This window comes from Zingiber officinale, chromosome 4B (genome assembly GCF_018446385.1).
Source record: "Zingiber officinale cultivar Zhangliang chromosome 4B, Zo_v1.1, whole genome shotgun sequence".
NCBI classification, from domain to species: domain Eukaryota; kingdom Viridiplantae; phylum Streptophyta; class Magnoliopsida; order Zingiberales; family Zingiberaceae; genus Zingiber; species Zingiber officinale.
In genome coordinates, this window is record NC_055993.1 from 137,805,260 (window position 1) to 137,926,603 (window position 121,344).

The following is a 121,344-nucleotide window of genomic DNA, read 5'->3' on the forward strand; positions in this document are numbered from 1 at the left end:
ACCGGGGCAACGTTGCTGTGCGAGAGATCGGTATGATTTCAGGAGGGCCCACTGACGGGGACTCAGGCCGAGCCGGTAAGTCACACGTTTGGCGGTTGTATGTGGGAGCCGTGGGATGCAGTCACGAGCAGGCCTCCGGCCCTATTATTAGCTTTGGGCCTCAAGACCTGGAGGGTCTGGAGCTGCCCCACGACGACGCCCTCATAATCAAGGCCATTATTGCTAACAGCCGAGTGGCTCGGGTCTTTGTGGATACCGGGAGCTCGGTCAACATTTTATTCAGAGCTGCGTTCGAGGAGATGCAGATCGACGCCGCTGAGCTCCAACCTGTAACCACTTCCTTGTATGGGTTCACAGGTAACGAAGTCAAACCCATGGGTCAGATCAAGCTGGCCATCTCCATGGGCACTGAGCCATTGGTGCGCACCTGGAGGAGCACCTTCATCGTGGTGGATTCGCCTTCCTCCTATAACGTCATCCTGGGAAGGCCAGCCCTGCATGAGTTCCGAGCTGCCGTCTCCACCTTTCACCAGAAGATCAAGTTCTCGGTTGGCGAGCAGGTCGGAGAAGTCAAGGGAGAGCAGAGGGTGTCTCGAAGTTGCTACATCGATATGGTCCGGGTGGAGGCGCGCAAGAGCCGGCGGACTCAAGATGGCGGTGTACATGCTATCCAGGAGGAGCCCTTGCCTATTGCTAAGGAGCCTATCTCCTGCGTGTTGGTTGCTACTCGGAAAGCCTATAGGTTCCACTGTACAAAAATTTTGTACAAAGGTCTGAACCTTTTCCTAGCTACCATGTGTTCTTTTAAATTAAATTTTGGATCTCCTGCAGAACTTAACACGTTTGATCCAAAACTTAATCTATTTGTTCTTTTAGGTTTTGACTTGGATCTCCTGCGGAACTTAACACGTTCGACCCAAGTCTCCTTAAGTTATTAATTCCATTAAATATTAATTTCCATAAAAGGTTCCCAGTACTGACGTGGCGAGGCACATGGCCTTCTTGGATATGGGAGCAACCACCACCGACTAGACAAAACCTTTAATAGAAAGCTAATATTTAATTTCCTAAAATAACTTTAGGTTAACCAAAGAGAACAATCAAATCACAAGGAAAAGAAAGAAACAAAAGAACACAACTTCGAAAAAACATATTCGAAATACTAGAACGTAAGCCTCTTGTATTTGGTATTATTTCCATAAATAACTAGCATGATGCGGAAATAGAAATTACTAGTTATACCTTGTAGAAAAATCTCTTGATCTTCTACCGTATTCCTCTTCTAACCTCGGACATTGTGTGGGCAACGATCTTCCAAGATGAGAAACCACCAACCACCTTCTTCTTCTCCAAGCAAGGTTCGGCCACAAAAGAAAAGCTTCACCAAGGAGAAAAACCAAAATACTAACCAAGCTCCAAGAGATGCTAGCTTTCTCTCCTTCTTCTTCTTCTCCAAGTAGTATCCGGCCACCACAAGAGCTCCAAGGAGGGGAGAGAGGTTCGGCCACCACAAGAGGAAGAGAGGGAGAGGATGGACCGGCCACCACAAGGAACAAGAGAGGGAGAGGAATAATAGATGTTGTGTCTTGAGAAGGCACCCTCACCCCTTCTTTTATATTCCTTGGCCTAGGTAAATTAGGAAATAAATTTTCCTTAATTTCCTTGACATGATTTAATTGAGAGAAATAAAATAAAATTTCCCTAATTAATTTGTGATGGCCGGCCACATCATTGGAAGGCAAATAGGACAAGTTTCAATCAACAATTAAAACTTCCTAATTTGTTTCCGGAAATTTTAAAAAATAAAATTTCTCTTTAAAATCTCTTCATGGTTAATAAAAGGAAATTTCTATAATTTTAATTTTATCAATCATGTGGATAATTTTAAAGAGAAAATAAAATATCTTACCAATCTACAAATTAGGAAAGAGATCTAATCTCTTTCTTAATCTTTTATAGATCTTTTACAAGAGAGATATTTTAATTTTAATTCTCTTTAACAAATTATTTCTTCCACATAATAAAAACTAAAATTAAAATCCCTTTTTAATTTTATTTGGCCGGCCCTACTAGCTTGGGTTCAAGCTAGGGCCGGCCACCCCAAAATATACCTAGGCCAGCTTCCCAAGCTAGCTTGGCCGGCCCCCATTGGGTGGGTATAGAAGGTGGGTATAGGTGAGTATAGAACTCTATAAATAAGAGGCTACGATAGGGACCGAGAGGAGGAATTGGTTTTGGTCTCCCGATAAAATTAAGCATCCCGTGTTCGCCCCGAACACACAACTTAACTTTATCAATGATAATTCATTCCACTAGAGAACTATCATTGAACTACCGCACCAATCCCAAATTACATTTTTGGGCTCCTTCTTATTATGAGTGTGTTAGTCTCCCTGTGTTTAAGATATCGAATGTCCACTAATTAAGTGAGTTACTGACAACTCATTTAATTAATATCTAAGTCCAAGAGTAGTACCACTCAACCTTATTATCATGTCGGACTAAGTCCACCTGCAGGGTTTAACATGACAATCTTTATGAGCTCCTCTTGAGGACATTATCAACCTAGTATCACTAGGACACAGTTTCCTTCTATAATCAACAACACACACTATGGTGATACCATTTCTCAATTTATCGGGTTTATTGATTCATCGAACTAAATCTCACCCATTGATAAATTAAAGAAATAAATATCAAACATATGTGCTTGTTATTATATTAGGATTAAGAGCACACACTTCCATAATAACTGAGGTCTTTGTTCCTTTATAAAGTCAGTATAAAAGGAACGACCTCAAATGGTCCTACTCAATACACTCTGAGTGTACTAGTGTAATTATATAGTCAAGATAAGCTAATACCTAATTACACTACGACCTTCTAATGGTTTGTTCCTTTCCATTCTGGTCGTGAGCTACTGTTTATAATTTATAAGGTACTGATAACATCATCTTCTGTATGTGACACCACATACTATGTTATCTACAATATAAATTAAATGAACAACTACTGAACAAATGTAGATAATTAGACCAAATGTGATTCTTTATTCATAATGAATGTTTACAAAGCTTAGGCTTTGATACACTCCAACAATCTCCCACTTATACTAATGACTAATCTGTCATATCTTCTACCATACATCCGATTCCCATTCCCTCCACATGCCGATCGAAGCTTTGAAGGGCCTTAGTGAAAGGATGCCAGGTCTGCTGATGCAATCTTGGCGATGACAACTTCTCCTCGCTTCACGATATCTCGTATCGGTGGTACTTGCGCTCTATATGTTTACTCGCCTTATGAGCCGTGGTTCCTTGCAACTGCATCGCTATTATCACAATAAATTGTGATGATCTTGGGCAAACCAGGAATCACATCTAAGTCCATTAGAAAGTTCTGAGCCATACTGCTTCTTTAGGCGCCTCAGAGGTGCTACATACTCGACTTCCATGGTTGAGTCCGAACGCATTGCTTAACACTCCTCCATGAAATGGCTCCACCTCTAAAGTAAACACATAGCTGATGTAGACTTACTATTGTCCCTATCGATTGAAAATCAAAATGTAACCCACAGGGAGCAAATCATCCGCTTGGTAAACTAGCATATAATCCTAGTCCTTCTCGGTACTTTAATATATGCTTTACTGAGTCCAATGTCCTTGTCGTTACTCCGATATCTGTGACCATGCCTACGGCAAAACGGATATCAGGTCGTGTATAACATTGCATACATTAGGCTTCCTACACGAAGCATGAACCGCTTTCATGTCCTCTATCTCTTTTGATGTCTTTGGAGACATCTCTTTAGATAGAGCTACTCCATGTATAAAAGGTAAGAAACCTTTCTTGGAGTCTTGCATGCTAAAACGAGCAAGGATTGTATCTATATATGAAGCTTGGGATAGACACAACATTCTTTTCTTGCGATCCCTTATAATTTTGATCCCAAGAATGTGTGCACATTCTCCTAAGTCCTTCATATCAAATTGTTTGGACAACCATACCCTTACGTCTGATAATACCTTGACATTGTTGCCAATTAACAAAATATCATCTACGTATAGTACAAGAAATACCACCACGTTTCCGTTACACTTCTTATATACACAAGACTCATCCGGACTTTGAATAAATCCATATGGTGGATTACTTCATTAAACCGGATGTTCCAAGACCTTGAAGCTTGCTTTAGTCCATAAATGGACCGATTGAGCTTGCATACTAGATGCTCTTTGCCTTTTTCAATAAATCCTTCTGGTTGCTTCATATGGATGTTCTCTTCAAGACTTCCATTAAGGAAAGCTGTCTTGACATCCATTTGCCAAATCTCATAATCCATATGAGCAGCAATGGATAAGAGTATCCGGATAGACTTAAGCATGGCTACCGGTGAAAAGGTTTCCTCATAATCGATTCCCTCTTTCTGAGTGTACCCTTTCGCAACAAGCCTAGCTTTGAAGGTTTCTACCTTCCCGTCTGTCCCTCTTTTCCTTTTGTAGATCCACTTGCATCCAACGGCTTTTACACCATCAGGTGGTTCTACATAGGGCTGCAAATGAGCCGAGCCGAGCTCGAGCCTGGGTCGGCTCGAGCTCGAGCTCGAGAAAATTGAAGAGGCTCGGCTCGAGCTCGAGCTCGAGCGAGTTTCAGAATTTAAGCTCGAGCTCGGCTCGACCATTTAATGATCGGCTCGAGCTCGGCTCGAGCTCGACTCGAAAATGGATTGTAATGTAAAAATAAGTTGCGGAAGCTGGGATTTGAACCTTCAACCTCTAACAACCCAATAAAACACTCTAACCACCAGCACCCCTCAATTTATTAGATTATTTGAAAGTAATAATTATTTTAAACATTAGAATATTGAATTTTAGCCTGGCTCGAATAGGCTCGACGAGCCCTCGAGCCTATGTTAAATAAGCTCAAGCTCGGCTCGAACGTTAAACGAGCCGGCTCGAGCTCGGCTCGAGCTCAGTCAAATTCGAGCTCGAGTCGAGCTTTGACCGAGCCGCTCGCGAGCGGCTCACGAGCGGCTCGACTCATTTGCACCCCTAGTTCTACAAGCTCCCAGACCTTATTAGAGTACATGGACTCTATTTCAGAATTCATTGCCTTTTGCCAAGATGCTGCATCTATATCTTGGAGTGCTTCGTCATATGACCGGGGATCAGGTTCATGTTTACCCGGGATCAAGTCCGAAGACTCTCCCAAAAACATGAATCTTTCAGGCTGCAATACAACCCTCCCACTACGACGAGGCACTGTCTGTGGTTGTGTATCATGTGTGACACGTGTTGCAGTCTCTTGTGGTACTTCATCTTGTACTGTTGGTACTGAAGTAGACATGTCCTCTCTAAGTTCTTCTAAAACAACTTTACTACTGGGCTTGTGATCCATTATATAGTCTTCTTCTAAAAACTGGGCATTGGTGCTAACAATGACCTTCGGTCTTAGGACTATAAAATAAACCACCTTCGTTCCTTTGGGATATCCTACAAACACGCGAACTTATGACGAGATTCTAACTTATCAAGATCTGGTTTCAGACATGCTGGACTACCCTAAATCCGAATATGTCTTAGGCGGGTTTTCGCCATTCCACAATTCTATGGGAGTAGAAGAAACGATTTAGAAGGTACTAAGTTCGGAGCGATATCTTCTGTTTCCAGGGCATATCCCCAAAACGAATTTGTAATCTGAATAACTCATCATCGATCTAACCATCTCCATAAGAGTCCTATTCCTTCGTTAGCTACACCATTCTGTTGGGGTGTTCCAATTGGGATTGAATCGACCTCGATAAGTAATTCCTAAACTCTCCTAAGAGGTATTCGCCACCACGATCAGATCGTAGTGTCTTGATACTTTTACCTAATCGTTTCTCCACATCAGCCTTGTATTCTTTGAACTTGTCAAAGCATTCGGACTTGCGGCGCATTAGGTAAATGTATCCATATCTTGAATAATCGTCTATGAAAGAGACAAAATATTCAAAACCTCCTCTTGCCTGGACAGACATAGGACCACACAAATCAGAGTGAACCAACTCTAACACTTCTTTGGCTCTATACCCCTTGGCCTTGAACGGCCTCTTGGTCATTTTACCTTCTAAGCAAGATTCACAAGTTGGAAAATTTTCCAACTCTAATGAACTCAAAAGTCCATCGGCTATAAGCCTCTGAATCCTACTTAAATTAATATGACCAAGCCTTAGATGCCAAAGATATGCTTGGTTCATTTCTGAAGGTTCTTTTCTCTTATTAGAATTAGAAGATGAGTTATAAATTTCCATGTTTTGCTTTGTGGAAGAAATTGGATTTAAAATATACAAATTGCCAACTAATGCACCAGAACAGATAATCACTTTATTTCTTTTAATAACTACATCGTTACTGAAAGAAACTAAATATCCATCTAAAAACAGTTTAGAAACTGAAATTAAATTCTTTCTAAAACTGGGTACATAAAGACAATTTCTTAAAACCAAATTTCTATTTCTACTAAAAGACAAGTAGACGTCTCCCACTGCAACAGCTGCCACCTTAGTAGCATTGCCCATGTAGACGGTAATCTCCCCTTCAGATAGTCGTCGGGTTTCCTGGAACCCCTGCAAGGAATTGCAGACATGATCAGTGGCTCCCGTTGATGGGGTTGCAAGGTTGCAAACATAGTCCCATATTGAAAACACATGGAAAAGATCATGAGTTTATAAGAGAAAGATATCTCCATTGGCATGAGGCCTTTTGGGGAGAGCCCAAGAGCAAAACCATGAGGGCTTAGGCCCAAAGTGGACAATATCATGTCATTGTGGAGATATCTAAATTCTTTTCGATCCTACAATTGGTATCAGAGCCTGGACTGAGACTGTGCACAAGAGCTATGGTCTGATTGAACCATGTGAGTACAATATTGACCTCGAACAAAGAAAGTGGGGGCTCCTATGTTCGGATCAAGAGGACCAGACACCAGGCAGGAAGTCCTAGTAGGTCGGGTGGACCGAGGGGCAGGAAGTCCTAGTTGCGGCTAGGCAAGGAAGTCCTAGTAGGTCGGGTGGACCGAGGGGCAGGAAGTCCTAGTTGCGGCTAGGCAAGGAAGTCCTAGTAGGTCGGGTAGACCGAGGGGCAGGAAGACCTGGTGGGTCGAGGATCGGACGTGGGAAGCCCATGGTCCTTTGTTTGAGGGGGGGATTGATGGGGTTGCAAGGTTGCAAACCTAGTCCCATATTGAAAACACATGGAAAAGATCATGGGTTTATAAGAGAAAGATATCTCCATTGGCATGAGGCCTTTTGGGGAGAGCCCAAGAGCAAAACCATGAGGGCTTAGGCCCAAAGTGGACAATATCATGTCATTGTGGAGATATCTAAATTCTTTTCGATCCTACAATTGGTATCAGAGCCAGGTTGCGCGAAGGTTTAACACCTGGGGGAGCACGGGCTATGTGAGTACAATATTGACCTCGAACAAAGAAAGTGGGGGCTCCTATGTTCGGATCAAGAGGACCAGACACCAGGCAGGAAGTCCTAGTAGGTCGGGTGGACCGAGGGGCAGGAAGTCCTAGTTGCGGCTAGGCAAGGAAGTCCTAGTAGGTCGGGTGGACCGAGGGGCAGGAAGTCCTAGTTGCGGCTAGGCAAGGAAGTCCTAGTAGGTCGGGTAGACCGAGGGGCAGGAAGACCTGGTGGGTCGAGGATCGGACGTGGGAAGCCCATGGTCCTTTGTTTGAGGGGGGGATTGATGGGGTTGCAAGGTTGCAAACATAGTCCCATATTGAAAACACATGGAAAAGATCATGGGTTTATAAGAGAAAGATATCTCCATTGGCATGAGGCCTTTTGGGGAGAGCCCAAGAGCAAAACCATGAGGGCTTAGGCCCAAAGTGGACAATATCATGTCATTGTGGAGATATCTAAATTCTTTTCGATCCTACACCCGTATCTACACACCAGGTGCTGGTAGATAACACCGCTAAACATGTTTCAACAACTAGAGTATGAGATATACCTTTGTTTTGGTTCTTACGAGGACAGTCCGCCTTCCAATGTCCTGCCTGCTTGCAGATGAAGCACTTGCCCTTCGGCTTCTTCATTCCAGCTTTAAATCCCGTACTCTGAGATTTATTCACTTTCTTTGCTGAACCAGTTTGTTTCTTCTTCTTCTTTCCTTTCGGTTTAGAAGTAGAACCATTTTCAGCATAGTGAATTTGAGCATTGTGACGAAATAACCCTTCTTCTGTCAGTGGTTCCCCTAATGAATAAATCCTTTTATTCATATTATAGTTCAAGAACGGCTCAAAACTTCTAGGTAGGGTTTGGAGGATCATATCGATATGGGTTTCCCAATCAATTTCCAAGGATCCGTATTTCGTTCGGATAAGCCATCATCTTTAGGATATGATCCCTTACGGAGTACCCTCTTGCATGGTGGTTGTCATTATCTTTCTCATGGCTTCTTGCCTAGAAGCCCTATCACGATGACCAAAGAGTTCCTTGAGATTGTTCATGATATCATAGGTTGTTGGTAAATCTTGATCTTGATGTTGCAATACATTTGACATTGAAGCCAAAATGTAACACCGCGCCATCTCATCTGCCTTTACCCATTTCCATGATATTCAATCTCCTCTTGGGTAGATTCACGATGGGTGCATCAGGACAATGCTCGGTCGGTCAAATTTATAGCTTTCGCAGTGAGAACAATGTCGAGGTTTCTTTTCCAATCTATGTAGTTAGGTCCAGTAAGTCTATTTTGTTGAAGTATGATGGACGGTGGGTTGAAAGACATCCTAAGAATCACAAATAACTTTTGGTCGAACTCTAAATTTAGAATAATATTGATTCCTCAAACAATACTATTTTAAATTAACCAACACCTCATAACACCGTGAATTTTGTATGTCACGTTAGTGTGGACGTATACAATTTCATCATTTGTAAAGGAGGGTTTTAACCCATTAATTTTATTATCTTGTCAACCTAACTTTTGACAAATAAAATTAATAGTTGGTATTATTTGGTCACACAAATAATAGCAGTGACTCCGTTAGGGAGGATACTATTAGATGTGTCTAAGTGTACACCATTACTTGACACTAAGTCCATTAATAAGATTATGCCCCTTCGTTGGGGAAGATCACACGCTCTTAATTAACTTCCTATAGTCATCCAAAATGGAAGTGCATTCTAGTGATCCAAACAAGCTCATCCGTTATGGAGGAAGGCACTCAGAGCCAACGCGCAAGCTTGTTTGCATCACTTACAAACTAGTAATGGAGACCATGGGATTTACTTAAAAATCCCTCTCCCACTTAGTTATTTATAAATGAGGAATTTTAACTATGCTAGCCTACTAAACTTGTAAACTAACATGCACACATAGCACAATATAAAAGCAATAAATAGAAAATCTAATTTTCAACTATTATGGCTTTTATCTCTAATTGTCCTCCGTGTGTTGTCATCCGAAGCTGCTGCCATATTTGGCCACCGCCACCGGGTCTAGCTGTCGCATCCATCTTGCTCCTAGTTCCGCTGCACCTCTGGTCCTTAGAAGGTTCCACGCTTTGCAAGATTCGATCCGCGACATAAATAGAATTTTACATTTTTGATCCTATATTCCATAAAAGGAATGTACATGTATCTAGATCAAAAATAAAATCCTAATAAAACTAAATCCCTTCTGTATTTTAATACAATCATGCACACATATAAATTGCCCTTGACATGTCCAGGGTCCAATCACACACATAATTAACTAAAAGCACAATAATAGTCGCCAGAAGAGTTATGTCATCCACTATTAACATTTGAATTTGCATGCATGTATTAAACTAAATGCCACCGTTGAAGGGGATACTTGTTGGTTGCTACTCGGAAAGCCTATAGGTTCCATTGTACAAAGGTCCGAACCTTTTCCTAGCTACCATGTGTTCTTTTAAATTAAATTTTGGATCTCCTGTGAGAACTTAACACGTTTGATCCAAAACTTAATCTATTTGTTCTTTTAGGTTTTGACTTGGATCTCTGCGGAACTTAACACGTTCGACCCAAGTCTCCTTAAGTTATTAATTCCATTAAATATTAATTTCCATAAAGGTTCCCAGTACTGACGTGGCGAGGCACATGGCCTTCTTGGATATGGGAGCAACCACCACCGACTAGACAAAACCTTTAATAGAAAGCTAATATTTAATTTCCTAAAATAACTTTAGGTTAACCAAAGAGAACAATCAAATCACAAGGAAAAGAAAGAAACAAAAGAACACAACTTCGAAAAAACATATTCGAAATACTAGAACGTAAGCCTCTTGTATTTGGTATTATTTCCATAAATAACTAGCATGATGCGGAAATAGAAATTACTAGTTATACCTTGTAGAAAAACCTCTTGATCTTCTACCGTATTCCTCTTCTAACCTCGGACGTTGTGTGGGCAACGATCTTCCAAGATGAGAAACCACCAACCACCTTCTTCTTCTCCAAGCAAGGTTCGGCCACAAAAGAAAAGCTTCACCAAGGAGAAAAACCAAAATACTAACCAAGCTCCAAGAGATGCTAGCTTTCTCTCCTTCTTCTTCTTCTTCTCCAAGTAGTATCCGGCCACCACAAGAGCTCCAAGGAGGGGAGAGAGGTTCGGCCACCACAAGAGGAAGAGAGGGAGAGGATGGACCGGCCACCACAAGGAACAAGAGAGGGAGAGGAATAATAGATGTTGTGTCTTGTGAAGGCACCCTCACCCCTTCTTTTATATTCCTTGGCCTAGGTAAATTAGGAAATAAATTTTCCTTAATTTCCTTGACATGATTTAATTGAGAGAAATAAAATAAAATTTCCCTAATTAATTTGTGATGGCCGGCCACATCATTGGAAGGCAAATAGGACAAGTTTCAATCAACAATTAAAACTTCCTAATTTGTTTCCGGAAATTTTAAAAAATAAAATTTCTCTTTAAAATCTCTTCATGGTTAATAAAAGGAAATTTCTATAATTTTAATTTTATCAATCATGTGGATAATTTTAAAGAGAAAATAAAATATCTTACAAATCTACAAATTAGGAAAGAGATCTAATCTCTTTCTTAATCTTTTGTAGATCTTTTACAAGAGAGATATTTTAATTTTAATTCTCTTTAATAAATTATTTCTTCCACATAATAAAAACTAAAATTAAAATCCCTTTTTAATTTTATTTGGCCGGCCCTACTAGCTTGGGTTCAGGCTAGGGCCGGCCACCCCAAAATATACCTAGGCCGACCCTGTCCCCTAGCTTGGGTGGGTATAGAAGGTGGGTATAGGTGAGTATAGAACTCTATAAATAAGAGGCTACGATAGGGACCGAGAGGAGGAATTGGTTTTGGTCTCCGATAAAATTAAGCATCCCGTGTTCGCCCCGAACACACAACTTAACTTTATCAATGATAATTCATTCCACTAGAGAACTATCATTGAACTACCGCACCAATCCCAAATTACATTTTTGGGCTCCTTCTTATTATGAGTGTGTTAGTCTCCCTGTGTTTAAGATATCGAATGTCCACTAATTAAGTGAGTTCTTGACAACTCATTTAATTAATATCTAAGTCCAAGAGGAGTACCACTCAACCTTATTATCATGTGGGACTAAGTCCACCTGCAGGGTTTAACATGACAATCTTTATGAGCTCCTCTTGAGGACATTATCAACCTAGTATCACTAGGACACGGTTTCCTTCTATAATCAACAACACACACTATGAGTGATACCATTTCCCAATTTATCGGGTTTATTGATTCATCGAACTAAATCTCACCCATTGATAAATTAAAGAAATAAATATCAAACATATGTGCTTGTTATTATATTAGGATTAAGAGCACACACTTCCATAATAACTGAGGTCTTTGTTCCTTTATAAAGTCAGTATAAAAGGAACGACCTCAAATGGTCCTACTCAATACACTCTGAGTGTACTAGTGTAATTATATAGTCAAGATAAGCTAATACCTAATTACACTACGACCTTCTAATGGTTTGTTCCTTTCCATTCTGGTCATGAGCTACTGTTTATAATTTATAAGGTACTGATAACATCATCTTCTGTATGTGACACCACATACTATGTTATCTACAATATAAATTAAATGAACAACTACAAACAAATGTAGATAATTAGACCAAATGTGATTCTTTATTCATAATGAATGTTTACAAAGCTTAGGCTTTCAGTATACACTCCAACACTGCGAAGATATTCAGTTACATCCTGACAGAGCAGAGAGCATCACTCGCATTGCTAGTGACCTGCCGTCGGAGCTGATACAGTGCCTGATCCGCAACAGAGACGTCTTTGCTTGGTCCCCGGAAGAACTGCCCGGAATCAAACCAGAGATAGCCGAGCACAAGCTGCATTTGATGCCCGAAGCCCAACCAGTCAAGCAGAAGAAGAGAAATTTCTCCGCCGACCAGAATAAAATTATCCGAGCTGAAGCAGATCAGCTCAAGAAGGCGGGGCATGTTCAGGAGGTGCAATTCCCGTCCTGGCTTTCTAACGTGGTGTTGGTAAAGAAGCCTAATAACAAGTGGAGGGTGTGCATCGACTTTCGCGACCTCAACAAAGTCACCCCCAAAAATTGTTACCCACTCCCGCGGATCGATTAGGTGGTGGATTCAACTGCTGGCTGTGAAAGGATATGCATGATGGACGCTTATCAAGGATATCATCAAATACCCTTGGCTAGGGAGGATCAAGAGAAAGTCAGCTTCATAACGGCCGACGGTACTTTTTGCTATACAGTCATGCCATTTGGACTCAGAAATGCTGGGGCTACCTACCAAAGGATGATGGACAAAGTCTTTCAGAGTCAGATCGGGCGGAACGTAGAGGTCTATGTTGATGATATCCTGATCAAGTCCCCCCTGGCGTCCAGTCTAATAAAAGATGTAGAAGAAACCTGTGGGACTCTGAGGCAACATGGGGTAAAGCTGAATCCCCTGAAATGTCTGTTCGGGGCCAAAGGAGGGAAGTTTCTGAGTTACCTGGTGACTGAACGAGGGATAGAAGCCAATCCTGAGAAGGTTCAAGCACTTCGGAACATGCAGATCCCTCAGAATCTGAAGGAAACACAGAAGCTGGTTGGCCGGATAACAGCACTGTCCCGATTCATCTCCAGATCTGCAGATCGAGCGGCGCCCTTCTTCAAAGTGCTCAGGAAAGCGGCCAAGTTTCAGTGGACGGAGGAATGCACACAGGCCTTTGAGGAGCTAAAGCAATACCTGGAGTCCTTGCCATCACTGTTCAAGCCCGTCGTGGGAGAGCCCCTTTGGGTCTACTTGTCAGCCACCCCCGAGGCCGTGGGGGCTGTACTGGTTAAGGAGCAGGACAATGTACAACGGCCAGTGTATTTTTTCAGCCATCTATTGAAGGGGGCTGAATCTCGGTATTCAACCCTGGAAAAATTGGTTTACGGACTTGTTCTCATGGCTCGACGCCTCCGACCCTATTGTTGGTGCAATCATGCCCTGGAAGTTTCAATGTGTTGACAATTATTTAAATTTAGGTTAATACGGTGGAACTAACATGCATTGTGAGTTTGCAGGAGGAGTTTCTTGTAGGTCAGAAGACCAGATGCAAGAGAAGTCCAAGAAGGTCCAGTACTGGATTCTTGGCAAAAAGAGTTCTTGCAGGTCAGAAGACCAGATGCAAGGCAAGAGAAGTCCAAGAAGGTCGGGGACCGGATTCTTGGCAAGAGAAGCTCCTGCAAGTCACAAGATTATGTGTGTGATAGGCTCACTGTCTGAGATCGACTGGTAAATCGATTCAGACATGGCTGTGCGGCAAATTGCCTCTGAATCGATCAGCCGATCGATTGAAGGTAAGGCAATCGATCAGCCGATCGATTCAAGGTATTGAATCGATCGGCCGATCGATTCACGAAGCTGCGATTTCATGAGCAAGTGGCTGAATCGATTCAAACGCTGCCCCAATCGATCCAAGTCAAATAAAAGAATCTGCACCGTTGATCTTGACGCGATGGCTTCCAACGGATACTTGTGAATCGATTGGGATATAATCCCAATCGATCCACGGCGACGGCGGCGTGAGAAACGGCTAGTTTTCTCAACGTTTAAAACACGGGAAGAAACTAGAAAAGGATGAAAACGAAAAATATACTGTTCCATTGCTCTCCAAGTCTTTTGAAAGCTCTCAAGTGATCAAGATTCAAAGAAAAGGGTTCAAGCTTCTCTCCACTACTTACTAAAGTCTCACTGCAAAGAAGAAGTCGGTTAAAGCTTGTAATCCTTCTCTTCTTCTTCTTTGTAGTGGTTGTAATATTTACTTTGAAGAGAAGGGAGAGTTGTATTTCTGTTAAGGTTTCTCCACCTTCGGTGTGATTCCGAGAAGGAGGGTTTTTGATAGTGAAAGAGTGTGAGTGGTGTGGATCCTTGGACTAGTCACCTCCTTGAGGAGGTGGATACCAAGTAAATACCGGTGTTAGCATTACCTTCAGATTTCCGCTGTGCAAAACAAAGTTGGTCAGCAAAAGAAGTGAGTCATTCACCCCCCCCCCCCCTCTAGCTCAACCGATCCTAACACATATTTCTTGGCACATCCTATTACCGTCCTGACAAACAGCACGATGGGGCGAGCTCTCACCAAGGTGGAGGTAGCAGGTCGACTTATCAAATGGGCAACCGAGCTAGGGGAATATGATATACAGTATCAGCCCCGAACCGCGATCAAGGCGCAGGCTCTGGCGGATTTCCTTACAGAGGTTTATCAAGCGGATTCGGAGAAGGTTTGGAAGATTTATGTAGACGGGTCGGCTATCCATCATGGAAGCGGTGTAGGTGCACTTCTAATATCTCCACAGGGAGACATTATGCAGCTGGTTGTGCGGCTAAATTTCAGAGCTACCAACAATGAGGCAGAGTATGAAGCCCTATTAGCAGGTTTGCAAGCAGCTCGGTATGTGGGGGCAAGCCGAGTCGTAATATATTCAGATTCGCAGCTAGTAACTCAGCAGGTGACCGGACATTTCGAAGCAAACAACGAAAAGATGCAAGTTTACAAGGAGGCCTATGAGAAGATGAGGAAAGATTTTAAAGAGGTCACAGTCACCAAGATTCCCAGGACTGAAAATGAAAGGACAGATGAACTAGCTAAGATGACCAGTTCCCTGACTATTTGGGTGCTTGACAAATCTATAGCGCAGGCCTTCCTTATAGCTCAGATCGATCTGCAAAACAATCTGGGAGGAGTAATTGATTGGAGGGCACCCATAATGAGTTTCCTCCAGCAAGGAATTGTACCCACCAACCTAGAAGAGGCATGTATGCTCCGGAGGCAGGCCATTCTTATATCATGATTGGAGATCAATTGTACGAAAGGTCTTTCTCTCGACCTCTGCTCAAGTGCTTGAATATGGAAGAAGCAGATCAGGCCTTACGGGAGATACACTTGGGGTGCTGCGGCAATCACGCAGGGGGGAGAACGCTGGCTCGGAAAGTACTATTGGCCGGATATTTCTGGCCTACCCTGCAGAAGGATGCACAGAAGCTGGTGAATACTTGTTTGTCATGCCAAAGGTACCAGAACCTGACGCACCGACCTACAGAGCTGCTGAGAACTTCCATAGTGTCTTGCCCTTTTGACCAGTGGGGTATGGATATCGTAGGACCTTTCCCGATGGCTACGGGGCAAAGATGTTTTTTACTGGTAGCAGTAGATTACTTCTCCAAGTGGGTGGAAGCGGACGCTCTAGCCAAAATCACTGAAGATGAGGTGATCCAATTCTTATGGAAGAATATCTTTTGCAGATTCGGCTTACCTCACAAATTGGTGTCGGACAATGGCAGACAATTTCAAGGACGCAAAATACAAAATTGGTGCAAGGGGTTCGGCATAACTCAGGCCTTCACTTCGGTGGCTCATCCTCAGAGCAATGGTCAGACAGAGGTGGTCAATCGGGAAATAGTGCGAGGGCTCAAAGTCAAGCTGGATCATACGGGGGGCAGTTGGGTGGATGAACTGCCAAGCATTTTGTGGGCTTATCGTACGACACCCCGAGAGAGCACAGGTCTGACACCTTTCCACTTGGTATATGGCAATGAAGCAGTGGTACCTCTGGAGGTCGGGATACCATTCGTCAGGAGAATGATGTACGACGAGGGGAACACGGAACGACGGCTGACCGAACTAGATTTCATCAGCGAAATTCGCGAGCAAACAGCTGCCAGGCTGGAAGCCTATAGACAGAGGATGAGACAGAACTATAACAGAAGGGTGATCCCTTGTTTCTTCGGAGAAGGAGACCTAGTCTGGAAGCAGGTGAAGCCCTTAGGGGAAGTGACAAAGCTGGCGCCACAATGGGACGGACCATACAAAGTCATCAAGAAGCTGGCATCAGGGACCTATTATTTGCAAGACGCTCAAGAAAGGAAGCTAGACCGACCTTGGAGTGCTAACTACCTACGGCCCTATCAGGTGTGAGGGATGCCAACCCCGTTGCTGTAAGCCAGGTCGGCCGAGGGGGCTAGAGATAGCGTGGTAGTCAAGCCAAAACTCAAAGATACGTATGTACATGTAAAAATTTCATCGGTTTAAGCAGTTGGCACAGATCATTTGAAAGGAGCAAAAATATCATCTGGAAAGCCTTGAATGATTTGATGGCGATCTAAAAAGTCTGCGGGGGGGATGGAGCTCAAGAAGCCCTGCGCGTGCAGCTGACGGGTAACCCCGGCCGCCGTGTATGGTATGGTCGCGGAGAAGCGTGCCCCAGCCTGGGATAAAAATTCGGAAGAGGTCAGATAGGACATTCAACTTCGCAGGCAACGGTTCTCCTCTCCTTCTTGATAGACGGCCAAGGCGGTGGATACTCCCGACAAAGCCGCTCGGGACTGGGATAGTTCTGCTTTCAGAGCCCTCAGTTCAGCTGCTTGAGTCTCCAGTTGAGCTGCCTGAACCTCCAATTTCTCGCCCCTCTCCTGCAGAAGGGTATCTTTGGACTGTATCTCTTGAGCTTGGTGGGCTAGTTGTTGCTGATAACTCGTCTCAGATGCAGTTCTCTCCTCCCTCATGGCTCGGAGCTCATCTTTCACCTGTATCAGGGACCGTTTCTAACAGTCGGTCTGATTGGTTAGGGCTTGAATCTCCGCCCGCAAAGAATAGCTGGCTTGGGCAGGGTCGTTCAGTTGCAGCTCTAATTCGGAGACTCTCTCCCGGAGTTCTTTGCTTTCATGATGGAGGGTGTGGAAGGATTGGTTCAGCACCAAAGATTCGGCGTGAGTCTGAGCGGAAGATATAACCTTCAGTTAAGGCAATACAATAGCAAGGGTAAGGTGAGGAATACGTACTTTGTCCCAGGACTTCGAGAACCTATCCATCTGGACTAACGGCGGCGCGTTACCCATTTGATCCATGCTCTCTGCCCACAAACTGCCGAGGTAGCCTTTCATCATCAGAAGGCTCGTAGGGGCGTCAGACCGCCGAGCCAGAGCAGCTTCAGAGGGGATGGTGGTCCTGTAACGATGGCGGGTGGAGAAGGAAGGTTGAGAAGGGCCGGCGTCAGCACCAGGAGGGGTCGGAGGTGGCTCGGGAACGGGCTCAGTGGGTGCGGGGTTTTGATGATCGCCTGGGCTGTCTCCCTCTGCAGTCGTAGGAGCAGAGCGGAACGCAGCTGGTCGCCCCCTGTAGGGGTTGGGAGAGGCTGCCAGATAAAGAAAACAAAAATGAAGATGGAAGTGATGTCAGAGCCAGTCAGGACGGCAGCAAGGGGTAGTATGGTAGTATAAGGAACAGAATCAAGCGTTAATAAAGTCAGACCTGGTCTTCGGCGCCGCCTGTGAAGCAAGGGCTGGTTATCAGAGTCAGAGTCATCAGAGCGAGGCTGACCCTGTGAAGAGGCTGTCGCACCCCTGTCTGTGGCGCCCCGGCCGGAGGAGCTTAGACCTGCGCGATGAAGAGCTGCACGACCACGGCCGGGGGCCCGGGGGGCTCCTCGGAAGATGCATCTGGCCGGACGGCCGGCTGGATCATGACCCCGACCTCGGCTCGAGGCGGCAGGCAAAGGAGAAGCGACGTGTGAGGCAGGGCTGGGAGCAGGCTGAGTCGCTGCCCCGAATGAGGCGGATCCAAGATGAGGGAGTAGCCTCCTATCCAAGATTGCCCGACCGCGCCGCAGTATTTCCAGGTCATCGAGGGGTAGAGGCAGAACCTCTGACGCACGATGCAAAACCTCAGCTGAAGGCGCCACCACGAGAAGTCATTCTCACAGGGAAAGTGATCAGAAAGGAGGCACTCAACACGAACTTACCTAAGGAGCGCGGTGTGTCGGAGGTAAAGTGGCTCAGCCTGAAAAAAGAAAGTAGGTCTTCAGATAGCAATCTTGTCAGATTCAAGCGCCAATCCTCCATTCGAGTAACAGCCGTAGCATAGGGGAGATCCATGTGGAATTCGTCCAGCGCCGGAGTCAGAGGCAGCTCAGGTTGCCAATGCATGGGCCAGTCTGTTTCCTCTGGAAACCGGAGAAAAAAGAATTTTTTCTTCCAGTTAGCACTGGGAGGAGGAAGAGGAGAAAAGAAAGCAGTTTGGCTGCGGGCTTGGAAATCAAAAAGACTATTGGCACGCCGAACGAGAGCGAAGAAGCAATGAAAAAGGGGAGCTGACCAGGAAACTTCACAAACTTCGCAGAGTATTACGAAGCCACATAGAATCTTTATGGAATTGAGAGTTAGCTGACCTAGGGGAATCCTAAAGTAACGACACACTCCAGACAAAAAAGGATGAGGGGGTAGACGAAGGCCAGATACAAATTGTTCAGTAAAGAAAGTACACGAACCAGGCGGATGATGGGGCGAAAGCTAGTAGGGATTTCGTAAGTGTACCGTAGGTCATCCCAATCCAACTCAGCGAAAGTTGAAGCTCCTGGGAAGTGTTCCGCCAACAAGGAAACCCAAGAAGGAGAGGCCATTGCAAGGGAGATTCTCTCAGGAGGTAGAAGGAACAAACGAAGAGAGGGGGCTAGGGAAAAAGGAAGGAGCGCGGCGTGATCTCGGAGAAAGTCAATCGGCGGCGGCGGCGTTTGAGTACTCCGTGGTGATGGCGAAGCATAACAGAAGGGAGAGAGGAAGGATATTCTCGTACGTTAACAACGAATGGTGGATACAGGGGTGGAAATAGACAAGGAGCGCTCTACGATGAGCCTCGAGAATATAACCAGAGGGCATTATAGGAAAGGCAAAGGCTCGGAATACGAGGCGCCTCATGAGGTACGAAAAAAGAGGAAAGAGAAAAAAGGGGAAAAGGGGCACATTCAGTTCAGCCAGCTTTTCGCCGAACAAGTGATTGCCTCGTAAGGACAAGCGGGGGCGGGAGCGGCCGTCAGAAAGAAAGGTGGAGCAGATCAGCGAACTGCATGGACACGCGTCAAAGACAAGAAGTGAAAACTGGCCCTCGCCGGGCTCGGTATAAAAGCGACTATTGGGAGGAGAGCGACGTAGCAAAGGCAAAACAAACAAGAGCAAGCTAAGTACAGCCATCCAAGGTTCAGTAAGACCACGCGAATAAGTACAATCACGGAAGGTTCAACATCAACACATAAAAGGTGAACATTACAATACATCGCTCATCATACGACATCCGGGGGAGAAGGCGCATAATCAACGGAGGTCAGCGGAAGGAGCCCTGGGTTGGCTGGCACTATGTTGGCAGACGCAGGATCAGCGGACGCTTCAGATGCAGCAACAGGAGGGGCCTGGGCAGAAATATCCCCGGGAGCTGGATCGGCCACAGGAGGAGGAGCCTCCAAGAGGAAAAGTCCCTCATCCGCTTCGAAGGAAGGGAAGGTTTCCTGCGGCAATTCCCTGGTTATGCGAGCTGTGTCCAGGAAGGTGGCAGGAGGTGCCGAGCGTAGGAAACCTTGCTCAAAGGCCTGTCTGACCCCACCAGCGGCCCCATGACAAAGCAACACGACCATCCAGCGCCCCAGCTTATGGAGGAAGAAGGAAGAACGGACGTAGGTCAGCCTGTAGGCCTTCAACCGCTCTAATTCGCCAGCCCGGTACTCCTCCAAACTGTTTTGGTTCTCCACAGCCTCGGCGCGGGCCACGGACAAATCGCTCTGGCCCTGAGTAGCTGTTTCCTGGGCCTTCAAGAGATCCGCTTGCAAGGATTGGAGAGTGTCTTGGCACGCTTCCCACTGAGTCCGCATGGTTGCTTCTCGGGCAACGGCAGCACTAGCCAGGGCCTGGGCATCGGCCAACCTCGTTTGCAAGAGCTCCTGACCTTGCCGTAGAAGCGTCAGCTCCTCTGATTGGGAGAGCAGCTCTGCCTCTTTGGCTTTCAGCTCAGAAACTGTCGCTTGTTGACGATCCGCTTCAGAAGCCAAGGAAGACTCACTTGTCTTCAAAGCCGCCTCCAACTGTTGAAGTTTATCGAATGCAGCATGGGAAATGGCCCGAGCAGAGGCCGCCGACTCCCCGGCGGCACGCAGATAAGCATCCAAGCTTCCAAGAGAAGGCTCAGGAGGAGCGGAGGAAGCCGCAGGGTGCTCCAGTTCCTGAAGATGTGCCTTGAGCGCCGCGTTCTCTCGCTGAAGCTCGGCCGCTCGTTGCACGGCGCTCAGACTCGCAGAGCAGGTCTGCAAATGGCCGGAAGAAGAGAAAGGGGGTTACAGAAATACACGGATACCAGGAAAAAGAAGAGAAAGAGCTTACCGCCACCAGGGAATGAGTAATTTGATCAAATTCCCCCAAAGGGGAACGGCTCTCCCAGAACTGCTGACTGGCTGATTGCCAGGAGATGGCCAGGTCCCCATAGAAATCGACCCTACAGAAGATAGACGATAAGTCGGCAGCGGGCGTGTAGGCTAGATCGGTCTCCGAAGGGAGCCTCCAGAACGCTTCGAAGGCTGGGTCTGCAGAAGGCAGGTCCAAAGTCGGCATGGCCGAGCTCACAGGCACGAAAAGAGGAGAGGCAGAGGGAGTCAGCGAGTCCGGGGGCTGGTCGCTAGAGGACGAAGGTGGGGCAGGTAATATACTCTGGATTGGCGCCGAAGCGGTCAGGTCCAACGGCGGGTCTGCCACCTCCAGATCAGAGGCCTTCTCCCGGGCCAAGCTTGTCTCCTGGGTCGAGCTCGTGTCCGAGAACCTGGTGGGAGAAGAGATGCTCACTACGCGTTGACGGCGAGGAGGTGGAGGAGAAGTTGCGGTGACTGGGGCCGTCCGTTTGCCCTTGTGTGTCAGGCGCAGCTTCATAGTTGGAGGGAGAGAAGACACTTGTCCTGCAGGCGATGGCTCAGCCGTAGGTTGATCAGAGATGCGAGGTAGGGCTGAGTCTGCAGGGTTGAGAGCAGGTGGTTCAACAAGCATCGGGGCCTCCTCCGCATCAGAAGGCTAGGTTTCCGAAAGCTGCGGACCGACGACGACGGCGGGATCAGAAGGTAGACCTTGCGTCAGCTCTTCGTTCAAAGCTTGTCGTTCAGAACAGCCACCGCGGGTGTCTCTTGACTGGCAAAAGAGCGGAGTAGGGCGGCAACTACAAGAATAAGGGGAAAAAATATCTCAGTTAGCGAAGAGCGGCATATAAAAAGTAACATCTTACCAAAAGGAGCTCCGATTTCTGTGGAGACAGGACTAAGACCAAAAGCGTGCAGAATGCCTTCCAGCATCAGCACAGACAGGTGAACAACAACACCTCTTAGCTTGTCCGCAGCTGCGGAGCAGGCAGGTTCGTGGACATGCGAAGGGAAGTCCGAAGCGAGGAGAGAACGCCATTGAGAAGGCCCGGTTAAGGGGGCAGGGGGCTTGAGGAAGAAAAAGCGAGATCTCCAGCCTTTATTGGAAGAAGGTAGGTCATCAAAAAACTTATGGCCCGGCTTGGCCTGAACGTTGAATACCCCCGCCTCGGCTCGCCGGAAGGAATAGAAGTGATGGAATAGTATAGCGGTCAAGGGAATTTGATAAATGCGGCACAAGATGATGGTTCCGCAGACCGCTCGGAATACATTGGGGGCAAACTGAGAGATACCAATACTGCAATACTGACTCAACTCGGAGAAAAAAGGATGCAAAGGAAAGCGAAGACCGCCTAAGACTTGATCCTTAAAGACAGTGATAAACCCTTCGGGAGGAGAAGAAGGATGTTCGTCTGTCGAGGGAAGGCGAAACTCATATGCGGTGCCAAGCCCCAAGTTGGATTGCAGTGAAGACAGGTTGTGATGGTCTAAATCAGAGATGTAATGTGAATACCAGAGGGGGTCCTTACCATCCATGGTTGTGAGGAGTAAGCAGGTGAGGGGGATGAAGACAAGAGGGGTCACAGGTCGGGCGCAAGCAGGAAGACGAGGAGCTGCACTGCTAGAAACGGCCGCGAATGAAGGGAGGAGGATAGCGAAGCGTCGGAGTAAGGAAAGCGGACTGCCTTTAGGGTTTATAAAGCTCATTCATTCCTAGGAAACATCGAGAGTCGAGCCGAGTATCTTTTTGGGTAACGTGCCTCAGCGCCGTCGGATAGAAAGTAAGCGTCGAAGGGTGCAAAAAGGGGTCAGAAGCTGGCGTCAGGAGGCGTGCGCAGAAAAGGCATCGGACAGGTGTCACCCCGAGAAGAAGGGCGTTAAGGATTGACAAGGCAAGGTAATCATGAAGGGGCGTGGCCTCAAAGAAGAAGCATTCATCATGAGAGGCTCAAGGCTAGGCGGGAAGTTTCATGAAGATGCAGAAGCCAGGCAATTCAAAAGGGTCGCGAATGAGGCAAGGCAGGTCAGCAGAAGTGGATGTCAGATTGGAGGAGTATCGAGCGGGCGAGTAGCTCTGCGTAGGCAGCCCCTGATCTGATCAGCTAACCAAGCGCATCGCGAGAACCGCGGGGTCATCATAAGCCGCAAGGGCGTTGTGGCCCAAGGGTGGAGTAAGGTTTTTACGCTCCCTTCTCTATTCTTAAGTCTATACCATACGTGGTGCAATTACAGGAAGAAACGCGACGCGAATGAGTAAGCCCGAAGCCAACAATAATGACCAGATCAACCCAAGCAATTAGGTCGGCACAGGCGAGACGAAGGAAGGCAAAAGAGAGCAATGCATCTATGCCTTTGCCGTTTGAGGGTTATTACTGGTCTCGGACCAGCGCCATCGCTACCGGTCTCGGACCGGAGTATTATTACTGGTCTCGGACCAGCGCCATCGCCACCGGTCTCGGACCGGGGTAGCCCAGACTCTCGCCTCAGTGCGAGTTATAAGTGAGCTCTGTTCTCACGCCCAACGACCTTTCAGGTCGGCTCCCATGCGAGAATTATAAGTGAGCCCTGTGCTCACGCCCAACGATCTTTTTAGGTCGGTAGTCCCAGACTCTCGCCTCAGTGCGAGTTATAAGTGAGCTCTGCTCTCACGCCCAACGACCTTTCAGGTCAGCTCCCATGCGAGAATTATAAGTGAGCCTTGTGCTCACGCCCAACGACCTTTTTAGGTCGGTAGTCCCAGACTCTCGCCTCAGTGCGAGTTATAAGTGAGCTCTGCTCTCACGCCCAACGACTTTTCAGGTCGGCTCCCATCCGAGAATTAAAAGTGAGCCTCGTGCTCACGCCCAACGACCTTTTAGGTCGGTAGTCCCAGACTCTCGCCTCAGTGCGAGTTATAAGTGAGCTCTGCTCTCACGCCCAACGACCTTTCAGGTCGGCTCCCATGCGAGAATTATAAGTGAGCCCTATGCTCACGCCCAACAACCTTTTTAGGTCGGTAGTCCCAGACTCTCGCCTCAGTGCGAGTTATAAGTGAGCTCTGCTCTCACGCCCAACGACCTTTCAGGTCGGCTCCCATGCGAGAATTATAAGTGAGCTCTGTGCTCACGCCCAACGACCTTTTTAGGTCGGTAGTCCCAGACTCTCGTCTCAGTGCGAGTTATAAGTGAGCTCTGCTCTCACGCCCAACGACCTTTCAGGTCGGCTCCCATGCGAGAATTATAAGTGAGCTCTGTGCTCACGCCCAACGACATTTTAGGTCGGCTCCCATGCCGGAATTAAAGAGCATCTCCCCTGTGAGAATCATTAGCGAACCCATGACCTTTCAGATATATATATACCTCACGAGGAGCGGAACGTCTGCCGATAAGTAGGTTAATTACATCTGGCTTTATTCTAGCTTCTTTATGCAAGTTGCGAATATGCAGCAAATATGCAAGGCACGGAATGCGGGAAGCCATCCACCATACCCATAAAGCATCAATACTAACTGCGGGATCAGGTTTTGCACGTTCATTACAGTTAATTTTCAAGCACTATGTTAGCTTTACTATCCAGAATTCATACATAAAAATGAGTTATGATGCGACTTTTGTCTCTTACATACGGGCCAGTTTCTAAAAATGCTTGCTAGATGAAAATTGAGCAGGAAAGACTATGCCGGAAGGGGACAGATATACAAGTACAGCAGCACAGTTCAATAAGCAGGCGATACAGCTAAAGCTACAAGCGAGAACGTCTTGAAGGAAAGGAGTCACTGAGACAACTATCCCCCAGACCAGCTTTAACTCGTGGAAGGGATTGGTCATGGAGAATGAGCACTGCCGCGTGAAGAGTTATCTGGAGACTCAGGGGCATTCAAAGCCCGAGCCAGCTCCGCATGTAAGGAGTCGATGACTGCTTGTTGCTGGGCGATCGTGTCTTGCTTGACGTCAAGGCACGTACGGAGAAGGGATAACTCCGCCTCATGCTCTCGCTGCAAACGTTCCTGGAGGCTAAGTTGGCGCTGCAGGCTAGCCTGGCATTCCTCTTTCCTCGCCTTCTCCGCATGTACGCAGTGCTTCGCCAGACGATACTAAGCTTCCATGGAATGCAAGGCAGCCATCTGGCGATCCCGATCCTGGGACACGCGCTCCAGTTCGCGTTCTCTCGCGACAAGTAGCGAGGTGAGTTGATTTATCTGCATTTGGGAGGGCGGTTGATCAACTTCGTCAGAGGAAGGAGAATGCATCTCGAGGGGAGGAAGCTGGCAGAATGTGGGTTAGCAAAAGAAAGCAAGTAGGAGAGCAGGAATGAAGAAGGATAGAGTAAAGGAGTGACCGTGAGGCTCTTTATAAAGAAGGTGGGTGGCCAAGTCAAAGCAATTGCGTGGGAATGGCGCCCCAAGCGACTGGCGACGCAATAAAGGAGGCATGGTATCCCAGGCGACGCGACACAAAGGTTGACGCGAGGGGCAGGAAGCAGAGCGCGCAGAGATATGCTGAGGTCACAGAGATATGCTGGGGTAGAAACACAGAGATATGCTGAAGTCACAGAGATGTGCTGAGGTCTAGTCAGTCAGACTATCGTCCTCCTTCGACTAGACTTGTGAGGGAGGCTTGTGATACGGTTGACAATGGAGGGGCCCAAGGGGAAAGGGTGAGAAGGGTCAAGGCCATGTAGCGGTCAAAAGTCAAGAGGACGTGGCGGTCAATAGTCAAGGTGACGCGGCAGCCAATGGTCAGGCTGATGGGGCGGTCAGAGGCAAGCATGTGGGGTAGTCAGAGGTCAGGCAGACTGGTTGATCAAGGGGGCAAAATAGTTGAAAGACGAGGGAAGACGGCAGGCGGAACACCAGGCACAGGTCGGGATCGGCAGAGCTGTTTAGAGATGGCCCGAGCTACAGGCCTGCGATTCAAAGGACTGGAGGTACAAGTCACGGGTCGGGATCGGCAGAGCTGTTTAGAGATGGCCCGAGCTACAGGCCTGCGATTCAAAGGACTGGAGGTACAAGTCACGGGTCGGGATCGGCAGAGCTGTTTAGAGGTAGCCCGAGCTACAGGCCTGCGATCCAAAGGACTGGAAGTATAGGCCATGGGTCGGAAGCGGCAGAATTGATCAGAAGCAGCCCGATCTACAGGCCTGCGGTTGAGAGCCAGGAAATACAAAGCGCAGGATACAGGTCAGGATCGGCATAGCTGTGTAGAAACGGCTCGGTCTGCAAGTCTGCGACTCGAGGGCTCGGAAGTGCAAGCCACAAATCAAAGGTTGTACGCAGCAGGGCTGTGTAGAGACGGCCCTGTCTGCGGGTCTGCTACTCGGAGATCCGGAAGGGTAAGCCACAAGTCATAGGGCTGTGCAGGGTCAGCCCGACTAACAAGCGAGATCTGGTCGAGGCGTGCGAGGTAGATGCCGACCGCGATGAATAGGATGAGCCAAGCTGTGCAGGAGTGGAAGGATCACAATTGTCCGTCAAGGTTAATCATTACATACCAGTGAGACGCGCGAAGGCGGAGGTTTCCAAGGGAGAAGATGCTCTCATGACCAATAGTGACCTGACAGGTGTCCCTCACTATAAGACAAAATCCATGTGTAAAGGCGGAGGTTCCTAAACAAGAAGATGCTTTCACAACCAATAGCAGCGAGACAGGTGTCCAGCACTACACGACAAAGCCCGACGTCTAACGTTTTCTGACAGGGTGGCAGGTTCTAGGAGGGGAGGACGCATAAAAGGGGAGAGATCCCTCGTACGCAGGTACGCGCACACACTCCCTCGTCGTTTTTTTCCACAACTTTTCACTTTCAGTGGTTTTTTCTCTTTTCTCTCTGTTCTTTCTAGGGAAAAAGGACCTGACTTGAGCGTCGGAGGGCCTGATCCGAGGACTTTTTTCCTGGGTTTCGGTCTCTAACGTGAAGGGGGATATTGTCTGAGTGTGCGCAGGAGCCTGCAGCAGCGTCAGCCTTCCGTGGGAGTCGAATCACCTACGACTTTCCGTCAACAACCGGGCCACCTCGACCAGCCTCCGTCTGACTCAGCTTCCAGACGAGATCAGACCCAAAGTGTTGAATTTTATTATCATTTTTTTGATAATAATTTAGAAGCTCATAGTTAAAGAAAGCTTGTTTCATTATTAATTATTTATTTTACTATATTATCATCAGTTTTTTTTCTACTTTAAATTTCATATTTTAAATTCAACACTCTCAAGGTTGTTAGATAAAAACATCACAACAAACATGGAGCTTGCGGCTTAGGACCACCTTAATTTATTTTATTATCAAATGAGCCTTCAAAATATATTAATGGAGCCATAATATTTGCTGATTGCACAATTATTAATGGATTAAACAAAGAAGCAATTATTAAGAGGTAATATGCTCGAAAGCGACTTACATGTATCCTTAATCTCCTTTAAAACTCCAAGTAATTAAGCTTTAATTCTCTAATTAATGGCGGGTCTCGTGTTACAGCTTATACTCCGAGGAGTTAGCGCGTTGGCATGCTTACTGGCGGCGGCCGTCTTCAGAGCGGCGGCCGTCGTCGCCGTCGCCGTCGTCTGCCTCGTGAAGGCCCAGCGCGAAGCCTGCGACGACGCGCTCGAGCTCGCCCGCGGCCTCCTCAGCTCGACCTTCCGGCACGCCGTTGGTCTCTTCGGTGACGCGGCCGTCGCCGCCCTCTCCACCCTGCTCGACTCTCTGGTCGCCGTCGCGGCAGGGTCGGTCCGACTTGGGGCGTCGATCGCGGCTGAGGCGCTCGACCTGGCACGGAGCGCATCGGACATGGCATCCGAGGTGGCGCTGCAGGTGGTCGCCGGAGTGTGGGAGGTAGCCGGCGAAGTGGTGGCGGCTCTCTGGCGCTGCAGCGCTAGCGCCGTGAGCTATATTTTCGAGAAGGTTTAGAACGATTATTTGTATACGTGTCTTCCGTTTATGTAATTAATTAAATTTCATTTAATAATATAATTATTTATAAAGTTTTTCATTTTCTTTTTTTTTATCATTAGAAAAAATAATAATTGACAGAAAAAATATTATTTTACACACAAAAAAACTTATCGTAGTAAAAAAGTGAGAGCTGGAGGAGTTTTTAATTTTTTCGAGGGCGTCCGCCAGGAATTATTTATTTATTTATTATTTTTATTATGTAATAATCCTTGTATCTTTAGAATTTATTTGTTTGAGACACCAAAAACCCATTTTGAGAAGATAGTTATTGCTAGTGAGCAGAAACAGCAGTTGATGGTTAATATATCAGACTTAAACCTAAAATATTATAGAGTATCAAAGAATGAATTAAGAAAATTAAGGTTCTGACAGATTAATACTTTGGGTGATACATTCTTGTTCTGTTAATCTGTTCAGATTTCCAAATGTTCTTCACTTCAATGTGGAATCAAATGTATATGTGGTGAAAGTGGTATCGTTACATTGCCATTTCTCCATCCTTTCTGAGAGACTCATGCTTGGCTCATCATCATCTTCATCGACATAGTTCGTTGGCCTCCATTGATCAACCAGGGGGGCTAGTCGGTTGACGGCATGGCTCATGTCAGGCCTCTGGTGGGGCTCTCGAGTCGTCGAGTGCCATGCTAGGTCGGCCACCTCTGCCCAGCTTTGCTTAGCTTCCTCATCTAGTTCTAGAGTCTGATCCATCATTTCAGTTAGAAATTTGTCCTTCTCTTGGGAAAATTTTCTGCGGAAGAATGCCACCAAATGGATGTCCTCAGGATCTTGCGACTCGTCTAGAACTTTTCTTCCGGTAATTAGCTCCATTAGTATCACGCCGAATGCATAAACATCGACTTTAGTCGACACCCTTCCTGTGGCTGTTCCAATAAGATTCTAACAATCAGCAACTATTGAATCAAGGATCAATATATTAGCTTTACTCTACAATAAGATTCAAAAGAGAATCATAAGCAGTTTCAACAAACATATCTCCACATTTATACCCTCTATTTTTGATCCTTATAACAATCATAAATAACACTACTTTCACACCTTGTGCTATGCTTGATAAAACCCTCGTTCTACAGATGAATTGTCAATAGGTATCAATTAACCAACCATCAATAGCATCTTTCTTTCGATAAAACAAGCTGTGCGGTTCATGAAAATGAAAAAATAAATAAATGAAGAGCTCTAACCAAATGTGATCAAAGCTTAAATCGCACAACTAGCTCATTTAGTGTGTTTCATGATTACTTGGGGAGGATCATCTAGTTCAGACTACAATTCGATATGCGAAAACCCTATTAGTGAGGTTACAATTGAGTTTCTTCGTGTGTGAGTGTGCAAACATTTCCTACAGACAACACAAAATTCATAGATGCAAACAAAACATAATTGATAAATGGCGACACTAAAGGAAGAACATTGGAAATCTAGAATGGAGAAACAATTAAGTTTGATATAAGCAAGTTCCTAAACAAAACAATCCATGAAACTTTAGGCATCGAACTAACTTACTAGCATATTCAGGTGCAAGATACCCGAATGTGCCTGCTAACCGCGTCTGCATTGATTTTTGATTGTCTGCGGCGAGCTTGACTAGCCCAAAATCAGAAACCTTTGCCCTCAAATCTTTGTCCAATAGTATATTAGAAGGCTTTAGATCTCTGTGGATGTAACTTTCTTGAGCAAAACTATGCAAGTACTCTATTGCTCTAGCAACATCCAGAGCAATCACGAGCCGCTGATTCCAATTCAGTGGGGGTTCGCCGGTATCCTGCCACTTAAATAGACGTTCCGTTAAGGTACCCCCAGCCATGTACTCGTACACCAAAAGTCTTTCTCGATCCTCGTTGCTAAACCCAACAAGTGCAACTAAATTCTTGTGTTTAACCTTTCTAAGAACTTCAATCTCTGCTTTGAACTCCTCATTTCCCTTGTTACCTATAAGATCATATCCATTTCTTTTCACAGCAATCACTGTTCCATTGTGGTCCCCTTTGTATACAACACCAAAACCGCCACTTCCCAAGATATTGGCTTTGCTGAAGTTACCAGTGGCCGTTCTCAGGGATTGAATTGAGATGTGCATGCTTTGAGCCTCAACTGAGTATTGATTCAAACTGTCGGTGCTGATCGGGGCAATGCTCTCACTATTGTAATTCAATCCATTCAGTCCTATCTTATATGATTGTGTATCAGTCAGTATATGCTTGGATTTCTCTTCTAGTTTTCTTCTCCGATAATAAAAGCCGACTGAGCAAGCAATGACGACCGCCATGGCTACCGCCATGGCTAAGATCAAGCCGGCAATCAAGGCTGAAGAGGACGGCGTTGACTTAATGAATGGAGAACTTCCACCTCCTGAACCAGAGTCGTCTCCAAGCTTCGGGTTGCCATCAAGCTTGAGCGTCACAGAAGTGCCAAATGCGGGGACCTTGCCTGAGAGGCTATTATTGGTGACGTCCAGCAGCTGGAGCTGAGGGAGCTGCGTCAAACTCCCTGGAATCGAGCCGGACAGGTCATTGCTGCTGAGGATCAGCTGGCGCAGCGAGGTGAGATTGGAAAAGACCGGTGAGATCTCCCCGCCGAAGTGCTGGTTAGCGAAGTTGAGGACGATGGCATTCCCCTGCGCGTCACAAGTAACGCCGAGCCAATTGGCGCCGCAGGGCTGATCGCCCTTCCACGACTTGGCGAGCAGAGCGGGGTAACCAAACCCGGCAGCGATGTCGAGCAGCACGGTGACACGAGGATCGCACGGGCCAGGTGCAGGCCTGCAGAATTGGTTGCCCTTGTCGATATCGACGGCAACAGATTTGCTGGCGAACTGCGGGAATGAGCCCTGGAGCACATTGTTGGAGAGGGAAACGTTTTTGAGGGTGAGGGAGGCGGTGAGGGAGGCAGGGACGACGCCTGTAAGGGCGTTGTCGCGGGCGTTGAACGACTCGAGGGAGGTGAGATTGGAGAGGTCGGGAATAGGGCCAGTGAAGGCGTTGGTCTGGATCCAGAAGACGGTGAGCTGGGGCATGGCGCCGATGACGTCGATGCGACCGGAGAGTTTGTCGGGAGACTGCTGGCTGTTGAGGAAGAGCTGCTGGAGACCGGAGCCGGCAAAAGACGGGGGGAGGGTGCCGGAGAGGTGATTGTAAGAGAGACGAAGGATGCTGAGGCTGGGGAGGGAGCCAAGGAAGTCAGGGAGGGGGCCGTAGAGGGAGGAATTGGCGGCGGAGAACTCAGCGAGGCCAGCGGCGGAGGCAAGGTCGCGGGTGAGGTTCCACGGAGCGAGGGGAAGGCCATCGAGGGTGATGGATTGAAGGCCAAGGAGGCCGGCGAAGAAAGAGTCGGGGATGGAATCGAAGGCGTTGTCTTCGAGGGAGATGGATTGGAGGGAAGAAAGGTTGGGGAGGAGGGGGAGGGGGCCAGAGAGGCGGTTGTGCTGGAGGTTGAGAGAGGTGAGGGCGGAAAGAGAGGAGAGGGAGGGAGGAAGAGAGCCGGAGACTCCTCGGGAGACGAGATTGATGGCGGTGACGCGGCCGGCGGAGCAGGTGACGCCGTCCCAGGAGCAAGGGTCTGAGCCGGGCTTCCAGCTGGAGGGGAGGCCGGAGAGGGAGAGGGAAAGGTCGGACATGGCTTCTACGTCGTCGGAGGATGTGGCGGAGCGGCATTGGATCGGGCGGAGGCAGAGGAGGAAGAAGAGGAGAAATACGATGAGGCGGCGATGCCTCTTCTTCCTCACCATTTTTGTTCGCGACGATTAGCGCCGCATGCGATCGGAGAAGAGAACGGCGGATGCAGACGGTGGCCGGCGGAAATGTGACGCTTTTTAGCGGTGGAAGAAAGGAAGGCGATCGGCCAAGAACGGAGGAATCGGAAAAAAAAAATTAAAAAAAAAAAGAAGAAGAAGAAAGGAGAGGACAGATTATTACGTCACGTGGTCCGCCAAAATCTCATATATTACGTCATATAATGTGTTGAAATTAGAAATCTAATGTAATTTTGTAAATAATAAAATAGAAAATTTAAATGTAAATAATACATCTTTTTTGAAAAAATATTCAAAAGACAAAGATTATACCTGCATCTCTTTTTTGGCAAACTCCTCACAAAATTTAAAGAAGCGCCGTCTGTGGGAATCGAACCCACGACCACGTGGTTAAAAGCCACGCGCTCTACCAGCTGAGCTAAGACGGCTTTGATAAATGACAATTAAAACTTGAATTTGTTAATAAATAAATTTCGGTGAAAATTTACTGATAGGCAACTTAAATTTCATTTATTTTACAAAATTTTAATTTTGGGTTGGAACTTAGAATATAGAAATTACATTATATTTCAAACCATTGCAATTCTAGAAAATACATGTGCGCTTACTTTCAGAAACCATCTGTCTGAGGATATAAAAATAATATTAAATTTAAAATCACTGTCATTATAAAAAAATTCTTTTGCTTATTTTTTATATTTATTCATCAATTATTCACTTAATACAATATAAATTTAATATGCTCATCTAACCTTCATTTTGTAACAGATATGAAACTATAACATGTATAATAATTATAATTTCATATATTATAAAAAATGATAAAAAATGATCATTCATTTTCATTTTTAGTGTCTTCGTTTCAATGTCAATAAAAAATAATAAATCATGAATGACTATTAATCATTAATGTAATAATTAAGTATGAGAAAAGATATATTTATGTATCAAATTTGATCATATAATTTAATATGATAATATTTTATATTTTAATTATTGTATAATCACGAGGATAATAAGTATAATTTTATAGATACTATAATACGTTCTAAGTGTGAGACAATAATAAAAACGTACTAAAGACGAGAGTAAATGCGTACGGTTGGGAAGGACACTCTGTTTCTTATAAAGTAGAGTGGGGCGTATGATTTGGAGAGAAAACAAAACAGCTAGTTTTTGCCAAATGGGAATTTTTTTTAATGAAAAGGTACACCCTTATGATAATTTTCAACGAATGCAGGTTGATTTTTGCTCTTATTAACAATAAATAAATAAATAATAATAATAATAGAGCCCAAAAGGCACTACCAGAGTGTCCACGAGCACGATGGTGCCCACTTCTTCGACGTTCAGTCAAACGCTCACTGGCGATTGAGGAGAAAGGGAGAAGAAGTAGATCGCCATCGGCCGATCCTAGCCATGGAGGGCGACGACGGCGAACAGTACCTATTCAAGATCGTCATCATAGGCGATTCTGCGGTGGGGAAGTCCAACCTCCTCTCTCGCTACGCCCGCAACGAGTTCAATCTCCACTCCAAGGCCACCATCGGCGTCGAGTTCCAGACTCAGAGCATGGAGATCAACGGCAAGGAAGTTAAGACCCAGATCTGGGACACCGCCGGCCAGGAACGCTTCCGTGCAGTCACTTCCGCCTACTACCGCGGCGCCGTCGGGGCCCTCGTCGTCTACGACATCTCACGCCGCACCACCTTCGACAGCATCCCCCGCTGGCTACAGGAGATCAACAGTACGTGCTCTAATGTTCTTCGTTTCTTTGATCTTCGTGATTGTCACTCTGGATCCGCTGTTGATTTATGTTCCGCGCTCTCGATTTTGGGAATAAAATGGATCTTATTTCTGTGGTGGATCTGATTCTTTTGCAACATGCTACACTTTTTTTTATTTGACTAATGATATAGCGATTAACCAAACTGATCATCAACAATCGAAGGTAGTGTCAATACAGATTGCTTCTTTCTACCCTTTTCAGTCAGTAGATAGAGGCCTCGTAAGAACTAATGTGTAATTTTTTTCCCCCGTTTTGATAGAATTGGCAAAGGAAATTACTAACCATGTAAAATTAGAAACATTTGCTGATTTAAAGATAGTGTGCAAATCGAGTTGGTTAAGTACTCGAACAATCAATTCATCCATTTCGAACACTAACTATTGAAAGTGGAAGTTCTTTCTCCATCTCCATCTCCATCTCCATCTTAACTTGGTCTTGCAAGAAAAATTGCCTGTATAAGTTCAGTTATAAGATGACTTATAACCAAGAAACTACTTCACTTAATTTGAGCAGGTCGTAAATATTTATTTAGAAGATACTTCTTGGTCAGCTCTCATGCTAAATGCATGTATCTTTTGTCAGGACTGTCTTACTCATTTATAGGTCTCTTCATCTAGAGAACAACTCAACTCAACAAATCACTTTCCATGTCTCTAATGTGTTCTAAGATTTATCTGTCAACTTAACACCAATGCATGCACCTAGAAATGTTGGTAGATTTTTATAAAAAAAAAATGTGGTCCTGCAAGTGAATTTGGTTAGAGATGTCCATTGAGTATGCACTCTTTGTCTCTGTCGCATATCATCTGTGATCCTTGTGATTGGAGTGCATTTTTATAAGTTTGGTCTTAAGATCAAATTTTATGAGAAATTCGATAGTATAAGGGTGCTAAAAGGCAGTCAAGTGATCTGGATTGGTGGTCAAACTATGCTCATCAAGCCAGAATAGTTGACTGTAAAAATATATGTTTATTAAGGAAAGACAAATTTTCTTATTGTGTTTGGCAGTAAACAAAAAATTGCATCATCAAGATTTTCTTATCAAAAATTGGATGCCGGAAAACATAAATTATTGTCTTGATCTGAACAGGATAAATACAATTTCATTTGCAAAGTTAGCTCTTATCCTTCTTTCTTTTCTTTGTTCTTCACTGCTCAGTCTATGCCAATTTCTGGGGGAGAGTTTCTCAACATGAGTGTCTCACTCTTATGAATGCCTCCATTTGGTCTACATATGCAACAGAATATGGCCGCATCTGACACATGCAGTCAACATGTACAATTATATATATATAGAGAGAGAGAGTTTATTTAAATTATTTTAAACTCAACCAAACTTACTTAAACTGTAACTTAACTAATTTAGTAGGGTATCTATTTTATTACTTACTGCATAGATGTTTGATTGCAAGGTTTTTTTTTTTTTGAAATTTTGATCTTGTGTTAAGGATAGGTTGACTTTGCTAACAGGAATATCTATATATTGCCTTTTTTCTATTACATCAAAATTTGTTTCCTTCAAATACAGTAGGGCCCGTTTGAAAATTAAAATATCTTTTAATTTTCATTTTTTTTAGGAAAAAGACTAATATAAATAACATCTATTACAAGAATGTAACCATCAAAATAAAATTTTTTGTTTAAAAAAAATTCTCAAAATTATTATGTTTTATTGTCGTTTAGAAACAGTTCATTACAGGTTTCTATTTTTATAAAATCTCAATGAAAAAATTAGTAATTATCATGAAATCTGCATGAAAATTATTTCTATTTTAAAGTTGTTAATTGTATATATATATATTCATCTTTTTGTGGTACAAAAAAAAATACATTATGGTCTTCAAATTTTTTAAGTATTTTGCTCCTTTATTCTTCTGACTTTTCTAATTCCAAATCTGATTGTTACCTTGAAGTTTTTATGGTTGCAGATACCCCCTAGCCAATTTATATTTTTTATCCAAAATTCCATTTTAACTCATAGTTGTATCACCATTTGCCTCAATATTAATAGAAAATTACTATTTGCTCCTATATATTTTTTATATATATTTTCAATAGAAATTCCCCATTGGCCAGACCTTATAGTTTTAGAATTTTCGAATTTTCGCCAAGAATGATTTTAATTTTATTTTACCCTTAAATATTTTCATATAAAATTACATTTTACATCTCATGGATAATCTGAGTCATTATGTCTTAATACTAATTTTTGGATTGTAACTATGATTATTGAATGATAAGGATAATTATTTTTACTAACTAAACCTTTTTAGCTTGGGTATTGTTTTAATTTGTTAAATTTTATAGGTATTTTCCCATAATAATAAATTGGTTAAGTTTTCCTAATATTTTTTTATATATTTCTCAATGAAAGGTAGCTAGCTGTACAAAGTGAGAGCTTTACTTGCCAAATAAGAATTTTATAATTTCATCTCTTTTACATTTTTTCCCTGTATTATACAAAAAAAGATGTTCAGTCTTTTTGAAAATGATGATTCTCTTCTCAAAGTTTTTAATTTTGAATCCCTAAAACACAGACCTTAATCTCTCCTTTATGTTATTCGTTAAGGTGTCCTTGCTTCTCTGAGGAGTGCTTGTTTATATATATAAATATCTTCAGCATTCATACTTGTGGAGACTGACTGCTTGGCTATGTAAATATTTTTCACCTCCTACTTTTAAGAACCGAATGCTTGGTCCTGCAAACTGACCAAATTCTGTGTGCTATACATGTTTACAGAAATGTTTTTGGTAAGATAAAATTGTTTTTTTTCCTCTTTTTCCTATAGTTTTTTATGCATATTACCTTAAGCAGATCATATGACCTTTAATATCTCTAGCTTATCGTGAATCAGTTCCTGTTTTACTTTGAAATATAATGCCTTAATGCCTCTAAGCACTGACTGGGAAATTGGAAATGCAATGCAGCACATTGCGACACCACTATGGCAAAGCTTCTCGTCGGCAATAAATGTGATTTGGAGAACATCCGAAACATATCTGTTGAAGAAGGAAAAAGCCTTGCTGAAGCTGAAGGGCTGTTTTTTATCGAAACTTCAGCTCTGGATTCCACAAATGTGAAGGAGGCCTTTGAGATCGTCATCAAAGAGATATACAACAACATGAGCCGGAAGGTGCTAAACTCTGATTCCTTCAAAGCCGAATTGTCCCTCAACAGGGTAACCCTCACGAGCAATGGAACCGACGAGATGAAGCAAACTTCCAGTAAGCCATCCTGTTGCTAAAATGATTTGGGTCTCAGGAGTGTGTTTATCCTTTTCTACATCTGTAATGAAGATTTTCTTTTTCTGAGAAAATGGTGAGTTATCTCAGAAGGAAGATCCATTTGCTTGTTAAAAACTGTGTAAGTACATTCAATAATTATCTAATTTCATTCAGTGCGCTCTTGGATGCTGACTGAGGACCTGACGACCAGACTTAACCGCGAAGCGAGGAGCAAAAGGCGATCAAATGCACACATCAAATCCCTTTCTCGCATGCTGTTTCAGGTACCGATCAAGTCTCTCTACGTGGCCCCAAAAGCCACCCACCACCAACCTTTAGGTTTCACGTCATGTCATTTATTATTAAAGAGTTTTCCAGGTTTGTTTGATTGATTGATTAATTAATTAATTACTGAAGAAGAACAGGATCCAAAGTCCATCAACTGCTTCGTTTGTCCTTACGGTTTAGCACACCTACTCAGATGATGTGTCTTAGTAGAAAGAGTCGGTGACGCATTGAGCGTTAAGCCTTTATGTGAAAAGAGAAGAGAACTAGGGAGGGGAATGAAGTCTCGTGTTAGGAAATGAGAGTAATGATAGGTTGGGTTTTGTCGGGTTTTAGAGTGCTCAAGAGTTAGATGAGCTCTATTTTAGAGTTTTTGTTTGACTCTTCTCAGTTAAATTTTTTCGGATGCCTAGTATCTAGATAGTGCTACTAGTGTGATTCACTACCTTGCTACATTTGAATTTTATCGTAAAGCATTCTTGCCTTTCTACGTGTTATTTGGATGATTCTACCTAGTGAGCTTATAGGAGAGGCTATTTTGCATTCTAGACATATCAATGTTGGATTGAGGGTTTAGGATTTCACAATTTGAGGTGATAGATTGTAGCAAGCAGTGTAAGAGCAATCTTTAGCCTTATCTAATTATTGAGATTCGGCTTGTCTTAGGATCTTCTTGAATCCCTAATTAATCTAATTTGTGATTGGAAAGTGCCTTCGCATCACAAAATCAAATCACTCTTAAAATGTTATCGTATGAATTTGAACTGAAAGTCTTTAAATTCAATAAACTTACCGCTAGACCAAACAACTGTTCTTTCGTTTGTGCCAACTTAAACAACCACTTAAACCTCTCTACGTTCAACAATCGACTCACATATGACCTAACCCCTTTTCTCCATTACAAACCTAAGCAGCAGCACCATAATCCCTCAAAACGGTGCATGTATTTACAGAAACCAACCCTAATCCGATCGACAAGAGCTCAGTAAGAACTCTTCCAATTCTGAACAACTCTCTGGAGTTCATCGTCCCACGAATCACTGACCTGAGAGAGAGCATCTGTGAATCCATCGAGGTAAGGATATTCAAGCTGCATTCTTGGATAAGCATCTCCCTGATCGATCTGAATTGCAAATGACTGAGAAATTGGAGTAAAAAATGAATCGAATTGCAGAACTCAAAAGCTTACATTTTGATCGAGGAGAGTCTCCATGTAGGCTGCAAGTTTGGTGGACAAGAACTGAAACAGAGGATCGAAGCAAAGATTAGAATTGGTGACGAAACGTGTGTTACAGAGAGAATCGCGGTGAAAGATCTTGTTTTGATCGGAAACCTCGACTTGTCGCTGCAGTGACTGCACGTAGTTGATGATCTCGTCGAGCACGAGGGCTTTGCTGGTAATCTTGTTGCAGCCGGGGACGAGACCTTGCAGGAGCTTCATCCTCTCGCTGATCCTTTCTCTCCTGACCTGGTGAATGAGCGAATCCGGGATTATGACTATTTACGGTGGTGGACGGACGGCGGAGCGCCGGCGGCTTACCCTCTCGGCGAGGCTGTGGCTGTCGGTGGCCTCCCCTCTCCTCGCTCGGACGTGGATGTAGTCCTTGGGAGGCTCCGGCGGCGAGGAATTCTTCCCGCTGTCCTGTTCCCGGTGATTGCCGGAGCTGTGCTCTGCTCTGCGTCTCTTTGCTCCGCCACCATCTTTCCCCTTTTCCGGCAGGCCGGCGGCGTGCGAGAAACCCACCTCCGGGGGAATCACCGTGCCGGAGAAAAATGGCTCCTTTCCCGTCCGGACGGAAGAAAGCTCCATTTTTGCGAGATTTAAAGGTGAGATTTTGAAGAACGGGAGAGGAAGGAGGAAGAAGAATGGCAGAAGAGTCCTGAGTCGTGGAGATTTAAAGGAAGATTTTTTTTTTCAAGATTCGTAAGAATGTCAAAAGTAATTGGATAAAGAATTCCTGGCCATTTTCGTTCTTGATGTTGGTTAGATCCGCGATCAGTGCAGTCGTCTAGGAGAAATGTTGCCGATCGAATGCTAGTTACGATAGAGAGGTATAAAAGTAACAACTGTTCCTCTTCTGTAATTATTCAACTGTTTCTGTTTTGGCTCCTCGTGGATCTTTTAATATGGGTGGTTTATATATATATATATATATATATATATATATATATATAATTGCTATGTTGTGGACAAAGCAGTGCGGACCGCTACGGACATGCCTTCCTGATCGGTCACCAGTCCGATCAGGGAACCTCCTGATCGGTCCAGAGCCCGATCAGGGACTCCTGATCATTTTCTGATCGGTCCAGAGACCGATCAGGAGTCCTTGATCGGTGCAGAGACCGATCAGGAGTCCCTGATCGGTCCAAAGACCGATCAGGAGGTTCCCTGATCGGACTAGTGACCGATCAGGAAGGCATGTCCGCAGCGGTCCGCACTACTTTGTCCGCAGCATAGCAATTCTGTATATATATATATATATATATATATATATATATAGCGCTGATATCCTGCGCAACGGTACAGTGTGCGCATCGCGTCAACGCTTTTTTTTTCTTTTTGTTTTTTTTTTTAAAATTTTTGAATTAAAAAAATAATTAAAATATTTTTTAAAAGTTTAATTTTTATGGTTCAGACTTTGGGTTATAGTATCGAAGTTATTTTTTTTTATTTTATCTCTAGGGTTCAGGCTTTGGGTTATAATATCAAAGTTATTTAGGGTTCAGACTTTGGGGTATATGGTATCAAAGCTATTTAGGGTTCAGGCTTTGAGTTATAGTATCAAAACTATTTTTTTTTAGATTTTACCTCTAGGGTTCAGACTTTGGATTATAATATCAAAGCTATTTTGTTTTTTAGATTTTACCTATGGGGTTTAGGTTTCCCAATTAGATTATAATATTTAGTTTTTAAAAAAAAATAAAATAAAATTAATTTAAGTATTTATTGAGTATTGTAATATGTTGAGGGGATATATTAATGTATTAGATATTTATATAAAGAAATATTAATTATTTAATTGATTTTTTTAATTTAAAATATTAAAAAATAAAAAAATTTAAAAAACAAATCTTCCTGCGTGATGCGTACAGTCATACACTGTGCGCATGCGCAGATCAAAACTCTATATATATATATATATATATATATATATATATATATATATATATATATATATATATATATATATATTAATTTTTAAAAATTAATATTATAATTTGAATACACCGGCCATCGCAGTAGTACTAATTTTTAAAAATGGTGGTCTTAAAAACCAAGACCCAGCATCGTTGGTGTAGTCCACCACTCGGTGGTGTTGGTTTTTAAACTAGTGTTGTTTTTTAATGACCAACATCAAAATGGTGGTGATATTTAAAGACCATTATCTTAGTGCTAATTTTTAAAAAACACTTTGGTGCTCTCTCTATGCACAAATTTATTTTTTTTAAACCAATAATAAAGTTGTGCTGATTTTTAAAAATCAGCACTTAGTGTTGGTCTTTAAAAATCAACACTAGATTAAAAACAACATCACCTGGTGTTGGTGCCGGTCTTTAAAAATTAGCACCACCTTGGTAACACCAAGATTGGTGCTGATTTTTAAAGACCGACACCACCTCCACAACGGTGGCAGGTGTAATTAAGTTGTGGTGTTAGTTTATAAAAATCAGCATCACAGTGATTGTTGTATACAATTAAAGAAGAGATAAAAGAGAATTTTATTTTAATTTAAGAGCAAAGAGAGAAAAATTATTACATACCAATGAGAGAGATTAAAAAAATTGAATTTTGGCTATGTCATATTACCCATGTCGGATGTCGGCCATAATCACTCACCTAAGAGTGTGCAAGATAATGTTATTGTGTGTGTGTGTGTATATATATATATATAAGCAACCATGGACGACATCCGACGTGGACGATCTAACGCAATTTCCTTTCTCATTTGTATGCAACAATTTTTTTCTTTTTCCTTTTAAATTAAAATAAAAATTTTCTCTTCTCTCTCCTTTGATTGCATGCAACAATGTGTGGTGCTAATTTTTAAAAACCAGCACCACAACTTAAATACACCCATCACTATTGTAGGGTTATTTTTTAAAAATCAGCATCACCTTGTTATTAATTTTTAAAAATCAATATCAAGGTATTGCTAATAAAAATAACCCCACCTTGGTCCTGTTTTTAAAAAATCATCACCAACTTAGTATTGATTTTAAAAAATCAGTACCAATGTGTTGATGATAAAAAATCAACATCAAGGTGGTATTGGTCTTTAAAAATCAATACCAAAGTGGTGTTGTTTTTTTTAAAAAGCACTATATCAATGGTTGGTGTATTCAAGCTGTGGTGCTGGTTTTAAAACAACAGCACCACTGTAGTTGTTGCATGCAATCAAATGAGAGAGAAAATAAAATTATATTTTAATTTAAGAGAAAGAGAAAAAAAAATTGTTGCATATAGATAAGAGAGGAAGCCACATCAGATCGCCTACATTGTATATATATATATTGTTAAATTTTGAAGGATGTCCTAAGGCAATCGTCTTATGATTTTACTATTTATTTGATAAATGTAGATTTATTATTTGAGTGAATATCATATGTTTGAATTGTCTTAAACTCATTTACTGAATGTCCCTAATACAATTCATAGCATGAGAGAATTTGTGATTGGATCACAACTTGTAATTATCTCTACATATACAATTATGAATGTATTGGAATTTCCTTAGTGGTCGAATTGATGCATTCAGACATCATCAATTATATAAGATTAGCACGAGTTATACTCTTTGGTTGGTCAAACAGTTGTTTCTCACTAGCTGAAGACATTGGGATGTCGAGAGTTAAACATGGATGCTAATTATGGTAACTAATTCATTGGATTGACATGTTGGATATGTTGGATTGTAGAGTTTCGCTAGGGGGGGAGGGGGGGGGAGGGGTGAATAGCGATTTAAGACTTTCGAAAGAGTACGCAGCGGAAAAAGAATAAATGACACAAGAAAAAGGACACCAAGTTTTTTACTTGGTTCGGAGCCTTTGGCGACTCCTACTCCAAGGCCCGCACACAAGGGAGCTTTCGATGAGCAATCACTAATAATTCGAAACTTATTACAAACTACGTACAGGAATTATGTAGTGAAAGAAAACCGAGAATTAAGAAAATAAGACAGGAAAGAAAACAAAACTTCATCGGAGATCTTTTCGCAGCATTGCAGAAGCACACGAGAGTAGATTCTGAGTTGTTATTTTGACTCCAGCCTTGACCCTCCTTATATATGAGGTTCGGGGCGCCTGAACCTTCAGGTTGCCCTGGTTGTGACATAGCCGAGCCAATCAGTGATCTCCACGCGGTGAAATGACGTTGGGGATAAATTTTTGCCTCAGGGCGCCCGACCCTAGTTTTCCAGCATCTTCCTTCCTGCAAGAAAATCTTAGTCCGGAGGCAAATATATAATACATATGTCCTACAAAACAAAGTGTTAGCACAATTTAAGTTCAACAAGTAGAGTATTAATTAGATTCCGTCTCCTTGAGATCGGAATCTAGTCAAGATCTCGACTTAGAGTTCCAGAATGGTTCTAAGTCGGATCAGCGCCAAGTTCCCTTCCTAGGAATGCGTCCTCACAGTCACTCCCCTCGAATGACTTACCTTCACTTACCTGTCAGACGTCCGGTCAGTCCTTCGACCTGTCTAAGTTTCGTGCCAGTTATCAGTCGGCCCGTCGACCTAGCTGGACTTCGTGCCAAACGTCCGGTCAGCCCGTCGACCCATTTGGAATTCGTGCTAGCTATCCAGTCGGCCCATCGACCTAGCTGGGTTTCATGCCAGACATCAGGTCAGCCCGTCGATCTGTCTGGGCTTCTCCTGCACACTCGATCAGAGTGTTAAATAACGACAAAACTAACTTAACCTATTTTGTCATTCATCAAAACTTGAGTTAGACCGTTAGTGCTAATCGTACCAACAATCTCCTCCTTTTTGATGCAATGACAACCTGGTTAATTTAGTGATAAATATGCATGTAAGAAACAAGCATATGGTTGTTAAGTTAGCTTTTAAGTTTTGTTCTATTTGTGTTTGTTTAACTAACTTAACCACCTATCCCTTCCCCTTTGACATTTATCAAAAAAGTAACATAGAATTGCAAGGTAATTTTAAAAGTGCAAGGCAAACAAATTTTAGATATGTAGGTCAGATCTTTTTGGGGGAGTTTAAAAATAGACAATTTTCTATTTAAAAATAGCTGATTTAGCAAAATAACTTAGTAATAAGTTTGCAGATTAATTTTTAAAAAATAATTTTTGTAACCATAAATTTATAAGAGATAATTTTTAAGTATAAGTTTATTAAAGCTAACTTTATAAAAGTCAAGTTTAGAAATTCTGATTTTCAAACATAAGTGTAAATTAATTTAATTTTCAAAATAAGTTTAAAAAAATTCAATTTTCAAAACTAATTAACATCGAATTTTTAAAATCAATTTTCAAAATTAGGTAAGATCGAAGTTTCAAAATCAATTTTCAAAACTAAGTTGGATCCAATTCTTAAAAACAACTTAGTTTTATATGAGTTAGTTTTCAAATATAGGTTTATCAAAAAATAAGTTAGATTTTTCAATCATATTGAAAATATTTTTAATAAAATATTTTCCAAAAACTAATTTCAAAATAAAGGGAAAATAAGTAAGAAAACAATTAATTCTCCCCCTGAACCTGATATAATTTTTTTTAAGTAAATATATTAAAAAATTTGAACCTCCCCCTGAATTTGACATTAAGGTTTGGGTATGTTGAATTTAACATATTTTTATGCCTAAGTGTTTTAGGAGATTTAGTAATACTTATATTATTTATATAATTATTTCTATATTCTTGGTATAATTGTTCATTTAAGTTTGATTAATCAATTATTGTAAAAATAATTGATTTTAGATTCAGGTGTAATAGGTTAAACTTTAGTTTATGGTTAAATAAGATAAGTTGTTATTAATTCAATATCAGTTAATCAATAATTTATTGATTAACTTTTACTTGATTCAATAATTTAATTCTTATTTAATTAAAATAAATTAAATTTCGTATTAATTGATTGAGTTGATTTAATGAAAGTGTTCGTTATAATTTAACTTTTCATTTATTTCCTTTTAAGTAGGATTAACTTAGTTCAAGGTTAGTAGTAATTTGAAGTTAAATTTATTAAAGTTATTAAACAAAGTTAAGTAAGGTTCAATTTAAGTCAATCTTTAATTATGTTTTAATTAAAATTTTCATTAATATTTTAATGTAAAGTCAAGGTTGGTTAAAAAGATTTAGAGTCAATTTAATATTTTTAATTAGGTTTATTCTAGCTCCTAATCAAGTCAACCATAGTTCTCAAATAAGGCTAGACTTAAACAATTAAATTTTAGTTATTTACTTATTTATTACTTAATTAAGTTTAAAGTTTAAATTTTGAATGATTTAATCATTTTATAAAATATCTAACTTTTAAATTATTATTATTATCACTATTATTTCTGAAATAATTTAAAAAAAATCTTAAAATATTTTTTAAAGATTTTTTAAAATAATTTTTAAAATGATTTTTAAAAGTTTTCATCTTCTAATTTAACTAATTTCCTATTTAAACAAGAAATAATTTTAAAGAACTTTTGATTTAAATTTTGATATACCTCTTCGGAACCTTCGGAAACGAGTACGAACTCGTGGCTTGATTCGGGTTCGGACCCATCTTCAGATTCGTCCTCCGACTCTGCTTCGCGGGCCATCAGCGCGAGGTGACTCTGGTGCTTCTGATCTTCGACCTCCGATTCGTCCCAGGAAGAGTCGTCCCACGTCGGTTTGAGAACCTTCTTTTTGGTCGTCTTCGGTTTGTCGTTCTTCAATCTCGGGCACTCGTTCTTGTAGTGGCCCTTCTTATTGCACCCGAAGCACGTCACATTCCTTGGTTCGGTTGGAGAGTTGATCTTATGCAGGTCCTTCTTGCTGAAGCTCTTCTTCCTCCTGGTGAACATTTTCCGTACCAGGTTCACTAGGTGCTCCTCATCTTCATAATCGTGGTCAGAATCTTCATCGGGTTCAGACTTGTTCTTCGTTCTTTCCTTGGAGGAACCTACAAACAGGGCAATACCTTTCTCGGATTCGGCATTAGTCTGTTCGTGTAGTTCTAATTCACAAAATAGTTCGTCTAATTTTAACTTAGATAGATTTTTAGAAATTTTGTAGGCATCCACGTTAGATGCCCACAAATTATTGCGCGGAAATGTGTTTAACGCGTACCTTATCAGATCTCGGTTTTCTATCTGGTGGCCTATCGCGTGGAGTCCGTTGAGGATATCCTTGATCCTCGCGTGCAGCTGATTCGCCGTTTCTCCTTCTTGCATTTTTATATTAAATATTCTATTTAATAACAAATCTCGTTTTGTTATCTTAGCGTCGCTGGTTGCTTTATGCAGCTCGATCAACTTGTCCCAAAGTTCTTTCGCGTTCTGGTGTGGTCCTACCTGGTTCAGCTATTCCCTTGTCAGTCCGCATTGTAGCGTGTTGATTGCCTTATTCTCTGTCGATGCTTTCTTCTTCATGTCCAGAGTCCACTGTTCCGAATCAAGAGGATTTCCGGAGTTGTCTATTTCCTGAGTCCACTTTTGTTACGCTGAACCATTGGTCGAAGTCTGTCATCAGGTAGACTTCCATTCTTTTCTTCCAGTACAGAAAATTGTCCCCGTTGGATAGGGGAGGACGTATCGTGTTGAAGCATTCAATCTGAGACATCCTGCACACAAGAAAGCAACTAGACAAGCAAGGTCCCAAGACTTGGTCTTGGATTAGTAATGCGGGAAGAAATAGAAGTAATAGAAAGAACTAAATTGGTGCAACGAAAAAATATTTCCAAAAAGGTAATAGTACCAGTTTGGAATTATGCAAAAAACTAAAAAAATAGAAAAAATTTCACCCCCTTGTCTGATTGGTGATTGCACCAAATCAGAGCGGTACCTGCTCTGATACCACTTGTTGGATCATAGAATTTCGCTAGAGGGGGGTGGGGTGAATAGCGATTTCAGACTTTCAAAAGAGTACGTAGCGGAAAAAGAATAAATGACAAGCGAAAAAGGACACCAAGATTTTTACTTGGTTCGGAGCCTTTGGCGACTCCTACTCGAAGGCCCGCACACAAGGGTGCTTTCGATGGACAATCACTAATAATTCGAAACTTATTACAAACTACGTACATGAATTATGTAGTGAAAGAAAATCGACAATTAAGAAAATAAGACAGGAAAGAAAACAAAACTTCGTCGGAGATCTTTTCGCAGCGTTGCAGGAGCACACGAGAGTAGATTCTGAGTTGTTATTCTGACTTCAGCCTTGACCCTCCTTATATATGAGGTTCGGGGCGCCTGGAACCTTCAGGGCTCTAGTTGTGACGTAGCTAAGCCAATCAATGATCTCCACGCGACGAAATGACGTTGGGGATAAATTTTTGCCTCAGAGCGCCCGCGTACCTCCCGAGCGCCCGGAACCATCCCGGTCGCCTGGACCCTAGTTTTCCAGCATCTTCCTTCCTGCAAGAAAACGTTAGTCCGGAGGCAAATATTTAATACATATGTCCTGCAAACAAAGTGTTAACACAGTTTAAGTTCAACAAGTAGAGTATTAATTAGATTCTGTCTCTCCGAGACCGGAATCTAGCCAAGATCTCGACTTAGAGTTCCGAAATGGTTCTAAGTCGGATCGGCGCCTAAGTTCCCTTCCTGGGAATGTGTCCTCACAGTCACTCCCCTCCAGTGACTTACCTTCACTTACCTGTCAGACGTCCGGTTAGCCCTTCGACCTGTCTGGGCTTCGTGCCAGCTATCCGTTCGGCCCGTTGACCTAGATGGACTTCGTGCCAAACGTCCGATCAGCCCGTCGACCCGTTTGGACTTCGTGCCAGCTATTCAGTCGGCCCGTCGACCTAGCTGGGTTTCGTGCCAGACATCAGGTCAGCCCGTCGACCTGTCTGGGCTTCTCCTACACACTCGGTCAGGGTGTTAGATAACGACAAAACTAACTTAACCTATTTTGTCATTCATCAAAACTTGAGTTAGATTGTTAGTGTTAACCGCACCAACAGGATATGTCTGTAATGTTCTTACTGCAACTTGAGTGCAAGTTTCCTTCGACTTGAGGTATACAAGTAATTTTGATCATTGACATTTATACTTTGACATCTTAAGCAAACATCTCTTGGAGTTGTGGACCTGAGATGATTTGGTATAAGTCAAAGTAGCCGAAGATGTTTAGATAGTCCATAAAGAATTCACCACTCCTTGTGATGAGACGTATATCATATGACTACTCATTAGGATTATTACTCAAAGTCTTTGGTCAAAGCATCACAAATTAAGAGTATAAGATTCTTGTACATATATATGAGTAATTTGAATCCACAGAATGAGGAAATATTACTTGAGCTAGGTGTGACGTAGTCAGCCTAGTGGGGGTAGACACATAGACTATATCCTAAACCAAGTAGGTATAACACGAGTGAAAGGAACGAGGCACGACTCACTGTAGCTGTTGAAATGTTTGGAATTAGTTTTGAGATCAACTGTGATTTTTCGATTAATTAGGGATCATAATGTACTACTAGGTGTCACTCATAATCGTTCCATAATTAAGTTATTAATTATGGACGACCAAGATAAATCGAGAACCTATTGGGTCACACGTACTACGAGTCTCTAAAAGACGTAAACAAGTTAGAGAATAGGATTCTCAGATCAAGAAATAAATGTTTGGTTGGACCATACATAAAACAAATATGAAAATATTTGTCGGAATAGAAGCACGGATGAATCACATCTCTTATGAAAGAGTTGGACCCTATTTGGATTAATCATGAACTAATTTGGTTTAGCCATGAACCAACTTGATTTAGTTGTGAATTAAATCAAGAGGTTAATGACTAATTTTTAGTTAAGGCATAATAGGTTGAATTTGGGTTTTCTAATCCAATACTTATTAAACATTACTATATATTGATAGGGTTAAGAGAGAATTAATAGACAATTCATTATTAGATTGATTAGGTTTTGAAAATATAAACACAATACCTCTCTCTCCCTCTCCCTCTCCCTCTCTCTCTCTCTCTCTTGCCGCCGACCACAACAAGAGGGTCTCCTCTTATTGTCGTGAGCCACCCAAAGGAAGAAGATCTTCCTTTTTTGCTTCTTCTTCTTCTTGATCCTTCTCCTTCGTTCATGGTTAGTACCTTCCAAAGGCGAAGCTTGTTCTCTTCGAGTTGTCTTGAAGAGCTCGGCGTTTATACGAATAGAGGCGAGGTTCGATAATGTTGCAAAAAGTTGATGTCCTTCTCATTACAGGTCATCTGTAAGATATACCTAGAATAATTATTATTCGATTTTATTTTATTTTATGATCTTGTATGCACAATTGTATCTTGCATGTATATGGTGTGTGTGATGTAATAAATTAGTTTATTTATTGTTAAGTTTTCTACTGTGCAATGCTTACAAAATATGTTTTTAGCACACATTGCATTGGATATTCCTTACTGCACACCCATGAGCACCTAAAAATAATTTGTTATGAAAAATATTTTATATATATATATATATATATTCCTTACACTGCACACTCAATACCTAAAAATAATTTGTTATGGAAAATATTTTATGCTTAATACTATAATCTAATTCTTAAACCTAAAAAATATAGTCTAATTGATAAAATCGAGAGTTTAAAAAAATAAATAATAAAAAAATTGATGATACATTAGGCACGCACGACACTAGTGCCCAGTGTATCATTATATAATATATAGAGGGATATGATATTAGGTAATGGTTGATGTAATTGAGTGCTAAAATATATTTTGTAAATATGTACATCAAAAGATAAAATAATAATTCTAAATTATTACAGTACATGCACTATACGTATATGAGGATACATCTCATAGAGACATGATCGTAATATAAAGTTTTACAGAAAGTAAATTTATGATAAGTATATCTTATGGATAACGCGCAATGGAAAGGGCATTAACCAAAACGACGCTCTTGAGTCTCGCCTCTATTTATATCCACGTCGAGCTTTCGTCAAGACGGCTTCACGAAGTCACGAGTCATTCGTCTCCTATTGGTACTGGTCAAGCGTGAAGACGAGGCAATCCAAGAGAATTCCCAAGGCACGATTTGGTGGGCCACACGACACCAAAATTGTTAACATTGAATTCGTCGGCACCAAAATCATTGGCACTAAATTTGTCGGCACTGAATTCGTTGGCGCAGAATTTGTTGGCACTGAATTCGTCGGCACCGAATTCGATGGCCGGCGGTAACTCTTGGTCGACAAGATCTTGTGCAACGACTAGATAGATGGAGAGGGAGAAGAGTATGAGAGGAAGCCTTAATCAAATTAGAATTTTCTCTCAAAAAATAAAATCACTCATCTCTTCTCATAGAGAGATATTTATACACCTCTGCATGACTTGGGAGCAAGTCATCTCTCAAACCCAATAAACAATGTCACCATAGTCCATTACCATTAAGATTAAGTTTGGTTCAAAACTAAACCATCTTGATTCATAATTAAATCAAATTTCTTTTTATTTACTATCAAACTATAATGAATCTATATCTCCTACGATAGTCATGACTCATCGATGCTTCTGTTCCGACAAATATCTTTCTATATTTGTCCTTTCTATTTGGTCCAACCAAACTCTATCTCTCTCTCAATTTGAGAATTCAATTTTCAAACCTGTTTTAGATCTTTCAAATAAACTTGTAGTGTGTGAGACCCAATAGGTTCCCGGTTATGTTGGTCGTCCATAATTAACCATTAATCATGGATCGATCATAAGTGAAACCTAGTAGTATATCATGATCTCCAATTGATCGAAAAATTAAACGATTGATTCCAAAACTACTTCTGAACCTTTCAGTAGATACAGTGAGTCGTGTCTCGTTCCTTTCACTCGTCTTATACCTACTTGATTCAGGACATGGTCTATGCTTTAGTCTTCACTAGGCTGACTACGTTACACCTAGCTCAAGTAATACTTTCTCATTATACGGATTCAAATTACTCAAACATGTATACAAGAGTCTCATACTCTTAACATGTGATGTTTTGGCCAAAAACTTAATAATCCTGACAAGTGGTCATAGGGTATACGTCTCCTTGTAAGAAGCGGTGAATCCTTTGTGGGTTATCCAAATACCTTCAGACACTTTGACTTATACTCAATCATCTCGGATCCACACTTCTACGGAGATGTTTGTTGGGACCTTAACGTCCGCTAGAAGGGGATGAATAGCGTCTCATCCAAATCGTCACTTCCTACACTTGTTTGTACGTAGCGGAAAATAAAATACAAACTAACAAGAAGAAAGCTAAGCCTTATAAACAATAAGGAAAGACAATAAACCAAAACAAACTGTAACACAAGACGTTTACGTGGTTCGAAGATTAGGGCTCCTACTCCACGGTTGTCCGTAAGGTGGACAATCTCAATCCGTCGGTGGATGACTCCCCAGAAACGTCTGGCTAGCTCAAACCTCCTTCTCGGCGGAGAAACCTCATAACAACCTTGATCCAAACACTCTTAGATCACAAGAAGAGCTTGGAGGCTTTGGAGGACTACTAATAGGAGTTAACCATCTCTATTTCGTCAACCATGCCCAAGCACACCGAGCTCTATTAAATAGAGCTCGAGTGGAAAACACTAAGTTGTTTTTCCACTACCAGTCAACTGATCCTTTAAGTGAAGTCAGTCGTTACCCAACTGTCGGCTACCAGTCTACTACTACAGTGTACCAGTCGACTGCTACAGTGTACCAATTGATTGCTACAGTGTACCAGTCGACTGCTACAGTGTACCAATTGATTGCTACAGTGTACCTGTCGACTGCTACAGTGGCCATTCAACTACTACAGTAACCAGTAGACTGTTACAGTGTTTCTACAGTGTCACAACAATGTCGCTGCAGTACTGCTACAGTAAATCCTAAAATCATAGGATTTTTCCCTAAGTACAATCACTCAACACTCGTCCTCGCTCGACCAATCTAGACCTAGCCTTCTAGCCTTCTCTATCAACCCCGCGTCCCTCGGATGTCTCTCCATCCTTCACGTCTTGCCTTCTGGAGCTTCCTTCGGCCTTATCCTTGTTATCGGGTCTTCCTTTGCCAAGAGGCTCCTCACCTCCGGAACTTCATCCATTGTCAAGTCACACTTGGACTTATATTGCCAAGACTACATACTTGGACTTACACCGCTAAGACTCATCCTTGGACTTTTCTCCTTTGCCAAGATCACACTTGGATTTTCCTCGTTGTACCTGTATCCTGCACACTCACAATGCATATCAAATATAACAATAAATCTAACTTAAACCTTTGCTTAAACATCAAAACCTAGGGCACCTAGATTGCTCCAACAATGTTTGCTTAAGATGTCAAAGCATAAGTCTCCATTGTATGATCGGAAAGACGCTAGAGGGGGTGAATAACGTTCGTCAAAAATTGTGACTAAAAATAGGTATGCATCAGAAGAATAAAGGAGGAAAAGAAACGGAGAAACCAAATGCTAACACAAATAATTTTACTTGGTTCAAAGCCTTTGACGACTTCTACTCCAAGGCTCATACTCGTCGAGTGCTTTCGTTGGGTAATCCACTAAAAGTTAGAATGATTACACAAGTTAAGCACAAGAACTAAAAGTAATGTTACCAACAATAAAGAAAATAAGAAAGTCTTGATCGTCGGTTGTTGGAGGAGCTTCACAGTGTCGTAGGAGCTTTTTCGGAGCATTGCACAAGAGTAAAAGTCGTAGTAGTTGCTATCTTGAAGCTCCTGGCCGAAGGCCTTTATGTAAGCTCATTCCGGGCGACTAGAATCCCTCCGGACGCCTGGGCCACGTGGATCGGTCAGTCGACGCACTCCACCTCAGCTACTAAATGAGTTTTCAGGTTTGGGCACCTGGACCGACTCTGAGTACCCGAACCGCCTGGATGCCTGCGGCACCCGCCCAGGTGAGCTGGTCTGGGCGCCTGGATCCCTTCCAGGCACTCGGACTCCCCTTTTCTTCGACGGTTTCTTCCTTGTAAAAAGGGTTAGTCCAGGCAATAGGAAATATATTTACCCTGCAAAACAGATTTAGCACAACAGAATAAAGTAAGAGAAGTAATTAGATTTTGTCTCCCCAAGATCAAAATCTAATCAAGGCCTTAGCTTAGGTTTTCCAAATGGACCTAAGCTGGACTGACGTCTACCGTTCCCTCAACTGGGAACGCGTCCTCACTGGATCTCTCCTCTAGTTGCTTACCTTCACTTACCACTTACAGTCGCTTGACTTGCCTTTGACCCAGCAGGTCTTCCTACCAGTTGTCGGGTTCGCAGACTTAACTGGACTTCAGCCGGTTGTCAGGTCCCGTGGACCCAACCAAACTTCCCGCCAGATATCGGGCCCTGCGAACTTATCTGGGCTTCCCACCAGCTATCGGGTCCCGCAGACCTAGTTGGATTTCAGCCTGGTGTCAGGTTCTTCATGTTGGTCCCCTGGCGGTCGGCTAGAGAGGGTGAATAGCCCTGCACAAAAAAAAAAAAAAAAAAAAATCTTTCTCAAACTTTACAGCTTTATTAAGATAAACACTTACATAAAAGGAATTAAGAAGTTAATTAAAGAAAGAAGAGGCACAACAGTTTACTTGGTTTGCAATCAGAGGATTACTAATCCAAGACGTTGATCCTTCAGACGGAGAAGCCTCTTACAGCAGCCATAGCTCACATATACAAAGCTAAACTCAAATGGAATTGATTACAAGTGTTGTACTTTATATTTTTCAGTGTTGTTTAGCTTCTGGAATCAGAGCTGTATTTATAGCCCTGATCTGGGCGCTTGGAAGGGTTCCAGGCGCCTGGACGTGGATATAATTTAATTCTTGTCGCAACGGATTGAGCCACGTCACGTTTCGATAAAGTTTCTCGTCCGAGCGCCCGGAAGGGTTCTGGGCGCCCGGACTGGGTTGACACAACCCCTACTAGGCGAGGCGCCCGGACCGTGAGTCAACATGTTGACTTTTCGGTCTAGGCTCTTTCTTCGGTTCCGCTCACTTGAGTCTAGGTCTTTTGCTCCGACTCTATTTATTTGGATGATTTCGACTATGCGGAATAGGGCTCACCCGATTTCATTTTCCGATCTTCTTGAGCAACCTTCCGCTCTGGCTTCTCGTTCCTCGGAAACGCTGAGCCTGTCGACTCTCCCGTGCTGTCTTTCTCACTACTTGCATCTTTCGCTCAACTTCTTATGCTCCTAAGTTTCTGCACACTTAGACACAGGGCGTCAAAACATAACAGAACCTAACTTGATTTGGTTGATCACATCAAAACTATTACGGGGTACTTACAATCTTTCCATTTTTGATGTGAGTAACCTCAAGTTAAGTTAAGGTAAACCACAAACAAATAACAATTATAAAAGTGCAAGTACAAAATAAAAAATGTACCCCCTAGACTTAATCTCTAATTTTTCCCCTTTGATCATATTAAAATGGGATAATATATGCAAATAACTGGAAATAAATTGAAGCAAAGTGTAAGGGTTAAAATATATTGACTATAAAAATATCAAGAAATATTAAGTTTTGGAAATCTGGATTTTTGAATTGATAAACTATTTTTAGAAAATTAAATTAAAAAAAATTAGACTTGGAAAAATTTTGAAAAAAAATTTCTAGTAGTTAAACGGTCATATATAAAGCAGATATAAAATTTTTTAGAAAAAATATTTTCTTCTTTTATAAGTAGAAATAATTTTTTTTCTACATAAGACATATTTTAAAAAAAATACTTAAAAATAGTTATTAACCTTAAAAAATCTTGAAATATTTTTTTGACAATGTATAATAACAGGTAACTTTGTAAAAAATATATTTTCAAGAATTTTTAATATTAAAAATTTTCATTTAGATAAATAATTTATAGAAAAATTCACCAATGGTAAAAAAATTTCAGAAAAATTTTTTTAGATAGAGAAAAGAATAAAGTTTCACAGAAAAATAAATTTTATAAAAAAAATAGCACTGCAAGGTATTTTAAATTTGAATAATACAAATTTTGTTTAAAAATCTATAGAAAAATAATACAACCGTAAAAAAATTTTCTATTGATAAATAATGAAATTTTATTTCCTAAAAGAATTTTATTTTAATTAATTTCTAACAAAAATTATACAAAATAATTTATTTGACAATTCTAAGCAAGAATATGAAATCAAATTACAAATAAAACATGCATAATGATTTTTCAAATTAAACACGATTTTGAAACCTAATATAGGTTTCTTCCAATTGGGTTAATCAAAAATTTCTTAAAGATATATTTTCTTGATAATTTTTTGATTTAGCCTTTGTGATATTTAAATTGTCAATTTAGTTCATTATAATTTTTGAAAATCGCTATATTCGAACATACAGAACTTTTAATTTCTTCATTCAATTTTTAATTTTTCATTTTACATTTTTATCTTGTCAAAATCCTCTAGTCGATAAGATATTGCTAAGGTTACTTTTAACTCTTCATTTTTCTTTTAATAATTTTTTATTTTTTATTTCTAATTTACAAGAACTCTTCGACAATATTTTTATAAATTTAAATTATTAGTCAAGAGGTAGGTACCATACCTAACTTATCTTGTCGATTTCTGATGCTCCCCTTATAGTATTGCTTTCCACTGATGATGTTCCCCCTTCATCAATGCTCTCGATGCTCATTGAGGATGAGCTTGCTTCATCTTTTTCTTCTTGGTGACTTGTCACTAGCGCATGTCCAACGATGCCTTCGATCTCCGATTCGGGTGACTTTTCGTCCCATGTCGCATTTAGATTTCGATGCTTTATCTGGATTGGTCTTTTGTCCTTGGTCTTTCCATTGTTCTTGTCCTTGCTCTTCAATTTAGACAGTTATCTTTCGCGTGCCCTTCTTTATTGCAGTGGTAACATCTTACCTTTCTTCTACTTCTTTTATCCTACACTTGATTAAATTTATTAGCTTTAAATAACTTTTTAAATTTTCTTACCATGAATACTATTTCGTCATCTTCGAAAGAAGTTTCGGATTCTGGTTCATCCATTTTTACCTTTAAGGCAATGTTGTGTTTGGGCTCTTTCTTCATATATGCACATCTTGTTTCATGAACTTCAAAGGTCGAAAATAACTCTTTTAAAGTACTTACCTCTAGATCCTTAGAGATATAATAAGCATCTACTAAGGATACCCATTCAGAATTCCTAGGAAAGACGTTAAGCGCGTACCTTGACGAATCTCGATTTGTTATCTTTTCTTCGAGATTCGTGAGAATGCACTCCTTGATCCTTGAGTGAAGGTGTGCAACGGTTTCTCTTTCTTCTAATTGGAGGTTGCTAATCTAGTTCCGGAGCAGATCCCGTCTCGCTAGTTTGGCTTCGGATGTACTTTCGTATAGCTCTAAGAACTTTTCTCAAAGTTTCTTTGCTGATTCGTAGGCGTTGATTCTGTTGACTTCTTACGAAGGTAGCACTCTCAGTATATGAAATTTGGCTCGTCAGTTTGCTACGAAGTCTGCTTGCTCCTTCTTGATCCATTAATATCGCTTTGTCCATTGGTGCTACCAAACCATACTTTAAAATTAGTAACAAATCAAAGTCCGTTTTAAAGAATACCTCCATCTTTCTTTTTCAAATCGCGAATTTCCCCTCAAACTTAGATGGGTAGATGCTCGATTCGTCCATCTCTTGTGCTTCGATCGGCGGTTAGTTCTTTTAAAGCTTCCTTGCTCTGGTATTAATTATTGGTCCCTTGGTGGCCGACTAGAGGGGAGGTGAATAGCCCTGCACAAAAATAAAAGAAGCAAAAAACCTTTCTTGAACTTTACAGCTTTATTAAGATAAATACTTGTATAAAAGGAATTAAAAAATTAATTAAAGAAAGAAGAGGCACAATAGTTTACTTGGTTTGCAATCAGGAGATTGTTAATCCAAGACGTTGAAAGCCCACTAAAGTCTCCTTCTGGCAGAGAAGCATCTTACAGCAGTCACATCTCACAAATACAAAGCTAAACTCAAATGAAATTGATTACAAGTGTTGTACTCTATATTTTTCAGTGTTATTTAGCTTATGGGATCAGGGTTATATTTATAGCCCTGATCGGGGCGCCTGGAAGGGTTTCAGGCGTCTGGATGTGGATAGAATTTTATCCTCATCGCAATGGATCGTGCAATGTCACATTTCGATAAAGTTCCTGGTTCAAGCGCATGAAAGGGTTCCGGACGCCCGAACCGAGTCGACACATCCCCTGCTGGGCAAGACGCCTAGGGGGCACCCAGGTGATCCAGGCGCTTGGACCGCGAGTCAACATTTTCTTGACTTTTTGGCCTGGGCTCTTGCTCCGATTCTGCTCGCTTGTGTTCGGATCTTCCGCTCCGGCTTTGCATACTTGGGTGATTTCAGTCATCCGGAATAAGGCTCACCTGAACCCATTTTCTAGCATTCTCGAGCAACCTGCCTCTCCGTCTTCTCATCCCTCGGAAACGTCGAGCCCGTCGACTCTCTCCCGTGACGTCCTTCTCGTTAGCTGCGTCTCTCGCTTGACCTCCTATGCTCATAAGTTCTTGCACACTTAGAACAGGGCATCAAAATATAACATGATCTAACTTGACTTGGTTGATCACATCAAAACTACCACAAGGTACTTACACTTCGGATCGGTCAACTCCTGCACAATTGGTAAAGCAATTAGACCACAAAACATTCTAACTTTAAGCTTCTTGTCATTCATCAAAACCTAAGTTAGATTATTAGTGCAAATTGCACCAACATCCATGACCAAAGTAACTTGAATACCTTAAGTAGAAGAAAACTTGCACCGAGCTGCAATGAGATCTTCATTGACATATCTATATATGTAAAAAATCATATGAAATCTCATAGCAGGTCACTCTAATGAACTAGTTACCATAACTAGCATCCATGTTTAACTCTCAACATCCCAATGTCTCCAGTCAGTGATGAACAACTGCTTGGTTAGACCAAGGGGTATAACCCGTGCTTGTCTCACATAATCGATGATGTCTAAACTCATCAATTCATCTACTAGGAATTATTTCAATACATTCATAATCGCACATGTAGAGATGCTCACAAGTTGTGATCTAATCGCAAGTTCTCTTATGCTATGAATTATATTGCGGACATTCAATAAATGAGTTTAAGATCAAATCATATACATAGAGAACGTGCACTCAATTAGTAAAACTTTATTTATCCAATAAATAAGTATAAATCATAAGATGATTGTCTTAGGGCACCTCTAAAATATAACATATGTTATGCTCCCTGACTCATTCCTACGTTTGATTTCTACGACCGAGACGACTTAGGACACCTAGAATCACTCCAGGAGCCCTGAGTGATTCGATACACCCCGAGTTGTCTCAGTCATGAAAATAAGGCACAGAAATGAATTGGGCAATAAACATCCGCATGAGCGCCCCTCACAGGTTCAAGGCATCTCGAACAATTTTTTATTTTTGGGGTTTAGAGTTTAGGGGTTGGGTTATACTATTAAGCACAAAAAAAAAAAAAAAAAAAAAAAATTGGGTGTGCATGAGATGTGCAAGTTAAGGCATGTAGGATATCAAAACTCTCTATATATAATTTGACATGTTACGGACCGGTCGTGCGCGACACTATTGTGTGACTGAGAGGCAAGGCACCCGGAAGCCATTCGGACGCCCCAAGTAAGTGAACTCGGGGAGCCCAAATGACTTCTAAGCACCTCGCCTCACTCAGGCACACAGCAGCATCAAGTGAGGTGCACAACATATCCAACTTTATATATATATATATATATATATATATATATATATATATATATATATAGCCAATTAGGATTTTGACTTTACAGTTTAGGAGTTAGGGTATAATATTAGTTACACAATTTAAAAAAAAAATAAATTACGTTAGGTGTTTACAAGGTGTACAGCATAATCGAGAGCTTGAAAAAATAAACAAAAAAAAAAAAATTTGAGTTACGCTGGGTGTGTGTCTATACACACACATGCGTAATTGATATATTGTGCAACTCTCGTGATCGACTACGTGTACGGAGTGCTAAGAAGTAATTCAGAGCGCTCAAATGTCTATGAGTCTCACTGACGGGAGTCGCACACGGGAGTCGGACAGCATAACATTATATATTTATATAAAGGAATATTACCCTATTTACCATCAAGTTTTTTTTTTTAATTTAGAATTTAGTGTCTAGGTTTAAGATTTGGATTATAGCATTAAAATAAAAATAAAAAAAATACTAAGTACGGTATGAAATAATTTTGTCTCTCTGTTCTTTTTAAAAAAATATTAAAATAATATTTTATTTATATTAATAGGGTTAAGAGCTTCACTTTACAATTGCTTTAATCAAAAGCTTCGCTTTACAATTGCTTTAATCAAAACTGCTTTAAAATGTTGAGTTAATTTCCTACCTTTTATTTTTTCTGATCCAAATCAAATATTTTTAAAAGAAAATAAAAAATAAGAAAGAAAACGCCGTCTGTGGGAATCGAACCCACGACCACGTGGTTAAAAGCCACGCTCTCTACCAGCTGAGCTAAGACGGCAATTGTGATTTAGAAATACATAAATATGTAATATACTTATAGACATCTTTAGTTTTATTTTTTTAATTAAATATAGCATAAAAAAAAAATTGTATCTAAAATGAAAGTCATTCCAAAAACATATTTTTGCGTGTATTTTCATATTTTGTTCATCATCAATATATGATTTAATCTAAATCACGATGGTTATATATTTATGTCTAGAATGTTTAGAATATTTCTCTTCATACATGTGCACCTTTTTCCATCAGCCGATGTGCTCGTCAATAAATTTTTTCATACTCAAGAATTTGTTAAGGGTGCAAAGAATCATAGATAAGTGCCGAGTCACGTTCAAAGTTACCCGAGCTGTAGCCCTGCGATGGAGTTCAGAAAGGGATAAACTCTAAATTTATCATGGAAGAAAGAAAAAAACACAGAGGCTAGGGCATGACATCGGCTTCGATGCTCATAGCCCATAGTCCAGATAAATCACTCAAGTTAGTTCCGCCATTACCCAGAGGAAGCAATGGATTCCTGTGCTAGTCTAAGTTTTGAGGTATTTTTAGAAATCACCCGATGGATCACAAAATGTGTTGATTAATGATCCGGTGGTAAGACGAGTTTCGTACGGTAGGAATTGTCAAAGTGGTCAACGGCCGGGGTAGGCAGTGGATCGGACGAGATACTTTCCCGAGCGACAAGAAGAATAACCGATCCGGCATCTCGACAGCTCAACCTGATGCCGAGCGGACATCCCGCTCGGCTAACCAGGAACACGGCATCGACCGTAGGAAGACATCAAATCATCGACCGAACGGACATCCGAGTCGGTCCAACCTTGGTGGCGCCGAGAGGGCGTTAGCCGAGCGGTCCCTTCGCTCGACCAGGGAAAGGTGCTAGCCGAGCGGTTCTTATGATCGACCCGGTAAAGGACAAAGGGAGCAGTTGGCGATATCTTTCTAAGAACCAGTGCAGCCGACAAGAGACGTGATCAGTGACATGGTCAGACAGGGAATCGTACGGTGGAAACTTCTACTGTCACGTCAGAGATATGCTCGTGCTACTATGGTATGGCGTCAGACACGCTTTTCTGACACAACCATTCCAGGTATGTTTTGAGGAGTGTGCACGGCTCGGGTAATGTGTAGCGCCTATGAGTCTTATATAATTCGACGGAGAATGCACATATATATATATATATATATATATATATATATATATATATATATATATATATATATATATATATATATATATATATATATATATATATATATATATATATATATATATAGAAGTTCTCGTTTCTTTTTTTGCTCTACTCCTTTTTTCGTCGGAGATCTTACTTGAGCGTTGGAGGGTCATCGCTGGGGAACCCCTTCCCGGCTCGGCGTTGTGTTTGCAGGAGACTTACGCCCTCATAGTCCTCAGTCAGTCAACAGGAGTGCCACATCCCCAGCATCTATCGACTCAGCTCTCGGACAAAATCAATTAACTTTATACTTATTTGTCTAAAATCTAACGTCAGGCGAGGTAGAGGTTCCTTCCGGAAGTGGGCGGAGCTCCACCGTGCAACGACATAGAGTTTTGCAACATGTCCGGCCGGAAGAAGAGGAGAGCTATCAGCACTGGCGCCAAATTATTTTCTGAACGTCTTCAGTGTAAGAGATTGTAATACATGTGAGAATTTATTTGAACCAATATTTCTTTTCATTTGAATTGTTCTTGCGCCTCTTGGTTGGGTGGTTGTATCGTTTGAAAAGACAAGTTGATTCATGAAAACACATCAATCTCTCTATAAATATTATTTCTATATATTTTGGTAACTCAATATTTATGCTAGATAACGTGTTGAAGGATTGATGTATTTTAGGGATAGTTAATTTGCTGATAAAACTCATTAGTAAACTTTTGAGTAGTGAGGGTAAATAAAACTCTAAAAAAAAATATTTCCATACGCCTCAATCCAAGTGTTTTAATACACTGCAAATCCGTTTCACCTTCTTAGTTCTCTGTTTTCAAATTGATTACTCTAACAATCTTTAAGATTTTATGTATACAGTGGAAATCGAAAAAAATATATCATCTTTTCTCAATCTAAATGTTCAACTCGATCGATTTGATGGCATCAATTTTATTCGCCGAAAAGAAAAATTATTCTTCCTACTTATGTTCTCGAGGTTGTATATGTTCTTGATTAAAAGTTGGAGTCATTTTCAGAACCAAAGGATGATGATTCTGATACAATCAAGGCTACACGAAAGAAGCGTAGTTTCTTCTGTTGGAGTCATTCTCGAGTGAACCAAAGGATGATGATTCGGAAGAACCAAAGTTGGAGTCATTCTCGAGTGAAGATGTGCAATAGTTTCTTCTGGTTCCAATTTTATGCCGCTTAATTGATTCATTAGAAGATCACGTCTTGCGAGCTTGGCTTCGAACGTCCCTTCGTGTAGCTCAAGAAACTTATCCCAAAGCTCCTTTGTTGAGTCGTAGGCGCCGATGCGGTTGACTTCTTGTGGCGTTAGGACGCTCAGTAAATGGAACTATGCTTTGTCGTTTGCCACGAAGTCGGCATGCTCCTTCTTCGTCCACTGATATTCTTCCTTTCCTTCGTGTGCTACAAAACTGAATTTCATTATTAAAAGTAATTCAAAGTCGGTTTTAAAGAATACTTTCATTTTCTTTTTTCAGCTCGCGAACTCCCGCTCGAACTTCGGTGGATAGATGCTTGATCCGACCATCTCGTGTGCTTCGTTCAACAATTAGTCCTCCTGAATTAACTTGACTCTGATACCACTTGTTAGGACTCTCAGTGGTCGGCTAGAGGGAGGGGGGGTGAATAACCCCTGCACAAAATAAGACAAAAAAAAACCTTTCTCGGATTATAACTTAAATAAAATGAACATTTGTATAAAAGAATAATAAAGAAAAAAGAAAGAGGCACAGTGAATTACTTGGTTACAACAAGGGAAGTTATTAATCCAAAGTAAAAAAGTGCACTAAAAAATCTCCTTCAAGCGGAGAAGCCTCTTACAACAATGAATGCACAAAAAAGAAGCTAAACAAAAAACTAAGAGCGCACAAGTGTTGTTTCTTTGTATTTCTCGTTGTTATTTAGCTTTGGGAGCAAGACTGCTTATATAGCCTTGCTCGGGGCACCTGGAAGGGTTCCAGGTGCCTGGAGGGGTATAAAATTTTATCCCCTTCGCAACGGATCACGGTCAAACGCAATCTGGATAAAATCGAGTTCCGGGTGCCCGGACCAGGAAAGTCAACCAAGTAAACTTTTCAGTCCGGGCCTTCCACTCCGGTTTCACTCGCCTCAGTCTGGGTCTTTCGCTCCAGTTCCTCTTGCTTGGGTGATCTCAGACATCCGGAATAGGGTTCACCCGAACCCAACTTCCGGCCTTCTCGAGCAAGCTTCCACTCCTGGCTTCTCGTCACTCGGAAATGTCGCGCGCCTCCTTTTCGTCTGCCCATGTACTCTTCCGCAGCACCTCATCCCTCAGACGCACCGAGCTCATCGGCTCTCTCCCGTGCCGTCATTCTCGCTAGCTACATCTTTTACTCGATATCCTGTGCTCCTAAGTTCCTGCATACTTAGACACAGGATTAAAGATAACAGAACCTAACCCAACTTGTTTGATCACATCAAAATAACCTTGGGGTACCAACAAAATATAGATTGAATTTTCTTCCGATAAGAAAATGATTTTGATTAATGTTTTCCGTGTTCCTGACATTAGAAAAAAATCTTATATCTGTTAGTCTAATGTGTAAGAATGGGCTTAAGATTGTACTTGAGGGTAATACATATATTGTATCAAAGAATGGTTCCTTTATAGGAAAAAGGTTATTTATGTGAAGACATTTATAAGCTAAGTGTTAATGATAATAAAACTATGAATTTAGATGATACTAAGTATCTTATTTTACAATTTAAGATGAAAAATCTTAGTGAGGTTGATATTATCTTAGGTATAAAAGTCATGAAAAAATAGTGAGGGTTAATGATTGTGTCAATCTCATTATATTAAGATGTTTCTTAAATTTAATTAATCACTTGAAATTTAAAAAATCTAATACACCATATAATACTAGTATTAAATTACTAGAAAATTCTGACATGATAGTAGCACAATTAGAATATGCTAATGTGATTGGTAGTCTTATGTATGCTACACACTGCACATGTCAGATATAACATTTACAGTGTGCAAAATGATGACAAGATTCACAAATAACCTAAGTGTTGAATATTGGAATGTAATTGGGAGAATACTTGGTTATCTTAAAAGAATTATAAATCTGGATTTGTTTTATAGTAGTTTTACGGTGGTATTAGAGAGATAGTTGGATGCTAGTTGGATAACTAACATCCAGGAATATAAATCCACATCTGATTGGATTTTTACAATTGTTGGAGGTATTGTTTCTTGGATTTCTAAAAAATAAACATGCATAACCCACTCAACAACTATACAACTATAGAAAGTGAGTTTATAGTACTGCATGCAAAGAATCAGAATGACTGAAAAAAAATTTATATAATATTAAGTTGTAATCACAATTGATGCCTTCTATTTTTTTATATTGTGATGGTGAAGCTACATTACCAAGAGCTTACAACAAAGTGGATAATGGAAAGTCTACATAAATAAGTGAAACAATTGATAACAGATAGTTGTCCATATGGTTTATGTTAGCACCAATAAAAATCCAAGTGTTTCGATACACCACAAATTCGTTCCACCTTCGTAGTTCTCTTTTTCCAAGACAAATTACTCCAACATTCGGTGGATTATTTATTCCAGTGATTCTGCGTCGTCGTCTTCGATTACCAATCATGATTAATCTTAATTATTTGAGATCATACAATTTCTTAGGTTTCATTGTTAGTTTTTGAAAAATCTAAGTCTTATGAATTCTAAAATATGAAGAACTCCCGTATAGAAAATACAAGAATAAAAATATCTAGTTTCATTAATTAAATATGACATAAGAAAGTAATATATAAATGTAAAGGCAAAGAATCTAATTGAAAAGTCATCATTATCTTTAACATTGTTCATAAATAATTCTTGAGGAAGAAGAAGTAGAAGGAAAACAAAGAGATCTTTTAAGGAACTTAGGGCATGACAATGCCAAAAAAATTTAGCTCAATGAGAAATAAAATTTTTTGTCAAGATTATCTCTAAGTCCTTGGGGACCTCTCTTTATATAGATAATCAATCTGTTATCATCCTATAAATAATAATGGATCAGATTAAAATGTTCTACATATTTAACTCATATTCAATAATCTGAAACCGAACATCAACCTATATTCGATAACAAAATTTAATATATCACAATGAATTCGATTTGTAATCATAGTGACAGGGCGAAGCCACCACCTATTTTTTAAAAATTATAATTTTATTTCAATTCTTATTTTTTTCTATTGAGGGTTCTTATAGCCTGTTTGGAATGATATGGAATTCAATTCCTTTTAGAATTGGAATTGAATTCCATGCTTTGAAATGATTTTTTAGCTAAGAATTGATATGGAATTCAATTCCAATTCCATCAAACAAGGCAAAAGTAAATCACATCTCTTTATGTGTGATTTAGATAGAGAATTCAATTCTCCATATTATGTTCATTATGCTCTCATTCTCTCTTCTTTGTAAAAAAAAAAAAAAAAAAAGAGAAGGATAAAATGATAAAACATAAGAATTCAATAACTTAAATTACAATTCATTCTAAACATGAGAATTCCATGACTTAAGTTATTTTAGCGAACTACGAACTTATAATTTAGCCCACATATATATAATAACTAACATTATATATGGGAATTGTAGTGCATTTAATGAAGTGTGTTATGCATGCATTCGGAGTTCATTCATTATTCTTTTTTTTTATGAGGTTTGCTGACGTAAATTAATCATTTTTAAAAGGGGATATAAAAAAGACACGCCGTCTGTGGGAATCGAACCCACGACCACGTGGTTAAAAGCCACGCGCTCTACCAGCTGAGCTAAGACGGCTATGTCAATTGAATAATAAATAATCCTAAAATTTTAATATCATCATTATCTAATACAAACATTTCAGCACACTTAAATTGAGATCATTTATTTCATAAAAAAACCGGGCAGCGAGAGGCTTGACATTTCTGCCCAAGAGTAGAATTCAATTTTCACGTCAAGAGCAGTTTGGTTGATAAATTTTTTCCAAGACGCCATGGGTGTCAGATTGTAAGATCCGAATGTTATATATATATATATATATATATATATATATATATATATATATATATATATATATATATATATATATAATTTATTACGTCATGTCATAATCGGATTACTTCTATAAAAAATATATGTTTTTCCTTATGAAGTATGGAAACAAAAAAAAAAATCAAACTTAATGTATTTAAGGATATGAGATTATTTAGCCTTCTATGGAGGACATGATCCAACACATTTGTTCCAAAGAGAAGCTATTCACTCTCTTCTCTTTGGAACAAATGTGTTGGATCGAAAGCGTTAGAGAAGAGAGTGAATAGTACTCGTGGTTTTTTTACGCTTTTCAAAAAATATTTCGAGTTAAAGCGTAGTGGAAAATAAGAAAGTAAGCAGAAGAAAAGAAAGAGACACACAGAAACACAAGTATTTTTACTTGATTCAGAGTTTGTGACGACTCCTACTCCAAGACCCACATGTAATAGTGCTTTCATTGGCCAATCATTAATCAATCAAGAAGTTACAAATACAATTTGAATTTAAGTATAAGCAATTGATATATAAAACAATACCAATGACTTCGAAGTAGGTCTTGAGCATAGTCATCGTCAAAGCAGCATTTGACTGTCATAGAGTCATTTTTTGAGCGGCGCGCAAAAGAGAAACTTATTTGAATTGATGTTCTTCAGCTTTAGGTCAAGGGGCTTTATATAGGCCCCCTCCGGATGCCTGGACCTCCTCCGAGAGTCTGGACTGATGTCAACGTGGTTGCACCTCGTCAAAACTTGATCTTTGAAATTCTATCTAACTCTGGGTGATTGGACATGTCCGAGCGCCTGAACTATGACGTAAGCCAGCGAATCAGCATACACCACCTCAGCTCCTGAGGTCGCCTGCTCGGTCCCATCCCGAGCGCTCGGACATCCGAGCGCCTAAATTGCCTTTTCCAACCTTTATCTTTCTTCAAAATAGAATTAGTCCAACAGATAATATGTAAAGTAAAATAATATTTGACAACCTCCAAACTATCTGATCCTAACTTTGAGTTTCGTTGAAATTCTAGATCGGACTGATATCTATTGTCCCCTCTACGGGAAGCACGTCCTCACCTACTCCTCTCAAGAGAATTTATCTTTTGTCAAACCAGTCCTCCAGACCATTTGGACTTTGTTCAGCATCCGAGACTTCAGGACTTTCACTTAATATCCTCGACCTTAGGATTTCTCGCCTGGTGTCCATGACTTCCAAGACTTTCATCTAGTGTTCTCGACCCTAGGATTTTTGTCCAACGTCCTTGACCTGCCAAGACCTCGCCAAGTCCCACGGACAAAGACTTCGTTGCCTAGTCGAAACTATGACTTTCCACCTGCTTAATGTCCACTATAACTTCTTTACCTAGGCTCACTAGGACTTTCACCTTGCCTAGATCACTTAGAACTTTCCTGCACACTCAGTTATACTTGTTAGATCATCTTAACTTTAAACTTTTGTCAAATATCAAAATATAATTTTAATTAGCCAGTGCTTCTAGTACCAACAATATACAAGGTATAAATGATAGGTATCTTATTTCACAATTTATGATGGAAAATTTTAGTGAGGTTGATGTTATTTTAGATATAAAGATCATGAAAAATAGTGGAAGTTACTCGTTATGTCAATCTTATTATATTGGTGGCAAAAAAAAGGTGAATACGTTCGCCCCCAGCGCCCCCGCTAACCCGTCCCAAGGTTAACACGGAGGAGGTAAATCACGGGCGGTTACTAGCCTTTGGAATAGTGACTAGCACATAAGGGAAACATTTACCTCGGCTTTGTCGAGATTCGAACCCCAGACCTCATTGGTGGCAACACCTCATGTGCTAGCCATTAGACCCATCCGAGGGGACAATCTTATTATATTGAAACATTAAGAAGATGCTCCTTAAATTTAATTAATCATTTGAAATTTAAAAATACAAGAGCATCTCCAATGCAAGGTTTTTAAAGAGGTTTGTAAAATCAAAAAACTAAATAAAAAAGTTTTAACCATTATGAATGTAAGGTTTAAAGTTTGTTATTAAAGAGCATAGTGAAATTTTAAAACTATTTTTTTTATTGAAATTGATGCAATATGCATGTAGTTCTGCAATTACATATTATAAAATGGAACACACAAAAATTATTTAAAATTTTAATTATTAGAGATGTTTTAATAGATTTTTAGAATATTGATGTGACATGATATGACATATTTGTTGGTGCAAAATCCCTCAGGTCAAGGTTGACCTGGTTAACCAAGCTGAGTCTTGGTTTGGGTTTAGATGTTTGACAATAAGATATTGATCGAAGAAGAGTCAAGTAGGTCAAGGTTGACCGGATACTTGACTAGGAAGTCCTAGTGAGTGAAGCTAGGCAGAAGGAAATCCTAGTGAGTGAAGCTAGGTGGAAATCCTGGTGAGTGAAGCCAGGTGAAAGTCCTAGTGAGTGAAGCTAGGCAGAAGGAAGTCCTAGTGAGTGAAGCTAGGCAGAAGGAAATCCTAGTGAGTGAAGCTAGGTGAAAGTCCTGGTGAGTGAAGCCAGGTGAAAGTCCTAGTGAGTGAAGCTAGGAAGGAAGTCCTAGTGAGTGAAGCTAGGCAGAAGGAAATCCTAGTGAGTGAAGCTAGGTGAAAGTCCTGGTGAGTGAAGCCAGGTGAAAGTCCTAGTGAGTGAAGCTAGGCAGATGGAAAACCCTAGTGAGTGAAGCTAGGTGAACGTCCTGGTGAGTGAAGCCAGGCAAGGAAGGAAATCCAGATGGATCAAGGATGATCGGACATCTGGTGTTGGGAAGTCCAAGTAGGTCAAAGGATTGACTGGATACTTGGCAAGGAAGGAAGTCCAGATGGGTCAAGGTTGACCAGACATCTGGTGGAAGTCCAAGTAGGTCAATGGAGTGACCGGATACTTGGCACGACGAGTAAAAGTCCAAGTAGGTCAATGGAGTGACCGGATACTTGGCACGACGAGTAAAAGTCCAAGTGGGTCAAAGGGATTGACCGGACACTTGGTGGGGAGTCCTAGCAGGTCAAGGGAGTGACCAGATGCGAGGCATGATGTACCAACAGGTCAAGGTTGACCGGATGTTGGTTAGGGAGGTTTGGTACTTGGTTTTGGGCAAAAGTGCCGGATCGATCCGTGGATCGATCAGCCGCTAGATGGGAGATCGATCCGAGTTCCTAGCGGGACTCACGGATCGATCCGTGGATCGATTCAGAGGTCCCGATCGATCGGCCGATCGATGCTTCGCCGCGATAAGCGCCGGATCGATCCGTGGATCGATCCAGCGCGCTTCTGAGCAGGCGCTCTGGATCGATCCGTGATCGATCCAGCCTCATCGATTCGAACATTCGAATCGATCGGGATCCGACCGCTGGCGCTGGTTTAAAGCCGGCGAGCGTGGTCTTCGGAATCTTTCACAAGCTCTTCTCGATTCATTCCAGCTCCTCCACGGCTCTCTACAAGCACGTGATCGCCAGCTTGAAGGTTCTTGGAGGCTTTCCAAGTCAAGAGGCGGATCTATTGCAAGAGGAAGAAGTTAGGGTTAGGGTTTTTACTGCACATCTTGTAAGCTTTTGCTTAACTTGTATTTCCCTTTCTTCTTCTTGTATTGAGAGTGTTGTAGGGCTTCTCCGCCTTTGGTAGTTACCATAAAGGAGTGTTATTCATAGTGGAGGGTGTGTGCGTTGGTGTGGATCCTTGGATTAGTCACCTCTTGTGAGGTGGATACCAAGTAAAATCCTAGTGTTAGCGTTTTGTGTTTGTTTCTGTATTTTCCGCTGCACATCCAAGAAGAAACAAGCAACGCCAAGCAACAAAACGCACCGAGCGAACGCGACGAGCTATTCACCCCCCCCCCCTCTAGCTACTTTTGGTCCTAACAATATTAAGATCATAATTTTTTTAAAAAAAAACTCTTAAGTTAAATCACAATGAATTCAGTTTGTAATAATGTTCGTAGTGATTTGATTACGTGCATTGGAATTAGGAATAATTATATGTGAATTGTAGTGCATTTTATGAAGTGTTTGTGTAAACGAATCGAGCTAAATAGGAAGGAAACTCTAATGCTCAAATTCTACTGGAATTAATCATATTTGAGTCCGAGTTCTATTTGAAACTCATAAAGTTTAAAAATTTTAGTTCTGTTTAGATTTGATTCAATTCAAAATTCCGATTTAAATTTAACTCGAAGAATTCGAACATATTTATGTACTATTTGAATTATTGTTCAAACATAAATATTCAAAAGGTTCAAAATTTATTTATTTAATATATAATTATATTATATTAATAAAATATTAAGATTCATGAGTGACTTACAAACTATTAAACTAAATAATTTGAACCCAAGTTCGATTAAAAAAATTCAAACATGTTTAAATTTAATTCGAATTCAATAAATTTAAATACAAATCAAATATTTAAACCAGCTCGAAATGATCGAGAACCGGTCTGATTCCTTTACACGCCCAGTGTTATGCATGCATTCGGAGTTCATTCACTATTCTACGGTTTGATGATGCAAATTAAATATTTTTAAAAGGAAAAAAAACAAGGAGAGACAAAAAGGCAAATTAAATACTTTTAAAAGGCCAAAAAACAAGGAGAGAGAAAAGCGCCGTCTGTGGGAATCGAACCCACGACCACGTGGTTAAAAGCCACGCGCTCTACCAGCTGAGCTAAGACGGCTTTTGTTTTCTAAAAATAAATAATAAATAATTATAATAATAAGCATAATAGCAATGATATTTTCACGTCAAAAGCCTTTGCGATCATAGATTTTTGATGACGCATCGGTTTCAGATTGTAAGATCCGAATGTCTAATATATATATATATATATAAATCATTTCACTAAAAATAACTTTTTTATTAAAATATAAAAACTATATCATATTTCAAACCATGGCCATTCTAAAAAAATATATCTGTGCTATTAATTATTTTTTATATTTTCTTCTTAATCGCAAGATCTTGTGTGATTAATTAATTTTTTATATTTTCTTCTTAATTAATCGCATGATCTTGTGTCTACATGCCATCCTCAATGTATAGGATGGATTACCGACCACTGCTTATTTGTACTGAAAGTTTAGCTTATCAGTTTGTGTAATTATTATTATTATTATTATTATTAATTTAAGTTTTATGAGCATCTTATTAATTTTGGAGATAGATAATTTTTTTAAATCCACCTATCAAGTAAATTTAAGGAATAATTTATATACATTCAATTAAAATATTTATTTCATTTAAAATTTAAACTTCGATGCTTTTTTAATTATTTTAAAAAATCATTTTAAATATATATGTTGTCAAACAAAGGCGTTCCCCCTATTTGACCATGACTTAATTAGTTATTAAATCATGTTTCTGCACTTTTTGAAATCAAATGTCAACTTTCACATATTCACCCATGAGTTGATTGGTCGATAAAAATTTGTATGAAAAGTTAGTCAATATAAATGGGATATATAATACCAATTTTAAAATAAAATTTAAAAATGTCAACAAATGGCTGGCCAAGGCACGAACAGGTGGCGGCCAACGGCGATGACTGACGGGGCAGGGATCCTCTGGTCCCGGATCCCTGGATCAATCTTGATCCCTTGCTCATTGATTGATTGAATGAGCTGAATCTCACCTGTTTAACAAGTGGGGTCCAGTCCATTCAACCAATGAATGAATAGGGTCTCTTTTGGTCCAGAAAATTCTGGACCAGAGGAACTGGCCTCTGGCTGACGGTGTCCGGAGGTTGTGGCAGCCGACGACGACGATGTCGGTGACCGACTGCGACGACTGGCGGGTAGTGGTCGAGGGTGCTCGGAGGTGGCTGTCGGTAGTGACGGTTGGTGGCCAGCAATAGCGGTTGACGGCGGTGCCTGGAGGCAACCAGTGGTGGTGGTGCCTGGAGGCAACCAGTGGTGGTGGTGCACGGAGGCGGCGCCCGGAGGCGGCCGACGGGGGCGCCCGGAGGTGGCCGGCGGGGGCGTCCGGAGGCGTCCGGCGGCGACACCCGGCGGCGACAACCGGCGGCGGGGCCCAGAGGCGGCCGGCGGTGGCGCCCGGAGGAGACCGGCGGGCGGCAGCGGCGGCGCCTAGAACAGGGGCGGATCCAAGATTTTAGGTTTGAGGGGGCCGAATTAATACGTCTCCTGGCTATGTGATGACTTGCTCGAAAGCATCGTCATAGGCCAGCGTGACTGGATGGTCAGCGACCGGCAGCCTAAACTCTTTCTTCACCTTGGGGGTTTTAGGGTTGGGGGTCGGGTTGATGCATCTTCTAACTGTGCGATGATTTGCTTCATGAAAGTGTCATCGCAGAGCATGATCCATGGTTTGCAAGAACAATCTTGGTGTCATCTCAAACTTTACCATTCCAATTTCAATATTGTTTCACGGAACGATCACAACACGGATTTATAAAATAAAAAAATAAAATTTATTGTATAAATTTTTTATTAGAATGAATTTAATAATTAAATAATTAATAATAATAATAATAATTAGTTAAGGACTTGCAGAATAAATAAATTTAAATATATAAAATTTATTTAGGAATTTTTAGAATTTAAAATAGATTTTCTATAATATTTTAGAAGATAATTTATGTTAAAATTTAATTAAGTTATTTAAATTGAGAATTAATCAAAATCTAACCTAAACTAATGAACTCCCAATTAATTACCCTATGTTTTTTTTCTTACGCTGTCTTCCCTTTTTGCACGTCTTGGTTGGTCATTGCCACCAAAGTCCAAACCACTTCCTTCCTTCTCAGCTTTTCACCTCCCCACCCCCACTGTCTCTCCGCCATGATATATCGCTGGAAAAGTTACTGTCGCCGCCGTGATATTCCGCCGGACAAGATGCTGTCGTGCGGTCTAGAACGTTATATACAAGAAATTTGACACGGCTCATGCCATTCCAGGCGTTCCGCATCCGTTTTGACGAATTATATCATGATCAGCTGGTCGGGCGCGAGATAGCCCAAACTTTTCCCCCACCTTGGGGGGGTCGTGGGCCCCTAGTCCTATACTAGATCCGCCACTGGCTTGGAGGCGGCGATCGGTGGCATCGGTGACGCTAGAGGCGGCGGGCAGCGACAGCAGTGACGCCCGAAGGTGGCGGCTGGCGGTGGTGCCAGTAAGTGGCGGCTGGCGGTGGTGCCCGTAAGTGGCGGCGGCCGACGGTGGTGCCCGAAGGCGGCTTCCGGTAGCAATAGCGGAAGTGACGTTGGTGATTGATTGATGTCAAAAATGGACTAGGGGTATATTTGTCATTTAAATTTTAGTTAAACGATGATCTCATAATATAATCGGATCATATGGTGTTGACTTTGTAATCTAGATTATAAAACTTTATTACTTTTTGTAATCTAGATTATATTACAACTTTAAAATTATACCAAACAAAGTAATCAATATTAATATAATCCTGAATATTGTTTATCAAAGGTAAATAGATGGAATGGAAGAAAATATATACAAGCTAAAAAGTATGATCGGTCTCAACGCGTCATGTCTAGACAGATGCTGGATCGATGTAGAGTCACGCTGTACCTTATAGGCATGGTGTATGTATAGATACACCAATCTACATCACTGTAAAATAAGATCAACAACAAACAATCTCACGGACGATACTAACATACATCACATCATTGTCCCTAATACGGTGTCATCATCATTGCCGCGATCTCATCTGTCTATGGCAGCCCCTCCTCCTGGCTATTGTCCCGATCATCCTCCGAGCTGGCTGCACCCCGCACCGGCAGCCACCTCAGTGGTCCTCCAATCACAATAGAATGTAGCTTCCATGCCCGGATCTGACATCAAAGAACCTAGACAATTCAACGACCGAAAGAAGCTCCAATCCAGCCATCCTCCACGTGACCTTTGCTCCGGCCATCTCCCATTCACTGCCGTGAGGGCACAAACTACAGCCGGTGATGGGGATGATCCAAAGTAGTTTCCAGCTGAGGTAAAGCTCCAGCACTTGGCACATCCGTCATCCGTGAGTCCACCTTACAGCTGCCCTCTTTGGACAAAAAGATGATAACGCTCGCCTCCAGTGCATCCGCCGTATCTTGCCCAAGATCATCACGAGGAAGGTTAATCACGGTAACCGCAGAAGCTAATGCGTAGTGGGAAGAGGGACACGGGGACCAGGATTTACGCCATGACTACCCCACGATTCGAACTCACGATCTCATTGGACAATCTTCTACGCACTAACCACTCCGAATAACCCCGTGGGACTCTTACAGCTGCCCCCTTTGCCTTCACTCGGAGGTCATTCAATATTCTTTGTTTTATGACATTTTATGAGGTTGGATGACGCAAATTAAATATTTTTAAAAGGGCAAAAACACAAAAAGAGAGAAAAACGCCGTCTGTGGGAATCGAACCCACGACCACGTGGTTAAAAGCCACGCGCTCTACCAGCTGAGCTAAGACGGCTATTTCTCTTAAATTAATAAATAATAAATAATCAACATAATAACAATGATATTATTATCACGTCAAGAGCATTTGCGATCATAAATTTTGTGATGGAGCATGGGTGTCAGATTATAAGATCTGAATGTTCTAATACATAAAAAAGAAAAAAATCATTTCACAAAAAATAGCTTTTTTATTAAAATATAAAAACTATATCATATTTAAAATCTTGTCCATTCTAAAAATATATATCTGTGCTATTAATTTTTTATATATATATTTTCTTCTTAATCGCAAGATCTTGTGTGATTAATTAATTTTTTATATTTTCTTCTTAATTAATCGCAAGATCTTGTGTCTACGTGCCATCCTCAATGTATAGGATGGATTACCAATCACTGCTGATTTGTACTGAAAATTTAGTTTATCAGTTTATTTAATTATTATTATCATTGATTATTTTTAATAATTTAAGTCTCTGAGCATCTTATATATTAATTTTGGAGATAGATAATTTTTTTAAATTCACCTATCAAGTACATTTAAGGCATAATTTATATACATTCAATTAAAATATTCATTTCATTTAAAATCTAAACTCCGGTGCTTTTTATTATTTTTAAAAAATTAATTTTAAATATATATTTTGTCAAACAAAGGCGTTCCCCCTATTTGACCATGGCTTAGTGATTAAATTATGTTCTGACCTTTTTGAAATCAAATGTCAACTTGCACATTTGACCTATGAGTTGATTGGTCGATACTTTCTAATTTATTTTGATAATTGATGAAGACATAATGAAAAATTTTCATAAGAATGAGTATATATAATACCAATTTTAAAATAAAACTAAAAAAAATTAAAAAGAATGTCAACTTTCAGAAATGGCTGGCCAAGGCACGAACAGTTGCACTGCATTCAAAATTTCACAAAATCTAAACCATGGAAGATTAGTTAATACTATTCCACAATTTAAGTTGAGAGAGACCAACAAAAAAAACAAAGAAAAAAAAGTCAAAGTCAAATTAGATTTGAGTTGTTATTTCTCACTTGCCATAGATTTTTCAGTATCTAGAAGATAATTTCCAGTCAAATCCAGTGGCCTGCTGACTTTGTAAGTCATTAATTTATTATTCAAATCAGCTAGCTAGCAATACGAGACCCCTTCATATTTGGTATTTACTAAATACCACTTTAAAATTATCATAAATCTATCTTATATTTATCTTTGAAGTAGAGGGGGAAAAAATACTTTTGAGATATTTCATCTATAATTTTAGTAATTAAAGACATGGTTTGGTAAATATCAAATACAGAGGGTGCTTGTCGGAAAAGTGCTTAAAAAATGTGGAAATCATGGTGATGAAAGCTTGAATTTTGATCCTTTTTTTTTCTCGATCGAAAAAGTCGACTGAAAGGGTTGACAGTCTGCTTCCCGATCGTCAGTATAATAGCGACCCTCTTCGCCACCAGATCCCTTCGCCTTTGCCGGTGCAGGTGAAGCTACCACCACCAACCACTGGCCATCCGCCGCAACAAGAAGCTCGTTCTCTGTTTTCTCCTCTGTTTCCTGATCCTCGCGCGCTAGCTAACTCCCATGGAGTCGACCTTGAAGGCGTACTCCGCCGCCGAGATCTCCCTCCACGCCACCAAGAAAGACTGCTGGCTGTCCATCCACGGCAAGGTTTACGACGTGACTGCGTTCATGGAGGAACATCCGGGGGGAGAGGAAGCCATCCTCACCGCAGCTGCAGCCGGCGGAGACGCTTCGCAGGCCTTCGACGAGGTGGGCCACAGCTCCACGGCCACCAGCATGATGCGGAGCTACTTGATCGGCGCGGTGGAGGGACACGCCTCGGGGCCGAGCAAGCCCTTCTTCGGGCCCATGCTGTCGCAGTCGGAGCAGGGGAAGCCGGCGGAGACGTCTTCGGGCGCCGGGGCCTTCCTCCTCCCTCTTCTGGTCCTCGGCCTGGCCTGTGCGGCTTGGTATTACTACAACTTCTGTGCCAAAGTCAGCTCTTAATTAATTAATAAAAAGCAACCCTAAAGCTTGATTAATTTGGCTATTTGTTTTAATTAAGAATTAAGATATGGAGTTAATAAAAGAGGGTGTATTTTAATGTTTAATTTGTTTAGGGAGGGCACTCTTTCTGTGAGGATCGGATGTATCTTGTGGCATGCATGTTTCACTGAATTTCCACAAATTTGAGCTGGTTCTATTTCGGTTTATAATTAAAATGATTAATAGTGTCTATTATTCTAAAAATTGATGGATTGATCGTCCATCTTATTGATTTCTTTTTTTATTATTAAAAGGATATTTTTGGTAAAAATAATTTTTAAAAATAGCTTATTATTTAAAACTTAACACCAAATAATAATACAAATATAAAATTCTTAGCATATGAACTCATGAATATTTTTTCTCAGCCACTATGACCAACAGAGTCACTTGAGGAGCGTACTTGGCCATAGTCCAGCTCTCACGTGGTCCAAAATAAATAAGTGATAGGTTATTATTATTTATATTGTATTAGGTATTAAATTTTTTTAACAAAATAAATAAATAAACTAATAGACCATCGAATACGAAATGAAGGGACTGAGTTAAAATTGAATTGGAGTCTGAACAAAATCTATTGAATACGCATGAAGATAGATAAGAAATATGTTAGGTCCAAATCAGATTAAATTGGATCAGTTAAGTTATGATTGAATCAAATTTAATTAGATTAAATTGGTTCAATCAATTTAAAATAAATTAAATTTTTTTAAGAAAAATAGTACCACAAGCCTCCATACTACTACTTATTACTACTACTTCTTCTTCTTCTATTTTTCCTTCTCAACTATAACTTGATCATTTTTGTCTTCTTTTTCTCTAATAGCGATTCTTTTTTTTTTCCTCTTCGCAAAATTAGCAGCCCTTCTTCCTCCCTTTCTTTTGTTGTTTTTCAACAGACCAACAATTCTAGTCCTTCTTCCTCTTCAACAAAAGGCATCCTTGTTTTATATTTTCTTGTCATCAGAGCTAGTCGAGACCGTAAAAAAAAGATAGTGAGACTTCTATTATCTTTTTCTTTCATTCTTATAGTTATTTTGTTAATTTTTTCCCTCTTGGCAGGCAACGGTGAAGTGAGAAAGTAAGGCGCTACTGTCAAAAATAAATATTCCCATCAACTCTAATTCAAGCCTACCCCAAGTATAATTCTTGGATTCATCCTTGAGTAAGACACTGAGGCGAACATAAGTATTCTCATCAACTCTAATTCAAATCTACCCCAAGTATAATTCATGCATGGATCCGTCCTTGTATTAGGGTAAATTAATTCTAAAGGTGATTGATTCAGTCCTATAAAAGTTTTCCACCAATCATAGGGTAAATTAAAAAGTATAGATGGGTAAATTACAACACGACTAATCCTAAAGTAAACGATCTGACGTCAAATTCCATCCACCAAGTAAATTCAGAAAACACACCAACTCCTTACATGACACTCATGCACACTAAAAATTCAATCGTCGCAAGTGCATTTTGTGGGGGATTGAACTCTTGCTACTTAGAAGTGCTCAACCACTTGCCATCATACTACACTTGGGAGCGTGTTGAGATAGTTCATGTTTTGTAAGAAGATAGACCACATGTATAAAACTAACTTACTATTTATATATTATGTGACAAAAGGTGATGCGCTCATCTCAAACAGTCCAATATCGACGGTCCCACGATAAAACATAGATTGGTAAATCAAAGTACGCAGCGACCTCCTAGATAGATGAGATGTTTTTCCTCATGAGAATCGACTCCTCTACATAATGTGGCAAATCACCACCCGACTACCAACTGTACTATACCATAGGGACTATTATTTATATTTCATCGGAGTAAAAGATGATATTATTCACCCTAAGTGACCTAATATTGTCGGTCTTTCGGCAAAATTAGTACCCTAGGGGTTATTATTTATATTTCATCGGAGTAAAAAGTGATATTATTCATCCTAAGTGACCCAATATTGTCGGTCTTTCGGCAAAATACAAGCAGGTCAATCTCATGGGACATTTTGAATAAATTTGAATGAATGAATAAATTAAAATAATTTATTAAATTAAATAAATAAGTTTGAATATATACGTGTTCAACTAACGGTGTAAATGAGTTAAGCCGCTTGCAAGCTATTTGAGTCTCGGTTCGAAAAAAAAATTCATTCAAGTCCGTTCGATTAAGTTAACAAGTCAAGCTCGAGTTTAACCGTATTTGATACATAAGCTCACAAATATGATCGTTTAGCAACTCAAGCATGTGCTCGTTAAGAGGCTCCCGAATATATTTGTTAAGAGACTTATTTATTTTATTATATATATAAAAGTCTCTGTTTACTTGGAGGTATGGAAATTAAAACCAAGTAAAGTTTTCCTGCATGGAAATTTTTCCTTGTTTACTTTATTCAAAATTTAGAATGGGTTGGGAAAATAATTCTTCGGCAGATAATTTTTGAAGGAAAATTCAATCCTTGGAGGATAAGCAAAGCTGCAACGGGAAAGAAAGAATATAAAACCAAAATTACATAAATTCTTATGTGGCAGAGATATATAGGGGGCTCCTTTCATAGAATTAGAAAGTCAATCTTATGGTCAACGGTTGCAGTCTAAGGGTTATAAGGCTCTAGTCCCCTACATCTTCCCGATCGACTCATTGGATCAAGGGGCTCTACTCCCCTACATCTTCCCGATTGGCTCATAGGTTCACGGGGCTCTACTCTCCTATATCCTCCCGCTCAATTCCTAACCGAATCTCCGAGTCATGGGATACTGCTCTCCTATATCATCGTGCTCAATTCCTGATCAGATCTCCGACACACAGGGCTCTGTTTCCCTCAACTCCCTATAAGATGAATAGACATACAATCAGACCCGTCAATACATGATCAGAGATTGGGTCCCCTTTTTTTACTAACTCATTATCTCACTATTTGAGTCAGACTTTGAAAGCCCAATAGACCTTTCAACTCAAGAGCTCATTCCATAATTAATCCTGCACATGGGATTGTCAGAACTAAGTGAGACTGTATCTTTGCACAAAATACGGAATACCAGAACCATATGGCCAATGAGATTGCACACTACAACAAAGATACATAGATGTGAGATATCCCTTATGCTGACATGACATTTAATTAATGCGAGAATTATAAAGGTATTATAAATGGATCCCACCCCTGTGTGGGTAAATTCATCTTTTGCTTCACACACATCTTACATTCTTCTACTACTGTCCATCTTCCATATTTTCTTCATCTCACTGATTTGAACGTCAGAGTGATTACACCAAGGACCCCTGGCCTACTTACTAATGCTCCTTTTCCCTTCACCTTGTTATCTTGCAAGTCTTCTTGTAGTCAACTTCAAAATCATCTCGTTGGTGATCCCCTTTTTCTCCTTCAAGGTCTTCTTGCAATCAACTTCAAAGCTATATCACCAATACTCTAGCTTTCGCTAATTTTGAACATGATCAAATCCCCATCTACCTTTCACCATAATAAAGCTAGGTTTTATCCTTCGTCTTGCTCTTATCCGCCGCTCCAGCATGTCGTCGCTCCAACTATTCTCTTTCTCTCTTCCGCCGTACTGCTCTTTTCCTGACAACCTTTTCATTAGCAATTGTTGTACATCGTCACTCCAACCATCCTCAACATCTTTTGCGACAACTTTTATTGGCATTCCTCGGTCGAGCAGTTGTAGCCATGCAACCGTCGCGTAACATATATCCAGCCATCGAGCATAGTCCTCAGCATCAAACTGACAACAATGTGGTTCGACGTTCCTAGGTGACTAACAAGCCCAAACCCAATTAGCTTGTATATGTTAACGAGTCAAGCTCGAACTCGAGCTTGATTATGTGTCTAACGAGTTCAAACTCGAGCTTATTTAACGATATGAAAATGATATGTTAACGAGTCGAGCTCAAACCAAACTCGTTTAACTTTTAAATGAGTTATTTTTGAACAGCCGCTCACGAACCATTTAATTTCATTATGAACTAAAGTCGAATTTAAGATTTATAGATCTCGAGCCAAACTCAATCATAAGGAAAAATGAACCGAGCCAAACTTGAGCCTCTTACTATTTGACTCAGCTTAGCTCGGCTCGATGACATCCCTAGATTCTGCTTGATAATAGAAGTCTGTTCAACTTGTTATTGTTAATAAAAGATTATGAATTGGCCCCGACGGATTGACCTACATGAGTGGTTGCTTCACTAAGTGTTGGAATCAATTTTCAACGAGTGCAAAATGTCTCACTCGGTGTCTGATTTTTTCCATGCAAAAGGCCGCTATATTAGGACAAATGCCCCTCATAATTTACTCTCTTACAAAGACTGTGACGTCACCCTATAGGAGCCACTAATCTAACGACTTCATTTTTACTCTAATAAAAGATTGTGAATAGTAGATTGTGAAGTGTTGATGAACAATGTTCACAAACAAAATTTGTGAATCTAGTTCATTAATAAACTCTTATCAACATATTAAATAAATAAAATAATTTTAAAAATGAATAAACAAATTTCTATTATCAAACACAATAACAAACCAAATAAATTTTAAAATATAAAAATTTTAAACAATCAAATAGTTTTATATTGAAAATTTAATAACATCTAAATAAAAATAAAATTTGAACCAAATTTAAATTTATAAGCAAGAGATTAAGTCAAATTTGAATAACTATTTTAATGTCTTAATTTATTTTAGAGTTGATTCAGCTTAACTCAGAGTTGGACATTTGCAACTCTCCCTTTGCCAACAAAGAAGAGAAGCCTTTGTTCATTGTCATTTGTCAACGAAGAGGAAACACTCAAATTACGATAAAGCACTCCTAGTCCCGCCAATCACATATCACGTCCATCAAGCATAATTGTTATAAACTTGTTGCGTTAATTTTAAAAAGGGGACAACAAATTAAAACTCTACAAGAGATTCATAGGGGTGCAAACGCGAATCGAACCGAATATAATATAAAAATATTAATATTTGTGTTTAAGTTTAAAAAATATATATAATATTTAAATTTAATTTAAAAATAGAAAATATAATAATTTTGGAATGACCGTGAGTTTAGTTTAAATTATTTTCAAGTATAATTGAATTATAATTTGAAATAACTTAAATTTGAACTCAATTTATTTATTTACATTTTAAATTGAGTATATCAACTCGTGAATAATTAAATAAAATATTATAAATTTTAATTCTGTTTGTAAAAAAATTATGGAGGGGATTTTTTTAATCAGTAAAACGCGTCAGTGACGTGGCACATGCAGCCTACTAAAAAAAGATCGACCAATCTAAAATAATTAACATTCCAATTAATCCTCCGGCCTCCTCCCTTCCGGAGAAAGAAAGGGCGGAATGGCTGCGACGACGGCTGAGCAAGCAGCGGCGAACCCTGCCTTGGCGCCGGACGTGGAGTCGCCGGCGCAGCCCGGCCTGGATCTGGCGCAGTTCGCGGCGGGATGCTTCTGGAGCGTGGAGCTCGCTTTCCAGCGCTTGGAGGGCGTGGTCAAGACCGAGGTGGGTTACTGCCAGGGCCACCTCCCCGATCCCACCTACAAAGACGTCTGCGGCGACAACACCGGCCACGCCGAAGTGGTCCGCGTCCACTTCGACCCAGCGGTCTGTCCCTACTCCAACCTCCTCGCCCTTTTCTGGTCTCGCCATGATCCCACCACGCTCAATCGCCAGGTGTGCCTCATCTCGACTAATTGTTCGTCCTCTCTTTTGACATAGTTCTATCCATAGTTTGTAGAATCGCGATCCTACGCAGGATCGATTTAGGGTCAGGATCGGATCGGCCAGGATCGGATCGTAGAATCGTACGATCCTACCAAAAACCATTAAAATTTTATTATACATGATTAATAATTGAAAAAAATACCTAAAAAACTCATTTACATATAAATAAATAATTAATTTTGTATATATATATATACAATTATTTACACTCAACACATCAAATTACATTACTACATGTACAAATTTAAATTAACTTGTAATTCAACTATCATTCTCGCATAGTAATAATATTTATATTTTCATATCATAAAATGAAAGAATATAAAATATCTATTAACACAATAATAATAACACATATAATGTCAAAAATATTTCCTTGATTTATAAGATAATTCAATTTAAATGTCAACAAAACATCTAACGTATATAACAAAAGCTGTTGAATCCTTTGATTCAAATATGAATGCCGGAAATAATCTTCTAAAGACTGGTTGATGCCACACAATACTAGACAATAGGCATCCAAAAACTTATTATTTTGAGAAAAATAAATGACAGAATATTATTGATAAAAAACCAACTCAAAAATAATTAAACATATATTTAAATAATTTAAAACTCTAATAAGATGAAAAAAAAAGATAATGGTTAAGGATAAACTTTGAAATTTATTAAAGATCTCTGAACGAGCTTTAATTTGATATATTATAGGCCCCGTGGTTCAATCCGAGTCAAAAGTTATGACCTCTCAAAGCTTCCACCGATCCTGCTCCGATTCTGCTCCGATCCTGCTCCGATTCTACCGATTCTGCTCCGATCCTACCGATCCTGCTGCGATCATACTGCAAAAACGATTCTGCACGATCCTGGATCGATTTTGGATTTCCGGATCGTAGGATCGTACGATCCTACGATCCGGATCGCGATTTTGCAAACTATGGTTCTATCATTTGTTCTGTAGAGGAGATCAATCGAATTAGAATGAGCCTCTCCTGAACACCAAAATCGATTCTTTTCTCCTCTTTTTTTATTAGTTTCAGTATCTGGAAGGATCTAGGTGAGTAGATCCTTGACAACTCATTGTATACCGATTCTCACAGTATTCGGGACTATCAAGCAAAATAAATGTTTAAACAATTGATCGGAAAGAATAAATCAACCTGATTTTAGGAAAAATGTTTAGTTTTAAGGTATACCAATTCAATCGTGTATTCGTTCCTTTACCTTAACCATACATTTGGAAGATGTCTCGGTTTTGACAAGTTTTTGTAGAACAAGCCACCTGTTGGTTAGGGCTTTATTAACTCTTGTAAATAAACAATCTTTATTTTAATATAATTCAATTCGGTTTGAGATTACTTTGTCTTTATACCCATGCTAGATGCATAGATAAAGTACTTGAATATACTATAGTAAAATGTGGTAGTACATATGATGACCATCATGAAATATATCAATATTCACTTATATTCTAAATATGTTCCTAGTTAATTGGGTTGCCTAATAAATAAGGATAAAAGACCGTTCAAGCTAGAGACTAGCATCTGTGATGTAGTGTATCACATTTCATTGGTAAGAGCATAGAGATGTTCAAACATACAGATGAGTGATCATACGATGAGTTCATCGAACATCCCTCACACAAATTTTTCAAGTGGTTATCATTTATCGAGTGGATAAGTCTTTGGTTGTGGTTGTACATTAGTAGTCCTTATGACCCGAGACAACACTAAGACTCTATGCTGGGCTTTACTTTGACTCAATTACCGACTCCATTAGGGTTATTAGGTAGTGAGATTGGGTGTAGTAACGAAACATGTAAGAGTTAGTGTATTGTAATTAGGGATTCACCACACACCCACGGATGTGGATATCCTATGTAATATATTATTTTATAGTGTATGAAGTCTTTGATCAAAGCTGTAAGATATGCTTTAGGAAATGAGTTTCCTAGTTGCACATGTGATATCACTATATGATATATCACATGGTTGTCAAATCAATATACAACCCTTGATGTACCATTGGATGTAGATTCGACCGAGATATATGAGATGAAGGGATCAGACTGTACATTAACTATAATCGACTGATTCTTACCGGCACTATTCAGTGATACCTAGGTAGTACTGCTAGACGCTCTTACCATGATTCGTTGGATATTAATCAGAATTATTTCTAACATCCTATAATTAAGGAGTTAATCATAGGATGCGGTTATTAAGGGTATGCCCGAATAAAGGACGAGTATAACCCTAAATCACAAAGAGTTGTGAACTCATGGCTAGCTGTTTCTCTGAGCCATTGAGGGTCACACAAGTATTGGTTTTCTTATTTCTCGTTGAATTCGGCGAATAAAGTTTGATGTGATCAAATAGTGAATTGACAACTAAAATTGATATGATCAAATGTTATGATTCATAAAAGAGGTTGTGTATGATTTCCAGTTAAAGGAAATAAGGAGAGTGGAAGAGTTCCAGACAGAGTCTACAAATCATATTTATGTTATTGCAATAGCAAGGAAGTGTGCTTGCCGCGTCAACGATATTGGATCGTTGATATAATTACAATGAACTCACATTATTGTGTTCTAGAAAAGTTATAAAAATCCAATAGACAAAGATGGAAGAGGGACAATAGGTCTTGAAAGCCTAAGCCCATTATAATCACATTAATTTTATCTAAAATTATGAGAAGAGAAATAAGATGAGAAGAAAATTAAGACTTGATTCAAATATCATGAGTTCTGTTCTCTTCACCCTATTGGCCAATTTTCTCCACAACTCCACTCCTCCATGAAGTTCACGGCAGCCACCTCTCCTTGGAGAGAAGTATGAAAGCCAAACAAAATGATTATCTTCTCTTTGAAGAAATTGGGACAGCACTTTTTCCTTCTCTTTGGAAAATTTGGCAGCCACACTTTTCTTCCTTGGAGAGAATCAACCTTTTGAGCCTTCCTTGGAGAGTTGAGGAGCAAAGCTTTTTATTTTCTTCCTTGAAAATTGTGGGTGGTAACCTCTACGCTTCTTCCGTGGAGAATTCAAACAACAATTCTTTTCTTCTCCTTGGAAAATTCGGACAACCATACTCCTCGGAGAATTTTGGCAACCATCATCACTAATTTCGGCAGCCCCTCTCAAAGGAAGAAGATAAAGATCTTCTTCCCTTTCATCCATCGAAAGAGTACCATCTCCTTGTCGCTAGTTTTTCCTTCTCCGAGAAGGATTGTTGCCGCCCACCTTCTTTCAGATTTTTGGGAGGTGCAGTCCCTTGTTGAGAGCTACTTGGTAGCCCCTTGTGAAGGGGTTAATTGGGCAGCCCCTTCCTCATCTTCGAGGAAGACATTTTCTATCGTCTCGACGAAAAATGACACTTGATCTCTAGTGCGATCAAGTGTTGGAAAGAGGACTCCGATCGTAGACCGGATTAGAGGAAGCATGAGCTCGTGACAAACAACCAAGAGTTATTCCGCTAAACCCAGAATAGTTGGAGTCATCTCCAAACAAAGGTTGTTTTTGGAGATATGTTTTTCACTTGTACTTTAATTCATATGTATATTGATGCATATGTTAATAGTTTTATTTAGATTATGCTTAAATGATCTAATATGTTTATCTTAGATAGTTTAGCATATGTAAATAAAATGATTAAATTGCCATCAGATGAATTATTTACTTAATAGTTTATCTTTTCTATGCTTTTAGGATCTTGCTTGAATGATTAGATTGTAATGCATGCTTAGATTAAAAATCATATTTATGTTTGTTTTAAAAATCAATACGAACACTCCTTTGATTTAATTATTAAAGCATAAAATAAAATTTTAAATTTCCATTGCACATATGCATGTAGAATAGAAACACGATATCCAAATTTAGAATCCGGTTCCAACACTTAATTGGATCACTGTCTCATATATTTTTATGTATAACTATTTTTTTTGCTAATTAATTAAACTCAGCACTAGTTCTAGTTGGTCTTAGACTTTGTCGTCTCAATAGATAGTGCCCAAATGAGATTAATATCTAAAAGAAACTAATGTCTTAATCATAGGCAATGCATCAGATTCACACAAGCACTTGACGATCGGGTATCTGGTAATGATGAACTGTTTTGGCAGGGAATCGATGTAGGCACCCAGTATCGGTCAGGGATATATTACTACAATGAGGAGCAAGCTAAATTTGCAAGGGAATCTTTGGAGCAAAAACAAACGCAACTGGAGAATGAGATTGTGACAGAGATTCTTCCAGCAAAGAAGTTTTACAAAGCAGAAGAATACCATCAGCAGTACTTGGAGAAGGGTGGTAAAGAAGGAGCAAAGCAATCTGCTAGAAAAGGGTGCAATGACCCGATTAGATGCTACGGTTGATGACCAACATGGAATGGTTAAGTTTGGTATGGTCTTCTACCCATATCATCCTATAGAATTGATCCTGATTGATCGCTATCTTTAATAAAATAAAGCATGCAATTTTTCATTTATTAGTTTGAATTTTGGTAAGTGGATAGTGCTTGATGAGTTAAGTGCTCTAGTTTCATTACTTTGTTTTACTACTTTGAAGATCTTTCTTATGCAAAGAGTTGAAAGAACAAAAGTTCCTTCTGGTTGCTGGTACATGCTACTCTTTATTTTCATTTAAAAGAGGAGAGCAATGCATATGGTCTCTAGTTTTTTGCATTATGTAATTTGCAAGATATCATCTGAAGTTCATACTGTTAGAATTACGGGGATCACAACAAATAGGTTAAGGCAGAATTTTTACTATTCATATTCATTCTCCTCTTGGATTTTCCTATATGCATCAGCTTCCAACAACACTTCTGTAATTCCATACTTCAGAAAAGAAACAAAAATAGTGTAGCCCAGAAAGATGAAGTAGAAGTAGACAGTTCAATCCTCGTTAAATTATCAAAAAGACATTACATTATCATTCCATTCTGTCTTATTTAAAGTATTAATATAGTTGCTTGCACCAAGATGTTGCAATCCTAAAGAATCCAAAGTTTTGGATGTAGCAAACTTATAAACTAGCAGCTAAATTTCTTCTTAGGCATCTGCATACATCTTCAAAGATCATTAGACTTGCAGTTGTAGTTAAATTGGGTTGGGAGATGTCTTTGTAGGATAAGATGCTCGCATGGCAATGCCACATAACCCCTCCTTTGCTGAGATCCCTCTATTCATCCTTATATACCCTTGCTCACCCCACTCTATTCCCCATGAGTTCTTCACTATCCAATACTTCGTCCCATCGGGAGTTGTTCCATACCCTACGATAGCAACTCCATGGTCTAAATTGGTTCCGCAATTCCCTGCAAAGACACCCTGTCGTAGACGAAAGTAGCCAAGCATGTTGGTTAAAGCATATTAGAACGAAACAATGTTAACTGACTGCAAATTACTTGAGAGTAGAACTGGAACTCTTTGCCACCCCCTGCTTCTATAGCAACTGATACAGGTTGATTTGCCACAGCTTTCATCAAAGCTTCCTCATCGTTGATGGGAACATCCTCATGCCCATCGATCACAACAATGTGAGAATTTTCCTGTAACATGTTCTATTAGTGAACTATAATTGAATTGGTTATATATTTGGATTTGAAGCTATATGTTAGATACCTTTTGAAGGTTACATTTGTTTTGTTTAGCAGCGTAAGGGTAAGCTTCCTCGGTGGTTATTCCACCATTTGTTTTGATGAAGTTGAATGCATCACCCATTAGACCTCCGTTGCATCCTTTATTAGTGTTAGTGTCACAATCGACAAGTTCTTGCTCCGATAAGGATACGAGTTTATTAGTTTTAATCTGGTTTATCCCCTCTACTGAAACCACAGTCGAGAAGGCCCAGCAACTCCCTAGAATGTTTGAACGAATTGTCAGTATCCTTGTGTAAAACTAGAAATCAATAGCAATGAAATTAGATTATAAATCAAGCTCACCACATTTGCCTTGATCCTTGATGCCGGTGACCGCGCCCTTCTGCCTCCAATCAACGGCACTGGGGAGGTCAGTTACATTCTCATACATGAAGCTCCCCTTGCCCGTTCTGCTTTCTCTGAACAAGCTATGGCGGTCAATCCTCGATCCAGTATAGGTACTCCTGAACTCGTCCCTTGTCATGTCTCCAAACTTATTTAAGCTCAGGGTATAGCCCTTCTCCATCTTGTTGGACTCATGTATATACTTGGCATTCTCCTTGAAGACATCGAAGCGCAAGTGCTTCTCGTAGTGGCTTCGAGCCACACCATGGTGACTCTGCCATCTCTCATACAAGTTCCATAGGTTCTCCTCCGTCGCGAGATCCTCCTCACTGAAGGGGATGCCTTTACCTTGCCCCAAGGCCATTGCCATCACAGCCGCGAACAAGAATAGTGCCTTGCCCATTCTTGGCTAGTATATGCCTGAGTTGGTGCATGCTGTAAGGGAGAAGGGTTTATATAAGCTCCTCGCTGGGTTTCTGCCAGTGTGGAGAGATTAATGTTGATCAGGAAGTTTGTTGAGACCTTTGTCTTGACCTGGCAATGCTGGTGATGGAGAAGTGTGCTACTGTTAGAGATGAACTTGATGTCTGAGGATTAAAGATTTATGGCATCAACAAGTGGATTGTTAAAGCTGGTAGCTCTGCAAAACCGTTCTTGTCCTCTTTCACTTACTATTCACACTATTGTGAATGAGAATGACCACAAGTGTTCTTCTACTAATGGATTGACTCACTCTTTTGTGTGAAGGGGAATGCCAAGGAGTTACTAGTGTTCTTCTACTAATTAATGGATTGACTCGCATCGTAATCACTAATCACTTTTTTTTTCCAAATGTATTAACATTGTATATATGTATTATAATGATATAAACATGTAGGAAATATCAATGTGTCTTATAGTTTAATTTCTTTAATTTTGTATTGAAACATACTATGTGTATCTTATAGTCTGTAATTTCATTTAATTGATTGGTTAATTAATTTTTTTAATATTAAAATAGCACATCTCTAGCTGAGGAGCGAAGATTTAATACAATTATTAAACTACTCAACGCTAAAAGGATCACTTCTATGTAAACATTTCAACGTAGAAGTTCAATGATTTCATCATTGAAATTAAATCCTTACAAAAGACTAAATTTGTTTTAGAACTATAAACTTCGGCTTATGCATGGGTTATTTTCATAAATCTTACTCTATCACTATGCATGGGTTATTTTCATGAATCTTTCTCTATTACTATGCAATTGTACTTTGATTTATATATGTGATTCCAACAAAAAGGGAAAGAACGTGAAATAATTTTTCTCTAACCAAAAACATATAATATCTGTAGAGAGAGAGGATTTTTTTTATCCAGAGTGATAGCTCGAGCGCAGCACGCATGGGCGATTGAGTGGTCAAGATGCCACGACTAGTGCCCCACGCACTCAATCGTACACGGGGCACCCCTCAAGATATCAAAACCCTATATATATCCTAGACGTTGTCTAGGTTTAGTTTTTTGTTTTTATTTTTTTATTTTTTTTTTAATTTGAGATTTAGCCATTTAGGGTTTTACCTTGGTGGTATGCATGATTGTGCGTCACCCAGATTTTTTTTGACTTAGGATTTATCCATTTAGGATTTAAGGGTTGAGTTATAGTATTAAGCAAAAAAAATTTTTTTGAGGTGCTCATGGAGTGTGTACAGTGTAAGGTGTGCGGGGTAACAAAACCCTCTCTCTCTATATACATGATGCTGACTTAGCTTGCATACGTCCCATGCGCACCTAAGTGGTCGGGCATCCCAAGTGAATGCATTTGAAGCGCCCTGAGTCACTTCCGAGTACCCCCCCTCTCTCTCTCTCTCTCTCTCTCTCTATATATATATATATATATATAGAGAGAGAGAGAGAGAGAGAGAGAGAGATTTCTTATCTTGCACAGTCGTTCAGTGGACAACGCATGAGCGACTCTTAGTGAATCTGAGCACCCCGAGTGGATTTCAACCACTCGGGGCGTCCGGAAGTGATTCGAACGTCTGAATTCACTAAGAGTCGTCTAGTGTGTGTATATATATATATATATAGGATTTAGTATTTAGGCTAAACGAAGTAAAAAAAAATACACATGGTACACATAGGATTTGCCTATAAGGTATAAGGTAAGTAGGGTATCAAGATTATATATATATTGTTGTGGGGCTCTCAAGTGTCCACATCGACGTGCCCCCTTAGGCACCTATGGCAGGTGTGCTGGCTCTCAAAGCCTTTTATATATATATATATATATAGAGAGAGAGAGAGAGAGAGGGAGAGAGAGGGGATATGCTGAGCACTTACCGTGCACGCCTACGTTGTGTGTGTGTGTGTATATATATATATATATATAGAGAGAGAGAGAGAGAGAGATCTGATATGTTGAGCATCGACCTTGCACATCTACATTGTGCAACTGAGTGATGCAGAGCACCTGAAAATGACTTGAGTTGAGATTCCCCGTTCACTTCTGAGTGCCCCACATCACTCAGTCATGCATCGCAGGTGTGCGCGACCGATGCTTAGCATAATAAATCTCTTTCTATATATGTAAGCATCATAAGATAAGCATATATATATGAAGAGGATGACGTTGCACACACCCCGTGCGCGACAGGCATGGACGACTAAGTGCACTTCCGAACGCCCTAATCATTTTCGAACATCCCACTCACTTAATTGCACACAGCACATCGCACACGGGTGTGCAGGGTAACACCCCTGTATATATGAAATTGTTTAAAGTTTGACTTAATATGAAATGAAATGAAATTGTTTGAAGATTAACTTAGTTTAGAACATGACGCATGCCTATACAACCACTAACAGCATGTATGTCACTCTTGATCATAAAAAAAAAACATTGGAGTTCATTAAACAAAAGGGACCATGAATGTGGCATTCATTCTGTAAGATGTTTTGCAGAATCACTCATCTTGTTTCTTTGAAACAGATGTGATGCGCCATAGAAGACCGCCAACAAGGTTGTTCAACGAGTGCGATGCCATAGGAACGATGATGCTTGAGGAAATAATCGCTGCGAGGCCATAGGCAAAGCCAACACACGTTGCCCTGAATGAATGAGAATCCACAAAAGGTTAGTTCTATAGAAACAAAGATGTTTACAAAGCAAATTTTGTGGACATTAAACATCCAAGACGTCTGCTTCTCGATGGACCAGCTGCTCATAAATTTATATACAACGATATGAAGTCAAAAGTCTCAACTAGTTTTTCGTTCGAAATTCGATCTGTTTAATATCACTAAGCTGCGTTGGCATATCTCAGTTAATATCTCAGCCAAGGTCCCCAAGAATTATATGAAGGCCTTCTGCCATGTTATCCTGCAAGATGATAGCATTTATGACGATAGGGTGAGGTGCGCCAAGTTCGGTGATCTACTTGACGTGGATAGCAGAGCGACACAGCAAATCTAAAAGTTTCAAATCTTTATTTGTGCCGCCAACTTCGGCCAATCAAGAGTCAATTTTAGCAATGGAATGTGTTTCACAACAGCAAGCTCGTATGTTTCAGTGAAAAATTCTGCTGATAGTCCAACCGCACCATAACCTCACAAAAGAGGGCAGAGCATGTTAAGGGAATTAGATTTCTCCCTCAAACCAAATCAACAAGGTGCTCTGTCAAGTGCAGAAGTGGGCATCAATGCCATTGGTTACGCTTAGGCAGTTAGGGGTCAAGCTGCTTATGAGATTGTTACTGATACAGGTATGCCATTTCTTTCTATTGGTTCCTCTGCCTCAACAAAAGATGCCAACAAAATCATCTGAGTGAAGAAAGAGTTAAAATTTGACTTCATGAACCTTCTTCAGAGATCGGAAGAAGATAGGAACAAGATTATCTTCTCTACTCCTTTTAACAACTCAAATTGCGGCGAATGATAAATGCTCTCAAGATGCTTACCATACCAACTTGCTAACGGTGGTAATTAGATTTGGGAAACCTAGAAGGAAAACATTCCTGCAATAAAAAAGGATGTATGCGGCTTGTCAAGTAGATTTTGTATAATGTTTGTGACTGCCTTGAGATGAGGTCATGATTATTAAAATCAACTAGCAATTGCATCGAGGGTTCAAGTTAATCTGACCGATAGGAAACTTCTATGGGACCGGGTCAGACTGGTCGACCCAGGTCCGGTTTTATCTGGTTTAACATTTTGAGAGTTCAAGTTACTCAAATTTTCTCTCTTTGCTGCCTCTCTTAGGACCTGTGTATTTATTTGGTTGGACGGGAGGAGAAGTGTTCAAAAATAAGTTACATTATGAAGGATGGATGGAATTAATAGTTTAAATGTTTATAATACACATTCTTTGGGGAAGGAGTAGGTACGATCAAAGGTGTCTTGGCCATTTTAAACAAGGGGAAGATGAAAATGTCCTACTATACACCGCAATTTTTATCCTTTCCTCTTCTCGTCTCTTCCTTTCCTTTCCTCCCCATCTGATCGAATACACACAACCTTTGGCTGTACTATAAAGCTTCACTTTTACCATTTCCTTGTGAAATGAACTTGTTCGCTCACCCTTCTCTCTTTCCCTTGTAAAAAGAAGACGAAGAAAGGAAAACCTGCCAACACCAGTATCTCTATGTTCTATCTAGATTCTCTGAAGATTAAACCTTTTACTGGAAGATATTGCGAACGAGGTACCAAAATGTTGTTTTTATTTAGCAAGAGTTCTAAAAGAACTTTAAAGCTAGATTTTTAGCAATTGTATTTGAGATAATTACCAGATTGCATATGAATATCTCCTTCCACCCCCTAAATGAAGAACTCCGAAAATAGCTCCAACTAGCAGAGAACTCATCCAGTTAAGCCCAAACAGCGGCAGCAATGCCCCACGGAAAAGGAGCTCCTGAAAAAATATTTATAGGTGTGTAGAAGCATGCAGAAACAAGAGTGAAAATTCGAATGACAATAACACACGACATAGGGACCAACAAGCATTCAAGCCCGGAGGTAAATTCCAGCATAAGTGCACCAAACTGTCTAGAAAGAACTTGAAGCAGCAGTTCATTACCTCACTAATTCCAGGCAAAAATGCCACCAGAACATAATCCAAAGGCTCAAGCGAACTGAGGATCTGAAAAACAAAGAATAATTTAAATCATGTTCAAATGGACAAGGTCTTAACCTTTTGTTCCTATATTGCGATAAAACTTCTTAGCTTGCTCTGTCTCCAGATGACAGAAATGAGAATGGTTGAAATGGATCTGAATAATTTGGAAAAAGATATCTAGATTTTTTTTTAATGCAAAAGTTTATCTATGTTTGTCATGCAAGGTTTGCATCCCCAAGCAAAAACCAGATAAACAATAGGTAGAATTTCATTTTATGCCAGAAAGTCTACACTCTTGCAAAATTTATCTAGAAAGACTGAACAACAGTTCAGAAGCTAGGAGAAATCCAATCTACTACAACTACAAGACCAGTGCCATCAGAAGGAAACAGATCAAATAGCAAGAGAACACAAAACTGCAGAAACACTAGCAGAAAACTCCTATTCAATTTGGCACAGCTCCTCAGTAAAAACTGCAAAACTTCCTGAGTCTCTAATTTGGTATAATGCTTCCCAAAGTTTAACTTTCATTGAAAAATGCCTCTGAGTTTCGTTTTTCTTTTTGTGAAGTGCCCCTTTTCCTCCTTATATTTTACAAAATCATAGTCAAGGTAGGGGCTAAAGGATCGGATTGTAAGAAGATCTAGGGGCACCAGTGAAGCTAAAAACTACAAGGGGGGATTTTAACAATAATGAAACTCCAGGGTATTCAGAAAAGATAGCTACCCTTTAGGGAATATAATGATCTTTTTTCTTAAACAACGTTATGTTGAATATTGTATAAAATAAAGAAAGAATCCTAGAATATTTTCTAAAAACCAACCATACTTGCTGATTCGCAGCTTCACTTGATTTTGAAAAATCTGGCCATGTCTTCAATAGAATATATCGGCTAGATGATATCAGGATCACAAGTGCCAAGATCAATTCAAGATGCCACATCTCAAAATCAACTGCAGTGAAGCCACACAGCCATAAAGAAAAAAAAAATGAAGTGAAATCCTTGACACAATCAACAAGTTTTTGACAAAGTAATTTATTGAGTATGCCATGTGAATTTTGCTGCTAAATATCAAAATGGAGTATCAAACACTTACATGATAATCCTGATGGGTTGACTACTGCCCATCCTTCTGCAGATGCAAGATGGGTTAACTAAATACAAGAAAACAGAAAGCGTCATTTTGACATGAAAAAATATCTCAAGAAATTTCTAGTTGAAAAAAGATTTTGAGAGAGCAGATAGCTCACTCAATGTTATAGATTTAAATTAATATTACAAAAGTCACTGAAATAAACCAGAATAAATCTTACAAAAGTCACCCATATAAACCAGAATACATAGGCTATTGCAATAGATTGACTTAAGGCAGATTATAGAGTCAAGAATTATGAAAAAAAAGAGAGATCAAAAGCTAGTGCAGCAGATTTGGAGAATGTAGCAAATTATGTTTCTAGATGCAATGTAACGCAGTGAACGCAGAATATTGAGCCCCAGGCATCGTCCGGCATTCGGATCCTCCATAGCCACAGAGAATTGAGCCAAACTAGATCAGCTGGATGACAGCTCCTACCAAAGATAATTACAGAAAGCTGGAACCACAAACTATGAAGCCAAGCTCGTATAAAGGTGCAGAATTTTTAGATATTTGTTTCACCTTAACCAGCCATTGAAGTAGCTCGTGTTGGAATGACCTCGTGTCCCTGGCAACATAGGCAGTGATACCACATGGATGCATTTCTGTGAGATTGATAACCATCTAGAGAAGAAGCCCTATTTATGAACGTTTCCATGTGTCTAACGAACTGCCGGAAATCACCTGAGCAGAGGATCGAGCAAGTCATGTGGTGGAGGTGGAAGTCACAATGACGTTCCCCTTAGGCAGGGTAACTCTTAGCCTTCCCCTTCAAAGCAAGACTAACCCAAAGTAGTCTACAGTCTAAAGTGTGCTGGTTGGCCAGCGCCTTGGAGATTGCAGCTTGCTCAGTGAAAGAGACAAAGTTGAATACCACTTGGAGGAGAAACCCCTAACTATGTAGGCACAACTACTCACCCGCAGGAACTAAAATGCTCCCATCCCAAAATTTTAATGCAGGAGTGTTCCATCCCATATTTCATACAAAAATCATGCTGGCTACAAGCCACCTTGCTCTGGTTAGAAGTTTGGTCAAAACGTCAAATGAGTTTCTCTGACTTGGTGACACTCCCTCTCTCTTCATCTCGATATATAACTATCAAAGCATTTATACACAATTCATCTTGAAGATAAAACAGAATAGAAAACCAATTACTTGATAAGCTATTCTTAACACATGTCCATGGTCAATATGCAGCTTTGTAAAACTGCTGGTTCTTTGCATGAGATGTAATCAAGGAGATCCATAATAAAATTATTTATCTTCTTGGTTTTTTCTATTTGAATAATTCATTTATACCATAATCTAAAGTGAGAAAATAAACTGACCTGCCGAAGAATTGCACCTAGAGCAAGTAGCAAGCATGATGTACCAATGCAAGCTTGAAGCACTTGATGTCTTCTAGGGCTAGGATATTTATCAGCAGACACTTTGGTGCTGGAGGTAAAATTTGCTTTATCATCTGAAGGTACCTCATTTGGTATTCTTTTAAGTTCTTTCAGAGGCAATTCTTTTATTGGAAAAGTTTTGGAAGATTTTCCATCTTTTCTAAATTTCTTTTCAGATTTCCCTGATGCAAAAACTTTCAGTTGTAGCCCATGGCCCTACGGAATATTCACAAGAACTGTGTTTAGATTAGCCTAATAAATGATAAAAATGCTTGCCCAAAAAGTGTAAGCTGCCAATGCAAATAAAACACAGGTGGTACTTACACAGCATATACTAGTAGACAGAAACTTTGTTCCAGGAAAAGGGCTATGACAACACTTCCTACTTGCCAATAAGTCTCTTCCATCTAAGGAAGCAAATCCAACTCATATCAACTGAGATAAAAGCAAAACGATAGGCTAATTGATGAAAGAGACACTTGGATTCCTATCCAAGTTATATAAACTCAAAGATTTTTTTAAATCAGTTAAGTTAACCTCTTCTTTGTGAAATTAGCATCGAGTGAATTCTTTGAGGAGTCTAATAAAGTTCACAGTAAATAGAGATTGACTTGCTATCATACAGTAGTTGTTTGACAGATTTGCTAGAAAAGTTTCCTGCTTTTTTGGATATATTAGTAATGCATGTTTAAAGTTTATACTATACATTCATAAATTTTATTATTTCATAAAGTCTACAAATTATTGTTAGTATTTTAGTTATCACAATCATAGCATTTTGTTACAAAATGCTAGCTAAAAGTCTAGGATTTATCTTGGTTATATTTTCCTGTACTCATATAAAGTATCTTAAACCTTTTTCCTCTTCAGTTGCCTTTGAATTCTATTCATGGTTGCTACCAGTGTCAAATTTCCTGAAAAAAAAATGAATCTAGCCGTCCACAAACACTAGTTGCACAAACCAATTTGCTACTATAGTCTTCATGACATGGTAGTTTCAATGGCATCAACAAGTTTCCTGGTGCAAAAAGTATATAGTATCTTCTAACAGGTTAGCCTTACATTTTCAGCAGTAGTTCTCTTGTTTCTAAAGAATGGTTCCCATGTAAACTACTATTTTCTGCTACACTGCATCTTGAACAGAAATAGCAAATGGATACTGAATCACGGCTAATTAATGCTAAATTTAGTATAATAAGTTCTTAATTTGCTTCTCATTGTCTTCTGAACAACTCTGTTACTGCACTGTTGTTTTACCGACCCACATATTCTCGTATCCATAATCCTTATGATTGGATTAAGTTGTTTACCAAATCTAAATGTAATAACTTAAGTTATACAAACCTAACAGTAACTGGTCTAGTGAAAGCCGAAATGAGCTATGCGACAAGGATTTACAAATCAGGACGGCAAATAACATCTCTAAAACATTGAATCCAAAATGAAAAAAACATAAAAATGAAATTCTTCTTGAAATATAAACCCTGACCAATATCTTCATATATTTTCTATTAAATATTTAAATCTTGTTGCATTGCCCTCCAACAACCCATAAAAGAGAAGGAAAGGAAGAGGGGGGAAAACAAGAAGAAGATAAGCGCGAGAGGACTACCAACCTCCAGAACTGAACAAGAGATGGTAACTCGAACAAGAAATCCCGCATGCCATCAACATATAAAAAACACCTTTCGCTTATTGTTTCTATGGCAGAGGCATGATGTCGTCACACCTTCGGAGAGGGGGAAAGCAGACGGCTGCTCGATCTCGGGAGAGGAAAGGAGCTCGCTTCCCGCATCATCAGGCAGGCGCTGAGGGTTGAGATCGCAACTTCAGAATAGCGTAATCCTCGACTGTTCGCGACCAAATAGCAGCGGCGACGGCCAATGGCGGTGGAATGAACGCGAGCCGGCGAGATATTTGTGGCCATCGGAGAGGGTGCAGTGGCTTTTTGCACATATACCCTGACTGGCATTTTACTAGGCGGCACACCCAAAATTATAAATTACTAATTAGACCATAGACTGTTACCATTTCAAAAGTTGTCCTTCGCTCATCTACATTTCTCTAATATTTTTAAAAATATTTCAATTACCAAAATAATATGTATGAACATGAAAAACTGAGAACCAATGGAAATATTTTTGTTGATACTTAAAAAATATGTAAATACTTTTATCTTTAGTGGTTAAAATAAGAACATTAATAAGTTCTTTTACAATGAAAACACTGAAAACTCAATTCACATGTATTTTTTTTTCCAATATATGTTCAAAACCCACCTAATATAATTAAGCAGAAGAACATGAAACTATCTCAATTAATTAAGATTAATCTGAACTGTTAAACTAAGCCGACGTTGAATCACAGGAATAATTCAACGAAGATATCTAGAAAACTTAGCGTGAGAAGCTGCTAAGTGGTAATTTTACCTTTTGCCTCCTCCTTATTAATTTGGTAGATTTATCTCGACTTTAGTTATTATTTTATTATTTTCTAAAAATATTATAATATATAGTGAATATCTTTGTATATTATTGTGTATAATTTAATAATCACTGTGTTTCAAAAGGGGGTACAATTGATAATATAATTTATTATTTTTATGTAAGGGTGACTAGTTTTTGTTATTAGTTTTGATATCTATATAAATCTCTCTTTTTTAATAAGCCCTACATTATAATATAATTTATTAGCCTCTTTTTCTTTTACCATCACTTTCTCTCCTTTTCCTTCTTTTTGTTAGCATTTTATTTACATTCTTTACTTTATTCACTTGGTATTAGATCAAATTCTTAAAAAAAAAAAAATTATCTTCAAAATTCTTTGAGACAGCTGTAAACGAATTACAATATCTTGAGTTTCAATCGTCGGATTATTTTGAAACTATAAGGAAATACTTCTCACATCTAGGACTACATTTTTAACGATGAAGATCAAAATTTAAATCATTTAAGCCCACTTGATGATTACAAAAATGACTATTGATTCTAGAACATGTATTACTTTTATTGTTATAATTATGGTAAAAGGCGAATACGCTCACCCCCAGCGCCCCCGTCAATCCGTCTCAGGGTCAATACAGAGGAGGTAAATCACAGGCGGTTATTAGCCTTTAGAATAGTGACTAGCACATAAGGGAGATATTTAACTTGACTTTGCCAAGGTTCGAACCTCAGACCTCATTATGGCAACACCTCATGCGCTAGCCACTAGACCCATCCGAGGGGACGCTTTTATTGTTATAATGATAGATGCAAAAGATGATTCACTTCAGTTCATTAGTGTCCAATTGAATGGGCAAAATTACTCCTATTGGAGTTATGTGATGAGGACTTTTTTAAAAGACAAACAAACGTGGGGGTATATTTCGGGAACCTTTATCAAACATAATGATGATGAAATATGCCGAACAATTAAATGTTTGGAAAGTTTGCAATTTGAAAATTATCACTTGGATCAACAACTCTGTATTGCAATCAATAGGCCTCCAACCTATAAAGTATGAAATCGCTAAGGAAGTTTGGAATCACTTAGAGAGATTGTATACTCAATCTAATTTTGTAAAACATTATTAATTGGAGATATACATCCGTGTTCTACAATAAAATAGTATGTGTTCAGAAATTTTACTTTGCACTGTCTAACCTTTGGGATCAATTAGCACTTACTTACAAAATCTATAAAATTATGAGGTTAGCTCCATTTGTTGCTTGTAGGGAAGACGCTTGGTTCAATTTCTAATGGCTCTTTGAGATGATTTTGAGGGGCTTCATGGAATCATTATGCATCACAATCCACTTCCTTCTATTGACTCTATAATCAAATGAGCTGCTAGCCGAAGAAATTTGCCTAAAGTTTCGAGGTGAAAAAGTGAGCATAGAAAAAGAAAATTTTCCTCCTCCCAATTCTTCTATTTTTGTTGCCCAACCCAAACCTCCCTCCAACAATCAAAATAGATTTTAAACAAAAGTCGGTTATGATGGGTGCATTTTTTGCAAGCAAAAGGGTCATTGGAAGGCGCAATGTCCCAAGTTGCTAAATAGAATGCCACCACCACAATAGTCTTCTTCTTGGAAATCCGGTAGCTAACCACAACAACGATTTGACCAGTAAGCTATAAATAGACTTTTGGTCTCAGAAGTTTTGAACAACATTTTCTGTATTTGAGTATTTCCACTATGTTCTTCAAAGTTCTGTGCGTTCAACATTTTGTACGAGGCTTCTCCTCCTCCGACTTGTGTTGAAAAAGGAGTTGATTAGTTGAACTTCATTTACCTTAGATTAGCAATCTTCTCGGTTACAAACCAAGTAAATAATTTGTGTTTCGTACTTATTTTATGCATTTGAGTTTATTTTATTAAAGTGTTTATTTTAATCTAGCTATAAGTTTCGAGAAGGGTATACTTATTTTTTCAGGGAAATTCACTCTCTCTTGTCGGCCGCATGAGACCTACAAGTGATATCAAAACAAAATCATCTCAGAAGGACTAACCACTGACTAAAGCACAAAGACGATGGTCGGATCCAATATCTACTCGCTAAAATTTGAGAGAGACTTCGCAACGTAGAAAAAATGTATGGAAGTATTCTTCAAGACCGATTTCAAAATTTTGTTAATTATAAAATACGATTTTATAGCACCTAAGGATCAACAAGGAGTTGACAAAAAAGAATACATGTGGATGAAGAAGGAACAAGCCGACTTTGTGGTTAATGGCAAAACATAATTCCATCTTCTTAGCGCCCTTCCGCCCCAGGAGGTCAACCATATCGAAAGCTACAACTCTGCAAAAGAGCTATGGGAGAAATTCTTGGAACTTCACGAAGGCACTTCGGAAGTAAAATTAGCGAGATGAGATAACCTCTGAAGTCAACTGGCGAATCTTCGGATGAACAAGGGAGAGAAGGTATCTCAACTCCATGCTAAGATCAAAGATCCGATCACCCAACTCAACAACCTCGGAGAAAAAGTAACAAATTGTGACTCTTTAAGGTATACACTTAATGCCTTTCTGAGAACTCTAGTGTGGTCAACCTTAGTAGATATTTGCTACATCTCTAAGGACCTCGAGGTAAGTACACTTGAAATTTTATTCTCTACTTTTGAGCTTCACGAGTCTCGTTGTATAGATACTCAGGACATAGAAAAAATCAAATAATATTGTCCTAAAAACTAAAAAGGGAGAATCAGACGCCGACACTTCCCTTGACGATGACAAAACTATATTTATGGTAACAAAATTTAAGATTTTTTTTAAATTTAATAAATTGAATGAAGTGCATGCCAAGAAAAAAAAAAGGAAAAAAAGGGAAATGAGATGTTATCATTGCAATGAAGAAGGACACATCAAGGATGATTGTCCAAGACTGAACAAGGAGGACAAAGGCAAGGACAAAATGTTGGTACAATTTGCACTAATGATCTAATTCATGTTTTGATGAACGACAAGGGGATTAAAGTTGGAGTGTTTTGTGATCTAATTACTTTATCAAGTGTGCAGGAGTTGACGGGTCTGAAGGACCTGATACTAGGTTGAAATCTAGCTAGGTCTGCGAGACTCGATAGTTGTTACGAAGTCCAGATAGATCCTCAGGATCCGATATCTGGTAGGAAGTCCAGTTGAGTCCGCGGGACCCGACAATTGGCCGAAGTCCAGTTGGGTCTGTGGAATTTGACAATTGGCAAGAAGACCTGGTGGGTCAAAGACAAAGTCAAGCGACTGCAGTTGGTAAGTGGAGGTAAGCAACTGGAAGAGAGATTCAATGAGCACACATTCCCCGTTAAGGGAATTGTAGGTGTCAGTCCAACTTAGATCTATTTGAGAAGCCTAAGTTGAGATCTTTACTAGATCCTGATTTCGGGGAGATAGAATCTAATTACTACTACTATCCTTGTATATTATGATAACCTTAGTTTGCAGGATAATATATTTTTTGTTGTCTGGACTAACTCCTTTTACAGGAAAAGATGTTGCTAAAAAAGAGAGTTCGGGCGTCCGAACCAACCTCGCCCGGGCGGGCGCTAGGTGCCCAGGCGGACCCTAGGCGCCTGGACCAAAAGTTTCATCCCAAAACTGAGTTGGAGAACAACGATTGGCCAAATCCATATCAACGATCTAGGCACTAGAAGGGGGTCTGGACGCGGGGAAGTGGATAAACTTGATGGATCAAGTTTCGACGAGAGATCACCACGTCAACAGCGGTCTAGGCAACCAGAGGGGTCTCAGGCGCCCAGAATGAGCCTATATAAAGGCCTTCAACCAACAGCTTCAGATCAACACTTTCTATCTGGAAAAGCTCCTACAACGTTATAACGCTCCTCCGACAATCGACGATCAATATCTATTTATTTTCTCTGTTGATGGTAACATTTCTTATGTACTTAAATTTTGTAATAATTTGAACTATTAATGGAGTGACCAACGAAAGCACTCGACGAGTGCGAGCCTTGGAGTAGGAGTCATCAAAGGCTCCGAACTAAGTAAAAACTACTTGTGTTAGCGCTTAGTTTTTCTTTCTCCTTTTCTTCTCCTTATTTTTACTTCCGCTACGTAACTTGTTATTAATCACGATTTTTAACGATTCCTATTCAACCCCCTCCTCTAGCATCTTTACGATCCAACACAAAAGATCGAACCAAAAGAACCACAAAATTCTAAAGACGACTGGGACGAAACGTCATCATTAAAATAAGAAATCGAAAGCTACATTGAACTTTCACTGATGGCAAGTCACCAAGAAAATGACGAAGTGAGCTCTTTTATATGTTTGATGATAATTTTCATTATATATATAATTTAATTATTAAATATATTATATTTGATAAATTTATTATTAAATAAAAAGATAAAATAAGATTAACATGTGAGAATTAAATAAGATTAATAAATGTAATGAATTTAAAATAAATTGACTTTAATAAAAATATAAGACGGACTTATTAAGATCAGACTCGTTGAATCGGATCAACGGATAACAACAGATCTATCTAGGTCTTATTCTCCTCATCCCTAGACCTAGCCGACGACAGATCTAACCGGGTCTTGCTCTCCTCATCCCTAGCGCAGCTCCCTTGTGAACGGTCTACCTAGGGGTGTAATCGAGCCGAGCCGAGCCGAACTCTTGAATGTTTGAGCTTAGCTCGTTTATAATCGAGCCGAGCTCGAGCTTTATTTAACGAATATATTCATAGCTCACCAGCTTATTTGAGCTTTTATCGAGCCTAAACGAGCTTAATAAATATAAATCATAAATTTAAATATTCATTAAAAATTAAATTATATATTTAGAGAAAATTGTAATATTATTATTAAAATTTATAATTTTATTCTAATAAATAAATTTAATATATGTGCCTATATTTTTCATAAGTAGAGTGTAACATCTATAAATTCAATATCAAAATTATTATTATTTTATTTAAAAGTTGCTTAATGAGCTTAACGAACGTGTTCACGAGCTAACGAGCCGAATATTGTGAAACTTGAGCTTGATTTGTTTATCTTAACGTGCCTTATTAAACGAGCTCAAACGAGCTTTTATCGAATCGAGCTTCGAATAGCTCGCGAACGGCTTGATTCATTTACACCCCTAGGTCTATGATCCCGTCTGGAAACTGAGTCGGATGAAGGTGGGCCTCGATGTACTGGAAGTTGACGGAGAGTCGCTGCAGCGTCTGATTTACCTGGCACCCCACCCCCGGACAGGTTCACACGGGCGGATGACGAAGGAAGATGACCAGGGTGATGACAATACGGCTCTGCGCACACTCAAACGAGCACCCTAGTCGTTGAAGACCAGAAACCAGGGAAAAAGTCCCTGGGTTAGGCCCTCCGACGCTCAAGTCAGGTACTTTTTCCCCAGAAAACATAGAGAAAGGACGAAAAGTAAATACTGGTGAGAAAATGATGAGTGAGCGTACCTACATAAGGGACAAAACATCCCTTTTTATACTGCAACGGATATTTCTGGGACCTGGCGGGTGTCAGGGAATGTTGGCTGTCAGGCTCTGTCTGGTGGTGAATGACACATGACTTCTCCTGATAGGCTGGCGATAGAACCAAAAGGAGGGATGAGCCCCGACTGTTAGCATATTCCTTGACACACTGATTATTCTCTGACATTCTCTGACGAGCAGTTACGATTCTCTGGTTTGTTTGTCCTGTAGTGTCTGGACTCCAGGTTTGTATCCCGACCTGCTTCGATCCCCTGTTATCCATGGCCTGTGCATCCCGACCTGCACGACCAGTTTGTTGCCCAACCTGCACCTGTCCGCTATTATCCATGGTCTGTGCGTTCCGACCTGCACGACCGGTCTGTTTCCCGACCTGCACCTGTCTGCTGTTATCCATGGCTTGTGCGTTCTAACCTGCCCGACCGGTCTGTTGCCCGACCTGCACCTGTCTGCTGTTATCTAAGGCATGTACATTCTGACCTGCACAATCAGTCTGTTGCCCGACCTGTACCTGTCCGCTGTTATCCATGGCCTGTGCGTTCCGACCTGCACGACCGGTTTGTTGCCTGACCTGCACCTGTCTGCTGTTATCCATGGCCTGTGCGTTCCGACCTGCACGATCAGTTTGTTGCCCGACCTGCACCTGTCCGCTATTATCCATGGCCTGTGCGTTCCGACCTGCAGGACCGGTCTGTTTCCCGACTTGCATCTGTCCGCTGTTATCCATGGCCTGTGCGTTCCGACCTGCACGACCGGTCTGTTGCCCGACCTGCACCTGTCCGCTGTTATCCATAGCCTGTGCGTTCCGACCTGCAAGACCGGTCTGTTGCCTGACCTGTACCTGTCCGCTGTTATCCATGGCCTGTGCGTTCTGACCTGCACAACCGATCTGTTGCCCGACCTGCACCTGTCCGATGTTATCCATGGGCTGTGCGTTCCGACCTGCACGACCGGTCTGTTGCCCGACCTGTACCTGTCCGCTGTTATCTATGGCCTGTGCGTTCCGACCTACACGACCGGTTTGTTGTCCGACCTGCACTTGTCCGCTGTTATCCATGGCTGGTACGTTCCGACCTGTACGCCAGGTCTATTTTCAGACCTGCATTCGTCTACTGTTATCCATGGCTGGTACGTCCCGACCTATACGCTAGGTCTGTTTTCAGACCTGCATTTGTCTACTGTTATCCATGGCTGATACGTCCCGACCTGTACGCGAGGTCTGCTTCCTGACCTTCTTCAGAGGCCTTCCTTGCCTAGCCTTTGCGTGGTTCGGGGGCTCAGCCCTTAGCTATGCCTGACATGTGGGCCCAGCTCTTGATTGCTTCGAGGCTGATTTTTGTTCGACTTGTGATCTTCTCCCTTGACCACCCCGTCAGCTGAGACTATGACCCTGACCACGTAAGCTTGACTTTTGACCAGCCATATAAGCTTGACTTTTGACCAGCTACGTAGGCTAGACTTCTGACTTCCACGTAAGCTTGACTTTTGACCAGCCACATAAGCTAGACTTCTGACCTCCACGTAAGCTTGACTTTTGACCAGCCACATAAGCTTGACTTTTGACCAGCCACGTAGGCTAGACTTCTAACCTCCACGTAAGATTGACTTCTGACCATCTTGTGATCTTGACTCCTAACCACATCATATTACTGACCCCACAATCATGCATCGTATCACAAGCCTCCCCCTCAAGTCTAGTCGAAGGAGGCTCTAGTCCGACTGACTTGACCCAAGTCCCTTCGTTACCTAACCTGATTCTTTCATTCTCTGCCGACCTGCTTTCCATCCACTTTCAAAATTTCTTGTCTTCCTAGGAGTTAAACTGGATGATTATGTATGCATATTGATTCTTCAACTTCCGCACCTGTCTTCCTCCTATAAATGTTTCACTGTTTTCCAAGCGTCCATTCAAGTTCCGAGGAAGCCCCTTCACCTTCTCCTTCCTTATAAAAGGTCCGAGTACACTCTTCTCCTCTCGGCCTTAAGCTATCCTCCATGGAACTGGCAACAGAACATAGCGAACTTTCTTCTTTGCTTCAGCAAATTATCCATCTGAGGGAGTTATTGGCTCAGAAATAAGAAGCCTTGTATCAGCAAATTGCCCATCTGACAGAGTTGCTGGCTCAAAAAGAAGAAGCCCTGTTGGAGATGACTGCGAGCAGAGATCTTCAAGCGTCCCTTATTCATGAAATGGAAAGCCTCTGGCTGGCCGCCAAATCCAGAACCCGGGCTGAAGTCGCCCTCAAACTGAAAGCTCAATCGGACTTCCAGAGCCAAGTTCACTATATTATTTACTTGAAGATGAAACATGAGGATGAGGTGGCCCTCCTGAAAGAGGAAGGACGGACCAAATACGAGACTATTGGGCACCTGAAGCGCGCCATTGATCTTATGAAGGAAGATCTAACTAGAGCTCAAGCTCTTCTGGCTAGAAAGGATCAAGCCTCGGGATCTCGCAGCAATGTAAACCCTTAAAAGATGTACCCCTGATTAACGGAATAAAACTTGTTTTTTGAGTGCCCCTCATGATGCAGCTCCACACCCTATTGCTAGGGTATCATTACATTTCTATAGAACACCCGCATTTCTCTAATATTTCTAGCAAAAATAGCAAAAATAATAAAGATAACTTGCATACCCCCTCTTCCTCTTACCTCATAACACATGAGCCCCCGGCCGGAGCAAATGAAACGCTTGAGAGTGTGCCTGCGACTTGAGAATGTGCCTGCGACATTTCATATTTTAACAAGAACCCTTGAAATATGGCTTACTGACCAGTCAGGCACGAGAACTTTGCTTGCTGCATTTTGCTTCGGTGAACATACAGAGTAATGCCCAAGAAAATCATTGCACCGATCGGGAAGGTCGTTGGACGTGAGAGCATGCTCACTTATAACTCGCACTGGGGCGAGAGTCTGGGACTCGACCTGGACGGTCGTTGGGCGTGAGAGCATGCTCACTTATAACTCGCACTGGGGCGAGAGTCTAGGACCCGACCTGGACGGTCGTTGGGCGTGAGAGCATGCTCACTTATAACTCGCACTGGGGTAAGAGTCTGGGACCTGACCTGGACGGTCGTTGGGCGTGAGAGCATGCTCACTTATAACTCACACTGGGGCGAGAGTCTGGGACATGACCTGGATGGTCGTTGGGCGTAAGAGCATGCTCACTTATAACTCGCACTGGGGCGAGAGTCTGGGACCCGACCTGGACGATCGTTAGGCGTGAGAGCATGCTCACTTATAACTCGCACTGGGGCGAGAGTCTGGAACCCGACCTAGATGGTTGTTGGGCGTGAGAGCATGCTCACTTATAACTCGCACTGGGGCGAGAGTCTGAGATCTGACCTGGAGGTCGTTGGGCGTGAGAGCATGCTCACTTATAACTCACACTGGGGCGAGAGTCTGGGACCCGACCTGGACGTCGTTGAGCGTGAGAGCATGCTCACTTATAACTCGCACTGGGGCGAGAGTCTGGGACCCGACCTGGACGGTCGTTGAGCGTGAGAGCATGCTCACTTATAACTCGCATTGGGACGAGAGTCTGAGACTCGACCTGAACGGTCGTTGGGCGTGAGAGCAGGCTCACTTATAACTCGCACTGGGGCGAGAGTCTGAGACCCGATCGGGAATTCTTATGAAAAACTCGTTCGGAAATAAATGTTACCGACCTAGGGCGATTTCTCGACCAGGGTAGATGTTGCAGACCTGGGGGTGATTTCTCGACCAGGGTAGATGTTGCTGACCTGGGGGCGATTTCCCGACCAGGGACTATTTGAAGAGACCGCTTCAACTTCGTCTGCAGGCAAAAGATGCACAGTATCAGATGTATTGTGAAGATAGAAATATTAAAATCTTACTCAGCCTGTGGAAAGGATGTCTTGTGGCCTCGCCACATTCAAATTTCTTTCCCGCCCATTTTCTTCACCGCTTCCCAAGAAAATTACGTGGCAGACGTTTCCGTACACCCGCTACATTTCATGATTTTCTTATCACATCCATCATTAATACGCTTCCTAGGGGGGTGACACCTGTCCCACGCCTTTATTGCTTACGCCGTATGACGCCGCTGACTCCACTCCCTTTTGTACACAGCCTCCCAGAAGAGTATGTCGTTCTGTGATTGGACGGCTTTGGCCGCTTTACCAAAAAATATACTCGACACATCTTTTCGATATTCCCTAAGAAAACCCACTTTATAAGCCCTAAAGGCAGTCCGCCGTCGTTGCCTTGAGCGTTTCGACTGCCCTCATCTTCTTGTTCCTTCGCTGTTCCTGGTGTCTCAGCCCTTCCCTCTCTCGACTCCTTACACCTAGTGCTTTCCTTCCTTTCGACTGACCTCTTCTTCAACCTTTCTCACCTTGATAATGGCTGACAGTAAGGCCTCCTTTTGGTATTCGTGTTTCATTTCTGACATAGATGACCATGACCTATCCGTGATTCGGTCTGACTTGAGACTTAGTGGGGCTTATGAACTCCGAATTCCCACGCCCAGCGAACACCCTGCAAACCCTCCTGAAGGCTTCATGACTATTTTTAAGGACAAACCTTTAGGAGGCCTTCGCTTTCCTATACATCCATTCATCTCCTCACTTAGTCGCTACTTTGGTATCTTCCCCTCTCAATTTGCTCCCAACTTTTTTAGAGCTGTATGTGGCATTGTCATTCTATGTCGCATATACCAAATTCCCTTGACCGCTCAACTATTCCATCATTTTTATTCTTTCAAACGTTCGGAACCGGGAGTATTCATGGTACAGGATAGGCCTGATTATAAGTTCTTTTCTGACATGCCCTCTTCCAATAAAAGGTGGAAATCCCGTTTCTTCTTTATTAGATCACCTGAATCCCTGGTCGCGCCGACCGACTAGCGTTCTGACCTTCCTTCCAACCTCCCTGTACACCAACATCAATCTTCTTACGACGTCGCTTCAGAAAAACTTCAAGGAGTCAGCGTTCGTTTGTCTATAATACTTTTGGAAGGCTTATTGTATTCTTTCGGGCTCAGCCCAGTTCAGGCGGAGATAGGGGCTCCGTTAGGTAAGATCCCGTTTTCCTCTTTGTTATTTTTCGCTAACTGAGGTATTTCTCTTTCACTTTGCAGAGGCTGTCATGCTCTGGGCCTACTCCTCAGATATAAAACGCCAATCTTTCGCCGTTTTGCAAGCTATAAGTGCGGAGCTTAAGCAGGGCTTAGCGGCTTCCTCTTGGTCTACTCCTTCTGCCTCGCAGTCTGTCCCTTCCGCCTCACAATCTGCCCCACCAGCACCAGCTCAGGAGGAAACTTCCTCGGCTCTTCCCCTAGATGCCGCTCCTACTGAAGATTTTGCCACCCTGGAGCAGGCCGAGGAAGAGCGAGCCGCGTCTCCCCCGCCCGTCAAACGTCTACGGCTCCAGCGCAAGAGGAAGAGGGTTACTCCAGTGACTCAGGCGTCTCCTCCACCTCTTCCTTCTGGCCGTCGTTCATCTGCCGCCTCTTAATTTTCAGAGGTCAAGACTGTTACTCCCGACCGGGAGATGGCTATGGGGCCCGAGGTTCCCATTCTGTCGCCACGAGCATCAGCCCCAACACCCGGTCGGGATTTATCTCCCGAACAGACTATTCTTCCTGCTCAGGTCTTCTCTCCCGGGCAGCTACCCCTTCCCATAATGGACCAGCCCGGGAGTTCTGCAACTCTATCCGCCTCCCTTCCGTTACCTGCTCCAGCCTCCGCATCTCGAGCCAGGGGGAAGATCTCCAAAAAATATGCTTTCACCGCCTCCTGGCGTCTACCTTCCTCCACCGAGCCCAACGCCGCCGAAGAAACTACTGAAGAGGCTCCTCCCCCTGTGGCCCTAGTTCAGCTACAGGGCGATTTAGCCACGTCCTGGCGATCGGGCAATCAAAAATTTTGGAACAATCCGCCGATGGAAGGGCTGGATCAAGCTTCTCGCCAAATAGTTTCTGTAAGTTTTCTTTTATCAAGGCTCCTCTGCTGGAATCTCTTATAATTCTTCTTCGTATATCTAGCGCAGGCCTGTTCTGCCAACCTGAGTGCCATTCAATATGCCTCCCGCTTGCAGAGGGAGAATGAAGTGTTAAAGGCTCGTCTTCAGGAGTTGGAGCTGCCACTAACTCCCCGCGATCCCCTCAACCCGACCCCTGGGGACTTAGCGAGTTATCTTCGTTTGATTGGGGAGTCTGCAGAGTCCGCCCACAACATTTCCCATGCAGCTTTTGACAAAATAAAGACCTTAGAAGCGGCTCTGAAGACAAGCGAGTCCAAACTGAGTTCTGAGGCGAAGAGGCGTCGCTCGCTGGTAGTTGAGCTGGATGCAAAGGACGCCCGGTTGACTACCTTGTCCTCCAATCTGAAGAGTTTGCAAGAAACCCAGGAGACTCTTAAGAAGAATTTAACGGATGTTCAGGGTCAGCTAGCCTCCAGTGCCGACCGGGAGAAGACCCTCCAAAGTAGCTGGGAAGCTAGCCAAGCAACACTCAAATCAATGCAGGCCGATCTTTTGAAAGCTCAGGAGAGTGCTTCCCAAAGTCAACAAGATTTGACTTTGGCCCGAGCTGACGCGGAGAAGGCCCGGACAGAGTTGACAGATTATCAGGCGAGAGAAGTTGGTCGTCTAAGAGCATACAAGCAAGCCTACGTCGCCTCTCCCTTCTTCTTGAGGAAGATTGGAGGTCTGATGAATCTCATGCTATGCTGTGGCGCAGCCGACGGGTCTCGTCAAATGTTTGAGCAGAATCTGCTTCGCTCTGCCCCTTCAGAAGACTTCTTAGATACTACCCGCCTGATGAGTGAGCTTCCGGCCGGGTCACTTCCTTCATTTAACGATGACGATGACTTATTTCTCCTCCCTGAGCCTCCCGCTGATACTGACCCCTGATGTGGCACTATGTGTTGAATTTTAATGTAAAAATGAAGCTGCTAAACTTTCGCTCAAACTATTTGCCATGTAATTTCATTGTCCGAGACAAACAATATTTTAAGTGTGGGGGAGGGAGCTTTTCTTCATAAGTTGATGTGAGATTATTTGAGTTTCCAGGTGCTGGAATTGAAGTGTAAGAAAAAAAACAGTGGCAAATCAAAAGAGTATCAAGTGTGGAGACAATGTATCAAGAATTGGGTATAGCTATCTAATTGAACAAGGGTTTGGCTTGATCTTTTGTGTTGGTATTGACAAATGGTATTCATCCCTTTTCACATCAAATGGGTCAACTCATCAGGTTTATTCTTCCAATACTCTCAATTCTTCATTGATTCCTTTTCTTTTGCCGACTACATTCATTTCATTTGTTCTTTTTGCTTCCATTTCAATTCTTGATAAAATCCTTTTGATTCATGTATGCTATGTTTATAGTGGCGGAGAATTAGAAAAGAAACAAGCTTATGGTAGTGAAATGTTGTGAGTGACATTGAGTAGAACTCCACTTGTATACATGTTTGAGTGTGAGAGTTAGAATAGGTGAATACCTTGTGAGATTGCATCTTGCTTAATTTTTCAATTGAATTAAAACTACTATACCTACTGATTATTGTTTGGATTGTATTCATGATTGTTGGTGATTTTTTAGATGACCTTAGTTAATTACCTTTTACCATCTTCTAGGTATTGTTAGGGAATTATTATGGAGATAATTTTTAATAGTTTCATAGTTTTGTTTGCTTGTTCGGGACGAACAAGAATAAGTGTGGGGGATTTGATAACCATGATTTCGTTACACTATTTTGATTCATACATGCATGATTTGATGTCTTGTTCATAGGTTAAACACATATGTACATCACATTTTATGCATTTCATTTAATCCTCGACTTAATTACAAATTAGCTTATAATCATAGTATTTGATGCTAATATTCGATATATTATTTGTAGGCATCAAAAGGATCATGGACCCGATCGATCAGATTAAATTTGGGCTTAAATCTAGGGCTAATCAAGGAGAACCAATCCAGAACCAATTTTGACAATTGATCGAGAACAAGAGAGGTCTGAACCATCCATTGAAGATCTGGTCCATCCAACCTAAGGAAGAGTAGATCAAGACCTTTGATCAAGATCAACACCTGCGGATCAAATTTTAAGCGATTTTTCACCGTTGATCAAGACCCAAATCATTCTGGGTCGTCCATCTAGATCTGATCTGATTTAAATTGAGAAGCTATAGTTCTAGCTTCTATCGTCAAATCTCCACAGTGTTCGCATCAAGAAACAAAGAGGCGCGAGCCCCTTCGGTGATTCCGACCCCGATTCCATCTCTGATCATCTTCTCAGGCGACGACCTCAGTGGAGATCTTCAAGGCAGCTACTAGACCAAGATCTTGATCATCCGGAGTCGCCGGCAAGCGTTCTTTCCGGCGCATTTCTATTTTCTGTGATTCTCTGTTTCCGCCACAAATTAGGCAGCGATCCTCCGATCTGTGATTCCACTTCCCATCAGCAACATTTGGCGGCGTTCCTCCAGTGTTACTGAGATCCATCCGACGATCATCCACCATCCGCAGCTTCCATCCAGATTCAGAGATTCCGAGTTTGCAGAAATCCAGATTTTCGTTCATTAACAAGTTCCAAAGTGTTTCAGCTTGCCGGAGGCATTTCGCCGGTGTTGTTGAGCAATTTTGGAACTGATTTGCAGCTGAGGGTTTTTCACTAACGACCGGAGTTCGGCGTTCTCATCTCCAGCTTCTTGTGTGACGACAAGAAGTGTTGTTGGTGTAGATTAGTTGTGAGTTGGATCGGTTTAGTTCACTTTATTACTATTTTTGTAGCTTAGAATAGATTTCTTGTTTGTTATGGTAATCTAGCATTTCTTTATCTTATTAAAGTTTAATTCGTGTTAAGTAGTTAGAACTTCATTGGTGCAATTTAGTTTAAATCTTGTTTAAGCTTGGTTAATTGTTAAGTGACTAAGTTTTAAGTTAAAGTTTAATTTTTGCTTTAGATCAGCTTCAATTATGCCTTGTTATTTCATTCTTAGTTTAAGTGTGTTGATGGTTAAATCATAATGTAGGGTGACAATGCGTTATGGATTAATTGTTGACATCTAATTAGATTTCATTCTAATATTAGATTAGTTTCTAATTTGCTTTGTTTTTCATTTATTAAGTTTAGAACCAAAACTTAAACCCCCAATTCCATATTAAAAATTCAAAAGCAATAACAAATCAATCCTAAGATACCATCCTATTGTTACATTCGTTGGGAGACGACCCGAGTCATCTCTATACTACATTAGTGTAGATTTAATTCTTTTGATACACATTGCGCGACAAAATTAGGGTCAATCAATATGCATGTCCTGTTAAAGTATAGTGTCAGAGGTACTTTCATGGTAGGTCCTTTCATAGGACAAATTAGAGAACGTGCCCCCGATCAATTGGAGAACGTGCCCATGCTTCGAGGAGGGTGCATGTCACCCACCAAGACACTATATAAAGGGGGTTCATACATCGGCAGAGGTACACGTTATTCACTCTTCACGCCTGTGTCTACTGTTACTCCATCTTTTTCTTCTTTTCGGTGATTGACTTCAGCGTCGGAGTACCAATGCCAAGGACCCTTTCTCTATCTCGGCATTAATATTTCTTGTGTTGCAGAGCAGAGAGCAGTATATATCCAGTTAACGCAACAGTCACATCCCGAGCTTGTCATCTCCATGATTTTTGGGTAGGAACATCAGCAAAGTCGAGAAAAAAAATCTTCCTTATATTAATCAACTATAACTTCTTAATTTATCTACTCATAGATGATCGTGAGACTCATCATATGAGACCGCTTAGATAACAGATTCCATCTTTAAGTAACATATATTGCAGTAGTATTTCAAGTAATCGCAGAAGAAATGTAGTTAAAAAAAAAGTTGTATATTTAATCAATTTGAAAGGCAATGTTTATCTAGTTCTCTACGAACTGGTGTAATTTTAGTTCTTTGTCTTTGTCTGGTATTTAAATCAGATAATAATTCAGAATAGTTTGATGGTTTAAAAATTATGACTCTTAATTTAAATTTTAAAAAGTGATTACGATTCATAATTGTCGATTACTGATATTTCCATATTGGTTTAAATTTTTTTAATTGTATTTTAAAATATTTAAAACTATATAAATATAAAAAAAATAAAAATTAAAAAAACATGAACATATTAAAATCATCAATCAATCAATCAATCAATCAATCAATCTATTTATCTATCTATCTATCTATCAGTATAAAAGAATTGAAAACATATTATTAGTTAGTTTTTGATATTAAAATATTAATCTGTCTTTTAATTAGGGATGACAATGGGTCGGGTTCAGATCGGATTCTATATCCTCCGTCCCTATATCCATCGGGTATAGAATCTCCGATGGATATATCCATACCCATTAAATGATTGGATATCTTCTATAGTTATAATTTTTATTCTTTCTATCCAACTATTATCATTCAATAAAAATATATTATAATTAATATCCTATTAAAATATATATATATATATATATATAATTAAAAAATAGATTAAACATCTTTATAGTCTCCTCCTAATATCAACAAAAATAGTATGTTGATTTTGAAAAAAGAAAATTTTCTTTAATATATGTATATATATTATTTAATCAGGTATTCGGGTATTGATAGTCCCTCCATATCATCCTCCATTCGAGTCGGATGTCTGATCCTCCATCAGATTCGAGTAAAATTGTCATCCCTACCTTTAACATTATAATAATAATAATAATAATAATAATAATATTATTATTATTATTATTATTATTATTATTATTATTTATGAACTTCTAAAAAAACGAGAACCAATTATTTCCATATTAGTTTAATTTTTTTAATTGTATTTTAAAATATCTAAAACTATATAAATGTGAAAAAAATAAAAATTCAAAAAAATATGAACTTATTAAAACTATCTATCTAGATATCTATCAGTATAAAAGAATTGAAAACATATTATTAGTTAGTTTTTTAATATTAAAATATTTATCTGTCCTTTAACATAATAATAATAATAATAATAATAATAATATTATTATTATTATTATTATTATTTATGAACTTCTAAAAAAAACGAGAACCAATTATTTATTTTTTATTTAATATTAATATTATTATATTTTAGTATCATCATATATCAATTTTATATGTTTGATGATTAACCATCATTTTCACTTTACATATAATTGTTTTTCTAATATATACTTAATCAAATCATTTACACATTGTTCAACAGTCTACAATACAATACAAACAACATCAGTTAACCAAATTAACCTACGAAATTGTAATCTTGCCTCAACTAATTAGCAATTAATTTTCCGGACTGTTAACCGAAGACGACGATGCCGAATCACTGGAATAATCCACCGAAGACGACGATGTCGAATCACTGGAATAATCCACCGAAGACGTCCAGAAAACAACTTGGCGCCGGCAGGGACGGCTCTCCACCTCTCCCTCCGACGGACTCATCCTCTTCCGACCGGACATGTTGCAGGACTCTCTGTCCTCGCACGGCTGAGAAGGAACCTCTGCTTCCGCCTGCCATTACAGATGTTAGACAAAGATGCATACAATTAATTAATTCGATTTTTTTTATCGATGTCATAATTTATAAATACCTCAGACTTATCGATCACAGACCACTTCGCGTGAATCCATTGTTTCCTCTGCCGAAGCTTGGACGGGCGAACTCGGATCTGCGTCGCCGAGTTCCAGCGCCAAACGTCGACGACCCTACGGCGATCATCCACGTCGACGACCTTCGCCGGCCACCACGCGTGGTCCTCGAACAATTCGGCCGGGTCGCCGGCTTTCCACCGGAAGCGGCCGACGAAGGGAGGAGGGCACGGGCGGATGCAATCCCTCGACACGCACTGCACCGGCACCTCGGGGTCGTCCAGGCGAACGATGAACTGCTGGGAATTGAATGAGAGGAGATCGCCGCAGCGCCATGAATACGGAGGTGTGCGGCTGTCGTCGGCGTTTCGCCGCATCACCTCCACTCTGCTCCCCTTCGCCAACCTGGTCGCCATGTCGCCGCCGATGGAGGGATTGAAGCCTGATTGTGGAACAAGTTTCGGTCGTTCATTCTTTGAGCTATATATATATATGTATGTATATAGTTTTAATTAACCTACATTTTCTTAACAGATTAATCCAACTGCGCATCGCGCTAAATTTCAAAGATTGCCGCCATTTTTTTTTATCACCGTAAATTTATCTAGTTAATTTCCATCACCCCCAAATGATATAATAAATATATGGTAATTTGACATTTCCTTTTTATGATATGATACTTAATTAATTAAAGAGATCACAAGGGTATTATTGAAGGAGCCCGATCTTGTGGGCACGAGAAAGTTTGGTCTAGATGTGCACATTACATTTTTTTCCTTCTATTGTTCATCTTCTACATCTCCTCTATCTCACTAACTTAAGCGTCAGAATAATTACGCCAGGACATATCTGGCCTGCTTACTAACACTCCTTTTTCACTCTCCACTTTGTGGATTTGCAAGTGTCTCTATTTTGAGGTCTTCTTCTCGTCGACCTTGAAGTCAGATTACTAGTGGTCCAGCTTTTATCGATTTCAAATAGAATCAAATTTAGTGTTGTCTATGGAAATATATGCCTGATCTGAAATGTGAAAATGAATGAAGGTAGAAAACTCACAACCACCACCCAACCCCAAGATGACCTTGATTTGTTAGTACTGACCAAATTACGAGCAGACATGCAAAAGCAACAAGTGGTGAATCCCTCACCTTTGAAAGTACATGTAACATCAGTAGTGGGAGTACAAACTCCTGATCGAAGATCCAAGCATGTGCAACCAATCGAATTCCTCCGCGCCTTGATCTAGACACCCATGGCAGAATCCATAAGATCCGATTGATCATCCTCCACTAGAGACACACCTCCTTGAGATCCTCAATGGGGCAAAGCTCTCGCTGTCAACATTTCACCGAATATGCCGAGCACTCCCTTCTCAAGGGATCCTTAAAGACTAGTTGCCCCGCCATTTCTGACCACTAGGTCGGAGAATATACGGGTATAATCGATCCAAGAGACCACCTAGTTTTGTAAATTCAAAAATATTGTTCTGCTATATCAGTATATGGATGACGTTAAGTGTCGAGTGTTTCTAATAATATTCTCAAATTTGACACAAAGGTGGTTTAATCGACTTCCCTCGTAGTTCATCCTATGCTTTGAAAATTCTAAAACAACCTTCCTCCATCATTTTACCAACAGCCGGAGGTACCACAAAACTCTACTAAACTTATTTGCCCTCAAGCATGGGGCAAAAGAGACGTTAATTAAAGGCCTATATTCAACAATTCAACCAAGTTGCTTTGAATATTTCCTCTGTCACTTTTGAAATCTTGGTGAGTGTTTTTTCTTAATGACTCATGGATGGGGGCTTCTTTCATTCTTTGATAAATAAGTATCCTCCCCCCACCCTCCACAAACTTCGATGGTCTGTTGACTGTTGGGTCGGGCTGTCAAGTATGTCTATTGTGTTAGTACCCCAAGATAGTTTTTATGTGATCAACCAAATCAGGTTAGGTCATATTGGTATTTAACCCCTGTGTCTAAGTGTGCAGAAACTTAGGAGCACAGGAAGTCGAGTGAAAGACGCAGCTAGCGAGAAGGATGGCACAGGAGAGAGCTATAGGACCGTTGGGCCGGCTAGAAGGGTTGGTAAATAACCTGTCAATTAAAAACAGACAACCCTTCCTCGAACGATTAAGCTAACACTTGTAAAATGAATTAAGCAGATAAATAAAAGCATAAAAGTAAATACGAGGCACCAGATGTTTACTTGGTTACAACCGATGTGGTTGTTAATCCAAGGAAGATTAAGCTCAAAAACTCCTTCAGGCGGAGAAGCCTCTTACAGCGTTTTAGGTGTTGGTTGCTACTCGGAAAACCTATAGGTTCCACTGTACAAAAATTTTGTACAAAGGTCTGAACCTTTTCCTAGCTACCATGTGTTCTTTTAAATTAAATTTTGGATCGCCTGCGGAACTTAACACGTTTGATCCAAAACTTAATCTATTTGTTCTTTTAGGTTTTGACTTAGATCTCCTACGGAACTTAACACGTTCGACCCAAGTCTCCTTAAGTTATTAATTCCATTAAATATTAATTTCCATAATTGGTTCCCAGTACTGACGTGGCGAGGCACATGGCCTTCTTGGATATGGGAGCAACCACCACCGACTAGACAAAACCTTTTATAGAAAGATAATATTTAATTTCCTAAAATAACTTTAGGTTAACCAAAGAGAACAATCAAATCACAAGGAAAAGAAAAAAAAACAAAAGAACACAACTTCGAAAAAACATATTCGAAATTCTAGAACGTAAGCCTCTTGTATTTGGTATTATTTCCATAAATAACTAGCATGATGCGGAAAGAAAAAATTACTAGTTATACCTTGTAAAAAAAACCTCTTGATCTTCTACCGTATTCCTCTTCTAACCTCGAACGTTGTGTGGACAACGATCTTCCGAGATGAGAAACCACCAACCACCTTCTTCTCCTCCAAGCAAGGTTCGGCCACAAAGGAAAAACTTCACCAAGGAGGAAAACCAAAATACTAACCAAACTCCAAGAGATGCTAGCTTTCTCTCCTTCTTCTTCTTCTTCTCCGAGTAGTATCCGGCCACCACAAGAGCTCCAATGGAAGAGAAGGGTTCGGCCACCACAAGAGGAAGAGGAGGAGAGGATGGCCGGCCACACCAAGGAACAAAAGAGGGAGAGGAATAATAGATGTTGTGTCTCATGAAGGCACCCTCACCCCTTCTTTTATATTCCTTGGCCTAGGCAAATTAGAAAATTTAATTACAATAAAATTTCCTCAATTTCCTTGACATGATTTAATTGAGAAAAATAAAATAAAATTTCCCAAATTACAATCTCATGGCCGGCCACATCATTGGAGAACAAATTGGACAAGTTTTAATCAACAATTAAAACTTCCTAATTTGTTTCCGGAAATTTTAAAAAATAAAATTTCTCTTTAAAATCTCTTCATGGTTGATAAAAGGAAATTTCTATAATTTTAATTTTATCAACATGTGAATAATTTTTAAAGAGAAAATAAAACATCTCTCCAATCTACAAATAAGGAAAGAGATCTAATCTCTTTCTTTAATCTTTTGTAGATCTTTTACAAGAGAGATATTTTAATTTTAATTCTCTTTAAATTATATCTTCCACATAATAATAAAAATTAAAATTAAATTTCTTTTTTAATTTAATTTGGCCGGCCCTACTAGCTTGGGTTCAAGCTAGGCAATCTTATACCGAGGCCGGTCCTAGCTTGTTCCCAAGCTAGCTTGGCCGGCCCCTATTGGGTGGGTATAGAAGGTGGGTATAGGTGGGTATAGAACTCTATAAATAAGAGGCTACGATAGGGACCGAGAGGAGGAATTGGTTTTGGTCTCCCAATAAAATTAAGCATCCCGTTCCGGACACACAACTTAATTTTATCAATGATAATTCATTCCACTAGAGAACTATCATTGAACTACCGCACCAATCCCAAATTACATTTTTGGGCTCCTTCTTATTATGAGTGTGTTAGTCTCCCTGTGTTTAAGATATCGAATGTCCACTAATTAAGTGAGTTACTGACAACTCATTTAATTAATATCTAAATCCAAGAGTAGTACCACTCAACCTTTTTATCATGTCGGACTAAGTCCACCTGCAGGGTTTAACATGACAATCTTTATGAGCTCCTCTTGAGGACATTATCAACCTAGTATCTCTAGGACACAATTTCCTTCTATAATCAACAACACACACTATAAGTGATACCATTTCCCAACTTATCGGGTTTATTGATTCATCGAACTAAATCTCACCCATTGATAAATTAAAGAAATAAATATCAAACATATGTGCTTGTTATTATATTAGGATTAAGAGCACACACTTCCATAATAACTGAGGTCTTTGTTCCTTTATAAAGTCAGTATAAAAGAAACGACCTCTAATGGTCCTACTCAATACACTCTGAGTGTACTAGTGTAATTATATAGTCAAGATAAACTAATACCTAATTACACTACGACCTTCTAATGGTTTGTTCCTTTCCATTTTAGTCGTGAGCTACTGTTTATAATTTATAAGGTACTGATAACATCATCTTCTGCATGTGACACCACATACTATGTTATCTACAATATAAATTATATGAACAACTACAAACAAATGTAGACAATTTGACCAAATGTGATTCTTTATTCATAATGAATGTTTACAAAGCTTAGGCTTTCAGTATACACTCCAACAATCTCCCACTTATACTAATGACTAAGCTGCCATATCTTCTACCATACATCTGATTCCCATTCCCTCCACATGCCGATCGAAAGCTTTCGCCGGAAGGGCCTTAGTGAAAGGATCTGCCAGGTTATCCGCTGATGCAATCTTGGCGATGACAACTTCTCCCCGCTTCACAATATCTCGTATCAGGTGGTACTTGCGCTCTATATGTTTACTTGCTTTATGAGCTTGTGGTTCCTTGGAGTTTGCACAGCTATTATCACAATAAATTGTGATGATTTTGGCAAACCAGAATCACATCTAAGTCCATTAGAAAGTTCCCGAGCCATACTGCTTCTTTAGAGGCTGCTACATACTCGACTTCCATGGTTGAGTCCGAAAATTTTGCTTAACACTCCTCCATGAAATGGCTCCACCTCCTAAAGTAAACACATAGCCGATGTAGACTTCTCGTTATCCCTATCGATTGGAAATCAATCCGTGTAACCCAGGGGAGGCGGATCGTGCTTGGTAAACTAGCATATAATCTCTAGTCCTTCTCGGTACTTTAATATATGCTTTACATGTTCGGTTTCTCGGGCCTCGATATCTGACCATGCCCACGAAAATGATATCGGTCTCGTACATAACATTGTATACATTAGGCTTCCTACAGAGCATAAGGAACCGCTTTCATGTCCTCTATCTCTTTCGATGTCTTTGGAGACATCTCTTTAGATAGAGCTACTCCATGTCTAAAAGGTAAGAAACCTTTCTTGGAATCCTGCATGCTAAAGCGAGCAAGGATTGTATCTATATATGAAGCTTGGGATAGACACAACATTCTTTTCTTACGATCCTTATAACTTTGATCCCAAGAATGTGTCACAATCTCCTAAGTCCTTCATATCAAATTGTTTGGACAACCATACCCTTACGTCCGATAATACCTTGACATTGTTGCCAATTAACAAAATATCATCTACGATAGTACAAGAAATACCACCACGTTTCCGTTACACTTCTTATATACACAAGACTCATCCGGACTTTGAATAAATCCATATGATGGATTACTTCATTAAACCGGATGTTCCAAGATCTTGAAGCTTGCTTTAATCCATAAATGGACCGATTGAGCTTGCACATTAGATGCTCTTTGCCTTTTCAATAAATCCTTCGGTTGCTTCATATGGATGTTCTCTTCAAGACTTCCATTAAGGAAAACTCTTGACATCCATTTGTCAAATCTCATAATCCATATGAGCAAAGAATAGATAAGAGTATCCGGATAGACTTAAGCATGGCTCCGGGTGAAAAGGTTTCCTCATAATCGATTCCCTCTTTACGAGTGTACCCTGCTAAGCCTAGCTTTGAAGGTTTCTACCTTCCCGTCATCCCTCTTTTCCTTTGTAGATCCACTTGCATCCAACGGCTTTTACACCATCGGTGGTTCTACAAGCTCGGACCTTATTAGAGTACATAGACTCTATTTGAATTCATTGCCTTTTGCCAAGATCATCTATATCTTGGAGTGCTTCATATTATGTTCGTGGATCAGGTTCATGTTTACCGGATCAAGTCAAGACTCTCCCAAAACATGAATCTTTTGCCTTTACAACCCTCCCACTACGACGAGGCATGTGTGGTTGTGTATCTTGTGTGACACATGTTGCGATCTCTTGTGGTACTTCATTTTGTCTTGTTGGTGCTGAAGTAGACATGTCCTCTCTAAGTTCTTCTAAAACAACTTTACTCTGGGCTTGTGATCCATTATATAGTCTTCTTCTAAAAATTGGGCATTGGTGCTAACAATGACCTTCGGTCTTTAGGACTATAAAATAAACCACCTTTCGTTCCTTTGGGATATCCTACAAACACGCGAACTCTGACGAGATTCTAACTTATCAAGATCTGGTTTCAGACATGTGTTGGACTACCCCAAATCCGAATATGTCTTAGACGGGTTTCGCCCATTCCACAATTCTATGGGAGTAGAAGAAACGATTTAGAAGGTACTAAGTTGAGAATCTTCTTGTTTCCAGAGCATATTCCCAAAATGAATTTGGTAATTCGAATAACTCATCATCGATCTAACCATCTCCATAAGAGTCATATTCCTTCGCTCCGCTACACCATTGGGGTGTTCTAGGTGCGAACAATTGGGATTGAATCGACCCGATAAGTAATTCCTAAACTCTCCTAAGAGGTATTCGCCACCACGATCAGATCGTAGTGTTTTGATACTTTTACCTAATCGTTTTTCCACATCAGCCTTGTATTCTTTAAACTTATCAAAGCACTCGGACTTGCGGCGCATTAGGTAAATATATCCGTATCTTGAATAATCATCTATGAAAGAGACAAAATATTCAAAACCTCCTCTTGCCTGGACAGACATAGGACCACACAAATCAGAGTGAACCAATTCTAACACTTCTTTGGCTCTATACCCCTTGGCCTTAAAAGGCCTCTTGGTCATTTTACCTTCCAAGCAAGATTCACAAGTTGGAAAATTTTCCAACTCTAATGAACCCAAAAGTCCATCGGCTATAAGCCTCTGAATCCTACTTAAGTTAATATGACCAAGCCTTAGATGCCAAAGATATGCTTGGTTCATTTCTGAAGGTTCTTTTCTCTTATTTGAGTTAGAAGATGAATTATAAATTTTCATG

At 40.4% G+C, this 121,344-nt stretch overlaps 8 protein-coding genes and 5 non-coding genes across 15 annotated transcripts; 3 read left to right on the top strand and 10 right to left on the bottom strand.

Moving 5' to 3' along the window:
* Window positions 1-27,951: 27,951 nt before the first annotated feature.
* On the bottom strand, window positions 27,952-31,504 carry LOC121976995 (receptor protein kinase TMK1-like). Its single transcript, XM_042529458.1, has 2 exons — window positions 29,152-31,504; window positions 27,952-28,508 (listed from the first exon to the last, which is right to left on the bottom strand). Exons 1-2 carry the CDS (start codon window positions 31,370-31,372, stop codon window positions 28,060-28,062), a joined length of 2,670 nt encoding a protein of 889 aa, XP_042385392.1. The 5' UTR covers window positions 31,373-31,504; the 3' UTR covers window positions 27,952-28,059.
* Window positions 31,505-31,751: 247 nt separating this feature from the next.
* TRNAK-UUU lies at window positions 31,752-31,824 on the bottom strand. The gene has a single exon. It is a non-coding gene; the product is annotated as a tRNA-Lys (tRNA).
* An 861-nt stretch (window positions 31,825-32,685) lies between these two features.
* Window positions 32,686-36,893, top strand: LOC121976996 (ras-related protein RABA5c-like). Of its 2 annotated transcripts, XM_042529459.1 has the most exons (4): window positions 32,686-33,143; window positions 36,114-36,410; window positions 36,585-36,694; window positions 36,828-36,893. In XM_042529459.1, exons 1-4 carry the CDS (start codon window positions 32,816-32,818, stop codon window positions 36,876-36,878), a joined length of 786 nt encoding a protein of 261 aa, XP_042385393.1. In that variant the 5' UTR covers window positions 32,686-32,815; the 3' UTR covers window positions 36,879-36,893. The 2 variants fall into 2 exon arrangements, 1 of the variants encoding a protein (XP_042385393.1); XR_006110720.1 differs by lacking the exon at window positions 36,828-36,893 and having other exon boundaries at window positions 32,687-33,143; window positions 36,114-36,504; window positions 36,585-36,695.
* Window positions 36,894-37,525: 632 nt separating this feature from the next.
* On the bottom strand, window positions 37,526-38,725 carry LOC121976997 (transcription factor bHLH78-like). The gene is made up of 4 exons (XM_042529461.1): window positions 38,236-38,725; window positions 38,029-38,163; window positions 37,885-37,935; window positions 37,526-37,818 (listed from the first exon to the last, which is right to left on the bottom strand). Exons 1-4 carry the CDS (start codon window positions 38,503-38,505, stop codon window positions 37,678-37,680), a joined length of 597 nt encoding a protein of 198 aa, XP_042385395.1. The 5' UTR covers window positions 38,506-38,725; the 3' UTR covers window positions 37,526-37,677.
* A 19,573-nt stretch (window positions 38,726-58,298) lies between these two features.
* TRNAK-UUU lies at window positions 58,299-58,371 on the bottom strand. Its single transcript has one exon. It is a non-coding gene; the product is annotated as a tRNA-Lys (tRNA).
* Window positions 58,372-64,312: 5,941 nt separating this feature from the next.
* On the bottom strand, window positions 64,313-64,385 carry TRNAK-UUU. Its single transcript has one exon. It is a non-coding gene; the product is annotated as a tRNA-Lys (tRNA).
* Window positions 64,386-69,220: 4,835 nt separating this feature from the next.
* On the bottom strand, window positions 69,221-69,293 carry TRNAK-UUU. Its single transcript has one exon. It is a non-coding gene; the product is annotated as a tRNA-Lys (tRNA).
* Window positions 69,294-72,989: 3,696 nt separating this feature from the next.
* Window positions 72,990-73,062, bottom strand: TRNAK-UUU. Its single transcript has one exon. It is a non-coding gene; the product is annotated as a tRNA-Lys (tRNA).
* A 1,424-nt stretch (window positions 73,063-74,486) lies between these two features.
* On the top strand, window positions 74,487-75,265 carry LOC121978029 (cytochrome b5-like). Its single transcript, XM_042530421.1, has one exon. It carries the CDS (start codon window positions 74,643-74,645, stop codon window positions 75,066-75,068), a length of 426 nt encoding a protein of 141 aa, XP_042386355.1. The 5' UTR covers window positions 74,487-74,642; the 3' UTR covers window positions 75,069-75,265.
* Window positions 75,266-80,406: 5,141 nt separating this feature from the next.
* Window positions 80,407-89,934, top strand: LOC121976999 (peptide methionine sulfoxide reductase-like). Of its 2 annotated transcripts, XM_042529464.1 has the most exons (3): window positions 80,407-80,790; window positions 84,962-85,239; window positions 89,798-89,934. In XM_042529464.1, the coding sequence occupies exons 1-2, from the start codon at window positions 80,458-80,460 to the stop codon at window positions 85,211-85,213; spliced, it is 585 nt and encodes a 194-aa protein (XP_042385398.1). In that variant the 5' UTR covers window positions 80,407-80,457; the 3' UTR covers window positions 85,214-85,239; window positions 89,798-89,934. The 2 variants fall into 2 exon arrangements, with proteins under 2 accessions (XP_042385398.1, XP_042385397.1); XM_042529463.1 differs by lacking the exon at window positions 89,798-89,934 and having other exon boundaries at window positions 84,962-85,525.
* Window positions 85,940-87,247, bottom strand: LOC121978748 (vignain-like). The gene is made up of 4 exons (XM_042531048.1): window positions 86,785-87,247; window positions 86,465-86,700; window positions 86,248-86,391; window positions 85,940-86,170 (listed from the first exon to the last, which is right to left on the bottom strand). Exons 1-4 carry the CDS (start codon window positions 87,227-87,229, stop codon window positions 85,940-85,942), a joined length of 1,056 nt encoding a protein of 351 aa, XP_042386982.1. The 5' UTR covers window positions 87,230-87,247.
* Window positions 89,596-96,392, bottom strand: LOC121976998. Its single transcript, XM_042529462.1, has 8 exons — window positions 96,060-96,392; window positions 94,768-94,850; window positions 94,384-94,659; window positions 93,016-93,073; window positions 92,747-92,871; window positions 91,880-91,942; window positions 91,590-91,714; window positions 89,596-89,916 (listed from the first exon to the last, which is right to left on the bottom strand). Exons 1-8 carry the CDS (start codon window positions 96,115-96,117, stop codon window positions 89,772-89,774), a joined length of 933 nt encoding a protein of 310 aa, XP_042385396.1. The 5' UTR covers window positions 96,118-96,392; the 3' UTR covers window positions 89,596-89,771.
* Window positions 96,393-113,552: 17,160 nt separating this feature from the next.
* Window positions 113,553-114,419, bottom strand: LOC121978749. The gene is made up of 3 exons (XM_042531049.1): window positions 114,006-114,419; window positions 113,716-113,925; window positions 113,553-113,618 (listed from the first exon to the last, which is right to left on the bottom strand). The coding sequence occupies exons 1-3, from the start codon at window positions 114,417-114,419 to the stop codon at window positions 113,553-113,555; spliced, it is 690 nt and encodes a 229-aa protein (XP_042386983.1).
* Window positions 114,420-121,344: the final 6,925 nt, after the last annotated feature.

What these genes read in the sequence shown, in the direction of transcription:
- LOC121976996 (XM_042529459.1), top strand. Translation starts at nt 32,816, where the DNA reads ATGGAGGGCGACGACGGCGAACAGTACCTATTCAAGATCGTCATCATA. An exon ending in CGAGATGAAGCAAACTTCCA is followed by an intron (nt 36,411 to 36,584) that starts GTAAGCCATCCT and finishes AATTTCATTCAG; the next exon opens with TGCGCTCTTGGATGCTGACT. An exon ending in TTTCTCGCATGCTGTTTCAG is followed by an intron (nt 36,695 to 36,827) that starts GTACCGATCAAG and finishes TAATTACTGAAG; the next exon opens with AAGAACAGGATCCAAAGTCC.
- LOC121976999 (XM_042529464.1), top strand. Translation starts at nt 80,458, where the DNA reads ATGGCTGCGACGACGGCTGAGCAAGCAGCGGCGAACCCTGCCTTGGCG. An exon ending in CCACCACGCTCAATCGCCAG is followed by an intron (nt 80,791 to 84,961) that starts GTGTGCCTCATC and finishes CTGTTTTGGCAG; the next exon opens with GGAATCGATGTAGGCACCCA.
- LOC121976997 (XM_042529461.1), bottom strand. Translation starts at nt 38,505, where the DNA reads ATGGAGCTTTCTTCCGTCCGGACGGGAAAGGAGCCATTTTTCTCCGGC. An exon ending in GCCACAGCCTCGCCGAGAGG is followed by an intron (nt 38,164 to 38,235) that starts GTAAGCCGCCGG and finishes CTCATTCACCAG; the next exon opens with GTCAGGAGAGAAAGGATCAG. An exon ending in AGACTCTCCTCGATCAAAAT is followed by an intron (nt 37,819 to 37,884) that starts GTAAGCTTTTGA and finishes TTTGCAATTCAG; the next exon opens with ATCGATCAGGGAGATGCTTA.
- LOC121978748 (XM_042531048.1), bottom strand. Translation starts at nt 87,229, where the DNA reads ATGGGCAAGGCACTATTCTTGTTCGCGGCTGTGATGGCAATGGCCTTG. An exon ending in CAAGGATCAAGGCAAATGTG is followed by an intron (nt 86,701 to 86,784) that starts GTGAGCTTGATT and finishes CAAACATTCTAG; the next exon opens with GGAGTTGCTGGGCCTTCTCG. An exon ending in AGTTCCAGTTCTACTCTCAA is followed by an intron (nt 86,171 to 86,247) that starts GTAATTTGCAGT and finishes CGTCTACGACAG; the next exon opens with GGTGTCTTTGCAGGGAATTG.
- LOC121976995 (XM_042529458.1), bottom strand. Translation starts at nt 31,372, where the DNA reads ATGGTGAGGAAGAAGAGGCATCGCCGCCTCATCGTATTTCTCCTCTTC. An exon ending in TCTTGCACCTGAATATGCTA is followed by an intron (nt 28,509 to 29,151) that starts GTAAGTTAGTTC and finishes TTATTGGAACAG; the next exon opens with CCACAGGAAGGGTGTCGACT.
- LOC121978029 (XM_042530421.1), top strand. Translation starts at nt 74,643, where the DNA reads ATGGAGTCGACCTTGAAGGCGTACTCCGCCGCCGAGATCTCCCTCCAC.
- LOC121976998 (XM_042529462.1), bottom strand. Translation starts at nt 96,117, where the DNA reads ATGTTGATGGCATGCGGGATTTCTTGTTCGAGTTACCATCTCTTGTTC. An exon ending in TTTTGCCTGGAATTAGTGAG is followed by an intron (nt 91,715 to 91,879) that starts GTAATGAACTGC and finishes ATATTTTTTCAG; the next exon opens with GAGCTCCTTTTCCGTGGGGC. An exon ending in AGATATTCATATGCAATCTG is followed by an intron (nt 89,917 to 91,589) that starts GTAATTATCTCA and finishes TCATTCATTCAG; the next exon opens with GGCAACGTGTGTTGGCTTTG.
- LOC121978749 (XM_042531049.1), bottom strand. Translation starts at nt 114,419, where the DNA reads ATGGCGACCAGGTTGGCGAAGGGGAGCAGAGTGGAGGTGATGCGGCGA. An exon ending in CTGTGATCGATAAGTCTGAG is followed by an intron (nt 113,926 to 114,005) that starts GTATTTATAAAT and finishes CTGTAATGGCAG; the next exon opens with GCGGAAGCAGAGGTTCCTTC. An exon ending in ATTCGGCATCGTCGTCTTCG is followed by an intron (nt 113,619 to 113,715) that starts GTTAACAGTCCG and finishes ATTGTATTGTAG; the next exon opens with ACTGTTGAACAATGTGTAAA.